This window comes from Sander lucioperca, chromosome 3 (genome assembly GCF_008315115.2).
Source record: "Sander lucioperca isolate FBNREF2018 chromosome 3, SLUC_FBN_1.2, whole genome shotgun sequence".
NCBI lineage: Eukaryota > Metazoa > Chordata > Actinopteri > Perciformes > Percidae > Sander > Sander lucioperca.
The window spans coordinates 11,744,459-11,854,123 of NC_050175.1; the positions used below are offsets into that span (position 1 = coordinate 11,744,459).

The window sequence follows — 109,665 nt, forward strand, 5'->3', positions numbered from 1 at the left end:
GGGACGGTTGGCTCATTGCAAGGTGACCTTAGATCAGCTAATGGTGACTAATACCCCTGTGGAGGGAAGCTAAGGGTCATAACACGCCACACCACTTACAGGAGAACGATACAGAGACACCAGCTAACACGGATCAATATGCAGCATTACAAATTCCTCCATCTTTCTTTGTTCCTCTCTACAAGATCAGACATGGAGACACATAATGTAGAAATAATGTAGATTTCCATCCAATCTCCTGTGAAGGCAGAACACAAACACCTGGCATGTAAATGCTCACTGTTTCAAGAGAACGACTTTCCATTACAAGTTCTCAGTTTGGCTGTTGCTCAGGGAACTGAACAAACAGCTTTACATGCAGCGCTGCCTTTATAATTGAATGTGAATTTCCCAGACATCAAAATGATCTGAATGTTGCAGCGGAGGCCTCTCTCTTCATTTTACCTTAGTCTAACTTCAGACAGGGTTTCTTCTTATACCACGGGGGGAGGATGGAATCCCTCACTAGTGTCGCTGAGTGTTTTGTGTAACACTAGACAAATAATCCTTCCTTCTGAGAGGCGTGAATGTATTTTACAGGTATCCGTCATCCAAGTGTCAATCCTGCCGGCAGATTTCACACGCCACTGGCACCACTGCTCCTCTGCCTGCTCGCTTCCTGATTGCATAAATACTCCCTGTGACACAGTGGACTGCATCCAATTCCACACCCGCTCAGACATCTCAGGCAAGTACATGCACAAGCCATGAGGGAGAGGGAAAAAAACATTAACTAATAAATATAGAGCGCCAGTTAAGGACAGGGTGAGGCTTTTATCTGCAAGACTGGCTTCTCCACTGCTGAACTCAAGAGGTTCTTGTTGAAAAAATACACTCAAGTGATGCTGTACATCATCAGCATTAAATGAGCAAAGCTCAGAGCACCTAATAGTGCCTAATAGCTCATATTAGCTAAATACTCTATGTCTCCACACCTCAAAGACAGCTACTCTATGATTAAAGTAATTGTGGTCATTAGCCTTGCATTTTTTAAATAATAAATTCCCAGAGGCTTAGTATGATTACACTGTTTTGCTGAGGCCCTTTGAAAAGCCACAAATCCACCCTGGTGCTAAACTATGTACAACAAATGTTACAATGCCAAATTCCAGGTAAAGGATGATGAACAGCAGCTGAATGGGAAAAGGGTTCCAATCCATCTGGCGGGTTCCTATTCATTTCTGTTCCTGTGGTTGTGAAAGTGTGTGACGGTGGTGCACTGCCATGCCTTTGATCAGCTGTTGGAGACAATGCCGCTCTCCTCAGCCCTTTGGCACGGGGGTTTACCTGCTGCTAAGTCAGGTATCACAGCCAGGGACCGAGCACCTTAAAGAGGCTTTAGCTCTCCTCTGGATCAGGCTGACATGATTCATGTGTGCTGAGTGTGGATTTGAGTCCCTGCTGTGGCACAGCGTCTTTCATGTCAGGCTGTTTATGAGAATATGGAGATGGGTTTTGCGTGCTTGTGGGTGTTCCTTAAAGCAGCGATACGACCTCAGGCTGGGCTTGATCCCTGACGAGTCAGAATCTACCTCTCGATGAATCTCTTGTAGCACACTTAATACCCATAAGAACATGGTGCACAAGGTCCCTCATCTTGGTAACAGAAAGGAATTTGAGAGGAGATTAATATTATGAACAGTAATATTCCCCCGGCGGCATCTGCATGCGCCAGGGATTACAGGGCTCTGGGGTGATTACCGGCAGGGGAAGAGGGGTTACAAGTCCAAAAAACTTTTCACCTCCACCCAGGGCACCAGAGCACACATAGAAATACATAAACACATCATAACAGAGCATATGTACTTGTATGCATGTGTGCGCTTAAATCTGTACTTTGTTATGTTTATCACAGCAGTGCATTTCTTTAGATATGTACTATGTCATGATGATCACATTTTCTTAAATATAACAATTATTTGTATGTATGCCAAAATTCTGTATTCCTGCCAGTATGGACTGCATTATATTGGACCTAGCATATGCTAAATTCCTTCACCAGGCCTGCAATTCTTTTTTTTTGTACACATCAATCATATGAATTACCCCACTACATTCAATTTTAACAGAAGCCACTTTCTTTGATTATTTAATCTTTTTTCACTCCCTGATGTGTGAGTACACTATTGGTTTAGTGAATTAAGAAAAGGAAGCATACAAGGCGAAGGGTAGCCAAGATAATCTCCCAAAGGACAGCATCAGAGATCCCTCAGGGCTCCATGTCCGGCCCACTGTAGATATCAGTTTTCTGTGAGGCATGAGGACCTGCCAGGTTTAAGGCCCTGCTCACTCTAAGCCTTATTATTCCCCTTGCCCCCAGGCTGACGCCAGGCCACGCGTGCAAAGCAAGCCAAGGAAATCGCCTTCAGAACTTGTCTTATGACAGAAGACTCAGCAATTTCCTCAGCACCTTTTGCGTGAGGATAACATGCAGTCCACTTTGGCCATGTGCAACCAATAAGCAACTAATGAAGGCCAGGCTGTCCGGGCAAAGGGGGGCTAGAGAGGGCTGAAACGGGCCTCTCATGTCTGAAATTATCTGGAGGAAAGTGGTCTGACACGCTGTTCTGCTGCTAGGTGGTGGCGTGAAAGAAAAGAAACAACACTGTTTCCATTTAGAGTTAAGTCGGAATCACAGCGCGCCAAAGATTGCACACATTTGTGAGGGAAAAACAGCAGGATATTTCCCTTCTTTAGACTCAAATGTTGACTTTGTAGATTCCACAAGCTCTCAGGGATTGAGTAGAGGAAGGAAGGCAAGGGGCACTGCAGTACGCCGCCATGCAGTGTCTGAGTTTGTCAGCAGCTCATAAGCCTGAAGTTCAAAGAGCAATCTGATAGATAGATCGTGTGTTTGCCAGCAGACTGCTTCCGTCAGACAGCACCCAGTAGTCATCAATTAGAAAACTGAAGGGTGTCGTCCACACACAAGCACAGCCACTATTTGGGTGTGAGTTGAGCAGACAGCATTGCTAAAAAGGCCTACAATCATACAGGACCAATAAACAGTAATGTTACATGATATGTGCTTTTAGTCTGCAACAATATTTGCTGTTTTTGACTCTACTAGTAAAATATGATCAGTCTGCATCAAACTAAATCAAAGAAAAGTAGATTAACATTTGCAAATAAAAGACAATAAATCGTCCTATAGTATTATGCGTTCTGTTCCTCCAAATGTATTAGTTGTCAGCACACAGCTTTACTGTATTTCACAAATGCTTTGTTATAGAAATAAAGGCTGGCATGAGAAGGGATTATATTCCTCTACTGTGTATAAAGACATTGAAGGGGCTCCCAAAAATGCTTTGTTAGAAAACCAAATTCAAGTTGAAATTCCTTTTTTTGTTTTTGGAAATAATGCATAATATAAATGATTACACCTATAAAAAACTTGACACATGTTTGAAGTGGATAAATCACATGTAACCCACTCGAAAATAGCCTACAAACAGGATTAGGTCATTTCTAGTTTAATATCTAATTTCTTGATTACTTGTAGTTATGTTTTCTCTGCACACCATATTTGTCCAGTAGGTGGCAGTGGTGGCGCTGCATAGAGGGGAAACTGCTACACTGATTCTTAGAGAGAAGGAGGAAATCGAAAACAGCAGAACGATACTGAGCTGAAGCCATATTTCGATTTTCCACACTGAGTAAAAGAAGTTAAAACATAACATTTAAGAGATAGTTAAAAGGGTTTTTCCCACCAAACCTACTTCTAAGGAAGGAATAGCAGAGCAAAGGGTCGAAATTACGACAAGGAGTTTACTTTTTTCTCTGGTGAGTGTTTTACACATGTTCGTCATTTTTGTTACTAGCAGACATAGCTTGATAGATGTGTTTACTGAGTCAAACACGTGAAGTTATCTCTATTTTTCTATTTTGCTGTTAATTCAGTTGTTTAATGCATTGTGTGAAAATGTATTGATGATATGTGTACTGCATAAGTTAAAAAAACAATCAGAGTTGAACATGAGTTTAATGATTTGAAGTGCTATTCCATGCTATGTTGAAGCTATGTTACTTAGTGGTATGCTAGTGCTTGAGTTTCATGTAGGCCTATGTAGTGAATGCAAAGATTGAAAATAAGAATGTAAGCTACTACAGTTCATGAATAAGAGTTATATTCCCAGATCTGGTAAAGTTATTGAGAGAGTAATTCTTTTTTGGGTGCATGATTTGAGAGAGAGTTCCATTGGACAAATACGCCATTGGACACGCGAGGCAGAAGAGCAGAGGGCGTGAATGATCATCTTGCCTGCAACACAAACTGCTTCTACTCACCATTTCTTCGTTGCATCATAGAGATAAGCGCAAACTCTCACCACACTTATACATACTTACTCATACATACTACCCGGGTAGATGGACTTTGGTTTATTATTTTGGGGTTATTTCATCAGAGCTATGAGGTCATTTTATTTTCTGTTTTTCTCAACTTATGTGGAAAAAGGTTGAAAACTAAGAGAAATACTGATTTTCACAACTAAAAGGACATTACGAAAGAAAAGAGAAACAAGGTCATACTGTTTGATAATTGATGTTTAATAAATGCCGGCTATATGTTCTGAGTAAACTATTTTGGTATTTTTATTTCTCTCTCCTCTTTTGAAAAGTTCCTTAGAAAGGCAGCACTTCACCCTACATTATAATAAGTGCCCCTTACACAAGTGTGATGATAAAGGTGGAAAACTGGATACATTTTTGCTCCATACCTTTACTTACATGAAGACTTGAATTTCGGGTTTTCTAATCATTTATTGTTAGATTTACTTCTGTATTAGTCAAATGTGTTGAGTGCATGATGGAGTTTGGCAAATAATAAAAAAATGTAAACTTTCTAAAAGTGTTTATGTTGCTATAATGAGTTGCCATGGATTTACACATAGCATATTATATTACACTATATTTTAAAGCCTTGGATGGCAAAATAAAGCACCTATAATGAATATTTGGCCCCAGCAGGCAACTGTTTTCAGCACCTATTTTATACTACCTGTCCTGCAACAAACTGCAGACAGACACAATTAGCAACTAGCTAGTGAACAAAGTGAAGCATTTAGCTAAAGAGACAGATTTTTTCCTCAGTAACTGGTAGAAACCAAACCAAAGCTGAATGAGTGAAAATGTTATTTACTTTCGCCAAATGGCCAGAAACACGACTCCAAATGAATGCTTGTGTTGCTCTATATGTGTCTAAATAAGCAACTGTTTGCTACAAAGTTTGCCATATCAACTTCAAAGGTGGTAGTAATATGTCAGTGTGTTCACAGTTTGATTATGTTGCCCCCAAGTGGCCAAACAAATCAGTTATAGCAGATTCAAGGACAGTTAAACCAGTTAAAAACAGAAAAAGACAACAAAAAATTGTAAAAAAAAAAAAAAAAAAATGAATATACCATAATGTTTAAGACAAAGGCATGCAAAGGCATCACTCTGTCTCTCTAGGTCACAAAATGCTTTTGTAGATTAAACAGAATCTCCAGTCTGCAACAGCAGCATGTGAAGAATTTAACAAGAGGCTAATGATCCTGAGACCTTTTACCTAAATATCATTTAAAGTCTTGTGTGAGGAAACATCCCAATTCATAATGCATGAAATTCATCATTATTGGGATAATGCGTTCGATGAATTACTTTGCAAAGGCGCCAGACGCCTGGAGGGTGACCTGTGACAATTCCATCCAACACCTCTTCAGAGCTGAGGGAATTCATTTTCATCTCCCACTGGCTGTCTTAATCACCATGTTTCATTGTGACAGAGAGTTCACTGTGGCAGCTCACATTTTAAGAATGGGACTTTTACTGTAATGGGTTTCACTGATGTCCAGTCACATTCTTTATGTGTAGTAACAAGGATTTTAACCAAATTTGGACAGACTTCTTGATCAAAACAGCATCAATTACAGTTCACTCTCTATGATGTCCTGTTTTTGGGGGGACAGCCTATCATTTGTGAAGACAGGGTTTTAGAGAGTACAGAGTTGACAATCAACATCACACAGAATATAACTTTTACACTATGCCATATTGTATCATTCAAAGCTGGCTATGTGAAAGGTTGACAGGATTAGCATTTAGGACACATCATAGCAAACCATCTGTTTCAGCTCTGTATCCTCTTTAATCATCTGATCTTCAATTGACAAATTTCATATCCACTATGTGATATACATATGTAATACTTGATTTTGCAAAAACATTGCATACTATAGACATTGTGAGCTGACTGTACTTACAGAATAACATCAAATAAGATATCATCGCATGCATTTAGCTAAACATCGGGCAAAAACAACTTTGCTTTCAACATCAAAACATTTAAATGGCAATATTTCTGAGGTTAGATGTGTGGATGGGAACTGTGGGTAGCAGTAAAAGGAGTAATAATATAAGTGCAAGACTGAGGGTGCTGTAGAAATCAATACCCCATTGCATTTGCATTGCTTTGATCGTGTACAGCAGGACCGGGAGATTAAGTAATACAGATTCTGCCTGACAGGCCGATCATTAGCGCTAGTTTGCAATCAGTCTGTGCATCCACTCGTCCTGTCTAACGCCTTGGGAACACAAGTGTTCTACATAAGTGAATTTAGGAGGGCACATGTAAGACAGTGGCTGTAACAGGCCAAACAACGTGCTAAGTGAGTATTGTCTCTGTAAATCATCGTCTGACTTCAATCACACCTAATTTAGAGCCACTTGAGTAAAGAAAGAGGTGTAGGTGAGATCAAATGCTGCAGTTTCCTGGAAAAATAATCATTGCAGAGGATAGATGGAATTTGGGTCAACAGTGACCATGTCGGAGGGCAACCTTTGCCCTTTGTCTCTCGCCCTGGTTTACCCCCCTACCTCTAATCCAGTCAAGGGTCATTCTGCTTAAATTATTAAGCACACTGATCCAAGGACACAGTGCTATTTCATATGTTAGTGATAGCCACAGTGCTCTACATATGACTTTTCTGGCTGTGGTCTTCCCCTTTTTGCGTAGTCTTTACACACACGCATACACGCACACACACACACACACACACACACACACACACACACACACACACACGCACACACACACACACACACACACACACACACACACACACACAAATGATAAAACAGAATAAATCAGGTCGTGGAAAATCACTGTCCTTGATACATTACAAAGATCTAAAATATAATGTGGTGGATTATGCTTTGATATCAGCTCTTATTTACGAGCGTGTGTCGAAAAACACCTGCCCTCTATCCCAATAGGATCAGCGGATTAATCTTGGTAAGACGTAACACACACAGATGGTCACACAGGAAAAATTAGAAAAGTATGCAATATGAATACATTTGTCTTGCATAATATCAAATATGATTCATCTATCACGGAGATAATGGCTTGATGCATTGGTGTACTTAGCAAAGAGACAAAGTTAATTTCTTTGTAGGCCAAATATTCCTACCGAGATCCCCCGTAATAAAAATGATTCTACGGGGAATATTATATAAATTAAATGTAAGCCATCTATCTGGTTTGCATAGTAACAGCAACAGCGCTAACTCATGGATTGATTCATTTCTAGTCACATTTCAATGCTGCAAACACAATGCACTCAGGAAGATATGTTACCGCCTGCCATATGTTATATATTATTTTATACAGCAATAAATGCATTTAAACAGAGACCAGGAGATTACTTGTCTTTTGCTACTTCTTTTAAGGTGGCAAAGCAAAAGAACCGTTGCGTGAGTGTCAGCCATCATACATCTGACTTTGTTGTTTATTAGGATGAATAGAGAAAGGTGATATGGTAATTTGGAGCAGCACGATCACTGCTCCCCAATGGCCAGTGGGCCTCAGCTTCCCGACAAAGGTCTTTTTCAATATCCTGCAAACATGGATGGTGGCGACGTGCATGCTATCCGGTACTTCAAACACAGGGGGACTACGGGCTGCAGACACAGCCCTACAAGAATCAGATCACAAGTAGCAGCAATAGGAGGAGGCATGGCTTCCATGGCCAGAACACTGGCTCATACATCGGCACACCTCTGCCGTTACGCCACACAACAAAGCTGTTTTCATGCAGCATAGTCTCTAGACACTGGACTCATGGTTAAACAAGCCATTACTAATGCTAGGAGTGTGAAATCAGTAATTCAAACCCTGTTTTAGTTGTGTGGAATCATCCCTTGGAAATATGTTATGGTTAATGTTTGCTGTGTGGAAGTTTGTATTTATTGTCCTCTTAAGAAGTGCATGAACCTAAAATATATCTTTCAATAGTGGAAAATGCTACATACTGGTTGAGCTGTGTTATCAGAGGTTTATACAAGGCAATCAGTCTGGTGTGTTTCTAGGAAGCCTGTAGGGTATTCGCTTGAGAAAAAAAAAAAACTGTAATTCAACTCTCTCTTACTAACAAGGTGACTAGGGGTCAAAGAGAAAAAAAAGAAAACAACTTTATTGAATCATGCTCCCTCACCTTCAGAGGTGACATCGAGCTTGTTATTGACAGGGAATGGGAAATTCACTTTTGTCTGGAATTTGTGATGGTTGGCCCAAACCATAATAATGAATGGCCTATTGACCTTTGAAGGCATTACTGTTATCTTCCAGGAAGCAGGTTTGGTAAGGTGACTGTGGGGATTTGTTTGAGCCACTTCAAATGTGACTGATGTTTGAATTCAGGGGGCTGTAATGAAATTAACTCCAGCTGTTGAAATTTGCTGTTTTACGTAATGTAGGCATGCCAAACGATACACATTAAATCAAATCAAATCCTCTTAGTCTGTTTGCGTACTCAAATCAGATTAAAGCTGCTTACCTGGGTGTATTACACTTTCCCTGTATGAAGGTCTGCCGACCCTGAGGTAAAAGTTGCATGATATCTTATCTGTCTGACTGTCCAGCATCTTCTCAAAACTTATATAATTATTAAAATGAAATGATTTTAAGGGTTTAAAACTCTTCATGCATGGCAAGTCAGGACATTGCATGGCAATGATAAATGTCAAAAGTCTGTTTTAAAGACTTTTAAAGACAGAAAGGAGATGTCAGGCCTGGTCGTCTTTTATTTTATAATGAGTGAAAGGAAATGGTAGTGAATCGGATTTCCCGAGGGGTCTCTGTTGTTTTGGAAACACCATTCTCATTCTCTTTTAATAGATGATTACTTACCTTCTGATTGTTTTTCTCATTCCTAATTACACTCCCAGGGAGAAAAATCACCATTAGCATAAAAAGCTGGTGTCAATGAATGAACTCTGGCTGAGGTGGGATCTCCACATTATAAGCCAAACTCTTTTTCAGATAAATTGTCCCAGCGAAGGATGAAGATTGGGGTTAAGTAATAATTATTGTAGCGTTTACTAATTCCTATGCTAAAAGCAACTAGTAGACAGACAGAAGCTTCCGAAGCCGACATGTGCAAACAACATAATAGCTCATCTGCTGCACAGCTCTCTTAACAGTCAAGAGCTCCAGAAAGACAACGCAATTCAACGCTCCTTTCACTCACTTGCATCATGCAGTATTTCATTTTCATCCAACAATCCAGGTAGCAATGTTCCTGACTTATCAAGGCTATCCATTTACTGTGACGGCCAAATCAGATCACTGCTGAAAAATTCATCCCCGAGTGTCAGCCTGCGCACAACAAGCAAGAGCTGCAGCACTCCAAAATTACCACTGTGAATATTTCAGAATTACTAAAAGCAATCCGAGGTAGACATTCATATTTCATCTGCATGTCCTCGTACCTCAAGATATCTTTGAGAGTAATTTGTTTTTGATGTGAGAAAGGCATCAATATTTCAATTTCTTAAAAGATCACACTAACAGGCCAATAATAGTCTCCATCAGGAAACATAGCATTAACAAACAAGCTGTTTAGCTGTCGTGAGTTTGGATAACTTAAAGTCATAGCTCACATTAAATATGAGTCTTAAGGATATTGGGGAAATGTGTGTATTTTATTGCAGAAGTCCTGAAGTTGCCACATTCTCTGATCTCAGATAACCACACAGCATCACAGAGACCTTGACAGCAAACTTCCTTAGATACTTATTTAAAAGTGGACTACTCAACATACAAGAAACAAGGCAGAAAAATCAAGGAAACATGGTCAAAGAATTACAAATCAAAAACAGAATTAAACAAGGCTTAAGTGAAAACAGAGATAGACTGAGAGAGGGAAAAAAAGAAAGAGAACCATTCTGCAGAAAGTGAGTACAAACTGTGAAGTGCTGTAGCGGGGTCAACCCTCCCCTCTCTTGCTTGTTTCCATCTGCTGTTGCCAGCCTCTGCCACAGAGTGGTGCCGACATCGCTGTCTTGGAGTGAGGTAGGGCCAGCCCCGTGTCCTATAAACACACACAAATCATTTACATGCTGTACTCATCAAAGGCAACTCTTCCTCATCTCCGCCGAGATTTGCTGCTGATCTGAGCTTCCAATATTGCATCTCAGAGTGTCGGGGCTAACCTTTGCGACTGCCAAGAATGTGATTAATTTTTTAAATACAGCTGTTGACCTATTATTGAGATGGAGAGGAGCCACGAGAGACACTCATCTCCTCTCCTCTGTATAATGGAATGCATTATTGCATCAGTGTTTACAAGGCGTGCTAAAAGAGAAACAGAATGTGGGAGAAAGCATTAAATAAAGCAATTCGGCTAATGTCGCTTTGGGCCTTGTGCACACGCAAAATGTCAATCAAAACTTGCACTTCTTTGATTCATTGCAGTTTGCTCTGGCAGTTGCATCTGAGCGAAGAGTGGTGACACAATGTGGAACAATAATTACCCTGCAGTGTTAAAGTCCTCCAGTGTCTTGGTGCATTCATAAATAAAATATGTTCAAGATAATGGATTTATGTTCAATAATTCATCATCGGAATGTTTCAAACCGAGTGATATAATATGTGTCACAGTATTCTGTAACACAGTGCTTAGCCAAATGAAGTAATGTTGAAACAGATTTATTGACAGGGCTGTTGCTGCATTCATTTACTCAGCAACCATTGCTTAATTACTCCTGCAAAGCACATAAAACAAACAATGCCAATAGACTGATTCTAAACCACTCAGTGTCAGTATTAACTACACACCCAGGCTAAATATGTATTCCTAGCCAAGACCAAACAGCACTGAACATTACACACATCTCTCGAGCACTCTGAGTGGCGCTGAGTTGGAGAGAGAGGAGAGGAGCGGGTGGAGCAGCAGTGGGACTGTGATATTTGTCATTCATGACCTTGGTGCTAGCCAACCATATAGGCAGTTTGGTTTGATGACCCATCAGAGAATCTGTCTGGGTCCTTGCAGGAGCCAGTGGACCGGGGTGAGGGAAGAGTGTGACATTCAGGGCTGCGGTCTGTTCAGCTGGACTGGGGTCAATCAGTGGGCCTGAAGATCCAGAGCCAGCTGGAGAGCTATGATACGACTGGCCATCAAGTCCAGAATGTCCCCAAGAGGAGGCCCTGCTGGCGTGCTGGAGGAAGCCACTCATCCTCATAATTAATGACATGAGTTTGTATGGTGTCGGACGAGAGCAAGCAAATTGCAGCATTGCATTAAGTTGCATGTGTATAAGCATGTATAGAAATCCCTGAAAGTCATTCAAACTAAAAAATAAATTGTCCATAATGAAGGTGACATGTGTGATATATACAGTGTATGTTGCACTGTAAACGTTGAAGTACAAATCCGCTCTACTTATGTAAAGCATTGCCTACAACCATGATTGTGTTTAAATCATCCATCTCAGCAACAAACACAAACAAATGAAAGAGATGCACTTGCAATCACCAGCAACAAGACACACATTTTTTAAAAAGCCAAGAGTATTTCATCAAAACACATAAACACACACACACACACATTGTGTGATGCTTCAATCTAGATGGAGCTTAAGCATTCAACTGAGGCAAAAAAAAGAAAACAATTTACATGCAAATCAACCCTTATCATCTCAATCTCTTTATACCACTTTCGCCTGCAAAATTGCATTCATATGCACAAAGGCATTCAATTACCGTAGCTGTGGCTCAACTTTTCACATCTCAGCGTTTTCTATTTGGAGAGGCAGGCCCATGTACATTTAATAGGTAGCCATTCTGTTCCCCGGCTCTGCCAGAGATCACTGTGAGTGTGTCAGTTAGAGGAGATGGCAGCATGTATCAGTGCATGAAATAAAGCTCCTGCTCCAAACTGACAGGCCCTGGATATTGTTGGAAAATGGATGTTAAATTCACTCTGCAACCACCAACAGCAGCCCCGGCTATGAAAAATTAACTGTACTCTGGCTAAAGGGAAGGGAAATTGCTTTGCTAGATATACCACAAAATCCTGTTTGTGAGCTATCCATCTGTCAGATCTCTTTGCAACAAAAAAATGGTCCTTCAGCTTTCTCTATTAAAGAGTACGCTCTCATATGCTGTTCAGAGTAATCCAGTATGAGAGCGGAAACAAAGAGATGTCAAAGAGAGTTAGAGTAAATCCTTAATCTACAAGTCAGTAAAGAAGACTGGCTCCAAGGGCCTCAGAACAGACAGAGATGCTAGGCGTATGTCAGCCACCAGAGGGGAGTGATAGTGATGGCTCTTTGCTGCAACCTCAACTAACTTACTCTGTACAGTTTGTGTGAGTCACTACATTGTGATTTGAATTTCTGGCAATGATTAGGAACTTATTTCATGGAACATTCAAGCTGTGAAAAGTCAATGATCTGTAACGTGGTTTTAATGCAGCACATGATAATGACATCCCTGGAGTTAGGTAAAGTACAGTGGAAAAAGTGATAAAAAAAATGGATTAAAATGAAAATAAAAGAAATAAATGACAAAACTAATAAATTGTAAAAGTACTTACATTTAGTTCTTGAGAAAACTTCTGCCACAGCATAAAAAATACACTAACATACTACAGCTAATGAAATACATGTTAGAAATATATATATATATAAAATAAAAGATAAATATGTTTTATTTAAGGTAATAATCAAAGATGCTCACTGCACTGGAACGATTTTGGTAACATCTGTAACTATTTTATCTGCAAATATTTATGCAACAACACTCATAGCCTTTTTTCTTCTGAACTGACACAAATATCTCCAGTTTAATAAATTAGGTTGGTTTACACCTATACCATTTTTGATGTATGTAAATAGTAAAAATAATGTATATAAATATGTAAATAGCAATTTAACCAATCTTTTTTTTTTTCAAAATGAGAAAGTAATTATGGTGCAAAAACTGAAAACGAGAAAAGATTAAATAACCAGGTTATGTGGTTATATGGTTCACTGGCCCTTTTCAAAATACCAAGGTGAGTTTTCATAACCCGCCACTAGATGTCAATATACCTCTTTAAATAACGTTTGGCCTGTCTACAGCTGGGTGTCTGTATTTCTCTCCTGCCAAAGTAACATACCTGTCCTATTTAGGGAGTTGAACAGGGCGCATTTGCACAAGACAACACGTTTTGCAACTATGCCTAATAAATATTAATAAATAATATGAAGTCAATCACTGTGCAGCATGCCCTTTCATAAAAAAAGCACATGCAGTGCAGTAACACAAATATTGGACATCACTTTTAATTCGTGATGCCAGGTGGGACATAACTGGCCCCCTCCACCTGCACATAATCCCATCATTTAACCCACTTGTAATGTAACCAGTGGAAGGTTATTGACTGAGTTGGATAGGTCATTTTAACAGTATAAATGTGATAAAACATTGAATGCAGAATCATTGTAGCTACTACTGTATGTTAATAGTGATGTAGGCCTATGATGATCGGAACTGATCAGCATTCAGCATGATGAGGGAAAGAAAATCCGTAACACATTTTTGCCACATTTAGTCTACATTTAGGCAATCATTCGTGTGTTTGACTGGGGCTCCCTCGCTCCTATTTCCCAACCTGGAGACTGCGCAGAAAGCTGTCTGGGAAAAAAAAAAGTGCATGTGCAAGCAGAACTGAGAAAGTTCATAGAGCCGAGGTGCAGGATGTCCCGTTAAGGAGAAAAGAAAATCCTGCAAAGGAGCAGAAGCAACACAAGCTGACGGGGTGAAAGCAGTGCAGCCCAGAGCGAACGAAATTTACCACACCTATATTTTTAAACTGGGAAAATGGGCTTTCCGACGATATTTAGTTGTCGCCGGATTGTTCTCAAAGTGTTTTTGGTTCAGTTCATCGCCTTTCAAGCAACATATGCTGCTCCTTCGCCTATAATCAGGTTTCCTGGAGACGATACTACTCCCAAAACAGACAAAGAGGTTGCTCTGGTAAGTTTATTGGTTGTTTTTCCTAAAACTATTTTCAAAGTGGGTCAGTCAGCTGTGAAGTGACTGTGTTTATTCCTGAACTCAACTGTTGGGGAATAGTTTGTACGTTGTTTATTTATTTATATATGTATTGCAATAATTTGTATAGAAATACTTAAGTTAAACCATGTGTATGTCTGTTTTTCTCTTTAAGCACTATCTGAATAAGTTTTATGGATGCCCACAAGACAGATGTAACCTTATGGTGCTCAAGGACACCCTGAAGAAAATGCAAAAGTTCTTCTCTCTGCAAGAAACTGGAGAGATTGATGCCAAAACTGTGGATATCATGAAAAAGCCCCGCTGTGGCGTCCCAGATGTGGCCAACTACAATTTCTTCCACAGGAAACCCATGTGGCAGAAGAAAGACATCACTTACAGGTCAGGGAATTAACTTTACCTACACATTTACTAAACAGGCATTGGGTTATCCTGCACTCTTAAGTGCTAAATTGTATACTGCAAGGGGTACATTATAATGGGAGTGGGTCCAAATTCATTCTGACTCTGAATTAGTAATACTCAAATAATGACATCATGGACGTTTTAAGCAGTATGGCCCATATGGAAGGTAATAACTTGGACCTAATACTAAAGTGATTTTAGATGCATTGCATGTATCACATCAGGACATCATGATGTTTGCCAATCACAAAAAGGTAAAATAGCCTAACTTGACCCCACCCAACTGCTGCCCATAAATCCGTAACCGTAAGTATTGGGTAATGGGATATTTCTGAGTCACTATAGTTGGAATGTGATTCCCAAAGCAGTGTTTGATGAGTGCACAAAAGTATAAATACAAAGCCTGAGCCTGTTTGCTTTGAGAGATGGACCACAGCGTGGCCCCCCCCACCCTCCCCTCAACCTCCAATCCACCCCACCCCCATCCACACAGTCGCTTGCATCTTGTGTCTTGCTTAGCCCAGCATTCCTACGCAGTATGTGTCAGGTCTTTTGTTTTCGTTCTGTTTGAGGTTTACAACAATGTGGAATCGGTTTTGTGTGTCCTGATCATTCCAGCCCGTCTGCCTGTGTGTTTGTAAGGAAGACTGGGAGCCAAAGACAACAGCAACTAAGAGATCTTAGACTGTTTTGAAGAAAGGACTGTGTAGAGACAGCCATATAACAGGGTTTGTGGCTGAACACTGTTTCAGGAACCATTTTCACCAGATGATTCATAGACTGTTATTGCCGCTGTTTAGCTACTTTTCCATGACCTGAAGTTTAGAAAATAGATCTTATATTTCTACACGCTTTTCCAAACATGACACCCAAAGAGCCACCATCACTATCCTGATTACACACCTGTTTGTCTTGTTTTAGAATGAAAACTGACTCTGTTAACTCTGTAGAATCCTTGGATACAGTCCCGACCTGGATGAGGAAGTCATAAATGACGCTTTCTTCAGAGCCTTCAAAGTATGGAGTGACGTCACCCCACTCACATTCACCCGCCTCATGGATGGAGAGGCCGACATCATGATTAATTTTGGCCGCAATGGTATGCCATGGTATATAGACTATAGACAGTATATAGATACTGTATCTGTGAAATACTGTACTTAAGAGACAACAGTTGCTGCTGAACTATGGTCAGGTTATCTCTATATTGTTGGGCAGTACAGTTAGTATCTATGAGCAGGTAAAACTCTGTTGTTTCAGAACCCTGACACCACTCAGGGGATTTGTATCATGTGTGTCTACAACTCAAATTCCTTCAAAAATAATTGGTTTATTTTATCGTAAAAATGTCCCTGTGTGAATTCAAAAAAGCCTCTGACTATAACTCTTATTTGTCGTCTTTGTTGGAGTTTTGATCAATTCTCTTGGCATATGGGAAACAGTAGTGTATGCTTACATACTTGTCCTGATGGGGCACATGAATAGTATTGCAGGTTAAAGTTAAAAAATGTAAGCACTCTTAATAACTAAGTTATGACTATGTGAATTTGCCTTCCACTTCCAAAAGATTAAATACAGCCATGTCATGTCAGTCATAACCCAAGTTAGAAAACAGTTGAACAGAGGTTCACCGCCTATGTTGTTATGTTATGAATGTGACTCTGCACCCCACCAACCTATATTTTAAGAACACGTCTTCCCACAGGTCATTCCAGGCATTCCAACGAAAACAAACATTTGATATTTACGCACAGTGTCATAATATCATTCTGTCTAGCCATAGCTGACCATGTCAGGAAATAATCTGATAATTATAGTGGAACAAAAACAAAAAGACAGTCACTTCAGAAGATGTAAAACTAAGGAATATTTTGATGTTTTAAAACACACAAATGTCATATTATGTCAGAAACACTGCTGATATTTGTATAATAATGAATGATGTCATCGACAGAGCACGGAGATGGTTACCCCTTCGACGGCAAAGATGGCCTCTTGGCTCATGCCTTCGCTCCAGGGCCGGGAATTGGGGGAGACTCCCACTTTGATGATGATGAGCAGTGGACACTGGGAGACGGTCAAGGTAATGAGGAAACACTGTTTACAAAACAACACAAAAGTGTATTGCAAAATTTCCACCACAACTGTTTGTGATTTGTGCAATAATGGAATATAATTTGTATCCATTTGTTTAAAGATGCACTCAGTGCCAAATATGTGGATTTTGCATATCCATGTCCAGTCTTTTATTCAAAACAAAGTATAGGTACCACATTGGTGAGATGACAGTGCAGACCTATACACAAAAATGACATTAATAATACATTTGACTTTCAACTACTTTGTTTTGATTTTCTTGACTTTTCGGAACTTTCTGGCACTGGATATGACGAACCTCAGCCATCTGGAAGCTGAAAAGAAAAAAATGATTTCTGTTGCAGTCATATGTATTTGCACGCCTTGACCCAGATAGTTTCATGTATATCCTATTATTAAGAATTGTCTTGTCTGAATTTATTTGTGCAGAAGTAATCTATGAACCTATTTTCCCTGTCTCATGGCACAAAGAAGTCTCACAACACTTAGAATTAACTATTTTTTTTATTATATCAGTGCCTTTGCAAGTTGTGTCCCATTTACAGAATTCATGTGTACCATACATCTGAGCTACATTTTAAATGGTATCCCATAGTCCAGGTACTGTAGCCTACTGTTTCTATTTAGTTCAAAATTCCCAAAACAATTCAGTTGTTTTGGGAAAATATATGACAGTAATATAATGTTTAAAACGTTTGAAGTAAAAAAAAAAGTAATAGTTACAATGTGGACAAGTGTTAACATGATCCTTAATCTTTTAACAGTGGTAAAGGTGAAGTATGGCAATGCTGATGGGGAGTTCTGTAAATTCCCCTTCCTGTTCATGGGCACTGAGTACAACAGCTGTACACCTCAGGGCCGTGATGACGGCTTCCTGTGGTGCTCAACCACATACAATTTCGATGAAGACGGCAAATATGGATTTTGCCCCCATGAATGTAAGTTTGTCCTGTGGTTCTCTTGTCTTTTTTGACACAACAATGCGGCATTGCGATGTCTCCTAACACATTTCGCTATAGTCTCTGTATAGATTTGTAGTTTTGTGGCCTCAGCAACATTGGTTTCTTGCCCTACTTGCATCTGTACTGAAATCGAAGCAGTGTATTACTGGCAAAGTAAGATTTTTGCTATATTCAAAGCTGTTCTGCTGATTCTGGACAGAAAGAAAGTAGGTTGAACAGTATGCCAGAAAAGTGTTGTTTTTGTTTTGAGTGGATTATGGAATATTTCTTTTCCAAGTCAGTGCCCCACTTTAGAACACTGGGCTTTGTTAAACATTTTGTTTATTTGTGTTATATTGCTGTCCATGATACTAACATGATCACACAACAAGTGCCAGAGTACACATGTACTAAGTTGTTTTGTATGAGAACATGAGTGAGGCCTGTTTGTACTGTAGCCATCTGTTCTGTTTAGCTTTCGTACTGTATTGATGTAAAATAACTTCCATTCCACCTTTTTCCTTTATTCAGATTTCAGAGCACCTTCGTCTTACATAACTTGGAGGTCTAAGGGCCTTAGTTGCTTACAATAATCATGTTGGAATGGGGGCTTATTCTTTGTAAACATTGAACATTTAAAAAAAATGCATGATGTTGTATGATGTTATTAGTTTATCTATAACACCTCTTTGTATTTAGCCTATTGATATTTGTTTTACAGTACTATTCACCATCGCTGGAAACGCAGAGGGCGCTGCATGTAAATTCCCCTTCACCTTTCTGGGAGAGAAGTATGACGCATGCACCACTCAAGGCAGGGATGATGGGTACCGCTGGTGTGCCACCACTGAGAACTATGACCAGGACAAAACCTTCGGGTTCTGCCCTGAAACTGGTAGGTGGTGACATCTACCGCATGTTATGCTGATCACATAATGGAGTACTAACTAGTGCTTCAAGTAAAAACCAATTGTCCCTATCTGTTGTACCGACATTTTTAAATGTGTGCATACTACTGTAGCCTATACATTGACCTCTGTTTATATGCGTCACGGGTTGGAAAATATCTGATACATTTTTAGACATTTTCTGGGAAATTTTCCAAGGGAAGGGAAGTTATGCTCTGGAATGTTGCACAATTTCTATATGAACATTGTACCTTTTAATAGTGAACTTATTTGGGGGGTAGGCTACACATAAAAAACAACAAGTCTTATGGCCATATAATTGAATTGTAACCATACACTGCATTCAGCAGCGCACTCTTCCATCACATGTACAGGTAATTAGCCAGCATCCATTGAATAGGAATTTAGTAATTTTTCAACCCAGTGCATTATTCAAATGTGCAGCCCACACTACTGCACCTTCTGAGTCAAAGGTCTACATGCTTTCAGGGAAGTTTTGATTGTATTACTGGAGTGAATATATTTGATACTTTTATGTGATATATCAGTGAAACAGCTCATAGTAGCCTAGTAAGCAAAGTATACAACTTTTTACCTTTTACTTTTTAACAATTTTTTCTAGTTTTTGCTAGCTAGCTGTTACAGTGTGGGATATAGCTTTACGGAACATGCTAATTGAGAAGCTTTTATTCATCTATTTCCATTCTTTCTTTATTGTAAAACATTTCTTTTTTATTAATTTTTTTTCTTTTCTTGTTTACTTTAAACTACTTTAAACTAAAGTTTGCGCATAGCCCACATTTCGGAAAATTTTTTAAAAGTGCCTTTCCTCATTAGTTAACTTGCTAGCTAGCCAACTCACCACATGGCAGGTTTCACATTGTATGTATTTGACAAATGGATGGATTTATTTGGCAAATTAATGTATTATGTCTGCTTATGATATGGTAAAAGGTTTGTTTCTATCTTCATATGACATGATAAATACAGCCTGAGCAAATAGCCCCTATATTTTCATTTTATTGCCGTAACTTCCTGTTAATTCCCCTAAATTCTCGTCAATCCCTATTGAAGATTTCGACTTTGAATATTCACGGAATTTTGCAACGTTAGTCCTGTTTAAGGGTTATGAGCTTGCTTGAATGCACACAGTGCATTTTACTGGCTGTGCTAATTTTGATGTGCAGTGTATGGTGCCCTGTCGTGGTCTACAGGAATGCTCCAACTGGGGTTTTTGGTCTTGCTCGTGGTCTGCTGAATGGCTGTGAAAGTATTTTAATGTGCAGTGGCAGGGCTTATTTTCCATTCTGTCAGTAGGACTGATTTTAGGGTTGAGGTAGTGTAGTAGGGAGGGAGAAAGACAGAGAGAGGTACCACCACTGGAGCTTTTATCTGGTTCTAATTGAATAGGAAAGTAGTTTTGTTGCAAAGCCTTGTGCAAGCTTGTGCTAAATAAGAAATTATTTATTTATTTATTTGAAACAGCACTTAAATAGTCTTGCCAGATTGAAAATGATCTTTCTTTGAAAGAAAATCAATTTGGGCGGGTGCTTTTTGGTTTTGTGCCCAGCGGATTAGTTATTGATGGCATGTGTGTTGTGCCAGTGCTTTCATGCTGTTTTCAATATTATCTGCGCTCACTTCACAGTACAATACAAACTGTTTTGTAGAAACATTTGGCATATTAATAAATTAAGTTCAATACACATTTCACTTTTACAATACACTTTTGTTGCCCCCCGCAGCCATGTCAACGGTGGGAGGAAACGCAGAGGGAAGCCCCTGTGTCTTCCCCTTCACCTTCTTGGGTGACACCTACGAGTCCTGTACCTCATCTGGACGCAGCGATGGTAAAATGTGGTGCGCTTCCACCAAGAGTTATGATGACGACCGCAAATGGGGATTCTGTCCAGACCAAGGTATGGATAGTGTGTGGTCTTATTCATGTGTCCCACCATCATACTCCATAAAGTACAACCACTGGTAGACTGTAGCCAAAACTTGAAAGACATAATCATATTATCCAATTCCCATTTCCCACTGTACAGTATCAGCATTTTATGAAGGGGTATTCAAAGTTTACAGTGAAGTTTCTTCATTGTGCTGTATGTTTCTAGGCTACAGTTTGTTCCTGGTGGCAGCCCATGAGTTTGGTCATGCCCTTGGCTTGGAGCACTCTCAGGACCCCGGAGCATTGATGGCCCCCATTTACACTTACACCAAAGACTTCAGACTTCCTGATGATGACATCAGAGGCATCCAGGAGCTATACGGTGAGATGAAATTTCTTGTGTGGCTAGTTTCCTGGACAGAGATCAAGCCTAATACTAGAACTAGAAAAAGTATATTTTTCTAATTAAAAGCCAGGAAAGATAAATGTACTGTGAGTGTGTAATCACCCCTCAAAGATGAAATATTTGGGTAAATTATAAACAGGTGTGGCGACAGATAAGCCGTTGCCTCCAACCCAGGGTCCAGTCACTCCAATGGACATCTGTAAAGAGCCAGTTGTCTTTGATGCTGTAGCACAGATCAGAGGAGAGACCTTCTTCTTCAAGGACAGGTAATCAAATCAAAGAAGAAGTCCTAATATTGTTTTGACCTGAACCAGACCTTCAGCAAGTGCGTGCCACATTAAGACCAAACAAGGTAAGAGCACTGACAATGAATTCCATCTAAAATCAAAGTTCCTGACCACATTGTTTGTATATGCTAGTTGCAATGTTTTCATTATCTATCTGAGTCATCAATGCAATATGAAGTCCATGTCTGATGTGCTTGAAACTTACAAGCACTGCCAAAATCTGGTTGAATTTACTGTCTGTGATCTACGGGAAGAACAACAAACAAAACCCAATAGCCTACTTCTGGTTTTATGACTTGTGCAAGTGAAATAAGGCAGCCTACACAAGTCAGATTTTATAATAATTAAAAAAAAAAAAACATGAGCAGTTTGACATGAGGGTTCTCGTTAAATATTGTTTCTCTCATTGCAATCTTGCACCACTTGAAGATTGTGCTTTAGATTCTCGTTTCATGATGTAACATTTAGCAAGAGGGGAAAAAAACAACTCTTCCTCTTCTCATACAGTGACAACCAAAATAGTCATCAGTCATAAACACTGTCTGCAGTCCTCCCTCTCCACCGGCGCCAGTGAATGCAAAGTCTTGTAAGCTTACTGTGTCTACTGGCTGACCCGGAGTTGAAAAGGAGTTTCATAAAGTGCTGTGGTTTCATCAACAGTCTTTGTGAGTCAGAGTATATTCCCGTAGGAAGGTGAACATTTTCATCCCAACAGCTGAAGTTTGTTACAGACAAAATTCTCCTCAGAGTCACTTAGAACAAAAGCAATAATGTGGTAGAAAATGAACTGATAGAAAACACAAATAGTGTCCTTGTTAGTTATAATTTGTTAACGCTTCTAACTGTAAAATCGACTCCTTGCAATGCATGGCCATAAATGTTTCCAAAGCAAACAGGCCAGCATACCTCCGTACCAAAGAGTGTAGTCTTTCAGTTAGCCTGGTTTTACTGTCTGAGAACCTTGAGTTAGAAACTGGGAGAAACAATCCTGCTCACAAATCCAGCTTTAATGCAGAATGACTTTTCACCTTGCCTTGGCTCTCTTCCACACATATGCAGTGCTCGTTAGAGCAGCACAGACAAACTTTGGCCTGTTTTTGAGAAGTCAAGCTGGGATGAAGCTTAATTCTCTGCTTCTCACCAAACACTTCAGATAATGCTTTAGTAGTCTAAAGATGCAGACCGATGAACTATAAAACCAACAGAGGATTGCACCTGGTAATCATCTGACTATATAATCCCATAAAATTCGATGACATGGCATTGCAGTCCTGTGATTGTTAATTGTAACACACATATGCCAAAATGCCATTTAGGTGCTTGTAGGGTATTGCTATGCTATTCATTGTATTCCTTATATATTATTTTAGTCAGGGGACTACACCACTCTTTGGGTATTTGCAGCCGGGCCAATTACAACAGATCACTAATAATAATAATAATCCGGAGCAATAATTTTCAGCCAGTGAGAAAAGGCTTGTAGTCTTGGTTAGCATTGGTCTGCCATGCACAACAGCTAAAATATATCAAGAATTACAAAGGTGCATACAGAAATATTGCATTTACTTAAAATTTGTTGACTTTTTAAGACCTACTTGACATCTCTTGTGTAACCATGCAAGGCTTTGTGCGATATGTTCAAGCAATTCCTGATTTGATATTTGAATTTGAAGTTGCGATTTAAAAAATGTTCCCAAGCTCCAAAAAACTGAGGATTGATGTGAAGGGGAGAAATTGAGGACAGAGTAATCTCAAGGCACGGAAGTGAACAAAGAGTACTGTATATCTCTCTGAAGTCTGAGATAAGATGAAAAGTTTCAGTACAGGCCTGTAGTTCTGACCTTCACAGAGACTTAATGAGTTGCCTGAAGGCCAAGTCAGGTTTGTAAGCTGTAGAGCTCTGGTACAAGCCAAGTTGTATAGCTTCAGAGAAAAAGCGTTGCCCTCTGGGTTTCAGGGCTAATGCTCACTTGACTCACCTACTGTAAAATTAGGATACCTTGTTTTCTCCTGGTTCAGCATATTTATGATGTAGGAGAAATCTTGACGTGATGCAATGAGTCCTACTTATAGCACTCCCTGAGCTCAGCATAAAATTGTCAGTCTAGAGGCTTAAGGAGAAGGCAATTATAAAGTCTGTCTCATAGAAGCAGTTTGGCCAATCTACTGACTAGGTCTGTTGCAAGCTATGTGCTTGTAGCCTAGCATGTAGCCAACAGAAGCTGTGCAATGTGCAATGTACATTAGTTACTTTTAGTTGTAATCCTAAAGATTACAGCCCTGGTTAACTTGGTGGCACCAGTGGTTAGTTTGGTAACAGCAATTAAAACAATTACAACCTCACAACGTCCTGGGTGGTGCTAAGCCCCGGATGCAGCATCGGTGCCCTTGCAAAATAGATAACGAAGCTAGCAGAAGAGGAGGGACATCCTGCTTCATCCCAGCACTCCACATCCGGTTACCCAGACGACATTAAAGCTGGTTACATTGCTGAGGCGTTGGTGGTGTGCAACTGTTCATTTAACAGTGTCCCATTACTCCCTTGCAAAAATTTAAAATCATCCCCTGACGAAAAAATGCAGAGAAAGAATGTGACGATCATGCTCAGTACTAATCGCTGTGACAAACACATTGCATTTCCTGTGGCTGCTTTACAATAAAAGACACCAGTGTTTTGCCAGTTAACCACCTTTAATGTGAAGCAGCGACATTAGTAGAAATATTCTGTTTGCATAAGCAGTAACTTATTACAGCTCTGACTGTAAAAACAGTTAACAGTGAGGCTGTTATCAATGAAATAAAATTGCATTACACACATGCCTTTTCCTGTGAATCCCTCGTGCTAGGTTGGCAATATGGATCCAGTGCTGGAATGGCTGCCGCTACCAATACAAATTGCCACATATTATTGAATGTAAACATATTGAACGGCTATTTCATAAGAAATGTTGACCATAAATTTTATCAAAAATGTAATTTAATGAAGATCTTAAGGATTCTAACTTTAAATTACTTCAAAATGGCAGTGAAAACCCATCTGTTTAAAGCTGCTTTTAACCTGTAACCAACTTAGCTGTTTCCATTTGTTTCTATCCTGTTTCTATCCTGTTTCTATGCTGTTTTGCTGCACCTTTTTCATATTTATCTCTAGTTGTTATTGATGTTTTTTTTACTGATCTTGCAATTCTTTTTCTTTGTTTTTACCTTGTAAAGTACCTTTGAGTACCTTTTAAAGCGCTATATAAAATAAATGTTTTTTTATTATTATTATTATTATCATTATTATTATTAAAGCAGGCTAGTTTATACAGTACTGAGAACACCCCTTTAACTGCCAGTTGGCCTTTCCACTGAATCTGTTCCTCGGACAGCAGCGAGAGTGATAACCTACATGTAGGAGTTGTCATGTTAGCTTAGTACAGTGTGTTTGTATGTTTTAGACCATTTACTGGAAATCACATACTTTGCATTACATAAACCTATTAAACTTAAAACTTGTGTGAGCTACAAAATCCATTAAAGTGAACATCACGGCTGCTGATATTTCTGTCGGAGTTACATTATGGTTGCATCGTAATGCAGGCAATCAACCTGCATTACCACACATTTATACCAGTACTTTGATAACAATACATTTGGATACATGCATCACCTACTTTAAGGTTTGAAGTCTCAGCAATGGTTTGGAAAAATCTCTTTCAGTAAAGTAACATACAGCGCTATGTACGATATATGTCTAGATCCTGTTACACTTAACCAGCCACCAGGCAGAGCTTTAATTTTTTTATTTTATATTTATTTAATAGAGACAGGAAGAAAAGACAGAAAAGCCCCCTGGATATTGTTGGTACAATGCATGAGCTTGACAAATTGATCCACACTGCTTAAATAATGCAATTTATAGATTTTTAGTTCAGATTGGAATATCTCTCCTCTTACCTCCTGACAAATGTATACACAACTTTGGGTATATGTGTATGTTAGTGAAGTGTTATTCTCATCTCCATTTTATCATTATTGCAACTCATTTTTTGCAATTGGCAGATCTTTTTCTTTTTAAAAAATAGGTCAGTGGAAAAGAGTTTGGGAAGCTGCCGTTGTTGTGCAGCTGTGTATTGGAAATCCGGGCAAGATAGGTCTTGTTCCGCTGGCGTCTGCAGCCTCAGTCCTAACGAGAACCAGATGCTCATGAATCAGGCCATTGTGGCTGGCTCGGCCAGTGAAGCGCACTCTTACTTACACACACACACACACACACACACACACACACACATACACACACAGACACACACACACACACACACACACACACACTTCCCCCACCTCCTCAGCACCCCCCTCAGCCCTTCTTTCACTCTCATTCCATCCCCAGCTCATCTACCTTACGACCGCTCACCCACTCATTCTCTTTCTGCCAGGTTCCTGTTCAGGTCAGTCAACTTCAGAAGCAAGCCCAACGGCCCTATGCTGGTGGCCACCTACTGGCCAGACCTGCCTGCCAAGATCGATGCTGCCTATGAAAACCCAGTGGAGGAAAAAACTGTGTTCTTCTCAGGTATGCTGGAGAAAACAAGAAACTGGAGAAACGGCTGATTTAGACCTTTCTAAATACTGATGTCATGTTATATGAACTGTTCAGCCTGTTTATGTCCTCCCTGTACCTCTATGGTGTTCAGAGAAATGGACAGTTCCACTACCACGAGTATTGAATAGGTTTCTTCACTCTTTTACCATTTGGATTCCCTCGTGGGCGTTTCTGCGAACTGAAACATTAAGAGAAGCTGGAATGTTGGCTGAGCCCTCTTGTGTAATGCGGTGTGGACACTTGAGATGTTCAACCATAGTTATTAGTGGTTTATGATACATTCTTTGCATTTTACTAATATGACAACCTTCCTGAATACTGATGAAAGTTAAATAATATATCCATCAGCTTTCAAGAAATGTACAGCAGAGCTGGTATGGCTATGGGGGAGACTTGGTGATTGATGGTTAACCGATGATATCATACTGACGATATATATGCTCAATAGATTTGTAGGAATATGTGATAATATAATAATCAGAAAGTTTTGTGTAAAAATAATTAACTTGCATCAATAAAACATGTCTTTAGTGTTCTTTTAGCCTTTTTTTATTTTTGTTTACTTACTAACTCTTCCCTTTAAGGCAACGAGATGTGGGTCTACAAAGCCGATGAGCTGGAGAGAGGCTATCCTAAGAGGCTTTCAAGTCTTGAACTCCCCACCGACCTGCAGCAAATCGACGCTGTCTTCAACTTTAGGAAGAACAGGAAGACTTACCTGTTTGCTGGGGACAAATTCTGGAGGTGAGGAGAAGCAAAGCAAATGCAAGCATTTGTGAGCCTAAAACCTTTGTCTGACACACCCCAGCTTGTGCTGTTGGTGTTATCACCTCGTGTTGCAATACTGAGGCTACGTCTGGATCTAGTTAGCGTTTGGTGTGACCTAAGCTGCACTTTAAACCACAAGCGCTTCGCTAGCCCTTGCACAATATGGGAACTGACTGTTTTATGGAAAACTATGAGTAGATGAGTAGTGTGTGTGTGTGTGTGTGTGTGTGTGTGTGTGTGTGTGTGTGTGTGTGTGTGTGTGTGTGTGTGTGTGTGTGTGTGTGTGTGTGTGTGTGTGTGAGGGAATTGTGATGCACTCATTAAACGATTATACTGTATAAATGCACTTTTATTATGTGTACAGATACGATGAAGATAAGAAGAAAATGGACCCTGGCTTCCCCAAACTTATTGCTGATTCCTGGAATGGAATCCCAGATGGCATAGACTCTGCCTTCAGTCTTAATGGCATTGGTAAAAAAAAAAAAAATCTTTCTTTTAACCTAATTTGTTAATTGAGAGGCTCAGTGTGATTTGTAAAAGGACAATTTTACCAGAAGCTAGCAGCACCAGTTGATTAAATGCATGACCCTAAACCTGTTAGAAAATGAAAGGACCGTAATGGAGATTTTGCAACGTGTCCTTTGCCACAAATTAGACATATTTAATATACCACATGTTTCAATCAGATTTTCAACTGTATCTTTTAAGCAACACTGGTTTCAAGCCAAGTCATTACAGTATAACAAGACTGCTGCTTTGAGCTACATGAAAACATGCTCATTAAAGCAATGCTAAAATGCTGATATATAGCAGGTATAATGTTAACCATTGTCAACATTTTAAATTAGGATGTTAGGATGCTATTATTTGCTAATTAGTACTTGAATGATGAAAATTAGTTTTGCAAGCGTAAATTAAAGTATAGGACAAATGAAACTTTTTACCTCATTAAGGACACTAAAAGAAAACGACAGAGGTACACCAAAGTTATTACAGTTTATCCTCACGGGGATATGAATGCCTGTACTACATTGCATGACAACCCATCCAATAGTTCTTGAAGCATTTCACTAAATAACATCAACCTCATGGTGGTGCTAGGGAAAAAGTCAGTGGATGATCGAAGTCCTTAATCCTAATCTTAATCCTCTGGGGACAATGAATGTTTGTACATTTCCTTGAAATCCCTCCAATAGTTAGAAATAGTGAGATATTTCAGTCTGGACCAAATGGTAGGCTGATCGATAGACATTAACAACTATACCCATCTCGCTAGCATGGCTAAAAATGTTACCACATAATTGTGTGACAATATGAATACTACAAACATAAACTGGTATTTTACAACATGAAATAAATGCTACACTAATGTATCAATATCTTTTGGAAGGGATATGGAAAACTCTGAAGAAATAAACCTGCAATGACCACTGTATCAGTTCTAAATCAAAGAATAGAGACTAAAATAGCAAAAGGCATTCTCGGTCTACAACTTTGTTTGAGTCTTTAAGAAGACCTTAAGCCGGCTACACACTGCCTGCGTGGCGTGAGCGTGGCGTTTCTGTTGCGTGTAAGCTGCATGGCGGCTGCGTGGTACACACCAGAAACGTGTCTGAGGCGGCGCTGCTGCTGCTACCCTTGTCTGTACACATGTATGTTTCCCATTGATAAAATGAAATACCATGTTAAACATAAATATATACTGATTTGATTACAGCAAAGACAACGTCGGCAGTATTGACGGCAAAATAGGCTACAGAATATTTCATTCTGTATTGACAGGTGCAATATTAGAAAATCGATTTTTTTTTTTTTATTACATTTATATCTGCATTTATATCAAAACCTAGAGACTTTCAAACATCAACATGTCATTTATTAATATGTATTCGTGTCAAAATGACATATAAACATCTTTTCCTATTCTATTTTGTCTGGAAACACTTCCAACACGCTTGCGTGTCGCGTGAAAAATAGGCATCGGTTGTATTTCTAGCATGCACGCGTTTTCGGCGTGGCTCAAGCCGCGCCTGAGACATGCGTGTCACGCAGGCAGTGTGTAAGCTCTAACCTGTTAACATGGGAGCCGAAATATAAACGGACACGCCACGCAGCTGACACGTTCACGCCACACAGCCAGTGTGTAGCCGGCCATAGGGAAAAAATGATTTTGTGGTGGTTGAGATTATAGCTGGATTAGAGCTGGTGTGCTGTGTACTAGTTTACAGTGTTTAGGCTGACATTCCTTCTGGTTAGCTCCAGGCAGCTCTATCAGTGAGTCTGGCACTGTGCCTCTGTCAATAACACCCCTCATATACCGCAACCCAGTAAGCAATGACGTGATCTAACCAGACATGAACTGTTTCAAGGAACTGACTGAAAATGAGGAAGTAAAACGGGCCAAAGGGAGTAATTCTGATGTTAGGGAGTCATCTTTGGCCTGATGTTGATAGAAAATAGAGGGAGAGCAGTTGCTTTATGTCTCTCATGCTTTAATTTGCTGTGAGTAAATACCTCATGATGGTTAATGTTAGCTTTAAGGCATTGCAACTAAAGTTCAAGAAATATATGGATGTGAATTTCTGTCATGACACCACCAGTAAACTTTCTCTGACACTGTCAGTGTCAACCATCTATCCTTGAGGTTAGAGGTGGTATGCAGTTTTTTGTCTATGGCAAGCAACCAGGGATTTTTCCATCACTGCTCTCCTAACATACACACAGTACTGTAAGCATCACATAGCCCCTTCCCCACACAGTGGACACACATATTTATATAAAGCAAGTCTGTGCACCTTTACAGAGGTGCCTCTGTATGCTTTCTGATTAGCATGATTTAGTGAGTGAGGCTAAACACTGGCTTCAGTAGAGCCTGATTTGCTGTTTTAATCCTCGACACTTTGATTGAAACTGATTATATTTTTAGACTGTGCTTTTATTAAAGCTTGATTATTTTATTGTACCATTGCATGGTCGTTTACAAATATGTTAAACAAAGCGTGCTTTGTGCTTGTATTTAACAGATTACAGCTACTTCTTCAAAGGCAACCACTATTTCAAACTGGAAGACAGCAGCTTGAAGATTGTCAAATTGGGTGAAATCACAAAGGACTGGCTCGGTTGTTGAGCATTTCCAAAACGTCTCGCAGCTGGCTAATTCCTGTAATGACCTCTGGCCTCATGAGGACATTGCGATAGTAACAAGCACAACTTGAGGCCGCCGCAGTGCACACTGTTGTAAGTTTTTAGCCCAGCAACTCTGCTTCTGTGGGAGACATGTCCCTTCCAGCCTGTATAACCAGCCTCCAGCTTTGTAGACAGGCACCTCGGGACCTTCTACATAGGCTAAACATAGGCAACTGGATATTTGCTCTCTGTGTGATGTTGACATTTTATGTGTTATGCTGATGCAGATTTATTTCAATATGTACCCCCAATTTTATTGTTTTATAGTTTTTTTGTTATTTTTTTAAAAACTCAGACATCGGGTATGTCCACACTGCATTGAACGCAGTGCTATACTGTGCTGTGAGATATTGCCGTTTTATGCAAATTTAATTCTTAAATTTAATAATCAAGTGCATTTTTATAAATGTATCAACTTTTAATTAATGTTGTCATTATTGTGCAATACATTTGACAAATAAATTTGCACAATGTGTTTGACCGAAAAATGGTGCTTTAGAGATTGCTTTTTGCCTATAGTCTTATATATATATATACAGTATATACATTTTATATTCTGTGTAACTATGTCTGACTACTTAGTATCCTCTGGATGTTAGAAAGTAGTATTCACAGGCAGACATTATTCTTCATTTTCGTCAGCACTTTGTATAGGACTATATAAGGGAACTGCTCAGTGTGGAGACCAAATTATTGTCATGGGAACTCCATGTTGCATTTCCCTTCACTAATGGTACCGGAAGATTAAAGGCACAGGTTGCCTCTAGAGGCTGTATTGCTTTGCTGCATGATGGAATCATGACAAGAGTACCGCAGTACTATTGTTTAATAATCTTTTTTATATTCTCTTTTCTCTCTTGTGTTTTAACAATACAGTTATTTTGTTTTGTGTTGTTTTAATGCTTGTGCACTTTGTTACTGTCATCAATAAAGATGGTCAATATAATGTGGATCAGTGTTTAGTTTAGTTTAGTTTATTAGTTTATTAGTCAGGGACCATGCACAGTTCTAGCCCTGTACCAGAGTTAGCTATACAGCTAATTTACATCTGTGGTCCCTGGGCAAGGGAGATAAAAGGACAATATTGACAATACAGACAATACTAACTACTTAACAACAAACAACATATAACAAGCATTACATAATATATAAACCAGTATACAAAAATATATAAATTCCATGTTATAGAAAGATCAATGATCACATAGTTGATTTGCCTTCAGCCAAGTCTTTAAGGACATTTTAAAACTGCTGAGACTTGCACAATCTCTAATGTGAAGTGGAATTAAGTTCCACGTTTCTACTGCTGTAAATGAAAAAACTGATTGACCAAATGTAGTCTTCCTAAAATGAGTGAAGTTAGCAAAGGAGGAACATCTATCATTAATCCTGGTGCACTGGTTTCTAGAATCTAAGTAAGACTCCATCCATGTCAAAGCACTGGGAGAGAAATTAATTTTTGCCAGTTTGGATAACAAAACATTATGATTCACTGTATTAAACACCTTCTTAAAATCGAGGAAAACAGCCCCAACAACCCCTCCATTGTCAAGGCTGGATATTATTTGCTCAATAAAGTAAGAAGTAGCTGTTTCTGTGGCATGATGTTTCCTTAATCCAAACTGCATAGGGTGCAGTGCAAAATGGCCCTGATTTAAATAGGCTAGCAACTGGTCACTGACTATCCTTTCCGTTACTTTGGAGACAACAGGGTGGATACTAATAGGTCTATAGTTGGTTATATTAGTTGCATCACCAGCTTTAAAGACAGGGGTTATTACTGCTGATTTCCAGGCACTGGGAAAAAAACTTTGTTTAACGGATAGATTTACCAGATGAGCAATTGGAGTACAGAGGATGCTTTTATACTTCTTCAGAAATGCACAATCACAATCAAAAACATCTTTAGCCTTAGAGTTCTTAAACTGGCCTAAGATTTTAGTTATGGAAGATTCTGGCACTTAGGAGATGCTAAAAGTGGAAGATTATCATTTGATGGTGTAATGACCTTCCCTCTTGGATCAAAGCCTTGTGCCAAATCTTGAACCGAATCTATAAAATAACTATTAAACCTAGAAGAAATTTGGTCTTTGTCTTTAGTTAAGGTTCCCTGTACTTGTAATTCAAACTCTTTATCTCTTTTTTTGGTGTTCTTCTTTAAAGCTCTATTGATGTTTTCCCACGTGTGCCTGCTGTTCCCTTTAGAATCATTTATAATATCAATAAAAAACTTTGCTTTTGACTTTCTCAATACATTTACAGCTTTATTACGTAACTGTTGAAAAGTTCTCCTATGATGGGCTAACCCTGACTTAATTGCAGTTTTCAGTGCATGATCCCTCTGCTTCATTAGATTCCATACTTGTTCATTAAGCCAGGGCAGATTTTGCTTTTTTCTATGTGTAACACTTTTACTGAACTCACTTTTAAAGCTATTAACCTTGGTCATTAAGCTCCTAGAAGCAACCTCTAAGTCCTCTGTGGACAGGAACTCACTCCAAGTTAGTTGATTCAACTGGCTTTCAGATTCATTGATAAACCTCTTTGGTATAATGTTTAAAACTTTTTAACTTTCTTGCTGGTATATGAACCTTTGTTTTGTTAGTTTCCGTGATACCAGTGTCAGATTATGATCTGATAACCCAGTCAGAAAATCGAATGTTTATTCTTTCTGTTTTATTACTAAATATGAAATCAATCTGATGGGGTGGTGATGTCGCAGTGGATAGGACACATGCCTTTGGTGTGGGAGACCTGGGTTCGAATCCCACTACGATACCGCAACCAATGTGTCCCTGAACAAGACACTTGACATTTGCTCCAGAGGTGTGTGACCTCTGACATAGATAGCAATTCTAAGTTGCTTTGGATAAAAGCGTCATGTAATGTAATGTAATCTGTGTCTGAGATGACAGGATGATTCTGGTGGGACCTTGTATCAATTGTGTGAGGTCAAATTGGCTTGTTATGTCTTTAAGTTGTTTCCTTTTTGATTTCTCAGTCCAGTTAATGTTTAAGTCTCCAACCAAAATCAACTCTTTGTTTCTGTCAAATTCTTTCAAAAGGTTTCTCCGGTGTTCATAAAACATACTATTTGGTGACGGGGGTCTATATATACAAATAACAGTGAATGACATGCTGGTGGATAAAATCATTCTTACTGCCATACATTCAATACAGTTTAGTTCAATTTAATTGCATTTTATTCAGTATTTAACATACATCAGTAGTCCACCTCCTCTGCCAGTATTTCGATCTTTTCTAAAGATATTATACCCTGGTACTAGGTATGCTGTGTCAGGTGATGAGTCTGTCAGCCATGATTCCGACAAACAAAGGAAAAACAGAGGGACAACTGCATGTATGGTACTTGCAAAAATAATTCAAGTAGGTGATTGATGCAATTATTGGCGCTCTACCAAATAGTATATAGAATTATAAAATAACAGTGATGGGAGAGGTTTTGACATAATTTACTTGAGTAGAACTAGCAAGCTACCACAATCTCAAATGGCCCTTTAATGTTGTAACTTTAATTTTGTAGCTGGCAGTTGTGGAGAAAATCTTAACTACAGTATATATTGCTACAAACTGCATTATATTTTATGAGCTCATGTTTATGGAAACTTTGAATCTAAGGTAACATAGCTGTAAAATAACATGTAGTGGAGAAGTATGACGTAGCATAAAGTAAAAATACTTTGTAAAGTACCTTAAAAAAACCTTACTTGCTGATTACTTCCTATACTTCCTACTGCTGATTAATATATCTTTGGAGAGAAGACAGCACCAAAAGAGAATTGTTTATGAAACTGTGCCATCTTGTGGACATTTATGAGAGCTTGTAAACAAATATGTTAATACGTCACATTTTCCCCATGAAATCTGTGCTCATTCGCTACTTGTGAATTACTGCTACTATCGTTGTGTTATGCACATTGATGAAATCTCTGTGTTGTTTTTATATCACTATTTGCACAACGCACATGCATAGTCACGGACAGCTTTCATCGGAAATATCTATCTAAATAGAAATACGTCGAATGTAATATTAACATCCTGCAAACACTCGAAATGAGGGTTCACAAATTGTAGAAATGGATGGTAATCCGCCTGCAGTCTTAAAAAAAACATACTGATCGGACTAGAACCCCGCTGCGACCACGTTGGAGGTGGAGCTTGAAAAACGCTTGTATGTTCCGCTCTCGCTGCTCTGTGGTCGCGTTTTGCACGTATGATCGTCTGATCTGGTGAGAAATGAGAGAGCGGGTTCCAATTTGAGGAAGTGAAATGATAACATAACGGCGCCTCGACTAAAACATTTGCCTGTCTTCGTCCACTGGACTGCAATGCCGCCACAGCGAGTATTCGCCCTGCCGAGGCAACAATCTCTGCTGCTTCCTGCAGTCATCAACCCGTTTGTTCAAGATACCAAACTAACCACAGCTACCATAATTAAAGTGAGTATGGCGTTTCAGATCAATGGTCATGTAAAGGCAAGCTTTTTGTAGAATACAGGCATCGCTTTTGGCAACACGGCTCACACACACATCTGACACCATATATAGGCTGCTGCGTAACCAAGGCCTATAATCTTCTCCAACGAGGCTTTGACAATCGGCTTGTAAAGCATAAACAATGAGAGCTGTTGTGTGTGCTTTCTAGAAAGCCGTCCAGTGATGTGGATTGCTAGACTCGTGCATATGTATGCTCTTAAAAATGTAAACAGGCAGGTTGCAGTTAACCCTGGCATCAGTCTTTCCTTTATATGGTAGCCTATAGGCCTGTAATTTATGATATGTATGTGTGTGTGCCCCTCTCCATGCAGTGTGTCCTCCTAGGAATATTCCTGGTCCCTATTCGCGCCATCCTTATGTCCCTGGTTCTCATGGTGACATGGCCAGTGGCTGTCATAATAACCCTCAACCATCCTCTGAAAGGAGCTGTGGAACCAATGACAGGCTGGAGACGGTAACTAGGATACAAACACACCATCCCACTGCAACACAGCCTCCCACGGAGCTGCCCCACACCTCACTTGCAGCAGATCATCAGACTCATAAATCATGGCCATGTGAATATCAGACTCACTTAATGTCTTATCAAACCTGAATCACTTAAAAACTTCATAATTTCACAGTACAGCTGCCTTACTGTCATCACTTTTGTTTACGTAATACTAAATGTTTTTTTTCCACCTGGTAGCTAAAGTAGAGCTTGACCTAATGCATGTACAGGTACCCAGGCTATGGCATCAGAAACCCACTTGGTTTTTTACTTCCTTTTTACCAGTGCAGCATCATGCAAACATTTTGTGTTTGCAAAGCGACAGTGAGTCATAAACTTAGCCTACAAAGAGGGAGTTGGCCGCTAACACTATTCATTTTTGCAGGTGAGCCACCCTATTCAGTGCATGTAAACATAGCATTGGTGAAGGAATACATTGATATTTGAGAAAATATGTTGAGTTTCACTGTACAAATATGGTGAATTTCACTAAAGCGAGAAGTAGCAGAAGCAGTGTGTTTCCTGGGTTCATAAACTGGACTGGAAAACACAGCAACAGCAACACATTCTCAAAATAATAGTTCCTGACGTGACTTGAAGAATGTGCAGCAGCTTGCAGTACTGCCGAGTCATGTTTCTCTAGATGATATCTGTACCAAAAGCAGTACTTCTCAGTTGTCCTAAGATGTCCGAAAGGAAAGAGTCAGTGGCATTAGTGGTGCTTAATAAAAGGAACTGAGAGTGATTCATCTCTTTTTGAGTAGAAATAATCATCTATTGGTTATTATTATTATTATTATTATTATTATTATTATTATTATTATTATTATTATTATTATTATTATTATTATTATTATATAAATTAATTACATTGGTCATCTAATTTGGCAGTGTATATCCACATAGTATGAAAACAGTATGTTCTGTTTTAATTTAATGTACTTAGCATGTCATAATTCATATATTGACATATTACATGTAAAATATCTAGTGGTTGGATTGTAGTATTTTACCTCTGAGTACCAAACAGGGTGCGGCATTTTAAACTGTTTAGCTGTGCAGATAGTAGCTGCTGTATGCAGGGTGTGCAGTTCTACAGTTAACAGGAACATTCTTGTGAGCTCAGAGCACAGCTTTTTATATGATTGTGACCAAACATGGTCTAGGGGGCGGAAAAAAGAGAGAAGCTTATCTTGCTCACCTACCTATTGCTTTGCTGTTAACAGGCTCAGATATGCTGTGGGGGGTGGGGAGGGGGTTTAAAGCACTGAAGTTTAGGATTTACACGGAAAGGACAAGATTACTAAATAGTAAAACATGTATACTTTGAATTAGTAATTTTATTAAAATGGACAATTTAAATGTTCAGTAAATGGTGTTCATGATATTACCATGGAATCAAAACAAAACTCCAAATTGAAGCCTGCGTCGCTCTTTGTTGCGCTGGGCCTTCTGCATATTTAAGTTGCCAATATGTTTGCCATAATAGCTTGATCAGCTGATACTATATATAGGTGTTGTTGATCAATGATTGTTTTTTGTGCACTGTTTTTGTGTGGGAAGCTTTCTAATTTCAAAACTGCATTGCGTTACATTAAGCTCCCTGCCCCATTGAGCAGTAAGATAAATGCGGCTTTAAATAATAAAGTTTGTATACTCTGGACAAAAGTCATTATTTTTTCTCAATGTCTCAATCTATACTATGACTTCACACCCTTTCTCTAGATTATGAGGAAGTATCTGGTGATGGTTAATTTTAGCAGGGAAAGAACAAAATGACGCAACTCTTCCTGTTACTAAAACACTTTTGCTCAGTCCATTTTGACCCCTGTCACATAATAACCCTGGAGGTGATAATGTTTAACAGAGAAACATTTTAACATGGTTAATCCCAGTGTGAAACATAGTAGTGCCTTTTTGAGCTACGCGTTTGTTTTTCCATTTAAACATTTTCCATAATTTACTAAATTCTATCATCTAAAATGTTCTGGTCATCTCCAGGTTCATGTGTCGGAGAGTGATGGCTGCCTTGGGGAGGGCTTACTACTTCTCCATGGGCTTCAGAGTGGTGGTCAAGGGCAAGCAGGTGGACAGCAGTGAGGCCCCTATCCTGGCTGTGGCCCCCCACTCCACCTTTTTTGATGGGATTGTGTGCATTGTTGCAGGCCTTCCCTCCACCGTCTCCCGTGTCGAAAACCTGGCAGCACCCATCTTTGGCAGTACGATGCTTATCATTTGCTTTGCTGTTTCCATACATGGAAGGCAGTATGTGTTTATGGAGGCTTTATCGTTCTCTTAACCGTGTGTGTGTGTGTGTGTGTGTGTGTGTGTGTGTGTGTGTGTGTGTGTGTGTGTGTGTGTGTGTGTGTGTGTGTGTGTGTGTGTGTGTGTGTGTGTGTGTGTGTGTGTGTGTGTGTCTGAGAACCTAGCAGGGCTGCATTGTTGCACGATCCAAATTTTCTTCAAAACGTTTTATTTTCAGTGTGTACAGTAGCTTGCTAGCTCAAAGTTTGTTGTTGTTTCCGGAAGCGAACGGAGTTTGAGAACAGCAACGCACAGAGAGCGCAAGGTGGCGCTGGATGTCGGGCAATTTTCCTGGAAATATACTTCCATTGATCCAGATTAATCGTCATCTGACTGCAGAATTCCACACCTTTTTATGTACATTACTCTTACGTACAGGGGCTTGTAACATATGTAATGCAAAGTTATCATCTTATACCGCCTATTTGATATCATTGTTTGAAAATCCCATTGAAACAGACCCTTGGCAATCAGATATCATAACTAACATTTACAAATGTGATTTGTGAATTAAGAGTGTGCTGTAGACTTGATAAATATTACTTATTCAATCTATCTTTTTGATAGTAGTGACACCACAGAGTTTGATTTAATTAACTGTCACATAATGGGGATATCATATATCAGGATATCAGATATCATAATGAGTGAAAAATGACAAAAAAAAATAATGTAGTAATTTCCTCTTATAAGTGTTTATGTTAACGTGTGTGTTGTGCCCTCTCTGCAGGGTTAGTGCGCTGTCTTCAGCCAGTGCTGGTGTCCAGAAAGGACCCAGACTCCAGGAAGAACACCATCCAGGAGATTGAAAGCAGAGCCAAGTCAGGAGGCCACTGGCCACAGGTCTGTCCCAACACAAAACAACATTCTCAAGCAAACATTCCCCTAATATTAACCTGGTATTAGCAGTGATTATAGCTGCAGAGAAAACTTTAAGCTTGGACGGTCATCAGGAAACCAAAGAGCCGTAACTCAGGATGTCCATTTGGTTTCCTTTGTGAGTTTTAGAGGTATATTTTTTTTCAATGCTATCAGAAAATTAGCCAAAGCATACAATGTTGACTCAAATACAAGTACCATTATTTCAAAAGCAAACTTTGCATGTTGTTAGCGGCAGTAGCATAACATTGCATTCTTAATACAACTAATGATGCTTTGTCTGTCAGGTTCTGATATTTCCAGAGGGAACATGTACAAATCGCTCCTGTCTTATCACTTTCAAACAAGGTACGAATTTTTAAAATGTAAATTAAATGTAGATCTTTTGCTCATAGCATATTTTCACTTGAAACTAATCCACAGAGCAGAAAAAGGCTGCACAGCATAAGAACACTCGATACTTCCACTCTTCCATTCATTCTTTATATGACGTGGTTTGTGCATTGACTTGTGGTCAACCGATACCACCAAAACTGGGTTTAGGACAACGATTCAGCTTTCATTCATTCCTAAAGTCTCCATGATTTCTTTCACACTGTGTGTTCGCCACCTCTAGGTGCCTTTATCCCAGGGGTTCCTGTGCAGCCTGTGATTATGAGATATCCCAACAAGCTGGTGAGCGAGTGTGATTGTAATACAGCATATATATATTTCACATCTTGAGAGCTAAATTCCTAGAGGCCACACTGTACTAGTTTGCACAGAAGATACTTATATAGAGGCAGAGCCAAAGATGAAATACAATGGGGAACTGTACATACACTTGATACTGACAGCAACATTAGAAGCTCAGCTTGCAACACACAACCGTTGTATACCATTGTATCCCAGTGTTAATGTTATATGACGCTTCATGCATTCCGCTTAAATTTTCCCTCCAGGATACAGTGTCCTGGACTTGGCAGGGTTTCAGCTCGTAAGTTTCTCATGTTTCACCTATAGTATGCATGTTTCCTGAAGGTGGTGTCTGTTGCTACATGTCTTAGTAAATAATGTGACTATAACACCGTACCAGCAACATTAATAACTTGTATTGCAACACCTATTTGTACTGTTGAGTAAGTAACCAACTGTCCTGCTTGTGTTATGTGCAGGAAGACGCTGCTGCTTCTAACTTTGAGCCAGCTGTACACCACAGTAGAGATAGAGGTAACAGGCATTTCCCAAATGTGCATCCTTATACTGTATAATGGCAAAGATACTACAAACTGCTATTGTAATTTAGATATAAAAACATGTTGTTTGGTGTGAAGAAAGTGTTAAGTAAGAAGTATGTTATATATTTCATTTATCGTTATTTATGATTTTTCTCCAAAATGCAACTTTAGCTTTACTTTTAATTTTACTAGTTGTATCAGTGCCACTCTCAACTATCAAATTAAACTAAAGAAAGCTAAGTGTGCAACCTAAATTTGCTTAAATATAGTCATTGGATTTTATGTTTAACTCAAAGATACTATACTGTATCAACCTAAGCACAAGATGTGTTTTCTGCATTAGGGTATTTGGATTCCATCCAGGTTTAAAGTTTACTTCCTGCTCGGCCTTCCTTGTGACCTTTTTCGTCTGTGTACTCTGTTTTTCAGTTCCTGCCGACACACAACCCCACAGAGGAGGAGAAGAAAAGCCCTCATCTGTATGCTAGCAGAGTGCGAGAAACTATGGCCCAGTAAGTGTTAATCAGTCTGAAATGCACATTCCACTGTGTATTGCTCAAGCACACAGTACGACGAAGTGCAATAGAAAAGCAAAAGTATGTGCTTAGACAGTGGCTGTAGCTACAGCTGGAAATTAAAATTGAATCAAATTGTGTGCACTGTCTGCTTCCAGGGCTTTGGGAGTTCCAGTGACAGACCACACATATGAAGACTGCCGCCTGATGATCTCAGCTGGTGAGCTAACTCTGCCCATGGAGGCCGGCCTCGTTGAGTTCACCAAAATTAGCCGTAAACTCAAGTAAGAACATCTCACTTAAGTACACTGTAGGCATCGTCATATAGGGACATTTGCAATGACAAATTTGGCTTGAAAGTTTTTTTTGTTTGTCATTGTTAATGTTGTCTATCACACACCTGACAACCGATCTGCAAGTGATTGACCTATGTAGCTTGAGAGTGATTATGTAAAATACAAAGAGTATAACAAACACCACAACATCCGCCTTGTGCCTTGCCCCCCTCAGTTTGAAGTGGGACAATGTGAAGAAGGAGCTAGATGGCTTCGCAGCCATGGCCAGCTCTTGTAAAGGAGGACGGATCACCATTGAGGAGTTTGCAACATTCCTGAAGCTGCCTGTCAACCCAGCCCTCGAGGAGCTGTTTGCATTGTTTGACAGGGTGAGAGACATGTACATCAAATATTTAATTTTTATCTAACCAGAGCAACTTGGACCACTGAATAGTTCCATTATGAATTTTCTTTCGTTGACACAGAATTGGAATAAGTCTTTGTACAGTAACACTGTTCCATCCTGCAGGAAACACAGCATAAAAATACTGGTTGACAACATAATGAGCAACAATTTTAATGTTAAAAATTTACATAATAACATACATATCATGTATACTGATTATAGTCAAAATTGGGAGGGCATCATGGTGTGGGTTCAGGATTTATACAGCCTGGAAGAGGAAACTATGATTACAGTAGTTTGGCCTCCTTCACTGTATGCCTACCAGAGTGGGAAGCATAACAGCTCTTACACCCATTTCAATAGGTAGCCTTTTTCCTCAGAAAACCTAGGCCTCATATTTTCCAGTAATAGAGAATTGCGATTTATAGAAATCCCTTGTGCTATTATATATATTAACCTTTTAATTTACCATACTCCCTTTAACATTCAAAACAGTTGATGCTAGACAAAATATATATTTCTAGATCATAAAGAGTGAAGTACTATCCATTTTAATAATCTGTGCATTTACAGACTAATGTATTTTTATTGCTGTTTCTTTGACCCTGTCTAGAACGGAGATGGCACCATAGACTTCAGAGAGTATGTTATCGGCGTGACCATCTTGTGTCGACCAGCCAACACCGAAGATGTGCTTCGAATGGCTTTTCAAGTACGACAGAAGTATTGTGACATTGCTGTGCTCCTACTAGGGCCTGAAGAATTAGCAGTGCTGTTTTTTGTTATGTACACTGAATACAAAGACACAGAAATATTTGGACTGGATTTTATGACTATATCGTTGGTAAACATAAGTTTAAGTACCATGTCAAGCAGACACGGTGACAAATGATGTGTATATCTACTAACTTACACTAAATATAAAAAAAGGTTAATATTAAAATTACATTAAAAATAAGCAAAATTAAACACAAGTACTAAACCTAAGCAAAATCACCCATCCCTGTCTTTAGTTGACATTAGAGCACAGCAAACCACACTGTAGGAAGAACAGAGGCAGCATTTACAGAGGCTTGGATAATGTCAAGTTAACAATGTGTGTCTGTTGTGAAGGGCGTGGAGTCATGCTCGCCATAAGTCATATGTGGTTCTAGAGTAACAGTTCTGGGGTTTGTATAATTTAACTTTTTGTCCAACTAATTTAACAAAATTTGCCCAATTTCTGTACGCTTTTTCTAACCTGCCTACCTATTTTCATCCCTTAAAGTGCTCATATTATGCTTTTTGGCTTTTTCCCTTTCTTTTATTTTGTTATATATCTATTTTGTGCACGTTATAGGTTTACAAAGTGAAAAAGCTCAAAGTCCACCCCAAAGGGACTTACTATCTCCCACAGAAACACTGTTCACAAACTGCTCCAAACAGCTCTATTGTAGTCCAGCCTTTACTTCTGTGACAAACGTGCGTCACTTTGTAACACACGTTATAATGCTCGCCTAGCTGATAGCGTGGCACTCCCTCATACTCTGCAACCTCCTAGCTAGCAGTGCTTACCTAGTTACTGCGCATGTGCGACTCCCAACAAAGATGGAACAGAAGTGTGATGCCTCACTCTGTAGCTAAAAGACAGAGCTCAACACACAGGGTGAAAAGAGGAGTTGCAGCAATGTGCAGTACAACAGAAATATGGTGTTTTTTTGAAAATTAAACCATGTAAACCTATTCTGGTACAACCTCTAAATACAATTATGAACCTGAAAATGAGCATAATATGAGCACTTTAAATAACCTTTTATTTTTCCTGAACATGCAAAAATTGGAAATTGAAAGCATTTTTTTCTCTGTTTCTGTCCTATCGCGTGCAGCTGTTTGATACAGATGAGGATGAGAAAATTACCCGAGAAGAGTTTACCGCTCTGCTGCGCTCAGCTCTGTGTGTGTCCAATCTTAACATGGCCAAGCTTTTCAAGGAGATCGATGCTGACGGCTCTGGTTTCATCACCTTCAGTGAGTAGACTCCCAACGCCAAGCTACATCTTGGTCTTCTGACCTTCTTTTGCATTTCCTCCAGGATATTATGGAGTGGGAATATGTGCAGTAAATATATACAGTATTTTACCATTATTATAATTACTTTCCTGAGCTACACTGTATCCTAACGCTTTTCTATGTGCCTGTGATTCTTCAGCTGAATTTCAAAGCTTTGCCACAGCCCACCCGGAGTACGCCAAGCTTTTCACCACCTACCTGGAGCTTCAGAGATACCAAGCAATCCAAGAGGCAAATCCAGGTGATTTGGAATTGGCCGGTCAGACCAGTTCAGGGGAAAAACAGGAAGACAGCACCTCTGACAAAAAAGATGACTGAAACTGAGGATGACTGTGAACTCTCCTCGACTGCACTGAGACAGAACACTGTATCCACTGCACTGAGAAGGAAAAAGCAAAAGTTGTCATCTGCTCTCTCTGACTTTTAGCAGATTCAAGTCATTTGCCACAGCAGAGCCATATTATAGGTCATGTGCTTGCCTTTTTATAGATGTTTTTTTTAGTGTCCATTTTCAATTTTAGTGCCTTATAGAGATTTCAAAGAACCACTTCCCTAAGTCACTGCACAAGAAATGTCGTATTGCAGTCCTTTTTATCCTGAAAAATGTTTGTGTGTTTTCATCATGTTCATCAAATGAATAAAAATTAATGAAGAGCTAGGCATAGGATGAAAACATGTCATGTGGGCATCAGTGTTTTACATTTCTAAACCCTGCAATCTTTGGAGTTTTAACGTTAGTGACAGTGTTTTATGATATACTTAAACAACTGCCTCGCCATGTTTTTTGACTCCGATACATCATTCTCTGGAGCCTGAGCTGACCCTTGCTTTGACTTAGATGAACATAGCTTTGTGTACCTTCTCCTTTGTCTTTGTGGTCCTCTGTAAATAAGTACAAAAAATTGCCAAACCAACACCTTTTTAAATATAAGCAAAGAGTCCTCGTGTTTTTGTGTTGCAGTATAATTAGTGTACAGTAAGCTTTATTAAGAAATTTCCAATCTGCCAACCCACAGATGTTGTGTATTAAAGTTATGTCTTCGAAGAGCATACATGCTGTGCATTACACTTTTTTTCCAGTGCTCAGGGACACAGACCATGTAAGACGGCTGTATAATTAGCCAGAGGTTTGCTTTGCATGTGTATCTATTTGCATTTCTACTGAAGACTGTTGTTGCTGAGACAGCAGCACATCTACGCAGCTTTAAGTTTACTTAAGCAAATCAACCACTGAAAATAGGGCAATTTGTGAGCAAAAAGGCAACAGTGCTTCTTCACAACAGCATATCCCAGCGGGGTATGCTTTCAGATTAACTAGCAGCACTGTTATTTATTTAGCAAGGTGCATTACAATTATATGATTTTTCTTTTTTGTTAACACTGCAAAGTTTGCTTTTTAAAAATAAAACAAGAATACAATTTTAATCTTGCCTGTGTTATTATATTCACTACTGAGGAAACTTCTGTATAATTTGTCTGTAATGAGGCAATGAAAGGGCTACAGATGTACCTCTGGTTCTCTAAACCACCACCAGGTGCCAGTAGTTACCTACAACAATTCCATTTTGTGTGTGTGTGTGTGTGTGTGTGTGTGTGTGTGTGTTTGGTGTTGTAATGCTTGTAATGCTTGTAAGTACCACTTTGAGTTTTACACTTTTTGTCTTTTTGGCCTGTCCTTTAAATTAATGGTAGTGCTAGACAACAATGAGGTTTAAGTTAGAATCTGATATATTGTATGGCATGTATTGGTAAGGGTAAAATAATGCATAAGTGTGTGTGCATGTGTGCAAATGTTACATTTATTATTACATCCTGAGGCACTAAAACAGAAGATAATATGAATGAGTTCTGTTATCCCCCTGATGCTTTCATACCAGCAGAAAAATAAAAGAATCTTTAATCTTGAACATAAACATTTCATAAAATTGCCCCCTTTTTTGTTCAGTGCTGAACAACCTTAGCAATGTATTAAAGAAAACAATTGTGTTACATTGACTTATGTGCTATCATTTTTCAATTTGTCTGGATTGCATTTCTTTATTTGATCTTTCTGTGACCCAACCTGTTGTCATTGTGAAGTGAGAAGAACAGATGAATTATTTGTGTGCTAATGGAACATTTTATCATTAAAGAAACACTCAGGCATACTGTAGGAGAGCCTTTAAATTTAAAGCCCCTTCCGATTGGAATGGTTTACCTAGGTCTTTTAGATCTATCTCCTCTTTTCACCAGTTTAAGATGGCTCTTCTTAATTATTCGCATACAAGCTGTAACTGCTTTCTTCATGCTTGATATTTCTATTTTTATTTATGTACTTTATTTTATTTATTTTTATTATTATATATATATATTTTTTTTTTTTTTTTCCTCTTTTTTTCTCAACTGTATATTAATGTCCTTAACTGTTTATTGTCTAATATTTAATGGTCTGAATGGGGAGGATATGGGTGGTTTTTGGTGTGAAGGAGAGCTTTATCTTTTGTCTGTCAGTATGTATGTATGTTTGATGTATGTTTTTCTTGAGGTTTCCTCAAGTTGTTTTGTTAACTGTTTTGTCTAATTGTGAATGTATTGTATATGTTTGCCTTTAAGGACCCCCTCGAAAACGAGATGCTACATCTCAAGGGGTTATTCCTAATAAAGAATTTCTGTGTGAGACTTGGAGAACAATATACTGTAATGCATTGATAAAGACAGATTCTGAAGGATTATTTACCATGTGAAAGGATTAATTTACCATATGTGCTTGTCTATTCTGTCAATAGAATTTCTCAAACAGAGAATTTGTGTAAATCATACGGAAATAAGTGTACGAAAATAAACATTTTCATCTGATAGTCCCTTCCTTTTGTAAAGAAAATGAGTTATCCATTTGCTTAAAGTTCAAAGCCTTACTTTTTTTTACTTTTTGTTGAGACCATAAATCCATTTTTGCACAACTGCATCCAGCTCCACTGCTGTCAGGAGAGTAGTTCATCTGTAAGGAGGCCATGATGCTATACATGCTGTTTTAAATACAACTAATGTGAATGTGCTCACACACACACACACACACACACACACACACACACACACACACACACACACACACACACACACACACACACACACAAAAAGGACATTCTTGTCTCCATATGCACAGAGGAGGTTGAAATGAATGATGGAGAGCGGGTCGCTTCATTAAAAGCCCGCTGTTAGACAAACTGTGATTACCAGCTGTGATTTCCACCTTCAATTTGTTTTAACCTTTTCAAACGTACAGAGGCTCATTTCATTTTAATCAAAATTGATGAGATGGCATGAAATCAATTAAGTGACATTGTTGCAGCGCAACTCCTTCCCCATCCACAGCTCCTGCTCTCCTCTTTGGGCCCCACACCCCTCCATCCTTCCTCTTTCCTCTGCATGGCTGTTGTATATTGCTGTGTCCATTTCAGCCCTGCCTGGGGGGTGATCCTGTCGCAGTAGATTGTGGGAGATATGTGTTGGTAATTCAATTTGGTCTCTTCAGGACCTGATTGAGTGAGCAGCCTCTGTTTGTGGACACAAGCTGGACACCAGCCTCATAAGGATGGGGGACTCACTGTGCCAGGCTGGACGGAAAGGTCAGAACCGACAGGCCTCGCTGTTTAATAGATGTGACACTACTGTGTGCCGCAATTGAGCCAGGTAGCCCTGCTTTCTAAAGCCAAATGAGGATGTCCTCCTGGCTACACCCCAAGTTCAGACCCAGTCATCCATTTCTTTCAAAAACGTTGAGGGTATTTAACCTATTGTGTTGATGGGTTTGACTTATAGATGGTAAATACTGTCTGTATTGTCACAAGTTAACTTAAAGTAATGCGCCCATCCACCGGGAGTATGAGCACATTCTTTTACATTTCTATAAATATAGAACGTACAGACTTCAAGTTTTTACCAGCAATACAATACAAAGGAAGGATTCATTGGTCATGCAATAGTTAAACAGACAATTTCTTTTTTTGTGAAGTGAAAAGGGATTGGGTCTAGTCAGTGCAAGGACATTATAGGAAAGTTATGTAAAAAGAAGAAATCTGAGTTATTTTGGCTTTAGGTTCCTTTAGAAAAGACCTTCCTTCTTATAACAACAGGATACCCGGGTGTGTGTATACACTCCTGTGACCCCTCCTTTGTCCTGTGTGACGAACATGAATGTGTGGCTTCAAACATGCAGCACAGTGTGCATTAACATTACACAGCTACACAGCTACACGGATTAGAACTACTGAGTGAGATAAAATACTGTAAACTGTGGATAAAGTGAGGAAATTTCAAGGATAGTTAAAGGCATTATCTCCTTTTTCTCACACATGACTGAAACAATGCCTTTGATAGGTCATGTATTAGCATCTGATCATCTTACATTAAGTGAAATATTCTAACCCAAGAGGCCTTGTTCTTAATGGCTGTGTCAATCATCCAATGGAAATATTCTAGATGTCTTGTACATAATTTTATACCCCTTTCTCTTTAATTCAGCAGGCCATACTGGCACTGTGTGTTTTGTCAAACTTTGGGATGTCCAGTATAATATTTTACAACGTAATTCTCTGAATTTTGAACAATGCTTGGCAGCATAACATACCTTTGTAAAAAATGGACCCACTGCTTTGTCCGCTCATACATGGCTTATGTCCAGCTTCTCAGTGCAAAGAGTTCATTGAGCTCTGATGGGTGTGTTAGCTTCTATAGACACTGGCACGGTGTGGATATCTACACATTTTTTGATGAGACCATAATGCACTTACAAACACACGCCCAAACAACACACACATCTTGCACCACTCTTGACTCCTGCAGTCTTGAACCTGGCAAGCTGTCTCTTTCAGCTCTTCAGGGAGTTCCTCCAAACCTCATTGTTACGTTTCCTTATCACACCAGATGACACCTTGTTGACTTTCTCTCTCTTATTATTCTCTCAGGGAAGTGATTGTTCCTCATTTCCTGTGTGATGGTTTATAGGAACAGTGAAGGTCCCGGTGAGGGTAAGATTTGGGGAACCGTATGAAACATCAGCGGTCCAACGGCAGTATCTGCTGCGGTATCTGCAGCCAAGGGTTTGTTTTTTTTGCTCAATGTTTTGGGTGTTTCACATCTCTGAGTTTGATTCTTTTCCAGATGTTTTTTGGATGACGGGCAACAACGTTTCCTGTGTAATATTCAAAGATGGGTCAGCACAAGGTTGTGGAAAAGACATTTGTCTTTTACTTGTCAGTGAGACTTGCCAAATAAGGTGTGGAAGTGTTTACATGATCCAAAAAAACTTAAACTCATCCCTCTGCGCTTTGCGAGGCGAGGAAAAAACATTCAATCATTGATAACAATGTTTCTCTCTTTATTTCTAGGAGCCAAGTGACAGAACGTATGACGTCTTACAGTGTTAAGTCGTACGAAAAAATGACATAAGAGAACATTAGAAATGTCAGTATGTAAATAAAAAAAAATGTGTCTCTTATGGGAGATGTAATCTTCCTCTGAGACTTGTCAATCAATCACATTTTTTTATTCATTTTTTCAAGCACTCTCACAGTTCAAACAGCAATAATGCCAATCCTCCTGCTGTCAAGCCTCCATTATTGTGCCCCTTAATTACTACCAATCATTCTAACTCAGCTTGTGTGTGTGCCCCCTGTTGTCTTCTCCATTCACCAGTAACTTGGAGATTGAAGGGTTGTGACCTAGTGAAAGATAAAACTCTTGTTCTCTTTTATATATAAATGAAGGAGACAAAAAAAGAGGTTATTATTTCAAGCATTTTAAGGACAATGGCTCCACATTCTCACAAATTAGTTTGGAGTGTAGGTGTTGGCTGAAACACGAGATGAGGCGCTGCTGCTGAGGAACTCACTTTACTGGCCTGGACCTTTTGTTGGTAAATATACACCCCATTTCCCAGATGTGCTGTGAGCTGCTAAGAAATGTTTCTCTCTGTGACTGAACATCTGAATCACACTATTTCTTCTCACTAAATGTATTCATCATGTTAGGTGCTTACACACCAACCAGACGGCCGACCGTCGGCAGAAAAGGCAGTCGGACTGATCAGTCGGCTCCCCGAGGTCCAAGAAAGTGCCTCAAAACACACTGAGGCGACGCCGACTTGAGCGTACGCTCTGCGTGTGCGCGAAACGTAATACGTCTCCATAGCAGCAGGCGGCGCTGCTCTGTATTGTTTCCATTAACAGTCTATGATTTTTTACCAGAAAATGAAAACCGGCAGCTGATTGGACGAACGCGTCACGTGGGTCTTTTTTCTCCGGAAATTCACAGCCAGACTGTCATGGCGGCTTGTTCAGAATACGATCTCATATTGTACTAAAATAGTTCACCGAAACGTGTTTCTGAAAACATTTTAAGCGAGAAATAGGCCATGCAGTTGCTGAATCTGTCTTCATTTCAGATCAACAAAGGTTAGTTTAAAAGATTTTCCTCAGATTTTGAGAGGCTCATCCGCTCGCCATTTCCAGGTGAGTCCCGACTGCCCTGTCTCCGACTGAGCATGTTGGGTCGGCCAAAATGAAGGCCGACGGCTCCTCCGACGGACGATCGGCACGGAACACACCGAACAGACTCGAGTCACTGACCTCGCCAGACTGTCCGACGGCCGATAATCGGCTTGGTGTGTCAGCTCTCTATGGAATGACAACAAAAGAAAAAGGCCCTTGAAGTATCAATGAGCACTTTCCAAATTTTAGAAGCCTGTCTCACACAGAACAATAAGCCTTTTACAAGGCAAGGGACGTTAATTTATATAGCACATTTCAGCAACAAGACAGTTCAAAGTCTGTCTGCTTTTCACAGCAGACATTTTGTCATAGTAGGAGAAGCATATGTTACTAATAACACTAACGATGGATACGTTCTATCCAAGACTCCCAGTTAAAGTGACAGTGAGCAAGCATGCATGATGCCAGGAACCTGAAATCAAAGCAGCTAAATAGAATTCAGCCATCATTTATTTAACTATTTACACCTGTGCTTTTCCTACTGTGATAAGTCAAAATGACTTGTGTGTGTGTGTGTGTGTGTGTGTGTGTGTGTGTGTGTGTGTGTGTGTGTGTGTGTGTGTGTGTATGTGTGTGTGTGTGTGTGCGTGCGTTTGTGTGCGTCGGTGGACCCGGACAAGTTTTTGTCTTTCAGAGGCTATAGCAGGCACAGATTTGAAGATAGAAGCGGCTTGAGAGTGAAGATATTGGTATCATATGTATTTGAATATTTCTGCATACTGAGGGCCTTGGAGTTGTGGATATTGGGTATGACACGAAAGCTGAGTCTCTTTTGGGTTCAATGAGACCAAGTGTATTTATGTGTGATGATATTAGTCCCCATGGAAGTAACTTCAATTTAGTAAGACCATTTTCTGAAACTTGTGTCACTGTATAACATGACTTGTTGTGACCTCTAGGATAATCACAGCCTTATGGAACTTTACAACCACAAACTAGAGAACATTCAGAGAAAGTACGGCATTAACAGGTATACTGATAAGGCAGTTTCCAGAAAATATGTGCTCCCCATCCATCCAATCTCCAACACTCAAAAGTGTTTGATACCAAATCACAGCATTGTTTTTTTATGGTGTTCCTCAAGATCTTGGTGTCTTAATGTGGTATTTTGAAGGGATTTTTTCCCCCACAATTCTTACACTGTAAAAAAGTGCTTAGTTGTATCAACTTAAAATAATGCGTAAACTAGTTGCATAAATTATTTTGAGTTTTAACAACTCTTTCTGGATTGTGCTGTCAACGTAGTTATAATAGTTGAGGGTAAAAACAAAAACAATGTGTCCACCAACTAATTCCCGACAACTAATATCAACTGGCAATTTGCAATTATAATTATCAGAGCAACGAAATGTTTCAAGTCCCTTGGACAAAAATATGTTTTTTGTTGACACAACATGAAATAAAATGTATTGCTGATGAAAAATGAAAAACCTTTTTTTTTAATTTTTATTTTTTTTAATTTTTTTTTACAGTGTATCAATTAATGAGTCATAAAACATGGTTAAATTGTGCACCAAATATGTATAACAAATGGTATCAACCAAAAAACTGCTGCAACAATTTAATGCCATTAGGGTTAATAACCCTAATCCTAACCCATGAGAATGATCAGCTTTAAAATGCTGTATACCACTTATATGTGGATTCTACTGTTGACCTGCCACCACCCCTTATACACCCACTGTCCAACACTCCTACCCCTCTAGAAAAAGGTGGCGGAATGGTAATGTAAGGAAGAAGCAGTGCATGTATGCACAAGCAAGTGCAGAGGCAAATGGACAGAAAGGAACAGAAGTAGAGATCTTTGCTGTGACCCCAACCAAATGCTCGGGTTAAACCCAGAGGGTCATACTGCGACTCCTGAGAGGCTGCGTCTTGTTTCATTAGATTCTCATCCAAGGGTCAACATGGGAGAGCCTGAACCTTAAGAAAAAGAAGCTGGAATCCAGGATGATAAAGGTAACAGGTGAAGGAGGATATCATTTTGCCTTTAGCAGTACACTTCTGCGGGTGCACGATCACAGGTTCAGTTCCTACTTGTTACTGTCTATTCTCAATATGCACCTGCTTTACATCTGTAAGTCACTTCTAAGGGACGGTTTCAGTCAAACTATGCTACTGCGGATTATTTGTATCTTTGAAATTTTAAGAAATACAGTTGTTGAATGTACAACATCACACTAGTACACATTAAGAAATACACTCCCCCATCAAATACTACCATGATGGTAAGTCTTGGCTAGAGATACCTGACAATACAAAACAAAGTGCAAAAGAATAGAACTAACTCAGGAGAGAACAACAGTAATAACACATTATCCTTCCTTGTTACCTGGTCCTTTGCTTTACCATCGCTGCAATTATTCAATCTTCACAAACAAAACGCCCAAAACCAGCCCTATTAGGGTTTTATAAAACAAGCACTGCAGAGCAAAGAGAACATTCATTGACTTAAATGGGATGAACTGATCAACCATATCTAATAAAAATCATTGCCCCTGGCTAAAGCTGCTGTAGAATTGAATTACACATGGAACACAATGCTTTCATGGCTTCTTAGAAAAATGTAATTCAATCTGTTTAGTACAGAGAAGAAACAGATAAAGTCCAAATTAAAACATTAAAAAAAGTTTTTGCTGCATGTGAAATCGAAGCACTAATATGGAGCTGAAGGTAAAGTGATCTTATGTATCTTGAACATTGTTATAGCCAAACTTAAACCTAAAAAGCAAATACATGATCCTTCGTTTTATTTTATTCTCCTTTTATTTTATTCTATTCTTGACATGGACAACTCTTCATCAAATAAATGCACACGCACATACCTTATAAAGTTCACATAGAGGTTTTCTAAAACAGAACATTTGATTTATAGAAAATGGAAGGAGTCATGTTATTTTCCAATCTACGTAGATTCATCTTAAAACCACTGTGCTCCCGACTGACTGTTGCGCTGACAAGTCTAAAGCAGATGCACAAGTTTATGGGAACTTGAGCTCAGACAAAAAAAGCGATCATCCCAAGTCCACATCAGACTGGAGAGAAAGTGTTCAATTATAAAATATCACGTGGAAGAGAGAGAGCAACCTGATTTAAAAGCCTGCATTAGATATCGTTTCTGCTGGAGAAGGCGAGTCTTATAGTTCCTTCACAATGGGCAGTCTTCCCTCAGATGCATCTGGACAACAGCAGCATCGGGTCATGGAGAAGTGTCCCTAGCTTTACCAAGTACGGAGGAAAGCCTTTCAGCTTTAAATTGCCTTTCAGCTTTAAATAGATTTAGTAACAGTGACATATTCAAATAACCATTTATCTTTCTCATTATCCTTATGAGGGATGTTTTTAGGTGATTGTTTCATAGCGCTAAATACGCTCAGCGCGCGGGCTGACGTGGAGACGAATTCGCTCTGAACTGTCTTTCACCTGCTATTTCTGGGAATCAGACTACACATGCAATGTTTTATTTGAATAATGTACAGGTATTAGTAGCACACAGACATTAGGTCTTATTGCTATAGGAGGAATAATGTCACCTATCCCACCCCATGCAGTCCTAACCTGTATTATTCGCTGTACTTAAACTTTACGCACAAACACCAACCCTTTCCAAACTCTCTGTCTCCCCTCCTCTCCAGCCCGTGTACGCGGAGATATCAGCTGTATTTTCGGTGGAGAACATTCGCTTATCCGGTGTTTTGTCAGCGGGATTGTCGATTGTCTTTTAAGCGCACCGGCTCACACCATCAGCTCCGCCCGAAGGCGCAGGGGCCCGTGAGAGCACCAGGGAGAAGATGAATATCCAGGTTCTGCCAGAACACAAGCTCTCGTCGGTGGCCCCGCTGAAACAGTGCAATGTGGAGAAAAAAGAAGTTGAACTGATACTGGTGAAGGACCAGAATGGCGTCCAGTACACCAGTTCCTCCATCATTCCCACCCCTGGCCACCTCGCAGGTCCTCCCGGATCCACCGAGGACGAGCGAGAAACTTGGGGCAAGAAAATAGACTTTCTCCTGTCGGTTATTGGCTTCGCGGTTGACCTGGCCAATGTTTGGAGATTTCCTTACTTGTGCTACAAAAATGGAGGAGGTGAGTAAACCATGTATTTCTGATAGATTACAGCGCGTGCAGATGCCTTAACAATTTAAAAGAGTTCCCAAAACGTATCATGGCGCGTCGCCATGCTCAGGTACTAAATCCTTATAGAAACATAAGAATCAATTGGGTCAATATATAATTGTGGGAGATTTTGAGTTTGAATAATTCTGGGAAAAAATATATTTATTTACAAAATATTATTATCTTCCCTGACAAATCATCCCTGAAATATTTTGTTTTTAGTCATTGCCAAGCTCAGGCATAATTGATTTCAGATATTTAGTTTTAAAAACAAGAAGTTTACTCATTATTTGGTCAACTATGTTACGGACAAAACCTATAAGTTTTGACTTTAAGTAAATGGCAGACATTTAAAAAAATCATTACTCTTGGAAGAATATGTGTCTATTTACCTACCTTTTCAATTAAAATACCCAATTAATTAAGAAAATACACATTTTGTTCAATTGAAACCCCAAATTTCAAGTACTGAAGTAACCGGTCTGTATATTTTGTTTCCAAACTGCTTGATTCATGATAATTTTCTTGATGAAATTATGCTGAGGTATATATTTGACAGCTACTCAGTTTCTAAATATTTACTTGGAGATTAGGGAACCATTGAAATACATATATTTTTTTAAAAACATAATGGTAACTTAATTGACAGCCCAGTATCATAGTTGACAAAAGTAACATAGTTGACTGGACATGACAAAGTAGGATGATGTATTTAACAAAAACAATCCTAAACAAGCACATATATCATAAGCAAGAGATCCTAACATAGAAAACAACAACAACAAAAGTATCAAAAACAGCACTTACACAAAAATTCCACCATGTAAACATTTTGAAAATCTTGTTTGTGGAATGAAATACAGTAGTGCATTGTATTGAACAAAAAATAATAGTGCACTGCAATAAGAACAATAACCAAATAGTGTTTTATTCTGTTGGTTAACAGAATAAGTGTGCTGCCTTGGATCAAAATTTTAATAGTGCAAACAGTTGTATCTCAAAAACATTCATATGTCAGAACCCAAGTAAAACATTGGCATACCCTCCAACTTCCAGGCACCCATGAAACCGGTGGAGACAGAACACACTCCCCATTTTCTAACCCAAGAACATGGCCAATTATGGTTTGTTTTTCAATGACTTTGTCAAGCTCAATCAAGTAATCTTTGAGTGTGTGTGTGTGTGTGTGTGTGTGTGTGTGTGTGTGTGTGTGTGTTTGTTTGTGTGCATGTGTGTGTGTGTGTGTGTGTGTGTGTGTGTGTGTCTTTATCTGTGCGTGTGTGTATATCAGAGGTGTATAGTCCAGCAGCTGTCCCAACCATCACTAAACCAGCTCCTCTACCAGGTAGATGAGCTCGTTAGTGAAAACACCTGTTCTAGATGTAGAGGCAGATCCAAAAACATGGCAGGATTTTTACTTTCTGGCACCTGGACTATACACGTCTGGTGTCTATATGTGTGTGTGCTTGACCGTGTGCTTGTGCCACGTGTTTGTTAGCGTGTGTGTGTGTGTGTGTGTGTGTGTGTGTGTGTGTGTGTGTGTGTGTGTGTGTGTGTGTGTGTGTGTGTGTGTGTGTGCGTGTGCGCATGTCCTTAGCCATGAAGATATGATTTGGCAATATCTTCCCACACATCTCTTTTTATTTCAACATGACGTGCTGTCACGTGCTGTGGGGCAGGAATCAACCTGAGCACATCCTCAAATGGATACCAGAGCGCATCCTCTCGCATTGGCCAGTAGTAACGATTGTGTCCCACTCTGTGCATACACTTAACATGAACATGTGTTTCACTCACTTCAACAATGGTTCCAGGGTAAACCTCATCGTCATATCTGATGACACACCACTGACCAACAATGTCATCCCTATCCCACTGTACTTCAAGGTCTGGTTGTTCTTGGTGCAATGCAGGAACAGCAGAGTTGACTTTGAAGTCGAAGGCCTGAGCTTGGTAACACTGACATTGCAGAATCTGCCTTGTTGAACACAGGCAGCTCACATCACGGTATGTCAGTTTCCCTGGTGCTTGCGTGATGACCTGGTGAATCCGCATAGTGCATGGTACAGCGGGGAGTCGTTGTGGCATCTGCTGTATGGCCTTTTCCACTGTAGCCTCTTCAATGTAGAAGATCTTGACAGCTGTATTGGTGTTTACCAATGCATTGAAAAGATGTTTAGGAGTGGAAATGTCTTCACCTTGGCTCACCAATCTGTCAGCTGTTCTCTTCAGAAGGCCTCCTACCCCATCGGGGGCACCCTTTCCGTGGCTGGCCTCAAAAAAGTTCCAAGTGCCCGCAGTGAAGCCCTGGTTGTACAATTCAGTTGTCAACATGTAAAAGTTGCCCTTCTGCCTGTATTGTGAGCAGGGACCATCACTGAAAAAGTGGATAATTGACACTGTTGGGCATGTTTCCTTGAGATGGTTAAGTACTGGGGAGAGGTGTGCCCATATGGCAGGTGGACCCTTTTCTTTGCATGGCGAAATTGTTGTGAAGCACAAGTGGTCTTCCTCACCACCAATGTAGAGGACCCCTGTATGAAGAGTTGCTTGTTGATGAGAAGAGGCAAAATGGACAGCTTGAATCTCTTTGTGAAACTTGCAAGAGTAGTTTTCAGAGAAATCAATGTGTATGAGGCATTCATTACTCTTCATGTTCTTTTTCAATTCCCTGTAGTAGTTAAACTGGGTCTTGATGTTGAACAAGTGCCTTTTGAACTTTTTGAGCTGTTTCTGGAAAGTCTCAATCAGGTCCTCCAAAGAACTCTCCATTTCCCTCTTCACGGTGATATTCACAGGCAACTTTTCTTTGCTGTCACCACTTTTCTTCTCTCTGAGGACAGTTTCAGTTGTCCACTGCACACAAGAAACTTGGGTTTGACCATCATAGCCAGACTGAATCTTGAGGTCTTGTAGTTTGCAGTTCTTGCATTCCGCATACATGCATGGCTTAAATGTTGGATTACAGCAAGTTTCCTCAGCAAGAGATTCCAACTCTGTTCTCTCCAGAAGTTTAAGTCCATGAAGTTTCTCCACGATAAATTCCAAGTTTTCATGCACCTTACATAGACACGTATCTCTGTCTGCAATGGTTGGATGGACTACCCAGTATGGGCGCATTCGGCAGAAGAGTGTATAGGAAAGTTTGCTAGAGACGTTTTCCAGCAGGAATTTACTATGGAGGTTTTTCATGGTGTCAGTCATAAACCGCTTCTGCTTTTTCACTTTTCCCTTTGTTACGGTCTGCTTTTTACCTGCTGTTGAACGACTTACGTCATCCCTGGTGTAAAAGGCAACAACCTGGTCTTGCAGTTTTGAGTGTGTGGATATGTATTTCTTCCTGGCAAAACAGGCTATTTCGTCCCCATTTGTGTTCACATTCTTGCAGAATCGTTTGGCTGAGACACCCAGTGTGTCATGAATGATTTTCTGGAACCTGTATTTTTTCAATATTTTTCCAGATACAATTCTGGCGATTAGGTTCCTGGTCTTTTCTTTTGCTGCACGCTGAAATTTTTGTTTGAGGCTTTTCACAAGTGCATGATGATAGACCAGAGTTCTCCGCACATCATTACTGACTGGATTTGTTCCGAGCATCCTTTTTGTTCTTTTCCTAGGAGAGTCGACACTGCACAGTAGCCGTTCATAGCGCTTACGGTATTTGTCTGATGTTTTTGTTTGAGCTTTAAGCTTTTCCTTGAGTTTGCGATTCTCAATGTATATTTTCTGGTATCGTCTTCTTCTAGTCCTTCTTCCTTGTATTCTCTGTCTGAAATTACATGAAGACATTTTTAAATTATTTTTTAACATTGCAGGTGTCACTTAAAGCATTTGAAATTAATTGTCACCATGCCACCATGTAATTTTGCATTTTAATCTAACATTATAATAATAATAATAATAACAAGTACTTTTTCATGAGACATTGTTCTGTTTAAGGTACTTTCTACATAGCCTGCCTACATAGTTCTGTTTGAGGTTCTTTCTACATAACCTTCTAACCTTCCTGGTTGTGGAACTGGTTGTTCCTCGCTGTCAGGACTCAGTGGTGGGGTAACAATAGCAGAAGCCTGTTTCTTTCTGCGTCTGCTCTGTTCCTGGGCTCTTCTCCAGGCCTTTCTCTTTGCACGTTTTTCCCTCTCACTCTGTTCAGATATGGGCTTATAGTATGCACCTTGCTCCCTCTTTTCTCTCCATTTCTGCCGGCCTTTTGCCAAGTATGCCTCCCTTTTTGCAGGATCAGCATCTCGCCGTGCACGGTAACGGCGCTGCTTTTCTGCAGCAGATAATCGTGGCATTTGCCTGAAAACAAGTTTACTTTTATAATATTTATTGCAAAGTATTTTATAGTTACTGTACAATTAGAATATTAAATGAACTCCTGAAAACTATAAGAACATGTCATGAATGTCAACTATGTTACTCTTGGTCAACTAAGTTACCTTTGCAGAGTAACATAGGTGACTGGTAACCTAGTTGACATTTTTGCTGTTTTTAGGGATAAAATCAAAATGGTTGCCTAGCACCAGACACCACATGGCATTTTACGGAGAGGTTCTTCTAAATATTATATGTACAACTGAGTAAAATTGAAATTCAAAGTTATTTATGAATTCATTGTAGTAACATTGTTGACATATGATAAGTACACATTTGCCCCAAGCACTACTTTAGGTGAAATAACTGAAAATGTGGACGGAGAACATACCTTGGAGTCTTGCTAGTTTTCTCTTCAGGAGGAAATGACATCATGTGGAGCAGGTCATGTGATTTGGAAAACACACTCTTCCTTGAGGGGTGTATTTGCTATGGGTAACTTAGATGACAGCGACTTCTCGGACACATATTCAATTTGTCAATTTCTATTGAAAATGTGACATATTGCCCAAAAAGACACATTGTTCACAATTACCTCAACTTAATGTAAATAATATAATTAAAACTGTTTTTGAATAAGTTTTTAAAATGTTTTTTTAGGTAATGAGATTGTGGTTGTAATTCATTTCGGACGGTTATTTAGTTGACATTTTAGGGATATCTAGTAAATTTTTATAAATAAATGATTATTTCCATAATAATTAACTATGGAATTTGTAAAGACAAGATCATGAAGAACACTGAAGACTTTTAAAATTTTATTTTAATAAGCATGTTTGCGAGATAAATCTCATGGACATGAAAACTCCCTCAATTATATATTGACCCAATTGTACAATGCGTTACTGGGTCGGCCAGGTACACTGCAAGTTATATATCTTTTCTTCATTGATGTTCTGTCTTCGTTCATTCATTTAGGGGTCAGGTGCCAAAGCGTCCTTATTTTTTACTTTCAAATCTTTCAAGTTGTTTTGACACTGTTTAACAAAGCTCCAGCTACAGTTATTTAGATTCGATTTAGATAAGATTTCTGTTATTTTGCTATGTTGTTTTTCTAATTCTAGTTCCTTTAATATTCTTGAATCAGCTGTTTAATTGTCCCAGGTGTATTAATGGGGAAGGTCATTTACTGTAGCTTACATGATCAAGAAAAGGCCTCATGTCTTCAAGGCATGCACATGGGAAAAATATACTGTGTAATCTGACTGTCATGTGAAAGGTCAGATAATTCACGAAAATTGTCAGGACTCCTGGTTACTCAGCAAGTCTGGATACAGAATAACCACCCTTAAAACTATTAAAAACTGAAGGTGCACTGTAGTGAGCAGGGCAAAGAAAGTAGTGCGTGTAGTTGAATCACCAACAACTAAGGTTGTTTTAAACACTGTTTTATCTTCAGTATGTTGCTGTTTTCATTTCAAATGTTTGAAAAATAGGACGAAAACTCTCTTAATTAACTATTTAAATTGTTATTTTAAAATTGCCCAATGTAAGGTGGGATCGGCTCCAGCCCCCCACGACACTGTGAAGCATATGCGGTTACAGGTAACGGATGGATGAATTTTGAAATGGCTTTAATGTGCTACTTTCAGTCCTTTAAATCCATAGTTCACGAGAAAGTGTTTTAGCTTACACAATGGAGAAAATGTCCCCTTTCATAAAGGCATGCACATGTGTAAAGCCACTGTAGCTCTACAACCCACCTGTAGCGTTTTATATTGTCAAATGATTCATGGAATGTTTTAGCGTTGACTTGTAAACCCTATAAATATCTGCTTTTTCCAGTTGAAAATATAGTGTAAGGCTTATTTGCCTAGTCTAACGGAAAAAGTGTCTGAGCTCAGGTGTACTCACTAAGTGTGAATCTGTTTTCCAAACTATTCAGCTCTGAAGCTGCACTGTAGTGAGAGAAAAAAAATAATTACAGCATGTGTAGTTGAATCAACAAAGGATTGTTTTAAATATAGTGTTGTTTTACCCTCAACAATCCTCATCAACAGAGTGCTCACTACAATGTGTGCCCTGGCTTCTGTTTGCCTGCGTGTAGATTCACATGGCGAAAATCAACATGTTGTGCTCAGTGCCCCAAAAGGTCAACTCTACCACTGTCCTGTCAATCATATTGGCTCTCGGCAAAATGTATTCATTACAGTAGATAATGTGTCATTTGTGATGGACAATGTCAAGAACAATTCAGTTACAGGAAGTCATTTCCTTGTTGATGGATGTGCTGCTGAGGCACAAAATGAAAATAGCTGTGAGCCTTCCTGCTTGTAAGTTATGGTGTGCTGTTTTTTCAAACAATATCAAGACCCCCAAACAGCATTTCCCCCCCCCCTTTTTTTTTTTTTTAGTATTTTGTTTTGGCATAGCACTTATTTCTACATTGAGCACCTATTCTACAACATATTTTGACTGTAAGCTAAAGTCACGCTAGCAGGGAATTAGCTAAAAAAATACTTAAAAATATAAAGCATGAAATGATTTCTCTTTCTAGGTGCATTTTTGATCCCATACATTCTTTTCTTGGTCATTGCGGGGATGCCATTGTTCTACATGGAACTTGCCTTGGGCCAATACAACAGGGAAGGGGCGGCTACAGTTTGGAAAATTTGCCCTATCTTTAAAGGTGAGCTTTAACAGACACACACACACACACACACACACACACACACACACACACACACACACACACACACCTGTGAACTTGCATGTCTATTTACTTCAGCCTTTCTTTACCCTCTTTAACTGTGCTACGTAAAGCTCAGTCGTGCTCTTTTGTTGCTTCTCTTTAGTGCCGTGCCCTTTTCATTCATTCCTTTGTTCTTGTCCTTTAATAACCTTCATAGGTTCATAAGTGTCACTTATAACTAATCTCTGTCACATCGCCTCTTTCTCTGTTTCACCTCTCTGTATTTTTCTGACCTTTCTCCGCTTGTACTTCCAACCTTATACCCCTGTCTATATTCTTTTTTTAAATGTCGATTTAAAATGAGTGAAGCAAAAGCAAATCAGGCTAGTGTCCATGGCATGCTGAGGAACGCAGTTGGGGTCAATGTTATTGCAAGGCAATCAATTAAATTAATCTGAGACACAACCAAAAATCTCAGATCAAACAATCAAAGATCTATTATGTACTATTGTTATAGAGAAGGCTTTGAGCACATTATACAATACTAGACTAGCATATATTTATGTTGTTTAAACTTTAAACTGAAACTTGAATAAAGTTAATTATAGAAACTACAAGATGATCTTTTTCCCTGTGATTTGGACTTCACTATAAAGCCAAACCTGCAAAGAGCTGTCCTGACTAGCATTATCCTTCTTGCGTATATCAGCGAGAAAATTAGATCTAACAACATGCATCTGGAAGCCTGACTTTTTCTTATGTTGTAGTCCCTTATACAACAGATTATCTTTTGAAGTAGCATGTTTCTAAATAGGCTACTGTCAGATAAGTACCTCAGTCTGCACTATTGAATCAGTACCATTCATTGCTTTTGTTGGCTTCAGGACTGAGGAGGGTTTGCTTTTTTTCCTGCCGAGAATGAGTAGGTGATGGATTTATGGCTTCTCTGTTTTTACGTAAGGATATCACATTCCAGTGGAGACAAAACAACTCATCCCAAAATTTACGTAAGAGAAAAGTGCCAAATGATGGAAAGTAAGCATTAGCGCCCAGTGGATGTGTGTGAACACTAGGTTTGACGAATGACAATGTGAATGTACCCACCACTACATTGCTGAGGGAAAGATGTGTGCAACGATTTATCGTGCACAACGATTCGTTTGATATCTCATGAAATTACGGCGACCGGTCACCTGTTACGCCTACATGTCAGTTAAGTTTAGCCACAAAAAGGTGGCTATGACGCAGGTACCAGTCCCCGTGAGGTGACAGCCGTTACAGCGGTCGTGACATTTGGGTTTAGCCACAAAAAGTTGATTGTGATGCGACTACCGGTCACCGTGAGGTGACACTGTTGACAATGGTCGTGACAGTTAAGTTAACCTCCAACCACCAAAATGTGACTGTGAATTGGCAATGTGACAGTTAAGTGTATGCACCAAAACGACTAGTTAAAATTAGCACCCTAAGAAAGTCCATCCCATAACAAAACCTGCACCAGGTAAGAAAACACAACTCTTATAGCTGTGATGATGCCTGTTTTTATAGTCAATGCATTTTTATGAACGGGTTTGTATGATATCGTACGAAAACGTACGCGCAACCATTTGTATAATATCCTACAAAATTACAGCGACCGCCGGCCGGTCACGTGGCAACCAGTCACATGACAGTTCAGTTTAGCGGTCTTTAAGGAAAGACCGCTAACAAGGAAAGGTTACTGTTAGCCGGGTACAGGGCACTGTGAGGTTCCAGTCGTTTCAGCGGCCAATGCCGTTAAGTTTAGCCGACAAAAGGGGACTATGAGCTATAGCTTCTATGAGTTTAAGATTAGAAAAAAAGATTGTGGTTTGGGTTAAAATACCAGTTCCCTTAAGAAATACTCTTGGGACACAAACACCCGTTTCCTGGAGGAAAGTCTTGTGTTTTCCCCTAAACTTTTTCCGGGACATAAACTCTGCTTCCCTGTTTGAAAGCCCTGTGTTTCATGACCCATCCACCCATCCATCCACCACAACTCTCTTCACGCTCTTATATAGGGCTGTGCAATTAATCAAAATTTAATCGTGATTATGATTTTGGCTCCCAATGATCAAAAAAACAGAATAATCAAGAAAAACAATTATTTAGCTCATTACGTTTTGCAAATAAACTCTTATTTTCTCTTGTGTTCTGAATGAAAAAATAAAGTTTCAATAGGAAAAGTATTAATGCAAAGTTCACAGTTGTATGTGTTTTTTTACTGTTGATTTATTTAACTTTTTCCACTGTTTTTAAGTTCAATAATTGCAACATCTTTCCAGAAGTCAACGAGTAATCGTGTTAAATTATTGTGATTTCAATATTGACCGAAATATTGATTATATTTTTTCCCATAATCGAGCAGCCCTACTCTTATACATCGGCAGTCATTGCAGTGCACACAGTAATAAATATGTGGAATACATATGAATTACAGTGTATTACTTTTCGTAGCTATATGTACAAAGGGTTCATGAGAACAGCTTGTTGTAGTTGATGCTGAAAAGATCTCAGAGCTGTCACAGAACCACGTCAAGCTGAATGGCAGTTAGCTAGTTTTAATTGATACAACAAACTATATTAGTGAAATTGTTTTTTTTAAGTTTTGAGAAACTGATGCCACGTCCACAACTTAACCCCACCAAAACCAAGATCTACCCTTTCTGCTTCAATGGTCCATTGCCTGTCAGTGGTGCTTTCAAGTGCAGTGTAGAGAAAAGGCAGAACAAGACAATGTGTACATTCTTTGTGATTAAAGATGACAGACTCAATGTTCTCAGCTACAAAGCATCCAATGCACTAGTAGTCACAGCAGTATCTACACCACAGTGTTGCAAAGCTGGTGGAAAGTCATCCTGAACTGTTTTAAGGAACCGGAAAACTAAAAGACTTTCAGGTAAAGCTTCACATAAGTCCTGACATCAAAATACCTTGACAACCACATTGACGTGTGTCATTCCACATCTGCCTGGAGGTTGAGGATGAGCTTTGAAAACTGGAGGAAGATTACATCATTGAGGAGGTCACTGGCACTAGTGATGGGTATTGCCTGTCATCCCACCTCCCAAGCTGAAAGACCCTGACAAAGTAAGAATTTGTGTTGACATGTGCCAAGCTAACACGGCCATAGAGAGGGAACACTCAATCATAGAAAAATGTGAGTTTAACAAGTCCAGGCTCGAGTTCTTTAGTTTTATCTTCTGTGCACAAGGTTTCAGCTGAATTACCAAGAAAGTCGCTGCAGTTTCGCATGCTGCAGACCCCCAAAATCCAGGTGAAATCAAAAGTACTGGGTATAGCAATTTATTGCGCTAGGTTTATTAAAGATTTCTCTTCCATCTCAGAACCATGTTGCAAGCTCACCAGAAAAGACACACCCTGGGTATGGGTCCCAGAACAGCAAGCTGACAAGACACTGAAAGACTAACCAATGACACTACAATGTTATACTTTGACCCAGGTAGAGAGACATAACTCATGGTTGATGATAGCCCTGTCGGACACGGTACTCTGCAAAATTGATGAAAACAGGTGAAGCACATAATATTACGCTAGTCGGTCTATCAGCAATGTGGAAAGGAGATACTCCCAGATAGAAAAGTAAGTGCTGGCAATTCTGTGGAGCTGTGAGCATTTTCACCTGCACATCTAAGGTCATCCTTGAACTCTAGTGACAGATGAAATAATCCGAGGTCAAGACCACCAGCCAGGATTCAAGGTGGAATACCCCATCCCCTTTCAGACAGGTGGTAACGAGGGATAAGCACTGCTCTTTCCCCACCCTGATTTTTTCCTGTCAGTCTGGGGATTGAACCAGCTACCTCCCGATCCCAAGCTCACTTCTTTAACCACTAGGCCACCACTGACGTTCTTAGGACTATTATGTGTTCACAGTGAAACTACGCCACCTGGCGGAGGTACATGACTTGTAGTCAATCAGCAAACCGGGAAATCTGTGCGTGTAAAAGCTTTAGTTTGTAAACAATATTGCTGTTCAGTAAGTCATTTTTCATCTGGTGCATAACTACACAAGAGAAACATTAGAGTTATAGGAGTTTCTAAAATAAATTAATTAGTTCAATCAATGTTATCACACATAATAAAGCAAATATCAAGTTTCAATGTGTATCTGCATGTATCAGAAATACTGAGATGCAGCATGTATCTATACACATTATTTGGAAACATTTCACATTATGAAACATATATTAACATCAGAAAATGAATCGAAAGTGGTTGTTGTAAGAGAGTGTGTATTAAGTCAATTTGCACTGGGCTGCAACTGCACTGAGCACATTGTGAGTGTAAACCACCATTTTGTTCTTCTTCACTAATAACTCTGTGTTCCTCAGGTGTGGGCTATACTGTGATCCTCATAGCCCTGTATGTTGGCTTCTACTACAATGTCATCATTGCCTGGTCTCTCTACTACCTGTTCTCCTCCATGACCAATGAGCTGCCGTGGCTCAAATGTGGCAACATTTGGAACAGTGAGAACTGCACCGACCCCAAAACCCTCAACGGATCTGTCCTCGGCAACGGAACATCTTACGCCAAGTACAAGATCACCCCGGCAGCTGAGTACTATGAGTGAGTGATTTCTGAAATTCAGAGTAATTCATTCATCAGTGAGTGACCTGTGTGGGCCATTGCATGATTTACATTTTATGCATCATTAGAAAAAATGTAATAGAAAGACTTCAACCTGACTTTTTCAATTTTTAACAGGAACATAACATCTTTTACATCACACCTATTGACAGACACAATTAAATTCCCTTCCAACACATTTTGCCAAACCAATAGCAAATAAACACATCGGATCAAGTAACCCACAGTCACACTGCTGTGCAATTTCTGTTGATCTAATGCAACTCTCTCTGGCAACGCTTTAACGAAAACTGAATTTATTCTGAAATCATTTGAAAATCAAAAGTCACGCTATTTGGTAAATGGCAAAATACAGTGATTTGAATCTGAATGGATGCTGCTATTTAAATATTTTGATGATTACAGTACATTCACGATTGCAAAAAGATCAAAGCTTTGGCCTGCGTGTAAATGTAGCCGCTGTCTTTATCTAATCTTATCTGTCTCTAACACCATCTATGTTTGCTTGTTTCATTCATTCTCTATTGTTGGATGTTTGTTTGATTTTGAGACTTTAAACTCACGCAAATTTTCTGAGTCAGTACTTTGAATACAGCCCACCCAAAAACAAACTGCTTCATATGGAAGTGAAGCTTTCATATTTTGTTTCATATTGTCTGAATTATATTAGAACAGTATGTACATCCATGAGTGCACTAGTATCCACATGAACGCGGTGACCAGTCACTGAAACACGAGTACAGGACTCCAAAATTAACCAGCCATAAATATTTGCACTATAAAAGTTGTATACATAAAAAAGTTCAAATGCACTCTTTGATGTGCATGAAAAAGCTCCAACTGTTTATACTTCAAAGACAGCCAGTTCTTCCCCAGCTTCTGTGAAGACTTGCCTGTGCAGCCTAGAGGAAGTCTGTGAAGTGCCTTGGACAGTAAAAGGGACACATGCTAAGTGTGACGCACAGAATACATTGAGCATGCATCTCGGCAAAAAAAGTGAGCTTGTGTAAAGTTCCACTCCCATTCTGCTGGGCTGCACAGTCTCGTACAGTTTGTTTATTTAATCAGTATATCTGGATATTGTTTACACTTTGAGGAACCGTCGAACTTGATATATTTTGAAGTAAGTTAACACTTATTTTAACACGAGGTCAGCATTCACAGAAAAGATAGATAGATAGATTTTTTATTGATCCCAAAAAAATGGGAAATAACATTGTTGCAGCAGCAAAATTTCAGACACACAGCACACGTACAGAGTAAACATTAAATAATAGGAAAAAATATACATGAAATAATAATAGAATAATACACTAGCAATATTTAAAAATATATACAATTTGGAAATAAAATGTACAACTGTTTCGATATATAGATAAACTTAATGTGCAAGCTCCAGCCTTGTGAATTACTACAGACTTTTAAAAAACTGATGCAATATCGCTCGAAGAGTAGACACGGTGCATAAAATCAGAAGGCAGACTGTTTCAGGTTGACGATTACACCTGACATATGGGAAAGAATCAGTAGATGTGCATAGACAGACTAACAACAATACGGTACTTCAAGACAGATCTTGCATGGGGTTAGGCTCTGTAGGGGACAATAAATCCTCCTGCTTACAGCTAGCTTTGAGCACAGAAGCAATGCCAAGGCACAGCATGAGAGAGTGAGGCCAACTGAGTCAACAATTCTTTTGCTTCACCTCTTACAATCTTCATCCACAAATCCTTTTGAGCCTATTGTGTTCAGATATCATGAGCGTAGTTGCAGGAAAAAGTCAAACAACAAATTTAAAATGGAACATTCTTTCAGACTTAGTTTACACCAGAGCTGGTGTAGAGTTTAGGCTCGATAACCGAGGTGCTTAATACAGTATACAGTATTACTATTGGGTTAATATTTTAGCTGATTTATTGCCTAAAATGTACAGTACAATAGGTTTGTACATACTGTGCTTGATCATTAGTTCATTAAAACAACATGCAATTTCATTGATTCGCTGACACTGCAGATAATGTCATCGTGGCCATTATCAATGGCAATGAACATTGCATTAGAGAAAGATGAGACTACTTGGTGACACAGGTATCCTTATGACCTGTGTTAATGGATTTTTTGGCAAATTGGAGGCTGAGGTAGTTTCTCACTATGTTGACATCTTTCACACACTGTAATTGTAGTTATTTGATCGATTGTTGCCATAAAAAGTGGCCTAAATATTTAAAGGAACACGCCGATTTATTGGGACTATAGCTTATTCACCGTATCCCCCAGAGTTAGATAAGTCCATACATACCCTTCTCATCTCCGTGCGTGTCGTAACTCTTTCTGATGCACCCACCGCTAGCCTAGTTAGCACAGATCCTGGAGGTAACTCTCCAGGATCCAACTCCAACTAGCCTACTGCTCCCAATAAGTGACAAAATAACGCCAACATTTTCCTATTTACATGTTGTGATTTGTATAGTCACAGCGTGTACAAATAACAAGGTCACATGAGACACAGCCATCTTCTAACGGTATAGATACTGGGAGCTATATTCTCAGAAGGCAAAGCACTGCTAATTGGGCGGAGTGATTTGCTCGCAGCACCTGAGAAGCCCCGTGATGAGGAGCAGAGAGTAACAGCGGTGCTTTTCAGGTGTTGCGCTAATAGTTTCCCAGTATGTATACACCAAATTCTGTATAAGAAGGTGGCTGGGTCAAACAAACACAGGGTTTCACCCAGGAGGCCGGGGACTGTGTCCCGAGTGAAACCATAAGTCAACTGTCACTTTTTTGAAATTAACCAAGTTTTACTGACCTTAGTCTGTGAAGCAGTAATGTCCATGACGTCATGTTACATCTTCATTTTAAAAGTTTTATGTGACTCATTTTAAGCCATTTCCTAACCAAACTAAAACTAAAAATTAAAGTTTGCAACATGTTGAGAAGAACAAGCTGGTGTGACTTTACCATCATCATGTGGCAGGGGTTGTTTGGAGCTATGTGAAGACATGTCCTCTGCCAAAAAGCTGACCTGGAAAACAGAGATCCGGGCAATTCTCTGTAATTAATTTGATAACTTGTGCAGCCTGTAGAGATCAAAGAAACCTTCAAAACCTCCCAAATCACAGCATCACGCCTATGAACTCTACAGAATAAAGCTGTCATAAAGGGTAACTACCGTTTTTTTTCAACCTGGACCCTATTTTCCTATGTTTTTGTGCCTAAGTGACTGACGGGAACAACAATCTTTGACACTGGTCCTTCACAAAGTGCTCTTTTTGCCGCTGACTGGCTCAGATTAATATTCTAAGTGTCTAACAACATTATGGAAAGGATCCCTTCACAGTTTAACCAGAAACAGCTCTGAAGTCTCTAGCACTAAGGGACTGTTCATTATTGATTTAAGGGGATACCGGATGAGTTTTGAGATCTTTAGTCAAAATAGACTTAACCCTCCCTTCACCAGCAATACATTTTTTTATGACCCTCCAAAATATTGGGAAAAGAGGCATGACCCTCCCCAATAATTTATTGATGCCTTCTGTACTAGTTTGCGATTGGCAAAGATGTATATAGCGATAGCCACTGTTTTTTTACAACTATGACAGACATTCCTTAACCTCTGCTTTATCATCTTACACATCACATTACACTGTTATGGTGACCATTTCAGTAGATTTGGTCACTAACATTGTTGTGGAAACACAATAATCATGGAAACTAAATGCACACTTCCTGCATTACTGCATTACTTCAAATACTAAGTTACTCATCTAGTAAACTAGTATTCACATGGAATAAAACAATAAAACATTGAGCACACTGGGTAATAACAAATTCAACACATGAACTGGTTGCTATGGACTCGTCACTAGGCTTCCTCAGTCATTGTATATTTTAGTATATAGGTAAAGCTGCCAAAGCTGAACATTATCCAAAACTCCATTTCTCAGACAAGCGTCAATTTGGGAGCTTGCATGCTACTACTCCTTCCTTCTCAAATGCCTTGAAAAGGCTGTCGTTTGCACAATTTCACAAATAATCACCGGGACCGAAAGGATATTTGAGTCAGGTATGGCTGCAGTCTGGAGACCTCCCGTCTCATGTCCTCCCGGCTGGTGCTGTCCCTGAGCTTCGACTTTTCAAAATAAAAGCTTGCGTTTGGTCCGCTATGTTTTCGTACTTTGGTGTTTTGGATGTTTTTGAACTAAACAGTACGGCAATCATGCTAATGAATACAATTGTTTTTTCAGCAGATGTCTTAGTAACAACATGATGGAGCCAGCAAAGCAGTTTTGTGTTTATATGTGCAGGCGGGATTTATTCAGTTTGGGAAATCCCACGGTCTCTACAAAGCTATAGCTCAAATTGTCTGGCTGACTAAACAGGGAGGGACCCATCTGCTAGCAATGGGGGGCCGAGACTGAGAGTTACATGGAAAAATATGCACCAAACAAGCCACTTTGAAATGTTGCTGTTTTCATGAATGCAAAAGTTGGATGACACCACCCCCACCCCAAAACCTACCAGACTCCATTTAAAAAAGCAATACTTTCTGCGTGTATAGAGCCAACATATTTTCAGATGTTAATCGATAAACGGTGTTAATTTCAACCAAAACTAGAGTTGTGATGGTTGGAAAAGTGGAAAGACGACCCAAAACGGCTTTTTATAGTTTTATTTTGTTTCTATCGACTTTGAATGAAGTGTATTTTACGATGCTAAAATGACATGGAGTACATGTACATTTACATAGAGTCTGGTGGGTTTAGAAAATGCAATTTATCGGATGTTTTTATGTTTAAAAAAAGGATCTCTTACTCTGAAATCCTTTCCATAATGTTGTCAGACACTTAGAATATTAATCTGAGCCTGTCAGTGGCAAAACGAGCACTTTTGTGAAAGTTAATACAAGCTGGAAAACTTACATTATAGCTTGTTTCGCCGCTGCCGAATGCAGCGATCTTGCTTAATACTGGACCAACATATTGTTATTTCCATCAGTCACTTAGACACAAAAACATAGGAAAATAGGGTCCAAGTTGAAAAAAACGGTAGTTACCCTTTAATGTTGTCTCATTGCTATTAAGGCATACAAATCATGAAGCAGTTCAGATGGGCTTTCAGAGAGTTCTAAAGCTGCCAGTATGCTTCATCAGAAGTGCTTAGGTCGAACATTTTTGGAAACCCCCCTTCCTCCACACCTTTTGGACAGGGGATGGTTGCATCTAACATTTTCTGTAACTTTTTTCGAAACCGGCGTCTGACATTCACGTCAGACGCCTCTACTCCAAGCAGTAGATGGCCAGGTGTGCGGAGCTGAGAAAATTAGCAGGGTTTAAAGTTGTTTTTCAAGCTCTTTTTTTTAATCTATTTTACTTGTGCCACTTTTTATCTGTACAACCGAGTGCAACACTATGAGTGTCTTTCAGGATTCAAACAATTATCGCAGCTCGCCCATCTCTATGACAGTTGGGTTTTTACCTTGCCTTCAAATATGGCCTCTCAGAACAGCAATAAACACTTCTACATGTCGGAAGATCTTTTTAAGCATAACCTGGCCCTTAAGGTCACGGAAAAAGTCAAAATTCAGGCTGGCAGGTCTCAATTCTATAACTGGGCTTTACGTATGTAGTGTGTTTACACTGGAAAAGTAATCAAGTGAGTATACAAAGTGGACATGCATACTGTTATGCATATTTAATCTGCTTGATCATTGAGTGTGTGTGACATTCATGGAAGCTATAACACTATTGTCCCAGAAAGTAATACATCTTTGAACAAACACTGAGCTTTTTGTGTAAGTCCCACTAATCAGTCAAGTAGACATACAGTAATGTATATCCAATTTAGTTACAAAGTTTTCAGGAATAGAAAAAGAAAACTTTTGAAAGAAATTATAACAACAACTTGTTTCATTATCATGGACCCATATCCCTTCTCTTTGTATCTAGCCTGAAGCAACCACATCTGATTTCATGTGAAGGATAACTAGACTTGATAAATGACCCTCATTTAAACAAAAATATCTAATTACATAGACACTTGAGAAGATTGCTTTCACTTCAATTGCACATGCCATGTTACACATTTGTTCAAATAATTACATTTAAAATAACAAGTATAGTGCATTTGTAATTAATTAAATAAATCAGTCTGAAATGAGATAGAACCCCTTAGCTGTGTTTTGATACTCAGGTCTGTAGTCCCTTTTATTTATATATTTTTGCATGCCCTATTTCACGTTCTGTAACCAACTTTAAGACCAGGCTGCATGCAATAGTGTGCCAGCCTAAAGTACACAGAGACCAACTAATGGTAACATTGAGTGTTAGGATAGCAGCTGAGTAACGATAAGAATAAATGTGTTTAGAGTAACTGGGCCAACGGGACCTTGATTGATGTTATAGTGATGTTATTTACTGGCAGTGCACTACCAATGCTATCAGATGTACAAGGAGGCCTTGAGGCATTACAACACAACACTACGAGGCCCTCAGGTCGGTGCATAGACTCTAAATTTCCCTCCCCAAATGAACTTACGTATTCACGCCGCTATCTGCGTCCCCATGGACCCAATAACTTTGAATTTATTATCAGCAACAGATAAGTAAATGATGAAGAGGAGTTTCACAGATCCTTTGGTCCCTTCGGATTGCATGTCTGAACATACTTTAGCTCGTGTGTTCCTGAGGGTGTTTTGTCTCGGGCTGTTGTGTAAGCAATCTGAGTATCAGATCCAAATCCAGTTCCGCTGTTTATCCGTGACATCACATGCAAACTTTATTGAATCTTTTTTGAGGAAAGTCTTAGGAAAAAAGTGAAGAGAAAAAACATATTCTCATGTATTACTGTAAGTCCATTTTCTTTCGTGGTTGGCTCTTTAAAGCAGCCATATTATGCTCATTTTCAGGTTCATAATTGTATTTTAAGGTTGTACCAGAATAGGTTTACATGGTTTAATTTTGAAAAAACACCATATTTTTGTTGTACTGCACCACTCTCTCTCACTGCTGCAGCTCCTCTTTTCAGCTGGTCTCTGTTTTAGCTACAGAGTGAGACCTCTTTTCTTCTTCTTCTTCTGTACTATCTTTGATTGCACTGCACATGTGCAGTAGCTCAGATGTAGCTCATGTCAGCTAGCTAGCTCCATAGACAGTAAAAGAAAGGCTGTTTCTACAACTTCGGTCAGTTACAAGGCAGGATTAGCTGGGAGACTTCTAAATGAGGGCGCACATGGAAGTAGTTCTTTTGTAGATTATGGTGAATTTATGTGTGTTATAGCAGTGCTTTGCTATTGAGAACAAGGTAGCATGCTAGCGTTAGCATGCTAGCGTTAGCATTAGCGTTAGCATGCTAACGCTACGAGCTAATGGTTGCGGTTAGCCTGCTCGTTTCGGCTTGTGACATCACAAGCCGTGCAGATTTTGAACAGCTCACCCAGAGACTGAAGGCAGGACACATTCAGAAACCGTATCTCACTCTAAACAGCATGGATGGATTTTTTTCAAAGTGTGTATGTGTGTGGAAGCACCAGAGACACAACATAACACCCCAAATCCCAGAAAAAGTGATTTTTTTTCATAATATGGGCACTTTAAGTGAGCTGTACAACATTTTCAACACAAGACATAGTAATGCAGGTGAGCCCATAATGTCACCAGATGATAAGACAACATACTGAAAGCAGTGTCTGAATGAAGTGGCCACAATAATTTTATGTATTGTATCGCATGAACTTGGCCCTTACTCCACTATTATTATCTGAAGTTGGTTGCTTCGTTCCCACTACTCTGAGCAGAGATTCAAAGAATGAGCTTGCAGCTGGGAACAATATTTAGATAGGGATGGAAGAGACACCATTTTTCTCCCTTCGTTTCACTGTGGCAAAATAAAACACTTGATCCTTGATCTGACAGTAAGTGTTTGGCTCGAGGACAATAAAGGGAAACAATACCAAAGTATTTAAAACCATTAAGCATTCAAAATCATTTTGTGTGTAGTTCGGAGAAAAAGAAAGACAAAATGTTGTTCACTTTAAAAGCCAGTCAACAGAGAGCTGTATTTACCAGCTTCACTAAGCTTTCACCAAAGAACGTACTTTAGGTAAAGGATATTTATTCTACATTAGTGTTGAAACAAATTTGAATTCATTTGTTGTAGGTCATTTAACTGAAAAAATTTGGCCAATGATGAACTGGGATGACACGGCAGTAACAGAATGGAAATGCTGGTTAAAGGTGGAGTGCTGTAATGCATGTCCTAAGAGAGCGTCTATCCCATACTTCATTTCCCATCTTCACCTCAGACACTTACAGTGTGGGCTGTTTTGCTTAGATTCCCCTCAGCTGCTACAGAACCTGGGTGGGCCTGTTCTACATCTTTAACAGTTAAGATGTAGCCAAAAGAAATAACATACCATACCATATAACAATGACATCACATTATATGTTCCGAATAGTGCTTATCGTAGTTCTGTGAATTATAGGACACAATTTTATTATCTATTAATAATACAAAGCAATTATTGATTTCTCACTGATAACAGTATACAGTATATCAGAATTAAAGAATGTCTTCTGGATATCATGATACAGTATATATTCTTTCTGTTGTGTGTGTGGGTGTCTTTCTGCAGACGGGGTGTGCTACATCTCCATGAGAGTAGGGGTATCCAGGACCTGGGCCTGCCTCGCTGGGATTTGTCATTGTGTCTCGTGGTGGTGGTCTTCATCCTCTATTTCAGCCTGTGGAAAGGTGTCAAGTCCTCAGGGAAGGTACAGGCCTGGACCACCAAACAACAACAACAATTGTTACTTTCTCGATTTTTTCTTCTTTTGCTTTAAAAAAAAATTAGAACCCAAATAATTTTATGCCCACTATAATATCTGCACAAATGTTTGTAGCTGTGATACATTTCACAGACATCTTGTAAAGCAGGTCAGTATAAACTGTTGGTACTGGGTCAAACAAGTCAGGAGTCAGTCATGAACATTGTGAGGACTGGAGACTATTTTCCCATGTACATTCAATGCTATATAATCCACTGGAGTTACTTGCAATCAAGCTACAAATTATAGCAAACATTGTGATTTTGAAGTTACAATCATAGTGTTTAAGTTATCATATCCACTACATATTGCATTACAGATTGTACATACAGTATTGTTTCATGCTGTATAAGTGTAGCACATACCCTTACAACTCTAAGAGTCAGACAGTAAGAGAGGGGGAGTGGGACTTTTTCCACTTTTCTGTTAATATATACTGTCGGCCACATTCTGAGTCTGTTTATTGAAAGAATGGTTCAATGAAAATGGGCTGCATGATGAATTTTTTCCCCCTTTTATCTGTTTGTGTGTGTATTCAGGTGGTGTACATCACAGCTACCATGCCCTACGTGGTACTTTTTGTTTTGTTGATCCGAGGCATAACTCTACCAGGGTCCTGGGACGGCATCAAGGCCTACCTCCACATAGACTTCAAGCGGCTCAACAATCTAGAGGTTAGAGACACAACCCATCCATGGGTGTAGGAGAGATTTTGAATGGGTCAACATAGGATCAATAGTGAGAAAAATGAATGATTCTTGCTTTCAGTATGAAATCCTATGTTTCAATGTGTTAGTTGTGTTTTTTGTTGAATCTTTCCATTTATGTTAGACTCTATGAGTAACATGTACGTCAAAGTCTAGCCTATGTGGATTTAGAGAGCCTTTTTGTCTGGGTTACTGTAATTTATTGGGAGGAGTATCTCAATCTCTGAGGGCTAAAGGCTAGATTCCCACTGGTGCCTCCTATACTGAATGTATGTATATGAATGAATGTACTCAATGCACACATACCTAAGATACAATCTTCCACTAGCTGAGTTGATGTATGTGTGTAAGAGTTTAGAAAAACTCCATCAGTTATGTATAGCTTTAATTCACATGTTTTGCAAACCAGAGCCATGTGTTTTCCAAAGAAAGCCACACAGCTTGGTCGAAATAATTGAATGATGAAAATAATTACCTAAATAATGAAAAGCATGTGCATATCTGTATCTATATCGATATTTTAGTCTGGAAGCATTGTTTTTAGGAATTCAAAAGCTTTTTTTTGTTTTTCGCTCTAGGTGTGGATTGATGCTGCCACCCAGATATTCTACTCACTAGGAGCAGGATTTGGGGTGCTCATTGCTTTTGCCAGTTATAACAAATTTGACAACAACTGCTACAGGTAAGAGCTTGCACTTTATTTGTGATGTTTTATAATCCAAAACAAGCCCACAGCAACATAACATCCTGCTGTCTTTAAGCAGCCGGCTTTCTCCAGGATGTAACTGGATCAGGCAGAGGTGATGCTAATCTGTTCGGCTGACCCGAATGGCCAGGTGTTAACAGGACAGATAAAGTACAGGGCAGGAAGGGTTGCCAGATAATGGCCAAAGGCTGTATGTTGACTGGTTTTTCATAGTGCTGCTCTTCTTCAGGAAAAGCAGGCATTAGGTTGTGAGCTTGGCTTATCTTTTTCCACATTAATAGGTAGCGGTGGGGCTGTTGGAGGCAGACGCTGTTGGCAAAACAGCAGGTTGTCCTATCATGTTTGTAAATTTACTACACCCAGCAGACAAAACTTATCTTTCTGAAGCTACTGAAAAACTGTTAATGCTGACATGATCTCGCTGCTGCAGTACAGCTGTCTAAAAAATGGTTCTTATCGAACACGTCATCTCCCAACGGGGGAAATATAATGCAAAGTGTCATCACAGAGGCTTCCAAGCTAAATCAGTGCTGGACTGTAAGTAATTAGCATTATGGGCCCTTCCTCTCATGTCCTGTCTCGTTTCCTCCACCTTCTTCAACCCCAGACGGGCCTCTTGCCTTCCTCCCCTTTCATGTCCCATTTACAAATGTGTGTGGACTGCTGGCAGGTGGGATTTGCATTATCGAATCTGAACTAGGTGAAAGGCAGCTGCCCGGATGAGCCAGTGCTGTTAGAAAAATAGGCAATGAACACAGACTTTTGTTTGAATGCCCACACAGATGGAGGGAATCTACATACTGTATAGTGCAGTGAGTGAGTAGCAGTGTGTCCTCCATCACTCCTACCTGTAATGAAAACATAACCCCAGGAACCAAGGAAAAAAACATTTCATAGGTTTAAATGTTAAATGTCTGGTAGAAAACCGCCAGAGCAATCAGACGAGTACAAGATAAGGATGCAGCACTGCTGCCATTCTTTGTTGGTTATGTCTACTAGATTGTGTTAAATGCCTGCTTTTCAAAAGGTTCTGTGGCCTGCTGGACTTAAAATTCAAAATGCTCCGTCTCAATTATCAGTACAATATATTCCAAATTGAACTTTTCAGTTATCTAAAATAAAAACTACAATTCAAAATGATCAGGAAATCATACTTAAAATTAAATTAAAACTTGAAATACTTTGTAGAACCGCAAGTTAATTTGAATTATTCTGTTTAAATAACATTTCCAGAGCCTTGTACTTGAACTGGACAGCTTCCAGTTGTATAATGAATATAAATCCCTTCTTTCTTCACGAGTGTGCCTAAACGATAATGACTCTGTATTTAATGTATTAGTTTTTCATAAACAAGGCTTTAAGTGAGACACAGGCTCTTGATGTAAAGCAGCACTTGTGCATGTGTGTAATGACCTGATTGACCAAACTGAAGAGTAGGATTGAATACAAACTGAAAAAAAAAGTTCTTACCAAGGTTCTTATCACAGCCTGCACACAGTACAAAAAGAAAAGGGAGGGAAAGTCAGTGGTAAGAAAATGCTTCATTAAGAGATATCTGTTCCTCAGCCCAGGTGGTGGCCATGGTCGAGATGACCCTGTTCAGTTTTTTAGACAACCGTAGGTTAGTGGCCACAGAACAGCACACTAATTACCTATCAAACCACCAAGGAGCAGAGAACAAAAGTTTCTCATTAAACTGAATATCCGATCTAAAACAGTGTTTGGCAGACGATCAACCCATGGAAAACTTGAAAGATATCAGGTAACACATGGCCTCATTTTGACTTTACACGTTCAGGTCAAAAGCATGCTACTGGCCTAATGTCTCTTTTAACAAGAGATAGTTTGTCTCTGTAAAAAATAAAGTTGGTGACTCGCCAAGCTACAACTAAAAACAAAAATGTTGGAGATTGGTAACATGGACCTTCAGGGTTGGACAGTTGTGGAGTTTAGAAATGGAAAATTTACAGATAAAGAAACCCAGCTTTCTTTTGAACTTGTTTTTGTTGTTGTGTGTTTTCTTTTTCTAGGGACGCTCTCTTGACCAGCACTGTGAACTGTGTCACCAGTTTCTTCTCAGGGTTTGCCATCTTCTCTGTGCTTGGTTACATGGCTTACAAACATGGGGTGAAAATTGAAGATGTGGCAACAGAGGGTAAGTGCTGGTGTCCAAGGCCCTGTTCACACTTGGCATTAACATGTGTCTTGGGTGATCCGATCACGAATGGACGGCTCCATGTACAGTTGTGTATGCAGCCAAGACTGGTAGTAGTGTATAGCATACACACTACTTAAATTATAAACTGTATGCAAATGGGTCATGGGCCAAATTGAAGGACCACCTACTCAACTGACGTCCTCTGCGTTAGTGGAAGTAACACCAACAGTGTCATATTAACAAATTCTGAAAAATTTGTAAAGCCCAAATATGCATGAGTCTTCGTCTCAATCATCTTGGGCAATTTGGTTTGACAGGAACATGCCAAGGCCCAGTGTGTATTGTTTTGATTTCTTCTTTTAATTTCAGACTAGGCACAGGAAGTACATTGCTGTTGCTTGGCGGTTAAAAACAACGACCCATTTGGTCTTTGCAAACAGAAATGTATGTAGAGATGTACGAGTTTATTTGCATATAGTGCGGAGAGCTGAGATCCGATCCCACGTGGTCACTCGAGATGCACATGGAGACATGAGGATATTTTGTATCTTTTTTGTCACTTGCTTTAACATTATTTATTGATACAATATTTTGGTCATGCATACAAATTTGCACTGTAAACATTTATGAAAGTCATCACTTTTTTTTGTTTCTGTGTGTGTGTGTGTGTGTGTGTGTGTGTGTGTGTGTGTGTGTGTGTGTGTGTGTGTGTGTGTGTGTGTGTACAGGGGCAGGATTGGTGTTTATCATTTACCCTGAGGCAATTTCTACACTGCCTGGCTCAACATTTTGGGCTATTGTGTTCTTCATCATGTTGCTGACTCTGGGCATTGACAGCTCGGTGAGTCCCAACGACCACTACGACCAGTTTACAAAACTCAATCATATTCTTATGACCTGAAGTAGAAAAATCTTTAGCAGGATCACCACTCTGCTACATACATTTCCGTAAGTATAAAAGCACGAAACAAGAATAAGACGCAAGTTGAGTGGTGAATATTACTGATGAAATACATGCATACAAAAGGCTCTTCTTCTTAAACGAGGCATAGCTTCCCTTGTGTTTGACCCAGTGCTAAGAAAAACAGTACTCCCTTTACTGTGCCCGTACAGAACAGTGAAGACACAGTGTACTTTGAGACCCCTTTCGGTTTAGAAATGATGTCCACCTATCATGTTGGAAGACTTGCCCATTAAACCTGACATTTATTGGAACATAATGGTCCTTGCATACTCGGTGTGCAAGTTCATCTCTGAGGAACCGTTCCCTTTTATTTTTCCTAAGGCACACATTTGCTTTGAATTATGTGAGATTACCATGATTTATGTGAACAAGTCTGCTATAACATGGAAATAACACTGTGACATGTCTTCTAACTCAAGTCGACAAAATAAATGTCACGTATCATGTATTCCCAAAATTCTTTTTTTTTCTCTTTTAAACTTTCCCTGGTAGCATGGTTCAGGTAATGAATGTTAACCTACACTGTTAATGTAACAAAAAGGTACTGTTAAATGATAAATACTGACTTCATTACTTAATACGTTTTATTCAACATGATAATACCAATGTGTTTGATATTTTGGATGGATACTGATGCCAACTGTTAAGCAGTGCAAATAATAAAGTGTTCAGCACCTCTGTGGTGGGTAGACCTTTAAAACAATTATGACTTTTGACAAATGAAGGTGGGGGCCTGTTGTAGAATTGAAGTAAAAAGAGTTGAGTAATGTGGGCTAAACTATGTTTCATTGTGATCAGTGTAAAAGTGACTGTAAACAGTCTCCAGCAACAAAAACGTCCTTCTTTGACATTTCAAAAGCCAGAAGTAATTTAACAAAACATCTGCCCAATGACTCACTCAGGAACTAAATAAACAAAAGACAGTTTAATCACCTCCTATCTGTCAGCAATTTTCCCAAAGTAATTAACTTATCTTCTCAATCATTTATCAAGTAGATCAGATGAAGACCATGTCAGTACTTTAAAGGTCCCATGACATGGTGCTCTTTGAATGCTTTTATATAGACCTTAGTGGTCGCCTAATACTGTATCTGAAGTCTCTTTCCCGAAATTCAGCCTTGGTGCAGAGCTACAGCCACTAGAGCCAGTCCCACAATGAGCTTTCCTTAGTATGTGCCATTTCTGTGTCTGTAGCTATTGAGGAGGAGAGAGGGGGGGGGGCAAGGTGGAGAGTGGGGGTGTGGCCTTGACCAACTGCCACTTTGCTTATTTGAAAGCCATGATGCCTCTCTCTCATGGGTGGGCCAAATTCTCTGGGCGGGCAAAGCAGAGAAGGGGAGGTAATCTTGCTCCTTATGAGCTCATAAGGAGCAAGATTCCCATCTGAGCTTTCATTTTCTCAAAGGCAGAGCAGGATACCCAAGGCTCGGTTTACACCTATCGCCATTTCTAGCCACTGGGGGACCATAGGCAGGCTGGGGGAACGCATATTAATGTTAAAAAACCTCATAAAGTGAAAATTTCATGCCATGGGACCTTTAAACTGTAATGTACTAGGTATGTGTATTTTGTTCTATGTTTGTGCCTGTACTTCATTATTAGGCTGATGTTAGTCACGCATTGCCAGACCTTCCTCTACAGCACTGCCGAGGAGGGTCTGGCGAGTCCACACAGCATTCCGGTATGGGAGAAAAACGTGCTGTGGTTTATTGGCATTTCTTTAAACCAATCACAATCATCATGGGCGGCGCTAAGCGCCGTACGGAGCAACGGCACATCTGCAAAATAACCTCAGGAATGAACTTGTTTTGGTGGAACGTGTACGTACGGAATTTACGTCGGCAACGGAGCAATCCCGGAAGTGGAACGTTGTGGATATAGACTGATGTAGGATCCAAGACACATTCCCAGCCAGGGACGGACTGGGGCTAAAAAACAGCCCTGGACTTTCTCCCAAATAGGCCCATCATCCGGCCATTCGCCCTTAGCCATGCGCGACAGACACTAGCCAGGATGTCCTGATACTACGCCACAATACTGTAGCCTATCAGACAAGGTATTCACAGCATGTAACATCTCAAAACCAATGATGATAATTGGGGTTGTGTTTATTAATGAAGCCTCAGCCTTCAAACAAAAACAAAAAATGTACAATGCCATTACATCTGCATTGAAAATAAAATACAAATAATGAAATGTCACTGGCTACAGAAACCCCAAATTACACAAACTTGTAATTATAAAACAGTACAGAGTATTATTGACAACACTTTCAGAGATAAAGTAGGCTACTTGCTGTACCTGAACATGGGGATTAGATATTCTGTAGGCCTATACCAAAACTACACTGAGAGTGTTAGTTACTACCCTGTCATCTTTTGTGCTGCAACTATCTTCAACCTGAATAAACAAATTATTTTTAAGATAGGTTATTAGCTATTATTGATGATATATGTGTTGCTTTGTGTTAAAGAATTAGCATTGAATAACCTATTTAATATTTTGTCTATGTCATATTACACTTTTGACTCATATGAAGGCTGTGAAATGATGAAAATGACTAGGCCCTATCAATTTTGTCTGTGAAGCTTTCACAAAACAATAATCAAGTCTTTGCCAGTTCCACAATAGTAAACGCAAATATGAAAGACAAGGAAAAACTGCACTCTAATGGAAGACAGACAGAAAGTGCAAGCTAGGATTTTATGGTTAAACTTTTGGTTAAATTTGGTGAATTATTTAGCCCCCTTCCCTGTTTGTTAGCACATTTAGAGTGGTACCAATGCATGTCTGATGTTTTCCTGTTTAATTCAATACCATAGTCTTCATCCTAGCAGCAAAAGTGAGCTCACTACAACCTCTCATATACAACAAAGTGAAATCGCGGTCAACCTGCGATTCATTTTTAACGCGTTTAATGTTTCAAATTAACCTAACAGAAATTATTAAACACGTTAAGTTTGACCGCACTAAATGGCACAATCATTTTCATAATCATGATGCACACCCATGTTGATAGCTGACTATGCAATTCGCTAAGATAGGGATAAAGGAAGCCTATTATAATGTGTCCTGGCACTTACCAGTACCTCTTGCTGATGTGAAATTAACTCTGTGAGCTTTTTGCATTTAGCTGCATCAGTCTCGAGAGACTTGGCCCTTTTTTCTTTGAATTTTTCCCATCCACCTTTCTCCTTACATTTTCTACTAGCCATTGTCACGTCTAATGATGTAGGCCTATAGACTGGGTAAACCCAGCCCGATCTGCCGGCGATTTGATTTCACCCTGTAATGTTCAATCTTAAAAGATTGAGCTTGGTCTGGTGATAGCCAGACTAGTAGGCCTACTCTTCTTCCTCAGTTTTTTTTTTTTTTACACGTAGCATATAAGTGATTGTATTAGCGTCCCCTGCTGTTGGCTTTTAATGTCGCTTTATTAGACCTTTTTTTGTGCCGATGGCCAACGTCCTGGAAGGGACATTAAGTTATAGTAAAACCAAAACAATCCCATTATCCTGCCGTCGGTTCTGGACTTTTCCCGAACGCACAGATTGTCAGTCCGTCCCTGTTCCCAGCCCTGGTTGGATAATAAAGTTCTATTCTGTCTAACTAGGCCATTCCTATCAACCTGTATTAATGCACATATGATGTTGTAATTGCAAAATGACCCAATCAAAATTATGTTTGGTTGGAAATTGCTACACCACTGTAAAAAGTTACATTTACCCATGCCAATCTGACATAAAGGACTTTAGGGTACAGTTAGTATCAGCATACTTAAGCAACTTTAAAAGTTTTGTCATGTTGAAGCTCTAAAGTGATCTCTTCTGGCTAAACCATTGTCAGAATACAAAACTGACTGTAATCCTCAATTAAAGTCTAGGTTAAGTGTCTAGCAGAACACTTTCATTGGGTAGACATGTCTGAGTCTCACGTCTTTCTCTGTTTGTATCCACCAGATGGGTGGCATGGAGGCAGTCATCACAGGCCTATCAGATGACTTCAAGATCCTCAAGAGACACAGGAAACTGTTCACCTTTGCCACTGCCTTTGGAACCTTTCTGGTTGCACTCTTCTGCATTACTAATGTCAGTAAATCTTTAAACTCAATACTTGAATGAAGTATTTGTCAAAGCCCCACTTTAGACATCATGCCAGCTGATGCAATGCTTAAAATCGTCTTTCAAAATCTAGCTCTGTATTCTTTTCAGCCATGCACAAATACTGTACAAAGAACAACCTACGGTACAATATTGACTGTCTCACAGCAAGAAATATTGTTTTAAAATATTTCAATTTGGTGGTACTCCTCTGTAATGACTTGAGGGATGGCATGTAGTGTCAAAACATACACTACACTAAATGAGAGCTTTAAACTGGATGTGACCGCTGCCTGGTAGGATGTATTCAAGTCTCATGACGTTATGTCGTCACAGGGAAGTTTCAGGAAAAATATCCCAGAACTCTTTCAAAGGAAAGATCAAAAACCCTCTTGCATAACACTCTGATGACAAATTAGAATTTAGTTAAAGTTGTATGCGGGAAGGACTGCATCAGCACAAGGGGGAAATGCTAACCCATAATAGAAATACAGACTTTGTTGATTCACATGGTTTCTTCCCTTCATCAAATCTATGGAATTATTGTGTAGTGAATGATGCCTTTCTCATGCTATTTCCATTGCACAAGATACAGATTGTACCACTTCAGATACAAACCAAGGATTTATTGTACAAAATCTCCAATACACACGACAATCCGTTCTTCATCCTCTTCAAAGTGCACTTTAAGTCACCTCAAACGGCAAAACAAGCATATACATGTATTAATCTGAGAGGCCATTGCTTATTGACTGCACACAAGGGTCCACTTCTCTTCAAAGGTGAAGATTTATAGATGACACACACTAAACTTTCTCTTAATCTTTCCCTCTCTGTAGGGTGGGATCTACGTGCTGACCCTGTTAGATAAGTACGCAGCAGGGACATCTATACTATTTGCTGTGTTGATCGAGGCCATTGGAGTGTCATGGTTTTACGGTATGAAGTTGTACAGTACTTTGGCATTAAATTATTTTGTTTTTACAATTACTTCTACTTATTTATATGATGTACTCTTATTCCATTACAAAATGACATTGACGTTAGTCATGACGTTACAAAATGAGAATGAAATTAACAAGATAAAAGTAACACATCTTATCCACTCGCCCATTCTCGCTCTTCTGGCTCAATGTAAAAAAAAAAAAACAACACAGTAAAACATGTAAGATGACAGAAGAATAGTCAGTGACAAAAATATTGAAGAAGAAAAAAAAGAGAGCAGGCAAAGTTGATAGAAAACTGTTTTTAGTTTTTAGATTTTGCAAGGGAAAAACTATGAAGAGCAAGATCAGAAATGTAATCATAAAATGAGCTTTAGTGATTGTAACTTACATAGTGTCACATTTCTGGAACAACAAAGTTTTGATCAATGTTAGAGCCTGTCGAGTTTATCTCTGTGTACTTTCATGTATGCAGTGCAGGGGTGAGCAAGATCAACCACAAGACAAAATGATGCAGAAAAGGACCCAAGGAAATAAAACAAAGTCATAAGATTGCATGCGGGAAGACACACAGTTGCAGGTCTATCAATCCTAGTCTATCTTGTCACCATCTGTAGACATTTAGAAAAGGGTGATGAGTTATGTCAGCTCAGGGTTAGACCACGTCAGACCAAAACAACTTTTTTTTACTTTTGCTCTGTAACTTCTCACGCTCACTCCAGGTGTGGACCGCTTCAGCGAAGATATCGAGCGAATGATGGGCTTCAAGCCAGGTCTTTACTGGAGGCTGTGCTGGAAATTTGTCAGCCCCGCTTTTCTGCTGGTGAGAGGAATAAAAAAACATTGAAGTAGTTACATTTAGCTGGTTTTCCTGAACAGGGATAATGTCTGATTCCAGACGAAAGCTGTACGAAGGAATCATTTATTCCAGCATGCAGGAAATACGTGAGTGCTTATCAGTGACACAGGGATTTAACATTAGAATTAGAATTGCAACCCTATTAGAATCAATAGCTAAAGTAAATTAAAGTAATGTTATAAAGTGCGTGGCACACAGGAAAAAAGCATTGACCAACCACCACAGGGTGCGGCAATGGTGCTTCTGGCTTGTAGCCATAGGGAAGGTGAGATCATTGAGGACAATTTAAACCTCAGTGCGCCTCCTGGCGAGTTTTTCACTGGCAGGTGAAATAAGTAGCTTGTGACTCCACGTGCATAAGAGCAAGCACATGATAGTCATGTGCTTCCTCTAATATAAATGGCTGTCTACACCGTCCCCTGGACAACTGTGTAAATGTGTAAGGCAAGCTACACACTGCCTGACGTGAGCGTGGCGTTTCTGTTGCCTGTCAGTTGCGTGGCGGCTGCGTGGAATTTTCTGTCTTTACACACCAGAAACGTGTCTGACGCGGCACTGCTGCTGCTGCTAGCCTTGTCTGTAACAATGTATGTTTCCCATTGATTTACTGTCCTCATGCTGTAGTATCTTTCATGTTAAACATAAATATATACTGATTTGATTACAGCAAAGACAACGTCGGCAGTATTGACGGCAAAATAGGCTACAGAATATTTCGTTCTGTATTGACAGGTGTGATATTTGAAAATCAATTTTTTTTTATTATATTTATATCTGCATTCATGTCAAAACCTAGAGACTTTCAAACATTAACATGTCATTTATTAATATGTATTTGTGTCAAAATGACATATAAACATCTTTTTGTATTCTATTTAGCCTGGAAACGCTTCCAACACGCTTGCGTGCCACGTGAAAAATAGGCGTCTGTTCTATTTCTAGCATGCACGCGTTTTCGGCGCGGCTCGAGCCGCGCCTGAGACGTGCGTGTCACGCAGGCAGTGTGTAAGCTCTAACCTGTTAACATGGGAGCCGAAATAAAAACGGACAAGCCACGCAGCTGACACACTCACACCACGCAGCCAGTGTGTAGCCGGCCTAACACGGGCTGCAATGCAGGAGAATTGGTCATTCCACATTGTGAGTAAAAGGGACAAATTAAAAATGAATTACCATTATTTACAGATATATTTTGGTCTATAGGGTACTGATCCAATGAACATGCTTTTGTACTCTAAAAGAGTAGACATGCTTGTCAAAAAATTGCTACTTAATGGAGTGCAACAATTACATGCGGCCTCTCTGTTAAGTGAGCGTTTTCATCATGCACAATTGTGCTCGTGACATTGGAGATGAGTAATGTGATTGAGAAACCAATGATACAACACCACACCCTACCAATTATAATCCACTTCATCCAACGTTTTACTTGCAGATCCATGGATGTGCACTGCAATTATTTTAATAAAGAGACGTCAAACATTACAAGCAGCTCTAATACAAACAGATGTAACACTCCTTATGTGTCTGTTTCTCTTTTTTTCCATTCTCTCTCTTCTGTCTATCACAGTTTGTTGTAATAGCCAGTACTGTGACATCGTCAGGCCTAAAGTATGATGAGTACGTCTTCCCTAATTGGTCCAACGTAGTTGGCTGGAGTGTGGCCATGTCCTCCATGCTGTTTGTCCCCTGCTATGCCATATATAAATTCTGCAGCGTACAAGGAACATTCAAAGAGGTCAGTATCAAAACATTTGTGTCACACAGGGTACAAAAAAGACATTGTAAGCTAGATATGTTTAGTATATATTAAATACATTGACTTCAATTGCATGATCACTGAAGAGGAGGGAATACTATTAAAACTTTTTTGAATGACACAAGCACTTGGTGAGAACAGTTTGTACTTACATATATGGTACAAATAAAATAGGATCTCACACACAGCGTACTGGTAAACAGCTCAATTGTGACTAAAGGGCATACAACATGTTCCTCTTTCTGACAAAACTTAAAAATAGCAATCTGATTAAGGAGAGAACTTTCCACTCTCAACTTGATGAAACTGGCACTGTGAGAACACTTTCAAATGAAATGATTGCTTCAAAGCATTGAGAGTTTATGATCACAATCATCAAAGCACCAGAGAGCTATTTTCATCCCTCAGCAGTCAACCAGTGTCAGCTTCACTCTACTGTAACACTTATCACATCCCATTGGTATTTCCCGTTGGTACTCAGGGTTTAAGATTCTTTTCAGGTTCTCAAGTTTTGACTGTCTCCTCCTCATAATAACCAGTATAAACATATCTGACCTTCTTAATAAGGATTCCTCACAGGTTCCAAAAAGCATTGGCATATTTGTCAGAGATAAAGTCCATAATGACTGTTACTAATGCCTGATAGATGTTAGATTTGATTGTATTGTCAGGAATCATCTGTGATCCTCCAGTATTTATTCAATATTCTGTCTGGTTTTCCATTTCACTTACTGTCTTGTCACTTCAGACCCAGCCACCCCTACTAGTCCTTTAAATAGCCTTTTTCCACAAGTTACCTCACCTGACCTGCTCCTCCGCCTTTCTCAGCTGCTTCCCATTTCCCTGATTGTTTCAGTAGTATTTATACCGGCACAATTCCATTGTTCAGTTGCCAGATTGTCTTTTGCATTATGCTTAGCTCTCCAGCATTCATACCTTATCTTACCTATCCTAATAAACAATCAACAACAATACCCAGTAACTGCCTGGTAACTGGACTCTGATTCCCTGCCGCTCACTGATCACTGTTGATTACACTTGCCTTCTGGTTTTGACCCTGCCCGTTTACTGGAATAAACCTTTTGGACTTTGTTACTCACCTTGATTGTTTAAGAGTCATGCTTGTGGGTTCTTGCCTGTTCTGTGTCAGTGAGCGTTTACACCCTCTTACATATCAAGCAGTATGTGGACCCTTTGGATCCTCTAAGAATATGCAGATGTGAAAAGTCCTTTAAGAAGGCAAGAAATTAAGAATCAAGTAAGAAATAAAAAGAAGATAACTTAAAGGGCAAGTGTATGGTTTATAAATGTCTCAAAGATGATACACTTGTTTTGTGAGAAGTGTTGTAATTGATTTTTTTCTTTTGCAGAGGATAGCCTATTGCATTACCCCAGAACATGAACAGCATTTGGTGGCTGAGGGAAATATACGGCAGTTCACAGTAAGATTTTTTGTGCTTCTCATTAACAGTGTTAATTTGAACTGGCTAAATGGCTGCGATAATAATTGGTTGTGATTTGACTTGTGCGCTGACAATTTCTAATTGATTTAAAATGAACATTTTAAAGAGTAGAGATTTTTTTTCAGTGTAGGCTTTTTAAAGAGTGGCTTACAAAAACAACAAATGAGGATATAACAACTGCTATAAATTATTAGTATGGAGAAAGCAGGCATCAGTGACTAAGAAAAGAAATGTCAACCAAGGCAGTTAAAGGCGTACAGTAAGACTTTCTCTTGTTTTCCAGCTTAAGCATTGGTTGGCCATCTGATGGCAATCACCCAGAATTCCCTCATCCATTCTCACATCTGGTGTTTGGAGTTCCTGTGTGCCACCAGTGGTCGGACAGACAAGAAGAGCAACAGACTCCAACCTCTCTCAGCAGCTTGCCTCTTCTCCCTGTGCATTTACTACCCAAGGCCTTTGTTGTCAACAGTAGCTTCAAGCACTTTGATTTCAGAGTTAGGCCTGTTAACATTTTGAAACCATTCAACAGCTTAATTGCTTAAGGGAGGGGCACCCCATGGGGACAATGTACTGTTATTGGCCCATGGACATTTTTATGTTTTTTATATACTATTTGAATTAATCATAACTTTACTTATGTATGTGATGCGACCATTATCTCCTGGAAGGGACATTAAGTTATAGTAAAACCAAAACAATCCCATTATCCTGTATATTAGTATGCAGGGGAGCCAAATATAGTGTTAAATATTTCAATTTTTAAACTTTTTTAGGTCAATGATAATTTATTATTACATCACTGTTATATTGGAAGAAAGTCTCTGGTCTTGCTGTTCTGTTGGCATAGTGGCTTATCTGTGTCAGTGCCTTATCAAGCGAGACACTCCATGTTTCTTACAGTCCGTACAGGAAGAAATAAAATCAACTGTGTTGACTCAGGAACCCACCAAATCAAGCCACAGTTAGTGGATGGCAATCTCTTGATTTGACCCAGTCCTTTGATACAGAAGTCAAACAGCTGGAGGTCAACAGTGCATCAAGGTCAAGCTCCTTAAATTATATCAGGCCTGCTATAACGCTTTTGTGTCACATTCTGTTACAGAAAAGGGAAAAGTGCATGTATCACTCCAAAGCTTTAAATGAACTGAGGCAGGCTTCATTCACCTTATACTTTGAAACGTCAGACTCACAACCAGGCCTTAATCTCAATGAAAGTCTAAGGCTGAACCTGGTCAGTGTCGGCTGCTTACTGAAGATTCAGCAAAACAAATGGCGCAACTGTTATAGTTTTGTATTATTGTTGTGTAACTTTTACTTTGCAAATGTTTGTCTGTTCAGTGCTTCTGAGGAATATATGTGGCTTTTCCTCCAAAGAGACAGCAAGAGAAAGAGAGAGAGAGAGAGAGAGAGAGAGAGAGAGAGAGAGTGTGTGTGTGTGTGTGTGTGTGTGTGTGTGTGTGTGTGTGTGTGTGTGTGTGTGTGTATTCAGATTTATTTGCAAACCATACAGTACACTGTTAGTGTACAGTACATGGAGGAGTGACTGCTGTCAAATGCTTCTTTCAGTGCATTAACTTAAATGCATGATAACAACGCTTATAATTTCTATTTGAAACATATCTTGTGATGTTCCAATTTTTCATCACTATAGAAGTGCCAATATGTTCCTTTAGGGATGTTTTTGATTATCTTATTCAGTTTCTCTTTTTTATTTATTGGAATGAAGATGAATTTTACCCATGAATTATAACAGACCCTTACTGAAAGGAATAAAGCCACAAAGAAAAAAATCAAATATATGTGGAATATATAAGAAGACATACAAAATATATTCTTCTGTTATGTATAATCTTGTATTTATCAAATTGTTTATAACAAAACGTGAATGTAAAGTATTTTAAACGTAATTGTCCACAGTCATAACATGGTGTTTGATGTATAGCTAAGATGAACTATTTAGAAAAAATATTCTTCAGAGTAACCCTGGGCTACTTTGTCACATATGAATGTGAACAAATACATCCTAGCTTTCCTGGACTATGTTTACAAAAATACTATGTACAATACCAATGTCCTGTTGAACGTGAGTGAAAACTATCTATGAAGAAGTCTAAAATATTCACACTATTATAATAAAGAATTTCTTCTACACACACTTGCTCTGATTAAATGTCACTTTTCAGAGACTTTTTGGGTCCCTCTTGTCAACTGTCAACTGGCGGCCCGCGGGCCACATCCGGCCCGCCAAAGCTTTTAGTCTGGCCCGCAGAATAATCACGAATTCAGAAAATGTGAAGAGAAAAAAATGCATTTTGTTATTTATGCCCCGTTTACACAAAGGGAAGACGCAGATATTTTCCTGCGGTTTGGCCTCTCATTTACACGAAAACCCCATTTTTATCACAGAAAACGATTATTTCTAAAAACTCCGGCCAAAGTGGAGATTTTGGAAAACTGCGTTTGCACGTTTGCATGTAAACTGAGACAAACGGAGGTTTAGGCAGCCGACAGAGAGAAGGAGGAAGTGATTCATTGCTGTTGTTGCTATTTTCGGGATTCTGATTGGCTAACGTGGGCTTGAGCTTCTCATTACACTGCCACCTACAGGTTTGGCGTGCTCTTGACGGCATTGACGGCATATATACTCGGGTACGTGTAAACGAACACTTTGCTGAAAACGTAGAGGTTCTAAATGTCCGTTTATGAAAATAGCCGGCCACGTGTAAACGTAGTCTTAGCATTTCAAGCATTTACATCAGGTAACATTACACAGGTAGAGCACAAACCCAGCCCCTGTATGTGCATCTCTATTCACATGCCGGGATTCTGTACAGCGATGCCTATGCTCCACACACACAGCTGAGCCGAGATGTGTGTGCGTTAAAACACGCAGTAGGCCTACCTGACTGGGAACGATACAAAGAGGATTACCAATGGCCGCTGGGGCAGATCAACTCACGCTAGTCTCGTTACTGTAAGTAGGTTACAATAAAAAGTCAATACTTATCAATGCACTCACCTGTATAGACAGGCATAAACATGTAGAAAGCGACATTTCAATCTGCTCTGTCTGCTCAGTCCACTCTTGTCCACCGCGCTGTTTTACACGAACACAGCTCTACTCTGCAAATAGAGAATTTTTACAAACAAGCTAAAACAAAAGCTGTCTGTTTGTAGTCTAACTGTTTATCTTAGTTTGCTGGGAATCTTGAAATTTGGACAAATTCTTAGAAATTTAACTGCTGGCTGAACGAACCATCCTCTCCAGCGGTAAACCTATGGATGTATTATAAGACCAAAACAGACGCATGTGGCTACTTAATATGCACGTGAATGATGATGCTGGTTGTATTATTTTGCAACAGCATTGTTTCATTGCAAATGGGGCATACATGACAAATACATAGCCTGCTTATCTGTCCATTCATCATTCACCATACCTGACAACAGCCATTTCTTTCTGCAAGCATTTTCCACCAATCAGGACGCTGCATACTACAACCATGTTTCCCTAATCACAGACTTTAACCATCACTCCTCAGTGAACTGCCTCCTAGTCTGAGATCTTTTTCTAGTTAAAGAGCCAGTTATCATTATGGAGTTTCCATATTTTTTAGGAGTTTGCTCACACTAATACATTTACATTTAAATATAGCATTAATTCAGTAAGAAAGTGAAAATTTCAAAAAAGAATAGGCGTATTAGGTATAAATTCATTTTATTTTCTTTATTTAGAAACATTCTGGCCCTTGGAAAAATGTAGTTGATGACCCATGCTGTATACCATCAGTTTGTCAGTTTTCCACCGTAAACACACTATACTAAAAATACAGTTAAAGTAGGTATGGCTTGCACAGCTCATTTACAATAAATAAGAAACTAGGAAAGCAAGGAATAGTGTTAACTGCAGAAACAAGATAGGTAAGCAACAATGGACACTGAGAAAGTAATGAAACCTAATATTGCTTTTTCAGGATAAAAACACTTAAGAAGAAACTAAGGATTTGTGAAAATAGGACTTTATTGTGTTTGCAATTGTGAGTTTGGACTTATCCAGAAAGAAAACTAATCAATCAGAAAGTCCACTTACTATCATAAGTAAGGCAATTTGGACACACAAAATATTTTTATGTAATATTCTGTAAATTATTTTATAGAGATATTGTTAGCACTAACACACATTTACATTTACAGCAAGTTATTGGTGGACATGACCTAACTTGGCCTCTGTGTAGAGTTGAGACTTTACTGGATCCTACCCAATACACAGCTTAAGGGAAATGCCAGAGATAACCCAAAACTATGTTAAGCCAGGGGAATCCTTTTGTAGATGTGACTAGCCATTTCACCACCTGACAAGCACTCCATCACTTGTGAAACCTACATAAGGCAGGGCTGAGAAGTCTAAGACCCCATCTCAGGCAGTCAAGTTCAATTCTCTCTATAAGGTAGGGCTGGGTCTGACATGGTGGTGCAGGGTACCCTATCTCTATAGGTTTCATGAAAACCTGCAAAGGATAAGCCAGTATAGATAATGGATGGATGGCAGTAGTGGCCATAGTGACAATGTACCAGGAGCGGATGAGGTTCATTGTGAGATGCTGAAGGCTCTGGACATTGTTGGGCTTTCTCGAGTGACACACTTCTTCTTCTTGGATGTTGCATGAAGGTTGGGGACAGTGCCTGTGGACCTACAGATGGAGTGGTGGTTGCCATTTTTTGTCCTCTAATAAGGAGAATGCATTTCAAATCCTGTCTGGACTGGAAACATCTTGGGATCCACCAAGAGGACCTGGAGGATAAGACCAGGGGAGAAGAAAGCCTAAGCTTTGCTTGGCCTGCTGCCACGACTTGGATGAATAAAGTAGCAGATATCTGTAATGTGGGTCAAGCAAGTCACTACATTAAAAATGTCTTAAAATTAATTTTGACAAGTGAAAATATTGGTGATTATTATTCTTACATTTTGAATTTAGATTGCAGAGGTCTTGAATTATTCACGCTGCAAATCACTCGTCATGATGCATTTAAAATATAGAGCCAGGTTAAACCTTTTATCTGTTGAAGCTGCTTGCAATGTCTTGCTAGCTGCATCCAAGGCACACACAGGAGCAGAGGGCAGGCTGGGCCAAAAAAAACTTTTATTGCCGAAACAATTGGCCAAGACAGAGAGAGACAGAGATAAGTTCAAAAAGTAAAACAAAAACAGAGAGGACTGGCCTGATTACAACTGCAGATGGGCTGTCAGGAAGAGACTGTAACAAATGTTAATGAATAATAATAATGGATTAACATGTAGCAAAAGCCAACCGCTCGAGAACACTACACTAACACTACAACACACTATAGAAAATATTAACAACTACAAGAGAGTTGTTAGTCCCAGAAAATAGCTAAATTGAATGGCACGTCTGGTACCCTCCGCTTTCTTTGTGTTGGAATTTTAAACTCTGGTGGATTTATGAGGACTATGGTTAACTGCTCCTCAGATCTCTGCAGGGTAAATCCAGACAGATAGCTAGACCATCTGTCCAATCTGAGTTTTCTGTTGCACAACTAAAACAACTTTTGAACATACACGTTCCACCAAAACAAGTTCCTTCCTGAGGCTATTTTGCAGCGGCACCGTGGCTCTGCCCGGTGCTTAGCGCCGCCCATGACGATTGTGATTGGTTTAAATAAATGCAAATAAACCAGACCACATTTTTCTCCCATCCCGGAATGCTGTCTGGACTAGCCAGACCATCCTCTGCAGCGCTGCAGAGGAAGGTCTGGCAAAGCAAGACTAATGGCAGAGTGACAGACTCAAACATGTTCAACGAGTAACTTAACACCTGAAAAAACAGTGTTTCTCTGGCCTCTGTGTTTGAAGTTTAAAGTCTGTTTCACGTGGTCAGAAGTGGGCTCTGTTGCACCAGTAACCACACCCAACAGTGACGTCACTGGGTACTGGCACACCCTTGAGTACACTTTTACATCACTGCAGCAAGGTGAGAAGTGAGACCAGAATGTCAGGACTCTTCAACAACACTAAATGAATCTGTTCTGCAGTTTCTGATTTTAATACAAGCTAACTTGTTAAGCTAACAATATAGTGAAGTATCTTGAATTTATCTTGACTTGAGCTTACTTCTGGAACACAATTACACCATTGGTTATTGATGTGATTAATAAGTTAAAGCATTTTGTTACATGATATACCGGGCTCCAGGGCAGCATTTTTAGCAGGATGTGTTAAAAAAAATCCGACGGTGCTAAATGTGGTTGATTACTTTGATATAAACATTGAATTTCCTGATGAGCCTTGAATGTGTCTGTCATATTAGTGCAAAGGAGCAGGTCAGGGTTAATAAAATGTAAAATACCGATAACGCAGCATTATGTGTCTCCAGGACTACTCCTGAATTAAAAACGGTATGTGATGGATATAAAGTGACCAGGACAGTTTATTGGGACAAGATAATTGCAAACTAGAACAAAACGCTATCTTCCTACCCAGTGAAATTATGTTTTCTCCTCTAGACCCATCTAATTTGATAATGAACACTTCCATCTCTGATAATCTTAATCTATCTGCCTTTGATCTGTTGTTTTGAAGTTGGGTTTGAATTCTCTGCCTTTTCCATCTTGTTTCATCCCAGCCCTGCTTCTCAATGCCTCCAGTTCTACCTTAATGCAGCAAAAAGGTCAAAACCACAAACTTTCATCGAATTTGTTTAGCCAATAAAAGTCAACCCCGACCACGGCAGACTGGTTCTTAATTGGCAGCTCTGTGCACCACTAATGTGATTGGGGCCAAGGAGAGCCATTTTTTAATGCGTCTCTTTAGACTGAGGACTTGTTCTATACTCATAATCCAATTGCCAGAGAATAATCCATGTGACTGAGAAGTAAAATCCCTCTGTGGTTGGCAGGAGAACTTCATAGAGAGAATCCTGCCACAAGGAGATCAGTGTAGGTGATGTATGGAAAAGTTAGTTGTATTTACACTCTGAGCCACATGCCACCCCTTGGCAAACGTTACAGAGGATTATTCCTCCAGTTTTGCTTCCTGTAACTACAGTGATTTATCACATGCTTACAAAGTTCTTATGAAATGCAATTGTTATGAGTAGTACAGATGCAGCAGTGTGTCAGATTTCAGATCAACTCTAATTTATATGGAGCAGTTGTTTGTGTCAACTATTTGATTGTGCCCCATGAGATCTGTCATACAGTACTTTAATGTGAGCATATACAAGTAGATAGTATATAGTATAGAGCTTGAAGTAAATATCACAGAAGTGTGCATAATTGCTGATTCGTTATGGTAGTGGGTAAGTGTTACTGTGGTGTGTAAATCCAAAGGCTGTTCGGTTTAATAGAGAATATCTGTGCCTCTCTTTGGTACAAAAAATATTCCCTTGTTTTTCTTGGAAATTTGAAGAACACTCAGTGAGCGATGAGCTTTTCCACCTTGATGTCCAACAGTGACAACAAAGATCCTTCAATACTTGAGGTTGAACAAAAATATTTTCTGGTAATTTAGCATGTGGCTGTTGCACCAGTAGGTTTTTTCTATTTCTGAATGCCAAATTGAATGATTAAATTAATGTGATCTGCTGCTGTTTTGTTCTATGTAGCAATTATAATGTTTCCTAAGGCGAGGCGTGACTTATGTAAAAATACTTAATTGTGAAGCAGCAACAAACTGTACTATAAGGTAGTGTTTGGGAAAGCACTGCTGAAAAGTAAAATGATGTATGTGTTCTTATTCCTTATGGACAAAAACAGAAATGGAAAGAAGTGCAGCGTCTTCCTTGACCTCCTCATCACTCACATCTTCATCAGAGGATGAGAAAAAGGACAACAAGAAAGAAGAGCAACAAAACAATCCCCAAAAAAGCAAATACTGTACATAAAAATGAATTCAATGTAAATAATATGATAAAAAACATTTTATATTCCACCCCAAAAGCATTGTTGTTTCTGTACTTACAAAGTAAGAATGGAAGAACAGCACATAGCTTGTTGTCTAATGAGTCATTACATGAGAAGATTGGATACTTCATAATCCAGCTCGAACCCCTGATTTTCTAAAGGGTAAGTACACTGTAAGTACAGGAGAACAGTGGCTACTTCATAATCCAGCCGGGGCCCTTGAATATACTGACTCATATTTTCTTTTGGGGTTGTTTGCCGTGCCACATCGTTTGCCGCTCCACATTCCTGGAATGCGACACGAAGCACCTTTAAATTGGTCTCTCCCCCATCTGTCAGTCAGTTTAAGGCTTTGATAAATGACTTCTATGTATCTACTAGCAGTGTTGGGCAAGTTACTTCCGAAATGTAATACATAATAGATTACTAGTTACTGTCATTTGAGAGTAATTAGTTATATTACAATATTACTGTCTCTGAATTGTAATGTGTTACGCTACTTTTGCATTACTTTTGAGTTACTTTCACCAAAATAACAGGGGAAATTTGATTTGGCAGCTAGCTTGTGAATTTCACCACCAGATCAATAAAGTCTCCTCTTTATCCACTTTAATACATCATAGATTATTCATATTTTGTATAATCAATATAAATATGCAAAGTAACTAAAGCTATAAAAAATAGATAAGTAAAACGTATAACAGGCAAGTAGGAGAAAATGAAAATACTCAATTAAAAGTACGACATTGTTGTAAAATGTTTGTTTATAGCACTTGAATAAGAAATTCATGTTGTTTAGTTTAAAACACTCTAAAGGAAATGTTCAATTATAGTGTGATTAAAACTCACTATTAATATTATTTACAGTACTGGATTTACAGCTGATTTGTGAAAAGGTAGCCTACACAACCTTATTTAACAGTAATTTAGTTTTACTGCGAACCGTCACAGGAAGTGCTTTTATTTTGAAGTAGGCTACACGGACGTTGTCTGTTGTGTAGCCTACTCTTGCTAGCTTACTGAGATGCAACATGTCCGTCAGGCTCCAGTTGTTCACTTTCTTGTTTGTAAAACTGCAACATATTGAACAGTAAATGGTCACAGTAAAAGACAAGCGCTTTTGGTCGTCATTCGAAGCCATTCCACTACAGGCAGAGTTACTCTCCACGGCTGATAAAATGCAATGATATTTACGTGTAGCAAGCCTCAACATTAATTCCCGACATGTTTATATCTGTCAGCCGCTGACGTACCGTCACCTGTTGGGACATACATGCTGTCCGTACCGTCTCTGGTTCTGGCTCTGACCACGGGAACAGAAACAGGACAGCTCACTTCAACGCAGCGTAATAACTCCTGAAAATGTCCATATCGCAAATGTATCTGTCTCTGCAGTCATCTCAACCATCGAATACAGCGACAGGAAAATAATACGGCTTTTTTTTTCCTGTGAAAAAATGTGCGGTGTTGGTGAATTCTTTAAAAAAAACAATGCACCACTAAATGTTGCGTTAAAATGTGTTGTAACTCGCGTTACTGAGATTGTAACGAGTATAATATTACCGAAATTTAATTAGTAATGCGTTATATTACTGTGTTACAGCAAAAAGGAATACATTACTGTAATTGCGTTACTTTTGTAAAGCGTTACTCCCAACACTGTCTACTAGTTTGTGTATCTGTTATAATTTAAATGTTATTGTAATAATTATTATAATGTAATTTGCTGAATATGCTGTGCAGCCATTGAAAATGAGGGTCTCCCTCAATGGGCCCCGATGTTTTAAATAAAGGTTTGAAATGAAATTATATAAAATTTTACAGGGTACTCACAGAGTAAGAAGAAGAGAACAGCACATACGTTGTTGTTCCTGTGTAATTACATCACTGTATTATGGCTGTATGATGTTTTTGTCCTTGGATGAGAACACAATCTTTCCATAGCTGTGCGCTTGAGAAAGGTAAGTCTACCTGAAGGTGCTGCAATGCTGGATAAGCATGCCTTCTAGGAGCTAATTTTCAAAAGTGTAGACCCATTTCAAAAACATTGTACCTGGCTTTATCCAATGTCCAGGTTTCTGTTCTGCATGCAAATTAGTACACTCAAGAAAACATTTAATACAAAAAATTGTTGTCTTAAAGGTCCCATGGCATGAAAATTTCACTTTATGAGGTTTTTTTAACATTAATATGAGTTCCCCCAGCCTGCCTATGGTCCCCCAGTGGCTAGAAATGGCGATAGGTGTAAACCGAGCCCTGGGTATCCTGCTCTGCCTTTGAGAAAATGAAAGCTCAGATGGGCCGATCTGGAATCTGCCACTTATGGCGTCATAAGGGGCAAGGTTACCTCCCCTTTCTCTGCTTTGCCCGCCCAGAGAATTTGGCCCGCCCATGAGAAAGAGAGAGACATGGCTTGCAAACAAGCAAAGTGGCAGTTGGTCAAGCCCACACCCCACCCTCCACCTTGCCCCCCCTCTCTCCTCCTCAATAGCATTTAAAGCTACAGACACAGAAATGGCACATACTAAGGAAAGCTCATTGTGGGACTGGCTCTAGTGGCTGTAGCTCTGCACCAAGGCTGAATTTCAGGAAAGAGACTTCAGATACAGTATTAGTGGTCCCCACTACGGCCTATATAAAAGTATCCAAAAAGCAACATGTCATAGGACGTTTAATGTAAGTAATCAACTGGGGAACTTAACTGTTAACTGTTAGTTAAAATGTTTACTATATTCACCTGCAGTGTCTCCCTTTAAGGTGAATGATTATCAGTAAGTCACATTCAACTCTTTTTCAAATGGAGTCACTGAAGGCTTGGCAGTCTGTAACCACAGAGCAGCTGTGGGCATGGCATTATGGCCAGCATTCTTTACAGGCAGGAAACTCCTCTCCTCCCATGGGCACACTCTGTGCATGATGCATTTCCTGTTTATATCTTGGGCCACCCCAATAACTGTGAATACCACAAAGAACCAGGACTAAGTCCAAATAATCTTCACAAAAATCAAAGAACTGTTAAGATGATGTGACCCTTTCCTCCACATTTTTGGTTTGATTCCATCCTTATTTGTCCATAGTAGCAAAAGGTTCTATAAAAAGTTGTGCCTGTTTCCTGTTTCCTAAGTGAAAACAGACATGAATCTAATAAATGTCAAATTTTGATTCCCACATAAGATATGATAACATATGGACGCAGCTTCTCAGAACTCCTGGAAAACATTTCTGACCTCAGGACATGAGTTTAACCTGGACACTGAAGCTTAAATGAGTTAATGTCCCGGAAACACAAAATATGTAAAACCATATTATTTTAGAGAGGAATATGTTGTAGGAGTTGTTAACCATAATCTGGGCCCCCTCCACTGTGTGATAAACCACATGTCAAGTTAAAGACATTCAAAATATTGTCTATTATTATGCGATTTGGGTCTTCCCACAGTTCAAGTAATTTATTGTTAGCTACACACAAATAAGCCAAACTGTGTAACTTCATATTAAAGTCTTAGTACTCTCAAAGCTACCAAATGTATGCGTGAAAGGCCCATGCGTGCATAAGAACACGCATTCTTACATGCATGTGTGCTTATGCATACTTTTATAAGAACGCGGGTGCACACACACACACATACTGTGTCCACACACATGCAAAAACTTCCATTGCAGACCACAAAAATCTGATATAAATCCTTCTGGGAGGGTTACTGTGAGGTTGATGTTTAAAAATAGACACAGAGTTTCTCCACACATTTTCCATTAATTTCACATGTTAAAAATACCAGTCTGGGCACAAAGACAGCAATTCCGTCCATTCATTGTTACACTATACCGTACATTATTTTCATTGTTTATGTTCAACACGGTAGTGAATGACATTTCCAGGGGTGATATGAAGCTGATTTGGCAATTTAGGGAAGGCCTTTTTTACATCTTTACTGCGAGGATAAGACCGCTGGAGTTCTATGTGCACTTACTTGTAAGCATGATGATATCTCATTCTGAATGAAATGTATACTATTGACACTGAGGACATTTGTGTTTATTCAATCATTACAAATTAAATTAAAACAAGAAGAGATCAGTGAAATTGAGTTATGCTGACCTTACATGTCAGTTCACATCCACGCGTATCTCTTGAACATCAGTAACAGGGACAGTTCCAGATATGCCTCGTCTTGACACAGAAATGAAAATAAATCAAATCAGAACCAGATCCAATGGGACTTGTAAAACAAAGTGCAAAGGGGAAGCATATTTAAAAAATAAACTGCAGTACTTGTTCCAATGGTATTAATAAGCATTGATGTGAAAATAAAATGGTTTATATATTATTTTGTCTACTATGGTAACATCAAGGGCTCACAGTGCAGCTACATTACTCCCTATGTGGACTGTTTGTTTATGTATGTGAATTTATGTTTAATGTTTGTGCACCAGAAGTGTAAAAACGTGTATTCATTTAAGCATGTGGGTGTGAATCTGTGTGCATGCATGTATATGTGACAAACAATAATTCCTTCTTTATTTAGAGTTAGTGTAATATGGTTTACATTTGCAATCAGTGGCAGTTCTGGCTCATTTATACAACAGGTGCCAGACTGGGCCCAGTTGTTCTTTTGGAGGGGTCAGTTAAATTAACCATGAAACTAAGTGATGGACTATGTTCATTAAAGCAGCGGCTTGGGATGAGAAATAATTGTAAGGAAACCAAGTGAGATGGGCAAGATTCTCTAAAAATAGGTAGTAAAATGTAACACACAATGCAGTTGGCCTACATTTTACTCACACTTTTTGTAAATAACCCCAACCCATTTTAAGCTAAGGCTCTCTGACGGCAAGGTAAAGAGGTGAAAATATTCTCAACGTAGCGTACACTTAAAAAATGATATACATTTTTTTTAAGTAGCTTAAATAAAGACCACTGTTTGTGGACCAAACCAGAGTAAAAGCACAACTAAATATTGTAACTGTTAAAAAAAAACACCTCAAATGGGATACTCATGTTGTTCTATGTCCTCTGGATGTGTAAGTGTAGGCAATAGCTACTTGATTAACCAATGGCATATCTATGCTGTATGTGTTTTCAAGTTTAAGTTGTTGCTCAGTGCCAAAACATTGTTTATGCATCTTTTTAGGAAAACAAAACGTTGGAGATATCTCTCGGTGGGCTAGGCTACTTTTAATGTTGTGAACTTAACTCTATAACCTAGAACAACACATTACAGTTTGTTCCTATATGTAAAATGGGATGTGGTGGGAAGAGAGGGAAGTGAATAACAGAGATAAGCAGATGACGGTTGAAACTGCTGTAGAAGTCCCCAGTCACTGTGTGCTTGCGGCTTAAATTTGTGTTACACTTTCCATTCATCCTCATGGGGAGTGTTCCCAAAAGTGTTATTTTAGAAGCTCTAAGAAAAGGATTTCCAAATAGTTAGAGATTAGACTTTCTTTTTATAGTACACTAATTTGTTTTTTCCGTCTAGAGTAATTTGCAGTGCATTGCAAACTGAGATAGAAATGTGTTAATTAGTCTAAGCAAGCCTAGTTCAGATGGACCACAGGTATGTCATGTTAGAAACACTTTCAAAAAAGTAAAACTTTACCCATGACTTTCTGGTACTAAACTCTTTACATATAGATTTCACAAAGGTATCGCTGATTTCTTAACATTGATTGGACATACCAGCATCTGAATCAACATGTACAGTATAATGGACCCTGTGCGTTACAATCCATATATATTGAGGTGTACATAAATACACCTACTTACTGCTACACAGTGGCGATCTTAGACCCTTTTTAGGGGGACCTTAAGCCCCCCTAAAAATTATAATAACAAAAAAACAAATACATTTTTTTTTAAAATCAATTTTAGTGCTTCAAGTAACAATTTGCGAACTTGTCTGTTAGTGACAGAGGGCAAACAATTACAGGTTCAAAGAAACAGGTTTAACGTCCTGTGTCGCTGTCGCCAATGCTATGCACCTGTAACCCAGTCAAGGAAAGTTTTATTTTTTATTTATTTATTGTTTATACCTCTATCATTTCATTTGATTCTGGTAGTCCATAAAGGGACTTCCGTAATTTTTTCTCTGTCATAATAATAAATACATATATTCATTGTTATCCAGTGAAATTACTGATTTAGCAGGGGGGTTAACACTTTTGCAAGGCACTGTATCCATGTCACATTCTCATTAGGGGCTGAGCCCCCCTAAAGGTCTGATCCTAGAATTGCCCCTGCTTGCTACATACACTACCTGTTCCTCTTTCATGTGATTAATGACTACCCAAGTCAACAATGGTCAGCTCTAACATTTTCAATGAATTTAGGCAGCTATTCAACATCACTTGTCCTTTTACAGGCAAACAAGACAGAGTTCAAGGCAAGTTAGTTGCTATAATTTCAAAGGAACAAATGTGGAACCTACCCACTACTGAAGAAGCTTTGAGTTTATAACTACGTATTGTTAACCAGGTTTTTATTTATCATTACGCAATGCTGAAAAGTACAGAGTTTAGATGATGTGCAATGGTAATACAGAGATAAAGCAGAGCAGAATAGGTATGAAGTTAGTCAAATTTGGCATTGAAAAAGGAAATATTGGCACTGAGGAAAGCCATACACAAGAAATGCCAGACTTCAGAGTGAGCTGTGGGTCCAGAAGATTGACGTTCTCTCCTAATATGCAGATTATATGTAAATCACACTCTCCGACACCCTGAAAAAAATCTGAAGATGGTCATTGAAAAACAGATAATGCAAATCTATCAAAATGAAAAAAAAATGTTTGTCTTTTTCAGTGCTAATGTTCCTTATTCAATGCCAAATTTAATTTCCAATGCCAAAAGCTTACCATCACTGTTCTAGCTCCAAGATAAGAAAAATACAAACATGTCCTGTGGTGAGTGAGGGGAGGATGTTTGTTTTTATCTAACCCTGGATTTGTCTCTACCTCTTCTGAGTCTGGTCCTTGGTCTCCTTTCAGTTTTCTTCCTCTCTCTTCCGCACCCTTATTTTCCCTGTTTTTACCTTCCTCTCCTCTCTGTTTCTCTTTTATGCTCTCATTTTAATCCAGTTTGAGCTGGTTCCTAGTCTGCAATCTGTCACAGATGGAGTATGGTCCTGATATTATCATGTCTATCAGCAGCAGATTTCCTGAGAGGATTGTGTGTGTGTGTGTGTGTGTGTGTGTGTGTGTGTGTGTGTGTGTGTGTGTGTGTGTGTGTGTCTTTGTGAACAAAAAGAAATCTATGCAATACTAAGCAAAGCTTTGGTGTGACGCCCAAAGAAGAAAGAAAGATATTGTTGCAGATTTTTAATGGCCCTTCCTAATAAAGTAATTTATCATGTAAACTAAACAAAAGAAAACAGTTTGCTGTAGAAAAAGTGCAATAAAATAGTGAGATAAGAAACTTGTATACAACAAAAAACAGTTACCAAAAAAAGGTAATAAGCACATTTACTATTAATACAACTGTACTTTCAGAACAGACTTTATGCATTTAAACATGCTGTGTATTCCACATCCTGCTTTGCCGAAGTATCTCTGTGATAAGACACAACATGTGCATCAAGTGTGTGTGAGAAGAGAGGCATAAGTTATCTGAGCTGTTTTCTTATCAAACAAATTTATAGTCTCAGCCAGGGCATCTGGTGTGGGAGCCGAGGTCCAAGACATTATAGAGGAATTGAGTGGCATACAGAGGGAATTACAGAACACCTGAAGGATATAAAGCAGGTTTTTGACAAGATGGTTCATAATAAAGTGGAAAATACATAAGATGGGGGTATGCTGGTTAATACCCTTGGCTTTTTTCACTGGTGGCGTTGGGAGGGCCAAGGACTATGCTGCTCCAGTGTTTATCTAGACCGGCTTCATTTGTCAAGTCATGTTAACTCTCGATCACATCTGATCAATGTTGTACTGAAATCCACCTGATCTGATACAACTAGAAAATTCATTTTCTGGAGAAAATATCGAATTATTTCAAGTAGTTGATGCTCCAAAGTCTGAAAGTTGACCTGGAGGATAACAAACCTGTTTGCTATGACCAGAAGAATATGTTGACATCCATTACATTTATAGAATAAACATATGGCATTAAATCCCATTGTTTTGAATGTCAGATGTGTAAAATGTAATTCTAAACTTTATGCAAGTATAGTGTGAAATGTTTGTCAATCATACATACAGTGTGCAACCTAAAGCATCAAATAAATAAAGGCTCCAATAAAGGGTTGCATAGGGTTGAAAAATACATATAGCCAATACAAAATGGTTATAATAGCAGCATTTCTTAAAGACATCCGCAAAACAGTGACCTATACTGTTAAATCTCAATCCATGTGATTACAGACCAACAGTGAGAAAATATTTGTTTTCATCAACATAAAACACGGTAAATATCTTACATATAGCTTGCAAATAGATGTACTTAAATATAAAGTACCGCTAAGTGGTGGAATAAAAAAGTCATGAATCATATACATGACTTACACTAACCTCCCAACTAGTGATACAAAATTAGACTTCATACAGTATTACTTAGCAAGTTACTTAGAATAATGAATAACAAATGTGTCACAGCTTAAAAAACAAAACTAGGTAAAACATTCCAAAAAGCAACCACCAGACCTCTTCACAGGGTGCAAACAATTGCTAATCACATACAGTCAAAAAATGACATAACAACCGATAAATGTGAAATTAGGTGATTCCATATCCGTTCAAAGCTCCAGCAGGCCCTGTCCATGGTGCTGAGGGTCTGTGGGATGACAACACACAGCCCTAATACACACAGCTACATCTAGGCAAAAACGAGGCCTTGCATTTTTCCCACTGCAAGTAACAACAATAGACCTTTTTTACAGCAAGCATTTTGAGTAGACTCCTTTGTCATTTTACCTCGCAGAAGACGGGAGGTGCTATCTCTGCCTCGATTGGTTAGTAGTTTGTGTAATTGTGTGACTTTGGTAAACCAAGTTTGTGGTATTGTGTGACTTTCAGATCCAAACTAAAGTGGCATCCACATCATCGCAGGTAAAATAAATATATTTGAAAAATCTTGAACCGAACCTGGAATATGCCTAAAGCAACCAATCTCCAACTTAATAAACATACCTCTCTTACTGTACCTCTTGGTAAAACTGTCCACCATGAGACAGAATGTATGAGACGTTTTTTCTTCCCCTTCCCTAAAAAGGAATGCTTTCATCTGTAACTGCTGTTTTGAGAATGAGTTTTAAGTGTTTTGTGTGTTTTTACTGTACAAATTCAGGTGCCGATTAACAGAGTCAAAGAATACAATTTTAACTGCCTTCACTAACCCTGCACTTAGTGATACCAGATATACTTCCAAACTCTAGAAACACTGGAACACGCATCTGCATATGTTTTAAGTATTGTGCATAACCATCTTTGTGTTTGTGTGTATGTATGTTTTGTATGTTCCCTTTAAGTAATATGTGGTAGACAGTATGTCTGTATGTTTTTATGTTTGTGTGTACCCTTCCTGTAATATGTTATGTGCACTTTTATATCTGGACCTTGAGTCTGTAAATAAAGTTATATATATATATATAATTATTGAAAAATGCTGTTGCTATGACACGCCTACCTGATTCAGCAATCAGGTTAAAGGACCCTACACATCATATTTACAAAGAGGATGTACAGCAGATGTAGGAATGGGTGACAGGTTAGGTTAAGCCTAGAGCCAAGCAATACAGTTGAACAAAACAAAGTGCAACTCAAAATTAAATAGGGATGATAATACTCTATACATAATATTTTATCAAGTCTAAAGGCAGTTTGTTGACTATCAGTTGAGAGGTCAGTTATGCCTCTTTATGTAATACAGAGACTGATGTTACAGTACAGTTACACCTTGTGTGGCAGGAATAAGACCCAGACTGAAACCACCTTAAGTTGCTCTCAGTCTAGCCATACACAGACCGGTAAAGCTGCTTTGGAGACAATATAATACCATGGCCAACCTTTCAGTCACCATTGCTGCCAGGCTCAATGGCATTTATTGTCCACAGATGCAGATCTTCAGTGCTAGAGATAAAGTGGTAGGGCCCCTGGGGCCACGTCAAGCTAATAATGGCAGCCAAAGGTAATTGGATCGACTTAAGTCTCCTCAGGCACAGTGCTAGAAAATCCTAATCAATGTAGAGAGACAAGGAGTGCTAAGCTTTCCCAGCCAATTAGATTTCGCCATGTAGCTAAATACCATTAATTCATAACACAGAGAAATCCCTTCTTTCAGACAATAGTCTTTAAAGTTGTTCTTTATCTAATGGAAGTTCAGGAACTACACAAGACGGCTGTGGGGAGAGATGGTCTGGGAAATACACTAAAAGGTGTTCATTAACATCACAATGTTCCACAATCTTTGACAATGACATAACTGATTACTACATCAGTTGAAATGGTGTGATTTAACTATTTATTTTAAAAATTAGTTACACAAATATTCCTGCAGAAAATGAGAATCTTTTTTGTATTGTAAGCAGAGGACATTCATTATGCCTTTCAGTATGTTTGTTTGGACTACAATTTGACTTAAAGCTTTAGTGCTTAACTTTTTAATATTACTGAACGTCTGTTACATTCAAGCCATTGCCAAATGAAATGCAACCAAGCTAATTAAGACTATTAGCTGCACACAACTCTCTCTGTGTTTCTCAGTATGGCTATGTTCAGAAGATTGTATCGTCTAGTGACTTTCCCGCGCAGAAACTCGAGTGAAGATATTGACCTCTTCTGAAGACTCCATCATGTTTTTTTAATCCTCCATGTCCTCCTTGGCTACTAGCAACTGCGTGGAGGAGGGGTGGGGGTGCGTGTGCGATCACAGAAGGCTTGTATCATGTGGTCGTGTTAACAGTGTTGTTGTCATTACTTAGAATTCCTCATGGGGGAGACAGAAACTACTCACTATAGCTTTAAAAGGACAGTTCATCCCTTAAATCCAAAATAAATTTGTTTCCTCTTACCTGTAAGGCTATTTATTAAATCTAGATTGTTTTGGTGTGAGTTGCCCAGTGCTGGAGATATCGGCCGTAGAGATCAGAGCATGTGAGCGAAGCACGAGCAAGCAAGGAGCGTGAGGATTTTTAAAATGCGTCGCCTTATCTCTATCTCTTATCTCTCCCCTACTCCAATTTCCCTCTGGTACCTCTCACACCATGAGTTTGAAGCATGCCTGTGCCCGTCTCTGTTACTGCAGCAAAGTACAGATGAACGGCACCCACCCACCCTCCCTCTCCATGCCGCCAGTGCCTGTCATCCAGCGGACATTTTGCTGGTGAAGCTCCGGGCATGAAGGGAGGGTGGGCGCCTTTTCTTTTTTTTCTTTTTCTTTTTTTTAAATTGGAGCGAGCGTGGAGCGATATTGAGTGGAGCGGCCTTGAGCAGCTTTGAGCGGAGGAGCGGAGGGAAAGAAGAGCTCCGTGATTGAGGAACAGAAATTCTCACTGCTCACGTGCTCTGGCTCGACTTTCTCTCTAATATAATGGAACTAGATGGCATTCAGCTTGTGGTGATAAAATACATTTGAAAAACTCAACAGTAATGTGTCTTTTCAGAAATCATGACCCGCTTACTCAAGATAATCCATAGACCTGGTTGTGAGCAGTTTCATGTAGGAACTATTTTCTTTCAATTTGACTACACCTGTCAACCGTATCACCGTGCAAAAGTCCCTCGTGCTCCAACATTGCATTGGCAGCTTGTTGAGATTAGTTTATAGCTAACTGATACTGCTGGCTAACCTGTGCTAACTAACATTACAGCTTAGCCCAGGAGGGTGCCATTAATGTTATTATTGTCTTATTATTGTTAGACCTGAAAGATTGTATGCTGTATTTGCATATATATTTGTTTTGTAATAATATAATATTGTGAAGTAGGGGCAGGACCTAATAAGCCGTATGCTTCTGCCTGCTCCTTCTCGAAGTTATCCTTTTTAAATTTTTTTGGTCTTTGGTAAATGCTGATTGTTTGTGTTTTCATTTTGTTTTGTTTTCTTTTGCAACATTGCTGATTGTTCAAGATAAATAATAAATCAAATCAAATCAAAATGTTTATATCTCGCGCCAACACAAGCATGAGCCTCTCCTCCATGACTCACTTGCTACTGTATGGTAATACGGTTGGTGCTTGTATTTCGGTAGAAAGAAAATAGTTCCTACATCAAACAACCAGGTCTGTGGATCATCTTGAGTAATCGCGTCATGATTTCTGGAAAAAGACACTGCTATTAAGTCTTTCAAATATTTGTTTTTCTAGTTCCATTATATCGCTATGGCCAATATCTCCATTACTGGGCACCTCACAATAAAACAATCGAAATAGATTGATAAATAGCACTACAGGTAAGGGAAAATATGTATTTTTTTATTTGATGTCCCTTTAAGACCAACTCCTCTTTAGCAATGCATGGACTACCACCAGAAAATGGTTGAATCAAAGTTAATATTTTTTGAAATTGATTAAGGTTAGTTTACATCACTCATGTTTCTGAACACCAGAATAAAGCAGACATGTATTTTTTCAAATCAGTTAAGAAGCATAAATGTTTATTTTTCAGAGTTTTAATTTGTGTTTGTGAATTTTCTGTCATTTATGGTACCTTTAAGGGAAAAAGTGTTGTGGGATTGGCTGTATATAAATGTTTGCCAAATTAAATATTGGGATGTTATCCTGAAATATATGTAATATATGCTGTATTCATCAGGTGTTAAAAGTCTGACACATAGCGGGAGATGACTTACTGTATACTGTTTTGTCCAGAGACTGAGAAGACCAAATGCATTTGCAGAATGTTTGAGGTATTCTAAGGCTGCCATCTAGTGGCTGATAGCCATAATCGCAAGTCAGAGAAGTGAGAACTGCAACTGGTAGCACCAAGTGAAAACACAAGCTCAAGTCATTCAGGTAAAATACCAATCATCTCCTGGTATCACAGCTGTTAGAGTCCCACATTAGAAAAAGTGCATGGGGCCAGGAGTAGCCAATAGCAGTTTGTCATATTCACAAGCTCAGCGTGAAAGGAAAATGAGAAGAATTTGATTGATTTGATTTTTTGGAGCATTCTTCAAATATAGTTGGCCACAAGTTGTCCACATAACTGCCTGCCTTCTGTAACCTCAGCTAATCATTTGTTGTTTAGCTATTTCAGAAATGTCAATGTGTTGGAAATGTACAGGGTCATTTGTGCAGTCTTTTTCTATAGTGAGATCCATGGCCTGACCTCAATTGATCTTTGACCATACCATGTAAGCTCAGAAGTGATGCAGGGCCAGCCCAGGACAAATGTTAGCAGCTCCCATTGTAGTACTTTCTCACTTCTTTCTCTTCCTATGCTGTAAACAATCTGACCCTCGTGGGCCTAATGTTTCCTGGGACCTGCCCCTCCTGCTTACATGTCTTTCCACAAGACTGAGTAATTGTGGTGGAAGAAAAGAGTGCTTCGTGGCTTGCCTGCCTGCCTGCTGCTCACTCACCCTCACTTTTACACAGCACTGCATGGGTTAGTCAGTCTAGGAAATAACCTTATATGGCTGAAGGCATCTCATGTGTATTACTTTGCCAAGTTAGCAAGTCAGTCAGGAAAATAAATTACTTTTTTACGTCAAAGCCTCAGTCTGTCTGGAGAGAGAAGAAAATAGTAATAAGTTGTTTGGGACAGGGCTGTTAAACACAGTTTATGTGTCTACACAACCAAGGTTTTTCAAAGTGTCAAAAGGCAGGTCATCCTCTGCATATCGGTCTTTGACAACATTACATAAAACATGGAAAACCATGTCATATTATCAAGCCTGCATTTCAGTAGATTGTTATTAATATATCACGTTAATATTGCATTTGTGTAGTCCATACATCCTATTACCCTTGACTGTAAGGGTTTGCCTTGAATGTTGGGAAAAAAAAGGTCTACAACTGAAAGCTTGTTTGTAATTATGTGTGCAGATCAGCAGCTCTTTTTTCTGCATATAGGTACATGTGATTGTCCCTCCAGCACCTCAGCCAAGTGAGTAAATTACACTTCATAGATTATTTTCCAAAGTCTTTTTCTTCGGATGGCAGATAGTTGTTTCTAAATCAAAGTGAAAAATACCCAAGACACACTAACAGTTGACAAAGCTTCTGCAATCCAAACATAGCAGTAGCAAGATCTAAAATGGCCTTAAACAGGACCTCTAATTACAGCCTGTAATTACAGAGTGTCTTTGATCTCTGCTTTTTATGGTTTGAGTAGGTCCTATTCTTGGAAAAAGGGGGTAAACTTTACCCTCTGTTGGTGATGTCACGGTAATTCACTGCTGAGCCTTCCCCTGATAGCTTCAACAGCTGGACATTTGGGCAAGTCAATTCAAGTCACAGGTTATGTCAAGTCAAGTCGAGTTCTTAGCATTCATTTACTGTCATACAATGAATGATTTAGTAAAGATTGGGGATAAAGCAACATTTCAAAT

At 39.2% G+C, this 109,665-nt stretch overlaps 3 protein-coding genes and 1 long non-coding RNA gene across 4 annotated transcripts; 3 read left to right on the forward strand and 1 right to left on the reverse strand.

Moving 5' to 3' along the window:
- Positions 1–13,986: 13,986 nt before the first annotated feature.
- On the forward strand, positions 13,987–30,791 carry mmp2 (matrix metallopeptidase 2). The gene is made up of 13 exons (XM_031281506.2): positions 13,987–14,323; positions 14,517–14,743; positions 15,718–15,866; positions 16,722–16,850; positions 17,629–17,802; positions 18,527–18,700; positions 20,459–20,632; positions 20,831–20,986; positions 21,150–21,276; positions 25,716–25,852; positions 26,467–26,626; positions 27,015–27,124; positions 29,677–30,791. Exons 1-13 carry the CDS (start codon positions 14,168–14,170, stop codon positions 29,778–29,780), a joined length of 1,977 nt encoding a protein of 658 aa, XP_031137366.1. The 5' UTR covers positions 13,987–14,167; the 3' UTR covers positions 29,781–30,791.
- Positions 30,792–33,830: 3,039 nt separating this feature from the next.
- On the reverse strand, positions 33,831–54,348 carry LOC116037548. The gene is made up of 3 exons (XR_004101889.2): positions 54,214–54,348; positions 50,717–50,720; positions 33,831–33,843 (listed from the first exon to the last, which is right to left on the reverse strand). It is a non-coding gene; the product is annotated as an uncharacterized LOC116037548 (long non-coding RNA).
- Positions 33,992–43,856, forward strand: lpcat2 (lysophosphatidylcholine acyltransferase 2). The gene is made up of 14 exons (XM_031281450.2): positions 33,992–34,299; positions 34,668–34,810; positions 36,848–37,065; positions 37,881–37,993; positions 38,317–38,377; positions 38,646–38,704; positions 38,971–39,005; positions 39,184–39,238; positions 39,676–39,758; positions 39,920–40,045; positions 40,272–40,425; positions 41,056–41,154; positions 42,308–42,449; positions 42,631–43,856. The coding sequence occupies exons 1-14, from the start codon at positions 34,189–34,191 to the stop codon at positions 42,807–42,809; spliced, it is 1,578 nt and encodes a 525-aa protein (XP_031137310.1). The 5' UTR covers positions 33,992–34,188; the 3' UTR covers positions 42,810–43,856.
- On the forward strand, positions 52,125–88,666 carry slc6a2 (solute carrier family 6 member 2). Its single transcript, XM_031281449.2, has 15 exons — positions 52,125–52,246; positions 52,654–53,104; positions 60,009–60,140; positions 64,517–64,754; positions 73,405–73,543; positions 74,137–74,271; positions 74,883–74,986; positions 77,041–77,165; positions 77,897–78,009; positions 82,092–82,220; positions 83,072–83,171; positions 83,899–83,999; positions 85,606–85,773; positions 87,165–87,236; positions 87,541–88,666. Exons 2-15 carry the CDS (start codon positions 52,810–52,812, stop codon positions 87,562–87,564), a joined length of 1,875 nt encoding a protein of 624 aa, XP_031137309.1. The 5' UTR covers positions 52,125–52,246; positions 52,654–52,809; the 3' UTR covers positions 87,565–88,666.
- The last annotated feature ends 20,999 nt before the right edge of the window (positions 88,667–109,665 follow it).

Coding starts and splice junctions, on each gene's coding strand:
- mmp2 (XM_031281506.2), top strand. CDS start 14,168: ATGGGCTTTCCGACGATATTTAGTTGTCGCCGGATTGTTCTCAAAGTG. Junction 18,701..20,458: donor CGGGTTCTGCCCTGAAACTG/GTAGGTGGTGAC, acceptor TGCCCCCCGCAG/CCATGTCAACGGTGGGAGGA. Junction 21,277..25,715: donor ACCTTCTTCTTCAAGGACAG/GTAATCAAATCA, acceptor TCTTTCTGCCAG/GTTCCTGTTCAGGTCAGTCA.
- lpcat2 (XM_031281450.2), top strand. CDS start 34,189: ATGCCGCCACAGCGAGTATTCGCCCTGCCGAGGCAACAATCTCTGCTG. Junction 37,066..37,880: donor GGCAGCACCCATCTTTGGCA/GTACGATGCTTA, acceptor CCCTCTCTGCAG/GGTTAGTGCGCTGTCTTCAG. Junction 40,046..40,271: donor AAAATTAGCCGTAAACTCAA/GTAAGAACATCT, acceptor TGCCCCCCTCAG/TTTGAAGTGGGACAATGTGA.
- slc6a2 (XM_031281449.2), top strand. CDS start 52,810: ATGAATATCCAGGTTCTGCCAGAACACAAGCTCTCGTCGGTGGCCCCG. Junction 60,141..64,516: donor AATTTGCCCTATCTTTAAAG/GTGAGCTTTAAC, acceptor TGTGTTCCTCAG/GTGTGGGCTATACTGTGATC. Junction 85,774..87,164: donor TACAAGGAACATTCAAAGAG/GTCAGTATCAAA, acceptor TTTCTTTTGCAG/AGGATAGCCTATTGCATTAC.